The 144179-nt window shown below is 47.2% G+C and overlaps 1 protein-coding gene and 1 long non-coding RNA gene across 5 annotated transcripts in view; both read right to left on the bottom strand.

The window, feature by feature from the left end:
• Nucleotides 1–42815: 42815 nt before the first annotated feature.
• ZFP64 (ZFP64 zinc finger protein) lies at nucleotides 42816–133259 on the bottom strand. 4 transcript variants are annotated; one of them, XM_042930646.1, is made up of 9 exons: nucleotides 132768–133259; nucleotides 128805–129044; nucleotides 113725–113886; nucleotides 112595–112657; nucleotides 108671–108922; nucleotides 56021–56167; nucleotides 55286–55348; nucleotides 46511–46762; nucleotides 42816–43765 (listed from the first exon to the last, which is right to left on the bottom strand). In XM_042930646.1, the coding sequence occupies exons 1-9, from the start codon at nucleotides 132811–132813 to the stop codon at nucleotides 43056–43058; spliced, it is 1935 nt and encodes a 644-aa protein (XP_042786580.1). In that variant the 5' UTR covers nucleotides 132814–133259; the 3' UTR covers nucleotides 42816–43055. The 4 variants fall into 4 exon arrangements, with proteins under 4 accessions (XP_042786580.1, XP_042786582.1, XP_042786578.1 ...); XM_042930644.1 differs by lacking the exons at nucleotides 42816–43765; nucleotides 46511–46762; nucleotides 55286–55348; nucleotides 56021–56167 and adding an exon at nucleotides 101571–103007; XM_042930645.1 differs by lacking the exons at nucleotides 42816–43765; nucleotides 46511–46762; nucleotides 55286–55348; nucleotides 56021–56167 and adding an exon at nucleotides 101571–103007 and having other exon boundaries at nucleotides 128805–129038.
• An 8084-nt stretch (nucleotides 133260–141343) lies between these two features.
• Nucleotides 141344–144179, bottom strand: part of LOC122214877 — a 4336-nt gene continuing 1500 nt past the window's right edge. Inside the window, exons 2-3 of the long non-coding RNA XR_006200121.1 lie at nucleotides 142617–142751; nucleotides 141344–141608 (exon numbers count right to left, since the gene is read on the bottom strand). This is a non-coding gene — a long non-coding RNA (uncharacterized LOC122214877). The remainder of the gene's footprint in view (nucleotides 141609–142616; nucleotides 142752–144179) is intronic.

The raw sequence follows: 144179 nt of genomic DNA, 5'->3' as shown, positions 1-144179 counted from the left end.
GGATTCTGTGTCTCCTTCTCTCTCTGCCCCTCCCCCACTCGTGCTCGGCCTCTCTCTATCAAAAACAAATAAATGTAAAGAAAACAAATTTAAAAAGAAATATTCACTGAGCCCTGAATGAGTCAGGACTCCATCTGGCTGTGCAGGAAAGAAAACCCAAAGTAACAACAGACACATAGACAGAATGCCAGTGTGGCGGTTCCACGATAATTAGGAACTGAGGCTCATTCTATCTAGCTGTTCTGCTCTTCTCAATCTGTGGTTCCTCCTGTGGTCCAACACGGAAGCATGAGCTCCAGATAATCTTGGCAATATCTACCTAAAAGCAAAGAGTCAGAGGAGAGACCGCATATCTTCCCTGAGGCCATTACTGGCAAGTGGCCTGTGACACTTTCAGTTACTTCTCATTGGCCAGAGCCTCGTATGAGACCATGCCTAGCTGCAAGGCAGGCTGGGAAATGTGGTCTGTGTTCTTCACAGCGGTGTGTCTTGCCATCGGTCAAGATTTTTTTTTTTTTTTAAACAGAGAGAGAGCTCAGGAGTGGGGGGGGGCAGGAAGGGCAGAGGGAGAGAGAGAGAATGAGAGAGAATTCAAGCAGGCCTACACTTAGCACAGAGCCTGATGCCGGGCTCGATCCCATGACCCTGGGATCATGACCTGATCTGAAATCAACCACCGGAGCCACCCAGGCACACCAGTTTTTTAAAAAAAATTTTTTGAACATTTTTATATATTTTTGATAGAGAGCACGAGCTGACGAGGGCAGAGAGACAGGGAGACACAGAATCCGAAGCAGGCTCCAGGCTCTGAGCTGTCAGCACAGAGCCCGACGCGGGGCTCGAACTCACAAACCGCCAGATCATGACCTGAGCTGAAGTCAGACGCTTCACTGAGCCACCCAGACGCCCTTAGGCTCACCAGCTTTTACGTATATACATTTTTACCATATAAACTTGTTGTAGTGTTCACTTACTACCTTTGCAATTTAAAGAAAAAGCCTTTATAAAACCACTTGGACTAATCCAAACCTGAGCGATCACGTACAAGGCAGTAAGGAAGTGAAGTACGAAGGGGCAGTTCAGAAAAACAACTCCTTCCAGAGAGGCTGACCCGGGGCCAAAAGTAAGTGGTTTGACAGATTTGGAGGCTGCCTGACCCAGCGATGGCGCATTTGAACATCATCCGATTTATGGCCACGGCTTTAGCACACTGCGTCCAGCCCCCAGTCATCACATGTCATGCTTGCTTTGGAGGAGGCCGTCACCCCCCTAGTGGTTCCATTTGTCACCAGAAACTGACATGTTTGGATAACATACTAGCCCTCACCATGTCGCCCCGCGCTCCCGGGCTCTCTGCCCAGTCCCTCCCCCACGTCGAACACGAAGAAGCTCGGGGCTCGGTAATTACCTGTCTCTGAGTCTGATTGTCCCTCCAGCAGGCGAGCCCCTTGAGGGCAGGAGTGGCATTTTGCTGGGCCCACAAGGGGGGCCGTCATGCGATCCGTCAGAAGAATGACTTGAACCTTTGCTTGTACAGAAAGTGACCACTCACTCTTGTCGATTCTGCTCGTTAAGGAAGGCACCGATTTTCAAGCCTCGAGGTAATAAACAACGAACATACAAACCAGCAGAATACGAGAGGCAACGTTCAACGGTGAACCCCAGCTGAAGCCTCAATGTATTATTTAATAGTTTTTGCAGAAAAACCAAGCTCTGGCTGTAATCGTTTCCTCTCTCCCTCCCTCCGTCCCTCCTTATCTAGCGAATATATACGGGCCCGCGCCTGTATCCTGCAACAGGTGTCAATCAATACGGTACCAGGAGGAATAAGAAAACCAGGATCCTTACTCTCGGGAGGCTGGATGAAACACGGTAACTGCCTCGGCGGATGGGTGCCGAGGAGGATGGGGTGGGCAGTGAGGGCTTCCTGGAAGAAGTGACTTTTTTGTTTTTTGGATGAAAATATTCCATATGCCAAAGTCTGGGAGTATTGTGGAAGGCGACATTGGAAAGACGTCCGATGATGATGATTCCAACCAACGATGGCCAAGGTTGGGTTTAGAAGCCAAGTGGAACAGGTAAAAGGAAGCACAAGGGCGTGCCTGGACGTAATTAGAAGAAGGAACAGTCTAGACTTGTATCAGATGCCGCACAACTTGACCTTCATTAGCATCGGGATAACAGGCCAAGCCAACTTACAGATTGATGCAGAGGACAAATGAGCACTGAGAGCTATTCTTACAGATGAGCTACGGGTCCTACCTCAATGCCCCTAAGACTTTAGAAAGTTGTGCAGGGCGCGAGATACCTCGGTGGTGGGACAGGGTCCCCCATACTGAGGACATCTGTCATCCCTGGCTCCGCCCACTAAGTGAAGGACACTTCCTATTTCGTGTGAAAGCCACAAGCACCTTGCAAATCTTTAAGACGCCCCTGCTTCCTGCCTAAAGTCCAGGGATTAGCTTAAATGTGGCTTTGTGACCAGGGTCACCAAGGGAGGGGTAAAGAGAGGACGGGCTTACGGGGAAGGGAACGGCTGCCAAGGGGTACAGGGTCTGGCTAAGCAGGCGTTGTGTTCTGAGTGGGAGACCTTGAGTGCCTCTCACAGTGGGGGTCCCACGGGACAGGCTCTGCCCATAACACACATGCCAGCCCCACCCTCCCTGGGACGCTGGGGGTCTGCAGAGGGAGGGCCTGAAGGTGTCAGTCCATGCAGGGGAAGGGTGCATGGGGTCCAGAAGTCAGTACAATGAGAGGGGAGGCGCCCTTTTTTTTCTAAATTTTTTAATGTTTTTATTTTTGAGACAGAGACGGAGCATGAGCAGGGGAGGGACAGAGAGAGAGGGAGACACAGAATCTGAAACAGGCTCCAGGCTCTGAGCTGTCAGCACAGAGCTGTCAGCACAGGGCTCGAACTCACAGACTGTGAGAGATCACGACCTGAGCTGAAGTCGGTTGCTCAACTGACTGAGCCACCCAGGCGCCCCGAGGCGTCCTTCTGAAAAGGGCCTCCATTTCCTTGGGTGGGTCTCTCAATCTTGGCATTTCTGATGCTTGGGGCCGGATCATTCTGGGGGGGGGGGGGTGGGAGGGTGGGGGCAGGAGCATCCTGCGCACCGTAGGATGTTGAGCAGAATCCCTGACCTCTACCCACTAGATTCCAGAACACCCTCCAAGTGTGACCATCAAAAATGTCTCCAGATATTGCCGAATGTCCCCCCGGGGAGCAAAATCGCTCCTGGGTGGGGACCAGTGTCTTAGAGCAAATAGCTGTGGGCTGGAGGGCGAGTGCCGGCAGAGTGGGCTTATTATGGGCAGCCGAGCCCCACAGTGAAGGCCATCCTGCCGTGGTCCTTCAGTCGGCAGATGTCCGCTCAGGACCCGGGCCACTCCGATCCACCTTTCATGGATCTGCAGGATTAAAAGGCCGCTGGGGTGGCTGGTGAGGGGCTGGCTGGGGCGTCAGGAAACGGGTCTGGAGAGGCAAGCTGGGCCCAGCTCACCGGACTTTATTCAAGGGGAGGGGCTTAGGGTTTTATTCTGTGTTTTTTCTGATGAGCATCCTTAGAGGCCTATGGGGAGCGGAACAGCACGTTCCGCGTTTGGTGGAGGGCACAGTGTGGGGACCAGGAGCAGAAGCAGGGGCCACGAGGGGCTAGTGATGGGCGGCAGGGAGGGGACTGTGACCTGGGTATGGGCTCAGCCATGGCTGGGTGGGGGAGGCAGACGGAAACTAACAATCAGCACCATTTTCGGTCACTTAGTCCTTCATATGTTGTTTGCTCTCAGCCAGATCCTTAATCTCTCTGAGCCTCAGCTTCCTCATCTGTGAAATGGAAATCAGAACGTCTACTTCACAGGGATGCTGTAAACCGTTAGGATCTTTTCAGCTGCACCGAACCACAGCCTAAATGCTCAGGGCATTCAATGATCTCATATAGCAAGATGCCTTGGAGGTAGGCGGCCCCAGGTGGGTTTGGTGGCCCAGTAAAGCCACCAGGGCTCAGGTGTCTCCCTCTCTCTCTCTCTTCTCCTTGCACTGGCTTCATCTTCAGACTTGTCGCCACATCGTTACAAGGGGCTGCCACAGCCCTCATATCCCCACTCCATCCCATCCAAAGATAGGACCAAAGGGAGTGGACGGAGAGGCTCTCTTCCAGTACTGAATCTCCCTGGCCACAGAGATTGGATTAAAGGTGGGCTCAGGACCCGCAACAGGCCAATCGGAAAAAAACACAATGCAGTTTTTGTTCAGAACCTCTGACGCAACCTTTAGAGAAGATACACCCTCTTGGTGTTGATCGGAAGCTGGGAGGACAGAAGCCTGGTGCTCCTGAGGATCCTGCACAAAGAGGCCGCCTAAGAGAAAAGCAGGGCCCGTGGGATGGTATCTGAGCACCTGGATGCAGCCATGCCTGAAGCCAGGGCAGATATGGAGATATCAGTTGCCTTTTCAATGAAGTAATCTGACTCATTTCCTGTTTTGGTTAAGTGTATGTGAGCTGGGTTTCCATCACAGCTTAAGAAGTTTGGACTCATGTAGCTTGCAACGAGAGTGCTTCCTCCAATTCCATGGCCCCTGGAGATAAATACATCTATGACTGTCTGAGTGAACTCAGGCTGCTACGACAAAACTGTGATAGACAGTCTGGGTGGCCTATAAAACAAACATTTATTTCTCATAGGCCTAGAGGCTGGATGTCCAAGATCCAGGTGCCAGCACATCTGGTGAGGCCTGCTCCCCAGTTTGCAGACAGCGGACTATCCTTCTCTCTATTCTCACATGCTCTCTCTGGAGTACAGTGAGAGGAAGCAAGCTCCCTCCTGTCTCTTCTTCTAATCCCATCACAAGGCCTGCCTCTGGGGACCTAATCACCTCCCCCAAGCCCCTATCTCCTAATGCCATCACCCTGGGGCGGGGGGAGTAGGATTTCAACATATAAATTTTGGGGAGACACAGACATTCGGTATGCACATACTAACAATGACTCATCTTAGGAAACCCCAAGCCTTTTATAAAAACTAACTGAAAATCAGGGCACCTGCCTGGGTGGCTCAGTTGGTTGAGCGTCCAACTTCGGCTCAGGTCGTGATGTCAGGGCTCGTGAGTTTGAGCCCCGCATCGAAGCTCGCAGCTGTCAGTACAGAGCCCCCTTCGGATCCTCTGTCCCCCCTTCCCTCTGCCCCTTCCCCGCTTGCGTGCTCTCTCTCAAAAATAAATAAATCTTAAAAAAAAATTAATTTAAGATAATTAAAAACATTTCTAGGGCGGCTTTGGAGTCTGATGTGCAGTGCCGAAGAGTTTTGAGAATTCAGGTGGTTGCTACATTTTGCTTTTGTATTTACAAACGGTCACTGCAGCATTATTGTCATAGAAAAGAGTAGAACCACGGAAATGGCGATAAGCAGGTTACTGGTTAAAAACATGAAGTACAAGTATATATTGAAATACTACACACCAGTTTTTAAAAACGTGGTAGGTAACTTTCTCCGTGTGGATGATGTGGCTCATTCTCTAAGAAACGCGTGCAAGTGGAAAAAAGTAAATACAGGTCAGCCTAATATGCTTCCTCTGCAGCGACAAATAAAAGACAGTATAAAACAATTTGTTTGTAAATGTGTAAAAACCTCCAGAGAGGCTCCCGGGTGGCTCAGTGGGTTGAGCATCCGACTCTTGATCTCGGCTCAGGTCATGATCTCGGCTCAGGTCATGATCTCACGGTTCGTGGGTTCAAGCCCTGTATCGGATTCTGTGCCGACGGCGCTGAAGCCTGCTTGGGATTCTGTCTCCCTCTCTTCTCTGCCTCTCCCCCGCTCGCTCTCTCTCTCTCTCTCTCTCACAATAAATAAAAATAAACTTAAAAAAAAAAAAAACACAAACCTCCAGAAAGATATACAAGAAGCCAACAACAGTGGCTGCCTCTTGGATGGGGAAATGGTGGCCGGGCAAGAAAAGCAAATGTTTTCACGGCACATCCCTTTGTACCTTCTGAATATCGAATCATGTGACTGAATGACCTCTTATTAAACAAGTCACACACATAAACGGCCAGGAATGACAAACAAACATCCCAAACACCAAAATAACACAGGATCTTCAAAAGTATTCTGACCCAACAAAATGAAGAAAGATTGGCTAAGAATTTGGCTCGGACTTTAGTCCCCTTCTTACCAGAATCACTTATGGGCTATTAATGTCTTCTACAGATGTGGTATTGGCCCTGATGCTCAGGGATCAATTCTTTAAAAAAAAAAATTTTTTTTTTAAATGTTTATCTATTTTTGAGAGAGACAGAGCATGAGCGGGGGAGGGGCAGAGAGAGAGGGAGACACCGAATCCGAAGCAGGCTCCAGGCTCTGAGCTACTAGCACAGGGCCCGATGTGGGGGTCAAACCCACGAACCGTGAGATCATGACCTGAGCCCAAGTCAGACACTTCACCAACTGAGCCACCCAGGCGCCCCGAGGGATTAATTCTGAGCTCTGAGTTCTCCTTCTAATAACCACATTCACTAGATGGGCACATCCCAGTGTCTCCGTGGCGTTCCCTGTGTGTGTTGATACTCATCATGATTTGTTTGGATTCTTTGTACCTTTCAATTTTTAAACATTTTTGTGCGGCCCATGTATTTGACAGTTAGGGGTGGGAAAAATTAATCTCACTTAACATTAATGTGATGGCAACTAGATCCTCGTAAGAAAACGCACAAAAGTCTTTAAAAAAAAAAAAAAAAAAGTCTTCCTGCTGGTTGTGGAGGACGTAAGGCATCTCTGTTCCCTCTTAGAAATATGAAGCTCCCAACAAGTAGATTAAAAATGTTACCCTCCATTGAATCCTGCAACAGAGAAAGTGTAGGATCCATTTCCACGGAGGAGCTGTCATATTTCCGGAGGGGACAGTGACCATGAATGCCTCTTGCATCTGGACGCTCCATTAAGCCCTGTTGGGAAGAATACTTTCAAGCTCCAAGAGACAATTGAGATCTTCCTGGCAATGGCATTCTTGAAGGGACGAACGAGTAGGATTCTGGTTACACGGGAGCAGAAAGCCATGCTTTCTGGCGCTCGGTATAAACACAGTTCGGAAGTAAAGTTGGGGGGGGGTCATAAAGACTGGGGATTAATTACTTTAGCTGGGCATTTGTAACAGGTCAGTGGTTGCGTTTTAATTTCTTGGAGCGAAGGCCCAACCAACCAAGAAGGCGATGGTTTAGGAGGGTCCCCTTGAGAGAAGGGAAGGTCTTCATGACTTTCTCCAGGGTTGAGGACTCACAAACAACAACAGTATTTCTTTTCTTTTTTAAAAATGTTTCTTTATTTTTAAGAGAGAGAGAGAGAGAAAGAGAGAGAGACAGAGCGTGAGCAGGAAAGGAGTAGAGAGAGAGGAAGACACAGAATCCGAAGCAGGCTCCAGGCTCCGAGCTGTCAACACAGAGCCCGACGCGGGGCTCGAACCCACGAACCGCGAGATCATGACCTGAGCCGAAGTCTGAAGTTCAACCGACTGAGCCACGCAGGCACGCCACAACAACAGTATTTCTTATCAAAAGGTCAGAACCTCAGAACTAAGCTCTCCGTGAATCCCTAAGCGCCTCATCGCACGTTGCCTTACCCAGTGCGTTGTTACTACAGGGAGGGCAAACGACTCCCCCAAGGTTGGGAAGAAAACTGGAAAGCAGCCACCAAATCTTCAGGGGTGTTTTTGTCCCACGGGGGGACATCTGGCACTGTCTGGAGACATTTTGGGTTGTCACAACTGGGGACGCTACTGGCATCGAAGGGGTCAGGAATGTTGCCAGATATCCTTCAATGCACAGAACAACCCCTACGGCAACGAATCATCCAGCTCAAACCTCCAGTACTGCTGAGGCTGAGACACCTTGGTCCAGGCCTGAGTGAAGGGCTGGAGGGGTTCTTCTCTCCCAATCCAACAGGACATAAAGCCAGAGCAATGATTCCTTTTTAGGATGGTACCTAACCCGTGACCCATCATTTCGCTTGGGGAACAATTCAGTAACCTTGCCAGCAACCACAAAAGCGGTGACTGTCACCGGGGGAGCAAGGACTGTATCGTTCGTCCCCCCAGTAAACAACCTAAGAGGATATAATATAAGAAATAACTAAAGAGGTGTGGAAAATAAGAATAAGACATTCAGTTCTCTCCTGTGGTCGAGAGAGTGTAGGGAAAATCAATATGCGTTGAAAGAGGAAATTTGGCTGCGTGGGTATCTAATTGGGGAACATTCTTTTTTTTTTTTTTTTTAATTTTTTTTTTTTCAACGTTTTTAATTATTTTTGGGACAGAGAGAGACAGAGCATGAACGGGGGAGGGGCAGAGAGAGAGGGAGACACAGAATCGGAAGCAGGCTCCAGGCTCCGAGCCATCAGCCCAGAGCCCGACGCGGGGCTCGAACTCACGGACCGCGAGATCGTGACCTGGCTGAAGTCGGACGCTTAACCGACTGCGCCACCCAGGTGCCCCTGGGGAACATTCTTTAAAAGATGGACTTTGCACAGACCCTTCTTGGAATTAAAGGCAGAATGTAGTTTGTATACACAGAGGGGCTGCAGCTTTCACTAGGTTCTTGGTGGGATCTCTAACCCCCAAAAGATTAAGAACCACCATTGCAAAGGGCTCCGACTACCACTTGTGGCTTCCCCCCTACCACGCTCCCCCCGTTTTTGAATATAAATCATACTTGCGTATGGTGAAAATAAGCTTAAACGGTATGAAAGACCAGCCACCGCTAAGGCTAGGATGAAGAGATCCTTCATTCGTATTGGGCACAAAATTTAAAGGTGGGGGGGGGGGGCCAAACCTCAGTAATCGAAATAACCACTTTAATGCATTAAAAATAATGCAGATGATGGGGCACCTGGGTGGCTCAGTCGGTTAAACGTCCGACTTCAGCTCAGGTCACCATCTCACGGTCCGTGAGTTCGAGCCCCGCGTCGGGCTCTGGGCTGATGGCTCAGAGCCTGGAGCCTGCTTCCGATTCTGTGTCTCCCTCTCTCTCTGCCCCTCCCCCGTTCATGCTCTGTCTCTCTCTGTCTCAAAAATAAATAAACGTTAAAAAAAAAAAATTAAAAAAAAATAATGCAGATGAAATTAATGGAAATGAAAAAAATTAATGGGAAAAAAATCCGTTATGAACAAAATGTGAAAATTTTAAATAAAAACAGGGTCAGTCTAACTGATTTTTCCTTTTGCCTCGAGCTCCACCATGGATTCAGAAAGGCACTGTGACTGATCATGGCTATTGTAAGTTTCTCGGTTCTTCCATAGAGAGTCTATGCAAATGCAAGAAGATGTGTATAGATCTACCACTTACACGCATATTTTCTGTTGTGCGATATACACCATTCTATACCTTGCTTTCTTCATTTATTACATCTTCGAGATTGTTCCATATCAGAATGGAACAAAATAAATCATGTATTTATGTTATATATATATTTCATATGTTGTAATTAGGCAAGAAAATTCACTTATTGTCTTCTCTTAAAATTGTTTTTAATTTTTAAAGATCTTATTTTTTAAAATGTTTATTTATTTTTGAGAGAGAGAGAGAGACAGAGTGTGAGCAGGGCTGGGGCAGAGAGAGGAGACACAGAATCTGAAGCAGGCTCCAGACTCTGAGCTGTCAGCACAGAGCCCGATGCGGGGCTGGAGCCCACAGACTGTGAGATCATGACCTGAGCTGAAGTCAGACACTTAACCGACTAAGCCACCCAGGTGCCCCTTTAAAGATTTTATTTTTAAGTAATCTCTATACCCAACGTGGGGCTCGAACTCACAACCTCGGGATCAAGAGTCGTACACTCTATCAACTGAGCCAGCCAGGTGGCCCTATGGTCTTGTCTTTTAAAGTACTGATCTAACCAATTGCTTTATATAATTATTCCTTTTTCAAAATATGTATGTATTTCAAAGTAAACTTTATGCCCAATGTGGGGCTCAAACCCACCACCCTGGCATCAAGAGTCACCCGCTCCACCGACTGAGCCAGCCAGGTGCCCCTGCTTTATGTAATTAAACTTCCTTCAGCAAAGCACGACCTTCTCCTTTAAAATCCATTTCTCTAATGCAGGATGCTACATTTGTTTGCAAAGTCACATCACACACACACACACACACACACACACACACACACACACACACACACAATCTCGAGAACTATACTTAATTAGTTTTCTATTTTTAAAAAGAGCATGCCTCCATTCCTCTCTTACTGGGGTTGGTCAAGGCCCTAGAAGTGGCGAGATTGACTTGGCGAGACTCCCAGGTAAACGGAGTGTCCTGAAGGGCACGCTGGCCTCCTCAAGTTACTGGTCACTGCTAATTAGTTTAGAGAGTATAAACCCTTCATATTCTCAAATTCCGTTTTCAAAGAAACAGGAGGCTTAAGTCGCCACAGATGTGAGTGATGTCACCAGGAGGGACCTCGTGAGCTGTAGCTGAAAAGCATCTGAAGCCGGCAAGCAACGTGAACCGACGCTGTGGACCTCTGCTAATATAATTTAGCCAACTCAGGAGCCATCAGCATGTCCCTTCAGGAGCTCAGTGACCTCTAACAAATTCCTAAGAATACACGCTTGTCGTTTCAGTTCGTGATTAAGAAAAAAGAAAGTAAATAATAAAGTAGGAAGTCTGTCTTTTGTTGGATATTGACCAGCCTATCGTTACAGGGTATCTTCCTTATGCCAATAAGGGCATCAATTTAGCCAAACTTACTTCATGTAAGTCCCTTTATTTCTTTTTTTCTTTTTTTAATTTTTTAAAATGTTTATTTTTGAGAGAGAAACAGAGTGTGAGCGGGGGAGGAGGCAGAGAGCGAGGGAGACACAGAATCTGAAACAGGCTCCAGGCTCTGAGCTGTCAGCACAGAGCCCATGCGGGGTTCCAACCCACGACCCGCGAGATCATGACCTGAGCCAAAGTTGGATGCTTCACCAACTGAGCCACCTGGGGTGCCTCTGATTACACATTTACTGCACACAATAATTCAACAAATTTATGGAGGGTTCCTGCCTGGCATTGCTTCCAGGACTGGTGATACAGGACAAAGAAGACAAGATAAACAAAAAAGTTTGAGTGCTACAGAATCTGTTCTATAGGGAGGGGAGGCTATGGGGCCACCCACTCTAGGGATAACAGATTTCGCCAACTTTTTTCCCACAATGCACAGGCTAACATATAATATTTTACAACAGTGGGGACTTCTTGTGTGCATATGCACGCATTTCTACAGATGCACAGATATTCTCAATAATATCTGCGAGGGGAGTAAGAATCTCTCAGATAATTTGGAAAATACTTCTTTTAAAAAATATTTCTGTTTACCTTTAGCTTACACACAGAATTGTCTTTAAAATTACTCAGACTTTGCGGGGCGCCTGGGTGGCTCAGTCGGTTGGGCGTCCGACTTCAGCTCAGGTCACGATCTCGCAGTCCGTGAGTTCGAGCCCCGCGTCGGGCTCTGGGCTGATGGCTCAGAGCCTGGAGCCTGCTTCCGATTCTGTGTCTCCCTCTCTCTCTGCCCCTCCCCCGTTCATGCTCTGTCTCTCTCTGTCTCAAAAATAAATAAACGTTAAAAAAAAATTAAAAAAGAAATTACTCAGACTTTGAACCATACTCTGTATGTAGGAGAATGTTCTGCCTTTGATCGTGGGTCCACTGTTGTCCCATTTATGCAAATAAAAAAGACAGCAGTGACAGTAATCATAGAAACAAAACTATTCCATTACTTAGGCTGGCTGGGGTACCCACACAGCAGCCGTGGAGGGTTGGGTGGTCCACCCCTCAGTGGAGACGAGGGAGGGGGGCTCAGAGCAAGTGCTTAGCTGCTCTCACTACAGAGCTGCTGGGCTCCCCAGCACGGCATTTCCACTCTAATACCATTTAAGCAAAGAAAAGCACCCACAAAAGCTGTAAATCAACACGTAGAAAACTAGGTGTCACTTGTCAGCTGCTGTATTTATTTGACGGGATAAGTACCACTAGAGAGAAGCGGTCAAGGTCAGGATTTCTAAGTCTCCAGCCTTGCGTCGTCACTAGAGGTGAGTTGGGTCCCTGTTTTGCGCCACAAAATGAAATTAATATTCAAAATGTGGACTCGAGAACGGGTTGTATCTTACCGGAATTAAGCCAGAGAGTATATGTTAAAAAAAAAAAAGTGTGTAAATTTCACTTACTCATCTATTTCAAAGATTTTATTTTTAAGTAATCTCTATACCCAGCGTGGGGCTCGAACCCACAACCCCAAGACTGGCAGTTGCAGGCTCCACTGACTGGGCCAGCCAGGCGGCCCTGTACATTTTAAAATAGAAAATTATCTTATTATCTTACTGGTGTTTATATTCTATTATCTCACTATTTTTAAAAGATCATTTCATTTCGGGGCACCTGGGTGGCTCCGTCGGTTAAGCGTCCGACTTCGGCTCAGGTCACGATCTCACGGCTCGTGAGTTCGAGCCCCGTGTTGGGCTCTGTGCTGACAGCTCAGAGCCTGGAGCCTGTTTCAGATTCTGTGTCTCCCTTGCTCTCTGCCCCGCCCCGGCTTGCTCTCTGACTCCCTCTCAAAAATAAACGTTAAAAAAAAAAAAAAAAAAAAAAAAAAAAAAAAAAAAAAAAAAAGATCGTTTCATTTTTTTTCTAAGTGAAATTCACGTGACATAAAATTAACCATTCTGAAGCGAACCATTAAGAGATTTTTAGTGCATTTCACGATGCCGTGCAACCACCAAAATATATTAACTTTTTGAGCACATATACCGCACATGACAGCTTTGGACACAAGAGGCTTCGCTACTATATCCTTTAGTAATTTAGTGCCCCTCAAGGACACGAGGTTCCTGCAAGAATCTCCCAGCCCTTAGGACTCTAGCTCACACAGGGATGCCTGCTACTTCTCAATCTTCTCATTGAATTTCAAAGCCTTACAACTGCACCCAACAAGTTGTTCTGGGTATTTGTGGTGTGTTCCTGTTTTACAAAGCAAGTGGATGTCTGGGTCTCTGATTGGTTACAAAGCCAAAAATAATTCAGGTTAACAAGAGGAAATTTAAATTATAACCACCCTCGGCTTTAAAGACACTCAAATACGTAATATTCGTACACAAGATGAAAATAACCCCCCTCCCACAGTGTGTCAGGCTGCTTGCTTTAGGGCAGACTCAATGTTTACGGTTGGAAACTTCTAAAAATAAAAAGCTCAACAACATTGACGACTTTAAAATGAACTGAAATACGGAAGCCAGCTCAAAGCCTTTTCCCTTTCTGATAACTGGAGCTATCGTTTCTTTTTAAATGGAAACAAGTTCTTCTGAGTATTAGAAAAAAAAAAAATTAAACTAGATTATTTGCAGCCTTGGGCTGGATTCCTTTTAGAGATGATGAATGTTTCCACGCGGACCAGTCCTGTTTTAATTCCAGAATTTAATTTTGATTCTATAAAATGAGTTTTATAGATTCACACATAAAGGGAGACCCCGGGTCTTTCTCTGAAGCCACCAACTCTGCGTTTCTGCTGGGTCCTTAGGATTCGCTCTGGGTCAGGCAGTTTGTTTGCGGCCACACCAATGGCAGCATCCAGTTCAAAGGAGGGGGAAACAATCTTAACAATGCAAGAATTTCCAAAAGTCCAAACATCCCTGGCCACGGGGCTCCCACAAATGGAAATGGTGTCAGATCTGCATCATAATTGATCCTCCAGATTTCCATCCGCAAAAGAAGGATGTGGTCGATAAGAACAAACAACACCAGGGGCAACAGAGACGCCTTTTTTGCAGACTTGCCCCTGCCTCTGCCCACAAGGGTTTAGCAACTGACATCAATTTCGGCGTAATCACTCAAGATACCATCACATCGAGGTTTACGAAATGTTACCAAGAGCAGTGGACAAGCACATCTGTGCCTCTCGGAGATGTGAACTGCTGATAAATATCCACGGTCGCGTTTTCTCCATAATTTTTTTGGTTTTTCAAAAGCATAATACCATGCGAGGAGTCGAAGCTTTTCGCCCCTGCCTTCCACAAACACCAGGGGAGGGGGGTGGGAAGGGAGAACAAGAGAGTGAAAAATGAAAGGGAAGAAAGAAAAAAAAAATTGATACAGATAAAAGAAATTAAGGGAGCCATAAAGTCTGTGCTTTATTTTAACTGGGTTGTTGGGTCCTGCTGTGCTGCCTATAATCCAGCTAGAAGAGGGGCTCCTGCTGGGTGGCTAATTAAAACAATTATAAATACAAAGAAGGTATCAATAGCATTCCAAGACTCGCACAAAGAGATAAAGCATTGAAGATTTAAACTGTCAGTGGCCAGTCTCTCTTTAGGGGGTTCTGAAGAAGCGTCTGTGTCCCCACTTCTCTCTGTACTGACTTATGTTTGGTTACCTGGGACAGTTCCTTCTGGTAGGTTTACAGACATCAAAATATTATCAATGATGGAAATAGGGGAAATAAATACATGTAAATAAATAAATGTATAGGCTGGAAAAGACTTAGATATCCTGCATCTGAATTTAAAAATAAAATCCTATGGTGGGGAAAAGGGCCCCTCGGCCCTCCTTTTGGAATCAGTATTTTCAAAAACAGAACAGAAAAGCTGCTAAGACCTTTTTGTCCCAATTCACAGCGATAAAATGAGAGTTGATGTAAAATATGATGAGCCTTCTAAAAGAACTGTGGGCAATTTGAGGATTCTTAAACAGGTAGCGAGTGTGCTAGAATGTTTTTTTTTTTTTAATTAAAAAATTTCTTTAAATGTTTATTTTTGAGAGAGAGAGAGAGACAGAGCACGAGCGGGGGAGGGGCAGAGAGAGAGGCAGACAAAGAATCTGAAGGAGGCTCCAGGCTCTGAGCTGTCAGCACACAGCCCAGAGCGGGCCCCGAACCCACGAATCGTGAGATCATGACCTGAGCTGAAAGTGGACGCTTAACCGACTGAGCTGCCACTCAGGCGCCCCTGAAGAATTCTGTTTGTTTGTTTGTTTGCTTATTTATTTATTTACAGGACATGGGTGGGGAGGAGCAGTGAGGGAGAGCAGAATGGATTGCGAAGGAACATCTCCAGGTGAGGCTCTGGGGAAGAATGGTCCTTTTGCTCTCAGGAGGGGGATGTGACCAGTGGCGAGTGTGGCCCCTGGCTACGGGAGCAGGAGCCCCAAGCTTACCCTTAAAAGGAGCAATTCCTGTTTTCACCTGGAAAGAAAGAAACTGGTGTCAATGGTAAAAGCCGAGCCGGAGTAAGGCAGTTAGGGGTGGAGAAGGCTGATAAGAACTCAGTGGGGGTCAGAGCCCCAGGGGCTCCTTCCTTCTCCTTCGCTTTCCCCCTGCTAGCTCAGCGACCTGTGCCCTCTCCCTCCTCTCCTCCACCCTCCTCTCCCCTTCTTCCTGTATTTTGCTTCCCTTTGCAAGGGGATTGAGCCTTTCTTCTTTGGGAACACCAATGGTTTCCCACTCTTTGCCTTGTGTGTTCTTTCCTCCATCCAGTCTTTGGAAGCTAGGTCTCCTTCTCAGTCATCAATAAATATTATCAGTAATCAATAAAAAAGTCTGAGAAGACCGAAGGGACACATTGGCCCCAAACCTCTGCAACAAGGATGGTGATTAGTAAAAACAAAGAATTTGACCAGAATGACTTTGGGGGGGGGGGGGTGGATAAAAATGTTGCCTCCTAAAGCATCTTTGTTGATTATTTTTTTTAAATGTTCATTTATTTATTCTGAGAGAGAGAGAGAGAGAGAGAGAGAGAGAGAGAGCACAAGTGGGGGAAGGACATAGAGACAGGGAGAGAGTGAATCAGTCTCAAGCAGGCTCTGCACCACCAGCACAGAGCGGGATATGGGGATCGAACTCACAAAACCATGAGATCATGACCTGAGCTGAGATCAAGAGTTGGACGCTTAACCGACAGAGCTACCCAGGGGCCCCTGTTGCTTTGTTTTTAAATGATTATGTAACCAGAGTAGTAACACACAGCCCAGAAACTTCTCTAGTTATGAAGGTTCAGTTCAGACCTTTTCATGATTTCGACGAACTCCAAGCAGAAGCAAAACTATGGTAACTCTACCCGATGCCAACAGAGGGCGACAGACACAGGCTGGGTCTCTGGAGTCCGGTAAAAAATTTTTAGGCTAAGGCAAGACCCAAACTCAAATGCACGCAAGGGTTAGAGACAAACGATTCAGCAGATTTCGGCCACGGCCCGCAGAGTCATAAATCAACCTAAACAAATTTTAAACAAATCATCCAATCCTCCTACGTTGACAAGTATATTCACAGTGACAAAGGCGAAGTGTGTGTAAAGCTCCTGAAAGTCAGAAAACTATCAAAGGTGGGAGAATTTCCTTATTATTGCACATCTGGTGTTCTGTGGTTGGTCCTCTGAGATTATCTGAATGAGTAACGAAGATAACTCGTAATTATCTATCCTATATTATTACATTATCTAATAATTATTACATATCCCATTTCTTTTTGCAAATGCTTGCATTTCAATAAAATTATGAAATACACAGTTATAGCCAAGAGTTTTTTGTTTGTTTTTGCTTTATGTAATCTCTCCACCCAGCGTGGGGCTCACATTCACAGCCCTAAGATCAAGAGTCACATGGGGCACCTGGGTGGCTCAGTCGGTTAAGCGGCCGACTTCACCTCAGGTCATGATCTCGCGGTCTGTGAGTTCGAGCCCCGCGTCGGGCTCTGTGCTGACAGCTCAGAGCCTGGAGCCTGTTTCGGATTCTGTGTCTCCCTCTCTCTGACCCTCCCCCGTTCATGCTCTGTCTCTCTCTGCCTCAAAAATAAATAAACGTTAAAAAAAAAAATTAAAAAAATAAAATAAAAAGTCACATGCTCCACCAACTGAGCCAACCAGGAGCCCCTACAGTCAAGATTTTACGTAATTTATATTCTATTGACCAGAGGTTGACAAAATATGTTTGTAAAGAGCCAGAGAGTGTTTTAGGCTTTGCAGTCTATATAAGGTCTCTCTCATATGTTCTTTTTTGTTTTACAACTCTTTAAAGATTTTTAAAAATGTTATTTATTTATTGAGAGAGAGAGAGAGAGAGAGAGAGAATGTGAGTGGGGGAGGGGCAGAGAGAAAGGGAGAGAGAGAGAATCCCAAGCAGGCTGTGAGCTGTCAGTGCAGAGCCTGACGTAGGGCTTGATCTCACAAACTGTGAGATCATGACCTGAGCCAAAATCAAGGATTGGATGGACGCTTAACTGACTGAGCCGCCCAGGTGCCCCCGTTTTACAAATTTTTAAAAATACAGGGGCACCTGGGTGACTCAGTCAGTTAAGCATCCGACTTCGGCTCGGGTCACGATCTCGCAGTTCGTGAGTTCGAGCCTTGCCATCAGGCTCTGTGCTGACAGCTCAGAGCCTGGAGCCTGCTTTGGATTCTGCGTCTCCCTCTGTCTCTGCCCTTCCCTCACTTGTGCTCTGTCTCTCTCAAAAATAAATGTTAAAAAAAAAAACTTAAAAAAATACAAAAACCATTCTTAGCCATTATGGACTAAATATAGCTAAACAGAGCCTTTAGGCTTTTAGAAATAAAATCCTGTTACTTGTTGACTCCTGCTATCGACAATAATCATCTAAAAGATGAAAAAAATAATCAAATACAACTATATTTAAATAAGAAAAAATTGAGCATATGTTCTCTAAAACACTAAATGTTAAATACTTCATAAATATTTAAAAATATTTTTCTCCTAAAATATTCAAAATTATTTAAGATGGAAAGGCAAATACGAATGATAACTGGCATCCGCTTCATGTCAAAATTATTTAAACAAAACTGAAATGTATATATATATATATATATATATATATATATATATATATATATAAGCTTTAGCCAAATTCCCCTAGATATGTTATAAAAATAAAACTACTTTTTTTTTTTTTAAGTTTATTTATCTGAGAGAGAGAGAGAAAGCGTGAGCAGGGGAGGGGCAGAGAGAGAGAACCCCACGCAGGCTCTACACCGTCAGTGCAGAGCCTGATGTGGGGCTTGAACTCACGAACCATGAGATCATGACCTGAGCTGAAATCAAGGGTCTGACCCTTAACAGGCTGAGCCACCCGGGCGCCCCAACAATAAAACTTTCAGGGCCAGCATTCAGTGTTCATCTAGATGTCAATGTCAAGAATCTAAGCATGTTCATCAAGCCCAATATATAAGCAAATTTAAGAGTAAAATGAGTTACTTAACGTTACCCAACGTTCCTCGGCTGCCACGTGCAACTGGCACCAGTCCCGTGCTCTGGGGAAGCGCGTCACCGTGAACTTGGACGACGAGAGGGAAGGGAATGCTCTGGTGCTGCTGGGTACATGCCTGCCCATGTATGTACCTGACGGGTTTATGCGACAGCGGGAGCTTCCAGTTAGTTCCATCCCTTTGCTCCTCCCTCAGCGCTTCTGCTGCTCGAGTGCTCCCGGCACCGCGGGGCAGGGTCTGTCTTATGTCAGGCACCAGCGCAAGCACAGGTCTTCGCGGATTCGGCAGCAAGTGCCTTGTGTCTTGCAGACATGGGACCAGAGATGGGAAGTGCTTCCCTGCGATCTGAACAGCGTCAGCCACGACCGCGGATGTGTGGTGCCCCGGACAGCACAGTGTCACTGGGTGTGTGTGTGTGCGTGTGCGCGGGGGGACAGATTTGCCATGGTGTTTGGTAAATATTTCATGTATTTTACAGTCAGAGCCACAGTAGTGAGGGATCCAGAGCCAAAAACGGGGCGCCTGGGTGGCTCAGTCGGTTAAACGCCCAACTCTTGATTTTGGCTCAGGTCATGATCTCACGGTTTGTGGGTTCCAGCCCCACACTGGGCTTTGCACTGACAGCACAGAGCCTGCTTGGGATTCTCTCCCCCTCCCCCCCCCCCCCCCCCCCCCCCGTTCCCTCCCCTACTGCGCTTTCTTTCTCTCTCTCTCTCCAAATAAAAACCAAAGAACTAAAAAGCCTGTTTCTGGGGAGATCGCATCTTTAAGCTAGATTTGTTCCCAAGGTCACCGTGATCAGCCTTCTGGTCCACTGCACTCTGCTATGGTTTGTGCTGGTTTTCAAAGCATTTATGATCCTTAATTCCTCATTTTGGATGAGTACTAAAGCAGTGATAGAGTCAAGAGAGTGGAGGAAGAGGTCCAGGATGAGGTTAGGAAAGGAAGTGAAGGTTACACTTACACCAAGGGGTACATAGGGGCACGTGTATTCTGTCACTTAGACTCGGCCGTACAGGGACGCAGCAATATTCTGCTTCTGAGTACAGAAGCCTCCCAAACTGAAAGAGTTCGTCTGTTTTTGGCCCTGCCACGAAGTTCAGAGAACTTTTTAAAGAGCATGTCGTTGTGCTTTCAACTTATTTTCGGTAGTAGCAGAGTGGGGACAAATGTGAGCCTCCAGAGCGGAAGAATGAGGTCAGAGATCTGAGAAGAGTGTTTCCAGGAGGCGTGAACATGCAGGACACGGGGTTACCTCCTGCGGTTCTGGAAGGGCCAACAGAAGACATCCGGCATGGGAGATGGGCCGGGAGAGGTAGCAAATCATGTTCCAGGCATTTGAGAGCACAAGTGAGACTCTGGCCGCTGAGATTAAGAGGTCAGACTGTCCCAAGTTCAAAACCTGCTTTTAGTCCTTACACGCTGGAAAAGCTGCTTTTCCCTCCGAGCTTCTGTTTTCATTGTTCGTAAGAGATGGACCATGATGACCTACCTCAGAGGGCTGCTCTGGGCCATCGATGAGTGAATCAAAGTCAAGGTCTAACACGCATTCCTCGACAGGTACTCCATATATGCTGACTCAAGCGATGAGAAGGTGGAAGTCAGCTACAAAAAGGTGGATGCTTGAAAGGGGCGGGGGCATAGGTATTTAGGGGAGTGGTGGAGGAAGCGGAGCCCACAGAGGGGTCAGAGAAGGAACAGTCAGGAGAAAGGCCCAAACCCCTGGGAGAGGGGAGATGTTTCAAGTGCAGATTCCCAAAGAGATGCCTCGGTAGTTCTGCGCTGGGACCCGGGGCTCTATGGGGATCCCAGCTGCAGACAGACAGGCAACGAGCCATATCTGGAAAGACGCCGTGTGAAGACCGAGCACGCAGCCAGGGAGAGGAGCAGAGTGGTCACCATCGTTTCAAGGCAATTAGTCAGGGCATACGTGGGTCGCACCCTCCACCACCCACGTAGTGAACAAAGAGTCTCCAAGGCAAACGGGTTCAATGGCGAGTCAAGGAAGGGACCGTGGCTGGTGGTGTTTATTTCTCCCGCACATGGACAGTGGCCAAGGAGACTTGAACATCTGTGGCCCTGGGTTGTCATGGGTGAATTAAATTGGTTGCTTTGCATGCATTAAGCCAGCCTTGCATTCTTGGAATGATCCAGCACGGTCATAATGGATAGTGGGAAAGAGACGCACGGATCAGACCTCAGTCTCAGGTCCCAGGCTTCCTTGCCTCTCTCCAGACTTCAGGCACACGTGACCTTCTAGCCAAATCCCCCAACAGCTCCCTGAGACTTGGAAGTAAATACCACGGATTCTGTCACTTAGTGACCTTCAACCTGTTTTTCTCTTACACCACCTAAAGTAACTTTTAAGAAGTACATACTCCGGTAAATGTTGTAAAGTTGATATCTAAAATGTTTTCATAGATTTAAATAGCTTAAAAGGATTCTGGGGCACATTATTACATCGTGTATTTAAGTATAAAGTAGCCTGAATACCACGTATCCTGGTCCATCCATTTAAATAACATACGCATGAGCTGTTGCGATTTGACGTCATTACCGAAGGAGTTTTTCTCCTAAAACTTGTATTTTATTTATTTATTTTTTTTTTTTAATTTTTTTTTTCAACATTTTTTATTTATTTTTGGGACAGAGAGAGACACAGCATGAGCGGGGGAGGGGCAGAGAGAGAGGGAGACACAGAATCGGAAACAGGCTCCAGGCTCCGAGCCATCAGCCCAGAGCCTGACGCGGGGCTCGAACTCACGGACTCACGGACCGCAAGATCGTGACCTGGCTGAAGTCGGACGCTTAACCGACTGCGCCACCCAGGCGCCCCTAAAACTTGTATTTTAATTCTGCCTCCCTACAGGCTTTTATAGTCATGTAGTAATTATTCTTTGGCTTAGAAGTCTTGTATTGATCACCCTGTCAAGCTTCTTAGCAAGAAAATTTACATGGAAATTTTAAAACCCTTTTTAACTTCCTTTGATCAGATCCGAGTTCCGAGTACAGGGGTTATTTTAATGTAATTGATGAAATGATTATTTTTATGTAATTGATGAAAACAAGGTGACGGCATTACAAAATCAGGACAGAAGGTTGCTGATTGTTGAAGCTGGGTCCTGGGTACACAGAGGGGCATTGTGATCCTCACTCCTCTGTATATGTTTGAAATTTTTCATGAGAAAATGTTAAAAACACGTGGGAGAAGTACGCCATACATTCTTAAATTTTACCGGCAATAACATTTTAACGAGATGGATATAACTTGAATGGTCTCTTTGGTGACAAATAACAACTGCTCTTACCAGGTTCTTGTGTATCTTTCCAGTGGTAGTGGATGGACACGTGAATAAATACTCGTATATACTCTTTTGATAGGTAAATGGTAGCACAGTGTAAGCAATCCTGCATCCTTTTTGCTTACGTACCTTCACATATGACCATGCCATATCATCACATACCGTATACAGACACACACGTACATACTTGGTGTATATGTACATATATATAAATACACAAAAAATATGTGTATATGTATTTGTAACGTTTACATATATTTTATGTTTATTATCATTAATTAGTAACATTGTTTTATTATATATATTTTATAATGTTTATTCATTTTTTGAGAGAGAGACAGAGCACAAGTGGGGGGGGGGGGGACAGAGAGAGAGGGAGACACAGACTCAGAAGCAGGCTCTAGGCTCTGAGCCGATACAGAGCCCGACATGGGGCTCGAACCCATGGACCGCGAGATCATGACCTGAGATGAAGTCGGACACTTAACCGACTGAGCACCCCCCAGGCACCCCTGCTATATATTTTTAAATGTCTGCAGAGACTTCCATGGCAAGGATGAACCCTAAATTATTGAGCCAGACTCCCTACGTGAGGGCATTTAACTGGTTTCCAATTGTTGGCCTTTTACAATCAGTGCTGTGATGAACGACCTCCATAAACTATGGTTCATCTCTTAGTTTACATTAGAAAAAGGAACACAAGTTTTTAAGACCTGTTTTCATAGAAAAAGGCCTCCTTCGATAGCCTGCAAAGTACCTTTCATAGACTTAAAAACGGATCAAGAACGATCCTCTTGGCTTTCTGGCCAGATCGTTGTCCCCTTCCTGCTTTTCTCATTTGAGTGAGCTGACCTCACTGACCTAATACAAATCTCTTTTCTCATTACTTACTTGCCAATTATATAAGTACAGCCAATTGTTCCTTTTTCTGAAATGACAGAGAATGGGAAGACAGCATTTAACGAGAATTTATGATGTGCGGGTACCATGCCAGGAAACACGTTACGTAAGATACATCATGGAGCCCTCACAACAACCCCACGGTGTGGACACTATTTAAAAATAAGAAAACTGTGGGGCGCCTGGGTGGCTCAGTGGGTTGAGCGTCTGACTTCGGCTCAGGTCACCATCTCTCTGGCGGTGAGTTCGAGCCCCACGTCGGGCTCTGGGCTGACGGCTCAGAGCCTGGAGTCTGCCCCTCCCCCGCCCCTCAACTGCTCCCACTCTGGCTCTCTCTCAAAAATAAACATTAAAGGGGCGCCTGGGTGGCTCAGTCGGTTAAGCGTCTGACTTCGGCTCAGGTCATGATCTCATGGTCTGTGAGTTCGAGCCCCGCGTCGGGCTCTGTGCTGACATCTCAGAGCCTGGAGCCTGCTTCAGATTCTGTGTCTCCCTCTCTCTCTGCCCCTCCCCCACTCATGCTCTGTCTCTCTCTGTCTGAGAAATAAATAAACATTAAAAAAAATTAAAAAAAAAATAAACATTAAAAGAAAATTACAAAAAAAAAAAAAAAAAGAAAGAAAACTAAGGGGCGCCTGGGTGGCTCAGTCAGTTAAGCATCCAGCTCTTGATTTCAGCTCAGGTCATGATCTCATGGTTGGTAGGACTGGGTCCCACGTCGGGCTCTGTGCTGACAGTGTGGAGCCTTCTTGGGATATTCTCTCTCTCTCTCTCTATCTCTCTCTCTCCCTCTCTGTCCCTCCCACACTGTCATGAGCTCTCTCTCAAAATAATTAAAAACAAACAAACAAAAAACGAATGCTCTGAGAGGTTAAGTCACTTGCCCAAGGTCACACAGCTGGTAAGTGGGGGGTGTGTGGGGGAAGAGATTTGTCCCAGGGCTGTTTGATTTTGGGAATTCTTCTACTGTGTCTGGAGTCCTACAGTATATACCCATGCCATCCGGGCCAACACTCTTACACACTTTTTTCAAGTGTAGCTGGCAAACAATATTATCAGTGATGCCATGGTTATACCCACTATGAAGTGACCCCCACGATAAATCCAGCTGCCATGTGTTGCCACACAAAGTTATTACAACATTGTTCACTATATTCCCCAGGCTGTACATTGTATCCCTGTGTCTTAAAACCTGAAGATTACACGGGTTAATTGTCTTACACTCTTAAAACTACCTTTAGATTTATGGGAACTTGTAACGATAGTACAGAGAGTTGTGCGTATGGCTCACCTCGCTTCTCCTAATGAACAAACCCCAAGCTTAACATTGCTACGCTATTTTTTAATTGTTTAAAATGTTTTATTTATTTTTGAGACACAGAGAGACAGAGCATGAGCAGGGGAGGGGCAGAAAGAGAGGGCGACACAGAATCGGAAGCAGGCTCCAGGCTCCGAGCTGTCAGCACAGAGCCCGACGCGGGGCTCGAACTCATGAACTGCGAGATCATGACCTGAGCCGAAGTCGGACGCTTAACCGACAGAGCCACCCAGGCGCCCCAACATTGCTACACTATTAACTAAACTAGACATTTCCTTTGTATTTCACTAGTGTTCCCCCTAATACGCCCTTTTCTGTTGGGATCTAGGATACCACGTTGCCTGTAGGATTTTCTATTATTTTTACTTCCTTCCTGTATGTCTCCACTCCCCCACTACTCCTTGAGAACAGAAATATTACTTAACATTTAAGTCCATCCCAGGACCCTAGGGACAGGGCTGGACTCACAACACGGAGTCAATCATGAAGTGACATGATTTATCGGGTCTGGACTGATTTATTAAGGTTCTGGCTGCAGAGGAAAACAGAAGATTCCAGGGCTCCGGAATACCAGGTAAAGCCGGGGGAGCACATCAGCACTTTGTCACCTTGTCCGCCAGGCACTGGCGGAAGTGGGAGATTTGTTCATAACACCCGGTCATTTCCTCCCTTCCCTTCCCGGCCCCCCAGCCCTTTCAGCAAGAGCCCTGCAGACGCCGTGGCCAAGTCACTTAGTGACATCTTAAGGTGAGGCAAAGAACTGACAGGGTGTGCTGGTCCTAAACTCAGACGGGACCCTCCAAGTCCAGAGATCCCCTCCTCGGATGGCTTGCCACGTGGCAACATGGGGCGGGGTCTAGACGTTACATGGATATTAGAAAATACTTAATAAACAAAAACGTCTGCGATGCAATCTTACCTGAGCCCCATGATTATCTAGTACTTTCTACCCATATAAGGTTTTCTAAACGTGTGGGGTTCATTCATTTATTCATTCAACGATTGTTTACTGAATGCCCACTGTGTTCTAGGTACCATTTTAGGGGTTAGGTATAAGCAAGAAATGATAGTCCTAACCCCTTCCCTAAAAGCGCTTATATGGATGTAGGAAGCAGATCAGTGATTGGTCAACAGTAAAGAGGCAAGTGAAATATTAGCCAATTGTGGTAAGTGCTAAATGCATTTAGTAAGTATTTGAGCACCTCCGTGTGATAGGCACTGTTCTAAATCTTGCAGATATCACAAGGAACCAAACAGCCCTTTAGCTTTGAAAAGGCAGATTCTAATAAAAGGGAGGGGATTAAAAATAAAGGGGTCAGGGAGGCCTCTCCAAGAGAGCACCCTTTCATCTGGGATCTCATAGAAAGAGCTAGGCTTGGGCGAGGGGAAGGAGGAGCATTCCAAGCAAATGGGGCAGCATGTACAAAGGTCCCGAGGTAGAAAAGAGGCTGGCAGGCTTGAAGAACAGAGGGGAACATAGTGGAGTGTGTAATGGTCAAGGGGAGGAGAAGGCAGCCATGGTGTGAGTGAAGTTTAGCTCGCAGGCAATGGGAAGCCACTGGCCTAAATTGTCTGTTGCCCTTTGGACATTTCCCAGAATCCCCTTCCCCGTGGGTTCCAGGTTCGAGACTGCCAGTGGGAGGCACTTGTAAGCAACCCGGCCCACAGAGGAAGAGGTTAGCTGGGGGCAGGTGCAGCCATGGGCTTGAGGTAAGGGTGGGGTGGAGAGGTTGAGGCAGCTTCCTGGAGAACTTCATATTAACTGTGGTGCTACCTACAGAGGGCTAAGAGTTCACAGTGCCTTCGGGCAAGGTTTTGAAATTACACCTGCTAAAGCAGGCCAAATCCAGCTCATCGCACATTTTGTCAAGTTTTTCTGGAACACAGCCACGCTTTTATTTGTACAGTGTTTATGCCTGCTTTGGGGCTACGACAGCAGGATTGAACGGTCTGCAAAGTTGAAAATCTTTACTTTGTGGTCCTTTACAAAAAAAGTGTGTCAACCTCGCACCAAGATGTGGCAGGCCGGTGTTGTTGGTGGCTGGTCTTGAGGAAGGCTGGCCATGCTCGAATGTGCACTGTTCTGTTATCTCAACCCAACCTTGACACCCATCAAAGGTTTTATGCAAAGGAATGATACGGTCCAAATAGTGTTCCAAGATTATTCCTGTTACCACCTGGAAGGTGAGTGGGAGAAAGGCAAGACCGGAAAGAGGGGACCCGGAAAGGTGCAGGATATAGTCTGGAGATACCCAGTAGCAAGAGCCACACTTCGTGCCCAGACTGATTTCAAATACTATTCAAATAAAAGAAACCCGGGCTCCTTTCAGAAACGGCCAATTCCAGGGCTGGGGCAGGAAATGTGCCAGACGATCCTGGCACATCTTGTGGTGCCAGGAAGCAAGGAAGTGCTTAAAACATGATGAGGGCAGGGGCGCCTGGGTGGCTCAGTCGGTTGAGCGGCTGACTCTGGACTTCGGCTCAGGTCATGATCTCACGGTTTGTGAGTTCAAACCCCGCCCTGGGCTCTGTGCTGACAGCGTGGAACCTGCTTTGGGATTCTCCGTCTCCCTTGCTCTCTGCCCCTCCCCCACTCGCTCGCAATCACTCTCTCAAATAAATTAAAAAAAAAATGGTGAGGGTGTGACGAAAAGACACAGGAGCCACCACGAAGATGATCTCAATGGCCAAACATAAACCACTTTGAGCAACCAAATAAGTCATGGAAATAATAAATGGTTCAAGTCAATACTCGAATAAATAAATGGGGGGGCGGAGGGAAAGGGCACTGCTTCCTTACAAAAATTCCAGTAAATAAGTGAGAAAGCAATGCCAGAGTTTGAAAAATCATCATTTGGGGGCGCCTGGGTGGCTCGGTCGGTTAAGCGTCCGACTTCGGCTCAGGTCATGATCTCACGGTCCGTGAGTTCGAGCCTCGCGTCGGGCTCTGCGCTGACAGCTCAGAGCCTGGAGCCTGTTTCAGATTCTGTGTCTCCCTCTCTCTCTGACCCTCCCCCGTTCATGCTCTGTCTCTCTCTGTCTCAAAAATAAACGTTAAAAAAAAATTAAAAAAAAAAAAAAAGAAAAATCATCATTTGGCAAACACCACGGGAGTAATTGTTGCAGCCACGGAGCACTGATGGGCGTTAAAGTGTGGGGCAGGGGGCAGAAAATGTAGAGAAACAGGACATTTGCATGGCATCAAAGAATCTCCCCATAAGGTATGTATTTAAGATTTTTAAAAAATGTGTTTTTTTTGAGAGAGAGAGAGCACGTGCATGTATGTGCATGAGTGCAAGTTGGGCAGGGGGAGAGAGAGGTGGGGACAGAGGACAGGCTCTATGGGGACAGCAGTGAGCCCGATGTGGGGCTCAAAACGCATGGGTCGCGAGATCGCGACCTGAGCCAAAACCAGAAGCTTAACCCACTGGGCCACCCAGGTGCTCCCCCCCCACCTCCAAGGTACGAAGGGGAAAAGGAAACGTCAAAGTGGAGGAAGCCTATGGACACCGCCTTGAGGCCGCAACGTAGCAAGTTCGTAGATTATGGGGACTGGACCCTCGTATCTCCTATTTTAGCCCTCGTCCACACGTGGTATCGCCAACTGGGAAACGTCTGCCAGTCTCAATGTTTGGAAATGGGCTCCCCTGTCCATTTTCCCGAGTCAGGCTCCGTCCAGCCTCCCGCATAGCATACTGACCAGGTGTCTGTTCCTGTCCACAGCCTTTGCCACATTTCCCCCTATCGGGTTGTCGTTTTCTTACCCAAAGAGTTCTTTGTGGATTCTGGATTTGTCATTTGTCTAATACGGGAGGCAAATATTTCACCCAGCGTCCTGCTGGCCTTTTAACTCCGCTGTGTGCCTTTTTATAACCGGAATTTCAGAGCTGGAGCTATCTAAAATCTTTCTTTGATGGCTTTTGTGTCTTTTGAACATAAATATATTCTTCCATACATTCTTCCACAACCAGCAATTTTTTTTGGGCTTTGCTATTTAATCAGTGGGGATCTAGTTTTGTAAATGCAGAATCTAACTTTACTTCCCTCCCGCCCCAGTAGTCAATTTTCCCAAGCACATTTATTGAATTGTCCCTCATCTTTTTTTTACATTATATGTAAGATTTAAATCTTCTACAAATTAATTACTTTTTTTCTGTTTTTTTTTTTTATTTTTTTATTTTTCAACGTTTTTTATTTTTATTTTTGGGACAGAGAGAGACAGAGCATGAACGGGGGAGGGGCAGAGAGAGAGGGAGACACAGAATCGGAAACAGGCTCCAGGCTCCGAGCCATCAGCCCAGAGCCTGACGCGGGGCTCGAACTCACGGACCGCGAGATCGTGACCTGGCTGAAGTCGGACGCTTAACCGACTGCGCCACCCAGGCGCCCCTTTTTCTGTTTTTTGAGAGCAAGTGTATGCGAGTAGGGGAGAGGGGCAGAGGGAGAAAGAGAATTTTTAAAAAAAATTTTTTTAACGTTTATTTATTTTTGATACAGAGAGAGACAGAGCACGAATGGGGGAGGGGCAGAGAGAGAGGGAGACACAGAATCAGAAGCAGGGTCCAGGCTCTGAGCCATCAGCCCAGAGCCCGACGCGGGGCTCGAACTCAAGGACCGCGAGATCGTGACCTGAGCTGAAGTCGGACGCTTAACCGACTGAGCCACCCAGGTGCCCCAAGAGAAAGAGAGAATCTTAAGCAGGCTCTGAGCTCAGCGTGGATCCCAAGATCCTGGGATCATGACCTGAGCCGAAATCAAGAGTCAGATGCTCAACTGAGCCACCCAGGCGCCCCTATATATTATTTTATAATAATAAAATACAATTACTTAAAAGGAAAGGAATAAAATCATATATTGAGATCTCTCTCTCGTGTCTCTGTCATGTGCAATGCCAGGCACATAGTAGGTGTTCAGTGAGTATTGCTGAACTGAGGGCATCGACTTTTGTGTTCTCCTTAACAGTGTTATAAGTGATACAATCTTTGTGTTAACTATGGCACCCTTACGGGGGTGAGAGCATACTCTTGAAGGTTTTGTTCTGTATTTTTTTTTTTTGAGGGTTTTGTTCTCTTAGCGCTAGTTTTTCAGGGAGCTTATACAGGATCCCATTCTATGGATACAAAACCAGTAATGGTGGGTGCCAGGAGTCTCTATTTTAAAAATGACATCAACAGGGGCGTCTGAGTGGCTCAGTCGGTTAAGCATCCGACTTCCGCTAAGTTCATGATCTCACAGTTCGTGATCTCATTACTCAGTTGCCAATTACGTAAGTACAGCCAATTGTTCCTTTTTCTGAAATGACAGAGAATGGGAAGACAGCGTTTAACGAGAATTCATGATGTGTGGGTACCATGCCAGGAAACATGCTACATAAGATACATCATGGAGCCCTCACAACAACCCCACCGTGTGGACACTATTTAAAAGTAAGAAAACTGTGGGGCGCCTGGGTGGCTCAGTGGGTTGAGCGTCTGACCTCGGCTCAGGTCATGATCTCGCTTGCGGTCTGTGAGTTCGAGCCCCACGTCGGGCTCTGTGCTGACAGCTCAGAGCCTGGAGCCTGCTTCGGATTCCGTGTCTCTTTCTCTCTCTGCCCCTCCCCAATCGTACTGTCTCTGTCTCTCGCTCTCTCAAAAATAAATAAAAAAAAATTCAAAATAAAAATAAAAATATCAACAAACCATATATCATCTTTATGCTGTCTTACGTTTTCATCGATGGATTATCCCTGTCACACATTTTTCCGTTATTTTTTTTTTCCCCAGCTATTCTCAAACTAAGCTAGTGTGCAAGTCTTGAGTCTTATCCCAAATGATCAAACGCAGTTACAGAAATGACAGCATGAGTAGCCCCTGATACTAGATAAGTATTTCTCTTTTTTTTTTTAATATGTCAACTTTGAGCGCTCGCTGGGAACAGTCTCCCCCGCTCCCCCCACCGAGGTTTCCATCCATTTTCTGACATAAGGAGCTTAGTTAGCTGCTGCACACTTCCGATTTTCGGGCTGCCCTCAGAGTTAACTGAAATCCGGCAAAGCTGTACATTTGTTTTATTGCGGCCCCCACCCCCATACCCTTTCCTCGACCCGTGCTTTGTTCAGCTATCAAGATTACATTTAAATACAGGAGTAGAAACAGTCTTTGAGGCTATTAGCAATGAAAGATAATCAATTGAAAACGGGTCCGTGCCGGACAATTTTCAAGCCAAGTCATTACCAAAAAACTGTGCCGGCAACTTTGCTCATCATCAACATCACTGTCCGATTAGAAGTTACGGTCCTATGACTGATACACAAGCAGTATTTAATATCGATTAAGGAAATCGACATGCAGGGGATAAACTCCCAACGTGGGGGCAAAAAGTCCCGATTCTTAATAATTTCCCCTTCTGCTGGTTACTGCAATCATCATGTGCTAAATGAAGGGGTGAAATTGCAAATGATTTTATGTCTATACAGTGTTTTTTTTCGTTTTAAGATTTTTAAGGTAATTGTCACACTCAGCGTGGGGCTTGAACTCATGACCCTGAGATCAAGGGTTGCATGCTTTACTGACTGAGCCAGCCAGGCGCCTCTATACAGTGCTTTCTGTGCCCTTGGATTAAGGGATTGGTAAATTTTCTATTTGTGTGTTGGTACTATCAGGATACTCATCATCATTTTTCCCATTTATTCACTGTACTATAGGTCACTTAAACTATGTAAAAATATGACCATGTATGGAGTTTTAAAAATCTGCTAACGCCATTAAAAGTTACTAATGCCATAATGATAACTGGTTTAACTAAATTAGTATGGTACTTAGCAAAATAACACCTAATTTTGGAGCAGGGGAAAGTACACTTGGCCTCTCAGTATACCGACGAGTGTAAAACTGGGGTAATCTTTGCGGAAAGCAATTTGGCAACATCTGGCCAGAGTCTTAAAATGCTAATAACCTTTGACACAGTAATTCAATTTCTGGGACTCTATCTGAAGAAAATAATCCTATCTTGAAACGAGCTTTATGCATTGAGATGATAAATACGCCATTATTTTTGATCATAAAAAAATTAGAAGAAACCCGAATGTTCACTGAGGGAACGACGGAAAGTAACTTCTAAGTAGTACACACGAGAACATGGGGGAATGTCTTGCTACATTTTAAAGAAGGGAAGATAAAAATGTCAAACTGTGCACGCAGTAACGGCATTAGGCAATGATGTAAAAACACACCGAGCGGACCAAGCTCTACGAAAATAGAGCAGAATGTCAGCAACTGTTGCCTGTGAATTGAGGCCGAGATCAGAGGTAATTTTACTTTGATTGTTTTGTATTTTCCAAATTTCCTACAAGCATGGATCTAACTTGTATAATAAAAATGATCGTACTGCAGTAGTTTAAAAATTAACATCAACATTTTATTCTGGTGTGAAATATTTCTTCTGAAATATCAGTAATACATCGTGTCGTCTCCTATTACAATATTACCTCTTCTTAAAAGATGTGGTAAAATTCTTGAGAAATACCGTATCAGAGGAAAGCACAAGAGCGGGAGGTGAATAATCGACAGAATCGGTGTTGGGTGCCTGGGTGGCTCAGTCAGTTGAGTGTCTGACTATATACAGATTTTGGCTCAGGTCATGATCTCACATTTTCCTAAATTCGAGCCCTGTGTTGGGCTCTTTGCTGCCAGTGCAGAGCCTGTTTGAGATTCTCCCTCTCTCTCTCTGCCCCTACCCTGCTTGTCTGCACACTCTCTCAAAATAAATAAACTTAAAAAAAAAAAAAAAAATCAGTGAAAAGATCCACTGTATGACTGAAAATCTTTTTTTTTTTTTTTCCAGACGGAAACAGGGCCAGCTGCTGAGATGACTACTGTGCTAATGGAGTAAATTCCTATTTTATCCTGAAATTAGCATCTCAGAAAGTAACAAACAAAGGTGATCAATTCTTCCAGGCTCACGTTTGGAAAGACGAGACTCTGTGCAATTTGCAAACTGCGTCATAAAGAACTTTTTCAGTTTGTTGTCCGAGGTTTCTCCAGACGCTGGCAGAAAGCGAAGTTAAAAATGTCCAAAGGTGGATGGCGAGGGGTGCGGAGACAGGTGCAGGGAGGGAGCAAAGCAAAATACTAGAAGGAAGACGTTCATAGGGCTTTTAAATCCTAAAGCATTTTACGTGTTTAAATTAACGTATCGTATGTATTCAGAATGTGGACATCAAAGGGAATAAATGAGAATAGGAGGGATAAACTTAAAAGCTATTTTCATTATTTACGTAGGACTTGCTTGCTGTAAAGAGCCTAACAGAAGGCTAGTAAAGTCATAAAAGCTCCCCTCTCCTCACACCTGCTTCACTTACAGGGACAGCCACCACTAAGGTTATTTTGTATCCTTCGAGACAAGAGCCACACACATAACCTCTTTTGTGAGCACCAGTGGGGACAGGTGTTCTGTAACTTACTTTTTGCTCACCTTCAACCATTATCCACATCAACCACACCTCTGAAAGGGAAAAAGGCCACTAAGGTTTCTGTGGTCATCCACTTAAGGAAATTTTGGCAGTATCCCGCTAAGTGGTCCCACGGACAACGCTGCCCTGAACATCTTGACACGTAATCACTTGCATACTCCATTAAACTCATTCCATGGGGGAAATCCCTACAGGGAGAATCATTGGGTCAAGGAGAGACGCATTTTATATTTTGGTAAATATAGCTGAATTCCTCTTCCAGGGAGTCTCCCCCTCACGGAGCACAAGAATCTCTTGCCCCCATCTTTGGCTGAGGAACCGAATTTTCTTCATAATAAACAGATGATTTCTGTTCCTTTTTTTGTCCATGTCGTTGCAAGACACAGGCATTTTGTACTTGACCAAAGACGAAAAAAGGCAAAATGTGTGGTCTGTTCCAATTCAAGTATGAGCATTGGAGATTTCTATTAACAAAATAAATCCAATGCAAACAGTACAGAATTAATTCCAAAGTCACACGTAACTGATTTGATCAAGGAAACTCTTGCACGTCCTGGTAGGCATGGGTAAGGAGAACTGTCTGCAGTTATTAACTACTCATTTACAAACATAAATTATAATTAGGTAGCTTTTTACCTGGGGCTTATTATATATCAGGCACTAGTCCCGCTCTATTACATACGTTAATTTATTTAATCTTTGTGACAATTCTGTGAGGAGACACTACGATTATCTTCATTTCATAAAGAAATAAGGCACAGAGGTCTCAAGTGATAGGACCAAGGTCATGAAGCTAATTAAACGACAGCCAGAGTTCAAACCAGGCATCCTGACTGTAGCCTTTGGGTTCGTAACCACCACGCTGTATCTGAAGTTCACGTTCAAGACCTAAGGATGCGTGGTGCCTGGGGGGGCTCAGCCGGCTGAGTGTCCGACCTCGGCTCGTCATGATCTCATGGTTCATGGGTTCGAGCCCCGCATCGGGCTCTGTGGTGACAGCTCAGAGCCTGGACCCTGCTTCGGATTCTGTGTCTCCTCTCTCTGCCCCTCCCCCACATGGACTCTGTTTCTTTCAAAAATGAATGTAAAACAAAACAAAAGCAAAAACAGAGTTCCTAAAAAAATATCGATAGTTCTCCAGGACAGAACACTGTCGATACCAGAAAGTGGCTCATCTTTCCAAATGCCTCATCCATGCTCCCTACCAAGGGCCACTCGACATCAGGCGGGTTTCACGTCCTCCTGGACACCAGAGGCAAAGTTTCAAGATTCCTGATCATAGCGTGTCACGTCGGTGCTTCCTGTACTTTACATGCAAATCTGGAAGGTACCATACACCCACAGAATTTAGTGCCGACGCGAGCACCCTGCTGTCTATACGCCCAGTGGAGGGTATGACGTGTCCACAACGACAACAGCCACGATCCCTGCGAGCAGAATTTGACAAGAGCGACGTCTGCTTTGGGAAGGAAAAGGGAAGACAGAGAGTCCTTCTGGTCGGGCAAAATTAGGAGGTAGCGTTTGAAACAGGCTTCTCAGGATGGAAAGAGTTCCGATAGAGAATATAAAGGCCCTGCCAAGTGCTTCTGGTACATTCCTCTGACGTTCTGTTTTCATTCGTCGGCTAAGCAGCACACAAGAGAACCTAAAATCCACCGGACCCATGACCACTGGGGACATGGCAGAAAGACCTGGAACAGCTCAGGGGTTAATACGGGGGAAGCAGCTCAGTATTGGGGTGTCTGGGTACGAATGGTGACTCCATCACTCATAACATACCCTAGGCGTTTTCGGCCAGTTCCAAAGCCTCAGCTGATTCATATGTAAAATGGGGATAAAAAGGCTCCCCACCCCCCACACCCCCTTACAGTTCTTGTGATGGTCACATGACTTAAGCAGGGACGGGGTGGTGGTGCTGGTGGTGGTGGTGGTGGTGGTGGTGGTGGTAAAGGACTTGGGAAAACACCTGACACACAGCAATCACAAAACCAAGGCAAACTGGGGTGTGGCTTTTGGTTTGGTCAGTAGAGCATGAGACTCTTGATCTCAGGGTTGTGAGTTCAAGCCCCACACTGGCTTCCCCCACAAGGGGGGAAAAATAAATGAACCCAAACCAACCAAACCAAAGGCAAGCTGTTGCCAGCACACTGCACATCAAGTGTTGCGGGTTAGGGCAGGGTGGGCACATCTCCTGTGGAAGGACCATGGTCCTGGATATTTTAGGCTTTGTAGGACACAGGGTCTCTGCCTCTCCTCTGCCAGCACGGGACAAAGGCAGCCACAAAGGGAGTGAAGGGGTGTGGCTGTGTTCTGGTGCAGTGTTATTTATGCACATTTAAATTTCATGTACGTTTTTTAAAGAATTCTTCAGAGAGACAGGGAGGCTCCCACACAGGTGCCACATTGCCAGCACAGTGTCCGATGTGGGGCTCGAACTCACAAACCACGAGATCATGACCTAAGCTGAAACCAAGACTCAAGATGCTTAACCAACTGAGTCACCCAGGAGCCTGAATTTCATGTAGTTGCCATAGATCATAAAGTGTTTTTTTCTTTCAACCATTTAAAAATATGAAAACCGTTCTTAGCTCAAGGGTTGTACAAAAATGGGGGGGCTCATCATTGGGGGGAAAGAAGGTGAACCGTACAAGAGCTTGCCCTGTATTACTTCTCACGATCGCATGTGAATCTGGAATGATCTCACCCACCTGCACACTGAGATGCCAATAACACTATTTGCGAAAACAGGCGGCTGGCCAGATGTAGCCCATGGATTGTAGAATGCTGATCCCTAGATTAGTCAACTGGTTCCTATTCTTCTCTAATAGGATGAGGCGCCCACATCCTTGGCTGTTGACCTCTGCAGTCCTCCCAGAGCACAGGACACGTATTTCCTCACCCCTCATGTTGGGCTTGCACGAGCAGAGACTTTCACCAGCGTTGTGAGTTTTGCTTTGCCTCGTGTGCTCCTGGGATCGGCCATGAGAAGATCGTGACGGTCACTGACCCCAGGAGAAGATGGAGGTTCACAGAATAGACTGGAACCCAACCCCAAACCTGGAGTCCAGCTCATTTAACATACAACTGAGCTGCCGAGTCCACAAGTGAGAAAAGTAAATGTCTGCCGAAAGCCCTCATGTTTTGGTGGGCAGGTGGTTTGTTACGCAACATTGTCTCCAAAACAGCTGACTGCTACACCATCTAGGGTGTTGCTTTCCAGTTTGAGTGGCCCTGGTCAGGATGTAGGTTTCCTTCCCTCCACTGTAGTCTCTCTTTTTCCAGATAAAGCACTGCCGAATTCCAGTTTAGTCTGACTACACAAACGTGGGCTTATTTTAATGGTCGACCATGTCCACCAGATACAAAAAATGCAAGAAAGGTCAGGGGAGGTGTCCCGTTATCCTACGCCTCTTCAAGAACAATTTTTGAAATCCGAATCCTCCTCAAGAGCTGGTCTTCAGGCCATGTGTCTTTATTGGAACGGCCGCTGGTCACGCACGTCTCTGAGGGGACTGCAGGGGCTACGCAGTTAGCATCGTAGCGCGTGTCCGTCACGGATGAGGCCCCCGGGCAGATAAAGGAAGCAGAAAAGGAAGAGCGAATGGAGAGAGGTCATTCGCAAGGTGGGAGGCAAGAATCATCGCCGCTCATCATGTGAGGCTAGACGGGGGTCCTCCGCGCCCTGCCAAGGCACTTCCTGTGCAGACAACAGGCGGAATCACAAGATGTCTGGAGACCACTCCCTGCTGGTGACTGATGACCGTTCTCCCGGAAGTCCGCTGGAACCCCTGAAAAGAGTGGGGCCAGCATCACCCGTGTTGCAAAGTTGCCGTGCGGAGCAGAGGTGTTGGAGAGCAGCACGCGCCTGAAGTGCTCACGACTATAAACCTTGGGCAGCGAACCCAACACCAAACCAGCTACGATGACAAATTTGAAATCAAAACTTGTGTGAAAACAAAGATCTTAGCTGCCTCTTGAAAGGGACAAAGAGGGACCAAGATGGGAGGGAGACTGCTCACAGCACATCCTGATACTTTTTTTTTTTTTTTTGAGTTTATTCACTTATTTTGAGAGAGCGCAAGAATACGAGTGGGGGAGGGACAGAGAGGGAAGGAGAGAATCCCAAGCAGGCTCCACACGGGCAATGCAGAGCCCAATGTGGGGCTCGAACCCACAGAACCGTGAGATCACGACCTGAGCTGACATCAAGAGTCAGACGCCCAACTGATTGAGCCACCCAGGTGCCCTGATACTGTTCTCTAAACTATGTGTATGTATTACACTTTTGAAATATAAACAATAGTCATAAATGACTTTGACGATGATGTGTTGAGCTAATCAAGTGAACATTTGACAAACTCACTTCCTATCATTTAGACGTTTGAGAAACACGAACGATTATAGGGACCACTACATGGCACAGGCTTTTATATTTGAACTGTTAATATAAAAGCAATATTTGGGAACAGTACACATCAAAAGAATATTCAAATGTTCTGATCACGTCAAAAACAATCTAAGAAAGGAGAGCGATTTAAAAAATACATTTTCATGGGGCGCCTGGATGGCTCAGTAGGTTAAGCGTCCGACTTCGGCTCAGGTCGTGATCTCACAGTTCGTGAGTTCGAGCCCTGAGTTAGGCTCCGTGCTGACAGCTTGGAGCCTGAGCTTCGGTTTCTGCGTCTCCTTCTCTCTCTGCCCCTCCCCTGCTCACGCTCTTTCAAAAATAAACGTTGAAAATTTTTTTCAATGTTTATTTATTTTTGAGACAGAGAGAGAGAGACAGAGAATGAACGGGGGAGGTCAGAGAGAGAGGGAGACACAGAATCCGAAGCAGGATCCAGGCTCTGAGCTGTCAGCACAGAGCCTGATGCAGGGCTCAAACTCACAGACCATGAGATCACGACCTGAGCCGAAGTCGGACGCTCAACCGACTGAGCCACCCAGGCACCCCTAAACAAACATTTAAAAAAATTTTTAAAAAAAGTTCATAAGCTGTTCTGACCGGCAGGGGTTAGAAACTACAGCTCAGGGGCCAAAGCCATCCAACAACCTGTTATTAAAATAAACAAACTTCCTATGAGAATTATAGGTCCAAAGAACCAGAGATCCTGTGTAAACTTTGCCCAGGCTTTTCCATGGTAAGCCATCAACTGTTTTTGTATAATCCACAAATGAAGAGGGGTTCTTAGAGTTTTAATTGCTTAAACAAAAAATCAAAGCAAGTATTTTGTGACATGAGAAGTTACATGAAACTCCTTTCACTGCCCATGAAGATTAACTGGAACACAGCTATACATTCCCTTACGGTCTACGGTTGCCTCTGTGCTACAAGGTCAGAGTTCAGTTGTTGCAAAAGAGACCGAAGGGCCTACAGAGCCGAAGATATTTACTACCTGCTTTACAAAAAAGTGTGCTGACCCCTGGGCTAGAGACCAGGCTAGGGCCAGGGAAGAAAGGAGTCTCTGGAATAAAGATTTTTCTTTCAAAGGGGAAACCTTTCCAAAGGACATTTGCACCTCTGATTCCCTCAGATACGGAGAGTGGAAAGGTCTTCTGGCAACCGGGGATGTATGAACCACCCGGGAGGCAGATGGACCTAGTTTTTGTCAAAATCCAGAGAGGTGTTTTTTTGTTTTTTTTTTTTTTTAAAGAACTATACGCAGGGAATCAATTTCTTTTCCTCCTGAAGGGACCACTTACCAAAACTAAAAGAAATGGAGGTAGGTTATTTCACAGCCATAAGTAACCACCAATACACCTGAAACCCCATTCCCCTCCCAGGATGCTTAAAACAAGTGCTCGGGACACCAGGCTGAATACTAGAATTAACCGTTCTGTATTCACAGGTTACCCTCCCAGCCTTGGGCAAAAAGCCTACCTTTGGTACTAGGCCGAAGCCAGTCTTTTGCAGCCTTCCAAGAAACAGATGATAAAACGTGAGTGCGAGCAGTGTCTTGAGAACGTCAGAACGGTCGGACGAATGTACAAGGTATTTTCTAGGGGCCAAAGTTCCTTAGACGGACACGTGAGCACTGAGTCATCTTAAAGAACAGCCTATCAGAAAAAGACGGTACAAGGAGCCCATTTGGGGAAGCCTCCTAACGCAAGGTGTTTTGAGCAGGGGTACGGGGTCGGGGGGGGGGGCAGTTTTCAAATACTGGTGCTACCAGGTCAAGTTATGACAGATGTGCAAGTTCACCAGGGACACCAGACCCAGAAATTGCATCAGCACTAGAGGCCTTCATATAGGATCAAGGGACCACGGATGGAATCCAGGAGGTCCGGGATTCGGGCAGGAAAGAGGAGCTTCCTGCACTTGGCTCCAACCGGGCCCGTCAATTCTGGATATAGGTACCAAGTCAAAGGAAATCAGGCATTTTAACATCACGGCTCTAGTGATCTTGAAATACCATCACTACTGCAAAGGGAGAGCACTCACTAGATCTGCTGCTAGAGCTTATTTAATGCAGCAATCGAAGCCTACATCATTCAAAAGGGGCGCCTGGGTGGCTCCGTTGGTTAAGCGTCCGACTTCAGCCCAGGTCATGATCCCACGGTTCACGGGTTCGAGCCCTGCATCGGGCTCTGGAGCCCAGCTCAGAGCCTGGAGCCTGCTTTGGATTCTGGGTCTCCCTCTCCCTCCCCGCCCCCCCCCCCCCTCCACTCCAGCTCTCTTTCTCTCAAAAATAAACGTTAAAAAAAAATTAAGAATTTCAACACGGCAAGAACAGTCGAGCGTTGGCCCTTCTGTGAAAGCATAACGTGGCAGGTCCTCGAATTGGAGCAGCTGTCCCACTGCACCTTAGAATCACCTGCAGAACTCCCAGAGATACCAATCCCCCTGCCCCAAGATAGATTCCGAATATCTAAAGGCTTCCCAGGTGACTGTAGCCACGGTGGAGACCCACTGGACAAGGGGGACAGAAGACCTTGGATGAAGGCCAATAAACCCTGATAAGATGGAAGGGTTTGTGTGGAGAACACCGAGGGTTCAGGATCCAGACCAGGGGTTTCCTAGAAAAGTCACCTGCAACTTTTAGGAGGCCGCATGACTGCATTACTGGTCAGAGAACACTCACGATCTGGGGTCTCTTTCCAGGTTTTAACTCGGCACAGGCTCTTCCAGAGCCACCACCTCCCGGCACCCTTCACTACTGTGTGACCAGCTATGTAACTGGAGGAGGCGAGCAGAAGTTTACCTAGAACTTCTCGGTAGTGTTAAGGGGAAGGGGGATGGGCCTTTTCCACCTGGTGGGAGCTTAAGGGCCGCCATCTTGGGCTCCATGTTGAAGATCCAGCCTCGGTGAGAAGACAGAAGCCACGATCCCCAATGTCAGAAGCTACAGTGCTAGGTCTTGGTCATTCCCCAATCTGCCTCCCCCCTGAACAAGAAAAGGACAAACAGGTAAGCCAACCTCGGTTTTGTTCTAAGCCGGGTGATTTTTATCATGATGCCAAATGCCTGAAGCGGCACATGCAGAGGAGCCAACTGAGAATCTGAGTCTCTGGCTGGAGGTCAGCCACATGGTACCGCCAGAGGCTGGCCTTCCTCGCATCCTTCCTCCTCAACCCCATTCGCTTACATCAAAAGGTTTCCTGGGGATGGTGGTCATCACCCCGGCTCAGGTCAACTTACTAGCTTAACAAGATTTTTCTCCGAGACCCAGCCTCGCACTCTTGTTAAAAACTTGGATTCTGGAGCTACCCTGCCAGCGGCTGAAACCCAAGTCTGTTCCAGGAAGTTCCTTCACCTTTGTGTTTCGGTTTTTGCATTTGGACAAGAGGCAGGAACCAGGGTGAGGTGGGTGAGGCGGTCCCCTCAGGTGCCAATGCAAAGTTGTACCAACCATCTCACTGATCAAGGTCAGTATTTTAATGCAATTTTAAAGATAGGATCCAAGTCTGCTCCCGATGGCTTGCCCTAAGTCCCAGGCCAACTTCTAATGCCACTTCACAAAAACAAAGTGGCTGACCTCAGCGCCGTGGCTCGCCGATCAAAATATTTGTCGGTCATGTAGCTTTCGGTGCTCTGGGCAAGTGCCTCCCACTCCCTGACTCCAGTCCCAGCTCTGGATGGCACTGGGGGAGATCAGTGAATGCAGGTGAAGTTTTAGCACAAGGTCTGGCCACGGCAAGAGGAATGGAGGTCCATCCTTTTAAGAAAGGAGCTAAATGCAGGGACAAAAAAATCCATGGTCTATAGGGTTTAGAAGGCAGCAAGAAACCATGAGCAGACAAGAACATGAGGTCATCATCTTGATTTCTGGACTCCTCCCTGGAGACTTTATAGCCCATCTGAAGAAGAATCAGGAGGATCCAGTTTTCCCCAGTGCCTACCACCTTGAACTCATCTGTTGAGTGAAATAGCCCCTTCCTCGAAGGGACCCCAGGACATTTAGCCACCTCAGTGGCTCTTCTCCACGTTTTCAACCCATAATCACTTACCCCGTTGCTTGCACTCAGTAGTCCAGCCCAGGGGTCAGCAAACTCTGGCCCTCCAAATCATGGCCCTTTTTGTAAATAAAGTTTTATCGGCACATGGCCACGCCCATTTGCTCACCTATCGCCTCTGGCTCCTGCAGTGACAACGGCAGAGTGGAGTTGTTGTGCTACAACAGCATAAATGAACACAGTGCGATAGTTTCATCAGAGACAAAGGCCAGCAGAGCCCCAAATATTTACTATCTGGCACTTGACTGAGAAAGCTCACCAACTCCTAGTCCAGGTGAAGTCAAACTGCCAACACGCTCAATTCCCCCCTTCAGACCAACAGGGACTTTGCAAACCGAGGCACAGAAACTTGGCTTTACTGGTCTGCACCGTCATGGCGGTTTCCCGTAGTTTTGGCATTGACTGTCCGCTTGAAGTCTCATCCTGCAAGGGATAGCCAGTTTACTCTCCCACCTCCTGAATTATCTTATCAAGTTGCTTTTTTAAAGTTTTATTTAAATAATCTCGACACCCCCCCATGGGGCTCAAACCCCCGACCCTTGAGACTAAGAGTCACATGCTCTTCCAACTGGGCCAGCCAGGCGCCCCTATGTTATGAAGTTTTATTAGAACACAGACAAGTTCATTCTTTTTCTTAGAGTCTATGGCTGCTTTTGTGCTAAAACCAGAGTTTCGTCACAAGGGAGACCTGGTGGCCCCACGGTGCCTCCAATATTTACCGTCTGGTCCGGAAGTCTTTGCTGACCTCTGCCCTATAGGGAATCCAAATTGCTGGATGATACCCAGGGTGGATCTTGGACCTCTGAAAGTCCATACAAAATGGGGGGGAAAATCGGCCTTCTCAAAAAGGCTGTTCCTGTTTATCTGAAGAGCTGTGATACCAAAAGTTCGAGGAACGTTTATGATTTCGATCTGTGGGTTCCCACTTGAAAGGTCAACAGCCCCCTGCTACTAGAACAGAAACACAGATAAGACTCGTGACAAACAGGAGAAATGTGACAACAGCATCAGTACAATGCACTGGCATTCGGTAACCAAACACTCCCTTGAACAGTGGAAAACCACAGTTGCAAAACAAGGATTAATTCTATCACGCGTTTCCATCACTTATCATCTTTTCTTCTGGCAACAAAGAGGTCCGACGGGGTTTTATCATTCACCTGATGCCACACCTCAATCAGATACGTTCAAACAACAGAACGCATAGCAAAGTAAGCTACATACCTCTTGCTGTTTCGTAAGTAAACCATTTATTCCCCTGTAAACAATCTATAAAAATTTTCACGTCCTTTTTTCCTAGTTTACCAAAAACAATGGATCGACTTAATTGGTTTTAAAAGCACAGACGTCTAACTTGACGAGGGCACAAAGACCGGATGTGAGGAAAGGTGTCAAAGAACAAAACAGCTTTGGATCAATTACATATCCACTGGCCTTTCCAGAGCCCTCCGAAGTTTCGGCCAAGCAAAATGTCCATCTACAAGAGGGTGGGGTTTCCACTTGTTGGCGCAGCAAATACCAAGTGCTTACTGGGAGGAGACTCTAAGCTCCGGCCATCTCATGCATCACGTGTCCCAGAACCAAGCTGGGGCCCCACTGGGCCCCTAGTCTTTTCTTCACGAAGCACGGAAGCGGAGTTTCGCAATGCGTATGGCAGGCGCAGGGAGTGTTAGCTTGATCTTTGGTGCCACCTACAGACCCAACTGCATTTCACTTCCCTGAAGCAGAGACCTGGAGAAAGCCCGTGTGCATTCAGAATGCGTTACCCAACGGGCTGGGGCTGGGGCAACCCATGCCATAACCACTCTACTGCAAGGGCGTAAAGACAAAAATGGAGCGTCCCTCTTACGTCATCCCACAGAGGAGTCTGCCTGTTTATTAGAAGACAACGCTAAAAGGAACCACACGAGCGCATAAGGCGAACACTCATCACCGCCACCCAGGTTAAGAAACAGAACTTTTCCAGCCGCCCCAGGCTCCCCACATACCCCGCTGTCCTCCTAACCTTCCCCACTGTTTGCATCAGTTTGGTTTTCCATGTCGTCTAAGTAGTTTAATAATCCCATCACAGATGGATTCGTTTTAGGATCAGAAACCATCACGAAACCATCCCTACTGGATAGAGCCGTGCGTGATGGACCCGCCCGCCCCCCCTCCCCCTCGGGACGCCTGGGTCCGCTTGCTTAGACGACGCTCGGAGGTTAGACGGCAACGTGGAGGGCAGTCTCCACACTGGTGCTTTGGCGTTGGTTCTCATGCCAGCGACTGCGGCCACTGCCTCGAGGGCCTGGAAAGTTGGGGCAGCCGTCCCCGGAGCTGGCAGCTCAAGTCTGGCTTGACGGCCTCAACTCAGAGGGCATTTGCCTGGAATCCAGACAGCTGACCACCCTCTTTGGCTGAACTAGAGGCACTGGCTGGGCTCCAGGGGCGTCTCAAGCTGCCCCGTGGAGACCAGGGGGCCGAGCTGCCCCGAGGCACTGCTTTCGGGCGGGAAGGTGACCAAGTCCGAGTTCTTGTTCTCACTCTGGTCGTTGTGCTGCTTCTTATGGCATCTCAGAGAGTCATCCCTGACGAAGGAGGCGCCGCAGGTCTCACAGCGGAAGGCCCTCTGGGTCACTATCTTGGCCACGTGCTGGGAGCTGCTCCCTCGGGGCCCCTCCTTGCCCTGCGGGGCCCGGTTCTCCGTTTTGGTCTCGTCCCTGTGCACCTTGTCAATGTGCTTGGCCAGGCTGCTGGGCCGCTTCGTGTCAAAGCTGCAGAAGTCACACTTGAACGGGCGGTCTTTGCAATGGACCCTGCTGTGCACGCGCAGGGCGGCCGCGCTGGAGCACGAGTAGCTGCACTCGGGACACTTCTCGGGGTGGTCGGCCTGGTGCAGCCGGCTGTGCTCCAGGAGGTCGGCCCGGTCCCGGCCCTGGAAGGAGCAGTGCAGGCACTTGAACGTGTGCTTGATGCGGATGTGCGACTTGAGGTTGGCTTTCATGGTGCAGCGGACGTCACAGAACTCGCACTTGAAAGGCTTCTCCCCCGAGTGCACGATCATGTGCCTTTTCAAGTCCGAGCTGATTTTGAACTTGGCGCTACAGAGCCAGCACTGGAAGGGGGTGTCCCCTAACAACGGAAGGTGCGTTTCCATTAGAGCGGGCAGGCGAAAGAGCTCCCCCCAAACATACGTCAGAATACCTGTAGCCGCAGAGACAGTTGGGTCTTTGAACTCTACCTACCAGTGACTCCCTAACAGCACCACTTACCACGTCCGTGACCTTCTCTTTTCCTCACGACAATCTTAGGGGTAGGTACCATAACCCCCATTTCATAGATGGGGTAATGGAGGCTTAGGGAGGTCAAACAGCAGGGATTTAAACTCAGGCACCATGATATCCAAGCTCGTGCTCTTCATGAGGTCACTTGACTTTCGAATCTGACTCTCACGCCTCAAAGTTGGACGTGGAAGGGGTACAGTTTAGGTTACAGTTGTTCCAAATCCAACTGGGACCTAATCGCTTCCTCTAGCGTTTGAGCTGTATTAGATCAATCGATAGGAAACTTTAGTAACATAAGCCAAAGTTTACGATTAGACTGAATTTTACTTACGAAATTAATGAGGGAATAGGCTGCCCAGCAACAAGTACTGAAAATCCATAGCCTCCTTCTGTACTCTGGAGGCACTGCTAAGGGTTTTTAGTGCTTTGGGAGGTTCCTACTTTAATCATCATCAGCTGAACCTAAGCAAAGATGAGGATCTCACTTATCCTACACACCCATCCTTCCCCCTACCCTCCATTATTGGGTAGGTGGTTTTATTCTTCTGGTGTTACCCCCCACATTGGGTAATAACTTCCCGACTTCTAGTCTATCAGCTTGAGAGGTTTCTTGAGGATTCCTTCCTCTTCACCACACTATGTCTTCCTACTCGTCAGGATAGCTTTATTTTCACATTTAAGTTCCAGCACATTCGCATTCTGACCAGTGAATTCCCAGGCTTTAACTAGCTGTTTTCAGTGTTAGAATCAAATCACAATTTGTGACTGGGTATAGGTCATATTCACCAGAGGCAAATACTGGACCAGAATTCCGTCCACCTCCTTAGAGGGTTACTGTCACACCTGGGCCATGGGATAGTATCCAGGTCAAACCGATTCGCTTTTCTTTCATGCTTACTTTGGTTCACAGTTTAGCTTAATTCTTGACTGGACTATGCACTGAGGAAAAAAAGAATCTTGCCATAATCTCAGAGTCATCCAGTCTTTTAATTATGCAACAGTTTACGGGAAATTTCTTGTGGGTTAACTTCTGATTTATTGAATTTTCTCTTAAACCTTCTACAGAGGAATTATCTGGAGATTTCTTTACCACAAACTCTGTTAGCTATATTCAAATATACATCAAATATCTCATGCCAAATTAGGTCTTCCCTGGAGAACAGCCTATCTCCCAGTAACTTCCACAAGCAGACTGGCTGGAAGTCTGGACTTCTTGCAGATTGTGCCTACTTTCTACTTGCATACTTCGGGAAGTTTAGCTGGGTATAGAATTCTTCCTTCAAAATCCTTTCCCAGCTTTGAGGACACTATTCCACTATCCCCTTAGAAGCCAACACCACTGAGAAGTCTTCCTAGGTTTGACGCTCCCCATCTACCCCCTCTGTGCTTGGAATCTTGTGAACCCTGTCCATTCTCACAGCTCTCTAGAATTGGGAAATTCTTTCTCATTTGATTTTCTCACTTCTGTTTTCTTTGTTTCCTAGGCCTAGTTAGTGACGCCGAACTTCTAACTTCTTATTCTCAGTTATCCAAATCAGATTTTTTTTCATCTAATCTCTGGGAAATTTCTTTACCTTTGTAGACAGCAGCTCTCGTTTTAATTCATACTTTGTTCTCACTGCCTTCTCATAGAACTCGTCTTGGATGCAACATTTCTGCTAGTGGGAAGATACCAATTAGGATGGAAATGATTACCCAAGTACTTGGTTAACTCCAGGGTTGGTTCGCTTTGGTGCATTTTAAATCACTCGTTTCCTGCCGTGACTCATGATCCACAACTGACATTTAGATTTAGGAAGGGCAGACGGATTTAGGATTAGACATAGGTGTCATGGGTTTTATCTGCCACTGGGCAGTTGGGGCCATATTGCCAAATCGGCTTTAGCTTCTCCTCTGAGCTATGTGGCCTTGGCAGGTCTACGTGCCAGTTTCAAGTTCAGAGCTCTCAGGGCAGTAAGACATTGGCTGGAAGGATGGGCTCCCAACTCTACGTCTGCCTCCCATTTGTCTGCTGGAATTTTATTTACTGATTAACTTAGTTTCAGATGTCAGCATTTTCAGCCTGCTCACCATCTTCTATGAATTCACTGAAAAGTCTAATTTTCTCAGCCTCTTGAGCTTCCCAACCCCCATTTTTCCTGAGCCACCATGAGCTGGCTGGTTCTATCGTTATTCAAAAGGGGTCTCACCAGGGGAAGAGCAAGCTCGTGGCAAAGTCTGATTTCCAGAAACTAGAAACTTGGGATTTGCAGTTCCCATCAACTAATTTTGTCACATTTCTGAATTAAGGCATGGAATCGGTTTCTGTACAATGACGGAAATGCCTACTTTATACATCGGACTCTGGAGACACAGCCTTTGCTTAACTGCTGTCTTGGGTATTCCTCCCCAGCTGTGGTCCGTGAAAGTTAGAGAACCCAGCTGTCCGACTTCCATGTGTTACTGGAAGTTGTCTTCCTGGTGAAAAACCACAGAAAATTCCAGTCCTTTTGCTTGGACCATCAAATCACCTCAGACGCTTGTGTTTTGAGGAGATGAAGGTTAAGAGGCTAGGTAACAAGTAAGGCACAGGTTTCCAAGGCCAGGGACCTACCTGTGTGGGACCGCAGGTGCACGGTGAGCTGGCTGGAGTTTCGGCTGGCGTAGGGGCAGAGCTGGCATTTGTACGGCCGCTCGTCCGAGTGTATCCGCAGGTGCTTCTTGAGGCTGCTGCTGTCCACGGCGGCGTAGTCACACAGGTGACACTTGTGGGGCTTCACGCTGGTGTGGCAACGCATGTGCATGGTCAGGTTGTCCTTCCGGCTGAAGCACTTGTCACAGAACTCACACTTGTGTGGTTTGTCTCCTTCAAACACATAAGGAAGATTCAAGGGGTTAAGGGTCTCTCTGTGAAGAGGGTGGCAAAGAGATCTGACCAAGGTGGTAGCCGGGACATAGGGGGTCTCTGCCTCTTTCTTCGGTCCAAATGCCCAGATAGGAAGATACCATAGTTCAGCGCACTGGGACTCGAGAAGGTGGGGTCTTCGTTGATGGCTCACAAATTTTAAGGAATCTGAAGAAGCAGATGAGCTAAAATCAGACTGAAGGAGAACATCATAGGGCAAACCCGGTTTGGGAAAAAGCGAGGGATTATTAGAAGTATTCAAGTTCAGGTGTAGGGATCTTAGAACGGCTTTCTGGCTCAGCAGCTGACGAACCACACAGAATGATCGGGATGACTCCCTCCCTTACTTCTACCAAACCACAGCAGCAACGGCGTCTACCCCCAGGCTATTAGAAAGTGAGGGTGCTTACAACCACAGCAACAGCGCAAAGGCCTCAAGGAGCCAGAGAGATTCTGGAGAACAGAACCCTATTGCCAGAACATTTCCTCCGAGGAGTGCTCCAGCCCTCCCCTACAACCACTCCAGACTGATCATACGCAGGTTAAAAAAAAAAAAAAAATCTACCCAACAAACAAATGCTTAGGGGGAAAGCCAGAACCACAAAAGACATGTCCAAGAACCTGAGGTTCTAAAAGCAAACCTTTTTCATTTTCGTAACACTTCCTGTTCTCCCAGGACTCTCAAGACTCCAAGTTGTCTAGCAGAAAGGTGGTCTCAAGAGGACTTAGATGATGGGGCAAAAGAATCTCCCAGAATGCTGCCCAAAAGGACAACGGGGAAAGTACAAGACATGAAAGCCAGTTCTAGACGGTCTAGGACAGAACAGAGAAAACATTTCCTTCTCTACACGAAAGACAGCCACGGGTCTTCAGATAGCTTATGTAGAGGCATGAGGAGGAGATCTTCCAGCTTTTAGAAAGAAATGCTCAGATCAGCTTATCATTCCTCCAACAACCCTGGATGGCAGCAAGACGAGAGCAGTGTCTGCAAAAGTTCTACAGAAATTATTTAAATGGAGTCCTATACTTGAACTAGCATGGAGCGGGAAGAGAAACTAAAGCCAGTGGATGACTCAGGGCATCACGCTTGAACTGTGTACATCAGGAAAAAAAGGAAGATGTGGGATATAATAAAATGCAAACTATTGCTTCCAAACCCCAAGAGAACCATAAAAGAGAGGCAAAAGAACACAAGTAAAAGTCAAACTACATATAAGTCAAGATAAATGGATTAAGTTTCCCTGTTAAAAGTTTTAACGCGTTTAAGGGGTCAGTTTAATGCTCTTAAGGTAAATAAAAATGACAAGTAGAAACCTATTCTAGGAAACACATATTCTAGGACAGAAAAACATTGTAGGAAAAGTGCCAGAAGAGTATCAACCGTTAGGCAAAACAGAAATCATGGCGAAAGCCACGGAGAAACTCATACTGAAAAGATAAAACCAAGCGGATGGGACTCAAACTTCTGAAATGAATATGGTTTCACAAACGGTTTTCCAAAAGTCAGAGCATATATTTTTTACTTTAAAGTTTATTTGAGAGGCAGTTTGAGTGGGGGAAGGGCAGAGAGAGAGGGCAAGAGAGAATCCCAAGCAGGCTCCGAGCTGCCAGCACAGAGCCCAACGCGGGGCCCAAACCCACGCCACCGAGAGATCATGACCTGAGCCGAAATCGAGAGCCAGACGCTCAGCTGGGTTGCCCAGGGGCCCCAGGAGCATATTTTAAAACTCTTTTTGTTCAAGAATCAAAATCAGATTACAAGCTCCCTAGAGATGAACAGGGAGAGCTCCATGGATCAAAACCTAGAGCCTATCCCTGTTTTCAGAGGAATGTTTATAGACTTGAGTTCATGGTTAACAAAAGGCTAAAGGTGAACTGTAGGCAATTTAATAAACTAGAAGAAATTAGGATACGCAGCAGCTAATCCGTATACACATATAACAGTGAAGAAGGGAGATCTGCTCAAGGAGAAGAGATCAATACCATAGGGTCTTCAATCTCAATATCGCCTTTTTGGTCAATTAGTTCTTTCCTGCAGGCTCTCCTGTGCACTGTGGGATGTTCAGCAGCATCCCTGACCACCTCCCACTAGATGCCAGGAGCACCTCCACTCCCAGTGTTAAGAGTCAAAAAGGTCTTCTGATTATTGACCAGTGTCCCCAGGGTGGGGGTGGGAGACAAGACTACCTACCTGATTGACAACAATTCCACCGGACTCTGGAAAAGAGGAAGGGGGCAGGACGTCGAGCCCATCGTGACTTATGTAGAACTTTACCCCAAACAAATTAAGATTTAATAACAAGGATAATGGTTTAGGAATAGGTCAAATTACAACGTCTGAACCAGGAAAAAACAGATCAACGACCATTAAAATCGCTAGGTCAGAGATGTACCCCGAAGTGAACGATTCACTGGTCCAGTATTCATGCGCCCCCGCCCAGGAGAATTTTGCCTCCCTGGCCCTGGGACTGACCATAGGCTTAGGTATGGGTCTTGTGCCGCCCAAAGAAATAGAATTCAAGCTGAGGCGTTGCTGTCAGGCAAATCCTTTTTTCAAGCTTTAAGTAATCTCCACCCAATGAGAGGCTTGAACTCATGGCCCCGAGATCGAGAGTCACCAGCTCTTCGGAGCCAGCCAGGCACCCCCAGGCAAAGGCTTTTTAAAAGCCAGGGTGTGGTTGGTCACACGTTTCTCTTGCCCGGGATGACCAGTAACATTCCAGATCAGGGGTTCTTAATTCAGGGCTTGCGGGCAAGGTTTAGGGGGTCCAAGACCTTATACGGGAAGCGATTTTTATTTCTACTACCTCTAACTGGAATTTAGCATTCCAACCCACTGTGCAGTCAACACGCTATACTAATAATATAGTCATACTAATAATTGACCTGAGACCCCGGTCAATAGACAGGAACCATGTTCATACCTGCGGGTCTCTTGAAGCCTCATTTATGCTCGTCACTACTTCCCAATTAAGACAGGATCTAGTAGCTGACCCGACATTAAACAGGGTTTCTTCTGGGTTCCTGCACATACTAATGCGGGGGTGAGGAAGGCTGCATCACTAGGCGGTTTTGTCCGGCTTGGTGATCTCATGAACAGGACCTTAAGGCATCCAACGTGATGACTTAATACAAGAATATATCGAGAAAGGATCACCACTAGAAGTTTAGTTAGCACCTCCTTGACCTCAGAGAATTATTCTTTTTTTTGTGGTGAGAACACTTAAGATCTACGCTCAGCAACTTTCAAGAACGTAACAGTAACTGAACAGTCCCCACACCGTACGTCAGATCCCCAGGACGCGTACGTCTCGGAACTGGAGGTTTGCACCCTTTGACCACCGTCTCCTAGTTCTTGCATTGAACTTAAAGAGTAAAAACGTAGTTTGCATCACGTCTGGGTTAGCCCCAAGATTCGGCCTTTTTAACAAGATCCCAGGTGATGCTTTCACTTCTGGTCTTTACTATAGTTTCAAATAGAAAGGATTAGTCTAGTAGAAGACCACACTGGGCACCCGGGTAGCTCAGTTGGTTAAGCTTCCGACTTAGGCTCAGGTCACGATCTCACAGTTCGAGCCCTGCATCGGGCTCTCTGCTGACAGCTCAGAGCCTGGAGCCTGCTTCGGATTCTGGGTCTCCCCCTGAACACTGGCAAATTGTACTAAAATATAGCTTAATGTCATTTTATCGCACTGAAAAACATTCTGGCAAGGGTCCATGGCAGGAAAGAAAAAAAAAAAAAAAAAAAGGTCAAGACCGACTTTATCCGGCAGGTTCCGGACAGAGGCCGCTGCATCGGCCGGGTCTGGACAGAAGACCACAAGGCGAGAAGCAATGATGGGCTCTGGGGGACACCGGAAGGGGCCGAGCAGTCTTAGTTGCCACTGAGAGGACATTGTCCTCATAGCCTAATTGACACTCCCCTCTCCATCTGCTGCAAGTCCTAAGCAGAGAGCATTGCTGGCATGTTCTATCAAGGCTCCCAGGAAAAGTGTGCACACGTTCAGTTAACGGTCTACTGGCAGAGGGAAAACAGAAAAATGCCTCCACTCCTTTCATGACTGATTAACCTGCTGCCGCTACCAAGTGAGGAAGTAAAACCTCAGAATAGAAACCTTAAGCCCAACTCCTGTTACAACGTGCTGCAGGACAGGGCCATCTTCACTTCGATTAAATATTTTCACCCAGGAGAGGGTCGTGTGCATGACTTAGCTGGCCAAGCGTGCGATTCTGGACTCTGGATTTCGGCCACAATCTCGCAGTTCGAGGGTCTGAGCCCCACGTCGGGCTCCGTGCTAACAGCATGGGGCCCGCTTGGGATTTTCTCTCCCCCCTCCTCCCCTTGCACGCTCTAATAAAACATTAAACACTTTTTCATCCAGGATAAACTGGCATTTGGGCTATATAGACAAAACAGGACTTCTTTTTAATGTTTATTTTTGAGAGAGAGGGAGGACGGATGAGTGGGGAGGGGCAGACAGAGGATCCAAAGCAGGCTCTTTGCGGACAGTGAAGAGCCTGGTGTGGGGCTCACACCCATGAACTTCGAGATCATGACCCCAGCCAAAGTCCTAATCTCAACCGACTGAGCCACCCCGGAGCCTCGAGAAGACGTAGCTTTAGGATAAAGGTAATAAGATCCACGATCAAGGTCTGGTTTTCCAAGAAGTCTCCAATGTGATCACAGCCAGCTTGCTAATTTACTCTTCCCAAATAGAAGTCCACAGCAAGCCCACATTCTGGGTACGCAGGCCCCCCCGTTCTGAGCCACTCCTGTGCCTGCGGCACCCCCACCCTCCTGCCTTTGCCCCTCAAACTCCACCCTCTACGTTTCTCAAAGTGCAGTCCGTGAGTGCCCGGGGGTCCTGGAGTCTCTTCTGCTAGAGCCCGTAGTAGTATGGAAATACCTTTGACTAAGGGGGGGTGGGGGGGGGGGGGGACTTTGTTTTCACTGTTGACCTTTACACCTGCCACAGGAGTCGCTGAGCAGAATTGCAGGTGCCCGAGTACTGACCATCAGCTCTGCCAGCAGTACGGATGCCCTTCACCCCATGCCCTCCCAGGGAGCACAGAGCTCCTTTCACTTAGGAGTAGCTTTTCCCAGCAGCAAATTGCTCTGATTAAGCCACTCCCCCTGAAGCTTTTTTTTTTTTTTTTTTTTTTTAACACCTTGTAGCGAAATACGAAGTATGCAGAAAGCACTCTGCTGTGAACCCGAGTACCCTGGTTGTCTGGAGAACAAGCACCGTCACGTGGCTGGGATGCAAGCTAGGTGTCCACACCACTTGGACTTCAAAGAGCAGACCAACTACGGGTTTTTTTTTTTTCCTGCCCCAGGTCTGGCATCTGGCAAATCTAAAGAACGAACTAAGCGAACCTGTCATTGCAAGGAAAATTACCAACAGGGCAAGGGTAACAACCCAGCTCTGAGCGCAAAGTTGAGACGTCAGAATGGAGTCCCTCCCCTGAGGGCACAGCTTCCTGGTTCTTAGACTTTTTTTTCCGAGGAGGCCGAGAATATGAAGGGATTTTTTTCCCCCTACAGGATTATGAAATGGGTCAACATTTGGAAGAAACACGTGAGTGGGTCAACCAGTATTTTCAAGAGACTAATGCAGGACATCTAGAAATTCAAGCAGGGGTTAAGAGCCAAAGTAATTACAACAATGGATTTTTAGTTTAACGGTGTGAAAAGGTTATGGATATGGCTACAGATTCTACACAGCAACTAATCTTTAAGAAACCACCCTTTGTTGGGTTGGGTAGAATAAAGAACGTTATCTGAAATGGCGATCAATATTCCCATCTCAACCACATGGGAGAGGCCAGATTTTCTTCCGACAACTCAAAACACACGGTGATGGACTGACTACAGGCGTGAGAATCCAGCTGACTTCAAGGAGATTTGCAAAGGTACAGATAATGCCCCTGGTCACATTTTTGGGGGAGTTAGTTTTTATTCAAGTTTTGACAGACGTTCTTAAGATTTTAAGTAATCCTTCCACCCAAAGTGGGGCTTGAATTTATAGCCCCAAGATCAAGAGTGGCATGCCCTGAGTCAGGCACCCCGGCTGTTACTTTTAAGCAGATATTTTAAAGTTTTTTTTTTTTTTTTTTTTTTTTTTTTTAAAGTTTATCTCCAAGAGTGTGTGCATGCACGTGCGTGAGCAAGGGAGGGGCAGAGAGAGGGAGAGAATCCGAAGCAGGCTCCGCACCACTGGCACAGAGCTTGACGTGGAGCTCAGATCCACGAACTAGGAAATCATGACCTGAGCCAAAGAGTTGGAGGCTTATCTGACTGAGCCCGCCAGGCGCCTCTGGTTTTAATTTCTAATGCAGTAACTGTGGATAAAACACAAATTTGGGGGGGGGGGGGGGGAGTCTTCGATTTTTAGATGTAAAAGCAGCTCTAAACAGTGCTTTGAGAACCACTGTTCTATCCATTTGGCAAAGGTCCAGCTGAAGCCTTAAATGATCACCGCCCCTGCCTCTCAGATCTGTCGGGGATGCCATCTGGCCCATGTATCAGTTCCGGGTTTTTTGTCAACAACCTTTTATAAGCTGGCCAAAGACTTTGGCAGCCTCCATTTCCACAGCTAAAAGTAGCCACGTGATGAAGTTTTGGCCCATCAGACATGAACCCAGGTGACCTGTAGCTTCCAGGATGTACCTCGAAGGGGCAGGAAGCCTCCTCAGCCCATGCCTAGGTGAACTACATCCTCGGGGTGTCAAAGGGACAACAGAAGAGCCCGACCCCCCGGAACCATGGGGGTTGTCCACCATACCTAATTTGGATGGTCACAGGATAGAAATACCTTGGTTTTAAAGCCACCATTAGCTGGCTCTCACTATTCCATGAATCATGAGGGATACTACCTTCGGGGTCATGCCCTGAGGGAGAGATGCTGTGAGCGCCCAGACCCCTCTCCTATTTTGCCCCTGGTGAAGAGATTCAGATAACTAGAACATCTGCATTGGACACAAAGAGCCTAACCATCCCATAGGGAAGCCGTCTGTCCGCCCCCCCTTCTGGATAGATCGCAGACTCTGAACCCCAAGGACAGGGCCTTGCCTACTTCCTGTATCCCCAACACGCTCTGTATTTTCCCAATAGATTATTAATCTAGTCTCTGGCAGCTTTCTCGGTCCACCGTGACACTGTTCCACGCTCTCGTTGCCCTCGTGCTTGCAGCACACCCCTTTCCCCCTTTCATGACCTACCCTTCCCTGGTGAGAAGGACCCTTCATTCTCTTGTTTGCACGGCACAATGCCCACTTCTAGCAGACATGACTCATCGCCCAGAAAGCAGCCTGCCTATGGGAGCTCCCAGGTTCAGCTGGGCAGGAGGCTGTCCTTCTGGAAAGGACTTCCCAGCCCTCCTTGATGCAGGATGTGGCCATGACCAAGTTCTGCTTCCATCCCAGGAGTCATCAGGGATTCTGCTTGGGGGTGGGGCAGGACATGGCCTGAGGGAGGGATGCTTTAAGCCCCTCTCCTACTTTGGCTTCCCACTGGTTAACCGAGTCGGGAGTGCGAGAGCAGTTGCCTTGGAGATGAAGGTCTCTATTAAGGAGGACAGGGCTATTCTACCGGCTGTGGAATATTCCCTTCTTAAGTCGTACTCGAGAGAAAGTGGATTAGGTTTAAGCCACTTCAGTTTCTGTAAGAGCCAAAAGCCCAGTAATTTTTTTTAATTTTTACTCTTAGTCCTTTCTACACCCAATTTGGGGTTGAACTCACAACCCCAAGATCAAGAGTCACATGCTTTTCCAACTGAGCCAGCCAGGCGCCCCACAGACCAATATCCTAACTCCCATGGACTAGGAGCCGAGACCAACGGTGGGCAGAGTTTTTGGAAAGAGCCGGATAGTAAATATCTTAGACATCTGTGCACCACAGTCTTTCTAGTCACTCCTCCATATGCCACTGTGGGGCCAAAGCAGCCACAGACGACAAATGAGCTGCACAGGTTAGATCTGGCTCACCGTAGGATCATTGGTAGACCATGGAAACTCCTCTGCTCCAGCCCATTTTCTGTGTATTCTCAGCAGCTGGCTGCTCTCAAGAAGGAACCTTTAAGAAGCAACCTCATTACGCTCATCTGACATTTACTAGGGCCACAGGGCCTCCGCGGAGCCTTCCCTCCACTCATTTTGTGCCTTCTAAGCCCCCGCCCCTGCTGCTCCCTCTGCTGGAATGTTCCTGGTCTTGTCTGGTTACGGAGCCATCTTTCATACTTCAAGAATCTTCAGAAAAGCCCTTCGTGAACAGCCTTGATCCAATCTCCTGGAACAGGTTTCCCGGCACTTTTCCCCTAGCTTCTGACCTTTGAGGTCACAGCCCACCCCACCAGACCACTTCACGAGGCATCGACTCTTCCTGGCCTGCTTACCACATTCTACGCCAACACTTAAATTCATATCCATTTTTTTTTTTTTTTTTTTTTTTTTTAACATTCAAGCTTTGAACAAACAAACGGATACCTGTGTGGATTCTCAGATGGCGGTCCAGATCTTTCATGCCATGAACGGTTTTGAAGTGGCAACCTAGGAGGGGAAAAAAAACAACAACGGCTTTTCTTAAAAAAGAAGCTGGGCAGGTCTGGGTGGCTCAGTCAGTTGAGCATCGGACTTCGGCTCAGGTCATGATCGCAGTCTGTGGGTTCGAGCCTAGAGCCTGTTTCAGATTCTGTACACCTCCCCCGCTCATGCTCAGTCTCTCAGAAATAAACGTTAAAAAGTTTTTGACAGGGGCGCCTGGGTGGCTCGGTCGGTTAAGCGTCCGACTTCGGCTCAGGTCATGATCTCACGGTCCGTGAGTTCGAGCCCCGCGTCGGGCTCTGTGCTGACGGCTCGGAGCCTGGAGCCTGTTTCGGATTCTGGGTCTCCGTCTCTCTGACCCTCCCCCGTTCATGCTCTGTCTCTCTCTGTCTCAAAAATAAATAAACGTTAAAAAAAAAAGTTTTTGACAAAAAAAGTTCACTAAAAAATAAATAAATAAATAAAGCTCCAAAAGGAAGCTACCAGAAATCTGAAGTTCTGGGAAGTCACACTGAGCTCAGATGCCATACAGAATACTTAGAACACACAGAATGCTCCTGTGTGCCAGGACCATGTGGGAACACAGCACAGGGGCTCAGGGGGTAAAGCGAGGCAGAGCTCGTCCGCCAGCACCCGGTACAGAGAAGGGGCTCCACGCGGCACGTTTGGGGGGTTCACCTGGATAGCAACAGTTGAAGGTCCTTTCTCCAAGCATCACAGTTTGGTCCTTCGACTCTGGGGCAAGGGCCACGGCAGGGATTTTCTGAGCATCACTGCCATCCACGGCGGGACAAGTTGGTTTGGGATCATTATCTAATTCTGAAGCTGAAATGGAGACAAGAAAAAAAAAAAAAAAAAAAAAGCGTTACTTTCTCAAATGGAACCACCATGGTGCCTCTTAAGCTAGAACAGCCTTGGGGGGAAAGAAAAAGACGACACATTGAAAACAAAGCCAAGTACTCTCTGGCCTTATAGAAGTCCTTTCTTGAACTACCAGCTTCCAGGAAACACAGGGGACAAGGGAAATGGTAACATGACACGCAACTGGCAAGATCCAGGAGGCAAAACTTGCAACAGTGCTTCTCAAATGACCTAGGGAAAACTTAGTGTGCAGACGTTTTCTGATCCATCACACGTGGACATTTTTTATAAGTTGTAACAAATTACAAGTGAAATAGGACCAAAAAGGCCAAATGTTATTTGAGAGGACAGAAAGTTGGGTGCCTTGAAAACATCAAGCTATTTTCAAAAGCTTTCTCAATTTCTGAATTTGCTTGGTCTCCATTCAGTAGGTCACAGACCACACTTCCAGCACCACGGAACTCCTAGACAAAGACCATGGTTTCAACACCTCGCTTAAAGATGGGGGGCAGGGAGGAACCAGAGTCAAAGGCTTGAGAGGATTTCTGCGATCAGGAGTTTCTCTGAATCCGGATTTGTACACACTTTAAGGAGCCAGTCAAGACCACGAGAAACATCAGCACTCAAAGCTCGATAAGAAAAAAAACAAAAAAAAATCCCTTCAGATTGCGAAGATGAAATCGGTTTTGAGAGCATTCTCATCATTTAGGGACAGATACTTACAAGGCCTAGGTAGCAGATTCATTTCAAAGTAATCCAGGGCAGAGGAATAGTGGGACAGAGGAAACCAGACTGGCCACGCTGTCATCTTTGAAGCCCAGCACCAGGTCGAACGTGACGTGAACGTCGAAGTTCACGGCATCCTTTTGCGACAATGGCAGAACCATGCAAGACGGACATTTTTGTGGGCCAAAATGGTCACACAGTTTCATGTGGTCTGAGCTAATGGGGAGGTTTAAGAATTTGTCACAAGGACCAAGCATTCCTAGAAGATCAAGGGATTCCTCACCAAATAGATTTAAACCCAAGGGAAAACAAAAGCTGTCAAGGTCTGTGGTCTGAAAATATATGTGCCTTGACTCCTGTAGGAATTAGAGGCCAAGAACTGGGACTCTTTTTGCTCCTGGTACACAAGGTGGATTCCATTCTCCGGGAGAGATTTGTCAAGGTGAACCTCTTACCAGGAGAGGCCGTTGAGCACACTGGGAAGGACATCAACTCCAGTACAGGGCTTGCTCAGCAACTTGCTAACTGAAACTTAACCTTTCTGAGCCTCAGTTTACCCTTGAAGAAGGGATCATTGACCTGTCGGAGTTGTAGGGTTAAGAAATGCACAATGTAAGTTCTCAGTATGTGACCCGGCTGGTGCCATGTAAACACTATTCAGGAATAAAGGCCTGCAGAGGTCACATCTGAATAGGGTGGTGCTCAGAGCCCCTTAACAGGATGTGAACAAGTGACCTAATCCTGTGGCTCTCAACGGAGGGTCATTTTGCCCCCAGCGGACATCTGGCAACGCTTGGGGACATTTGACTGTCAGATGTGCACACACATAGGGGATAGTGGCATCTAGGGAGTACAGGCCAGGGATGTTGAAACCATCCTACGATGTACAGGAGAGCCCCCACACCCGTGTCAGGATCACCTGCATTGTGGGTTTTATTTATTTTTAAAACATTTTGAAAGAGAGCATGAGCCAGGGTTGGGGCAGAGAGATGGGGTGGGGGTGGGGGGATCCCAAGCAGGCTCTGTGCTGTCAGCACAGACCCTGATGCAGGGGTCAATTCCACAAACTAGGAGATCATAACCTGAGCCTACATCAAGGATCGGTTGCTTAATGGACTGAGTCACTCAGTCGCCCCAGGAGTTGTAGGTTTTAATGTTTTTATTTATTTTTGAAGCAGAGAAAGAGAGAGAGCATGAGCAGGGGAGGAGTAGAGAGAGAGAGGGAGCCACAGAATTCGAAGCAGGCTCCAGGCTCTAAGCTGTCAGCACAGTGGCCGATGTGGGGCTCGGCCTCATCAACCAGGAGATCATGACCTGAGCCAAAGCTGGGCGCTTAACCCACTGAGCCACCCAGGCGCCCCAAGGAGTTGTAGGTTTTAAATGTACCTTCCCAGTGCTCATCGCAGATAACTTGGGGTTGGAGTTAAGGGCAGATCCCAGGAACCAAAAAAAAAAAAAAAAATTAAGTTTGAGAGAGGAGGAGAGAAAGATCAAGTGAGGGCAGCAGAGGGGCAGGGAGCGAGACACCAGGCACGGTCTCCCAAGACAAAGCGTGAGATCAGGACTTGAGCCGAAATCAAGAGCTGGATAATCCACCTACCGCCACCCTGGCATCCCGGAACCCATACTCTTAAAACAGGCCCCAGTGATTACGGCATATGCTCTAAGCCCTTGCTACTTGAAGGGTGGTCCCAGAGCTTCTAGTTATCAGCGTAACTTGGAAGCTTGTTAGAGAAGCAGAACCTCAGGTCCCAGACCAACAGAATCAATCTGCCCCTTAACAAGATCCCCAGGTGATTCCTGGGCACATTAAAATAGGAGCCCAATGCCAAGGCAACGCTTAAGTGCTCCAGGATTACCTGGAGGGCTTATTAAGGCACAGGTAGCTTGGGCTTCATCTTTAGAGTTCCTGATTCAGTGGAGCTGGAGTAGGGCTGGTGATTTTTTCGTTATCTAACAAGTTCCCAGCTGATGCTGATCTGCCAACCACACTTTAAATATTTTAATATTTATTTTTGAGACAGAGAGAGACAGAGCATGAATGGGGGAGGGTCAGAGAGAAAGGGAGACCCAGAATCCGAAGCAGGCTCCAGGCCTGCTGAGCTGTTAGCACAGAGCCCGACGTGGGGCTCGAACTCGCGGACCGTGAGATCATGACCGGAGCCGAAGTGGGACGCCTAACCGACTGAGCCACCCAGGTGCCCCTAAACGTTTACTTTTGAGAAAGGACACGCGCGCCCATGCACGGGAGGGGCAGAGAGACAGACCTAATCAGAAGGTGGCTCCACACTGTCAGCACAGAGCCAGATGTAGGGCTGGAACTCACAAACGGAGATCGTGGCCTGAGCTTAAGTCAAGAGTTGGATGCTTAACAGGCTGAGCCACCCAGGCACCCCTGGCAACCACACTTTTGCAAGCTCTGAGGGGCTGGCTCAGAGGAGATGCTGAAGCTTAGGGGGCTAGAAGTCTTCCAACCGATCAGAACCCGCACCTGCCGGATCTGAAACCCATCACTATGTGCCCTGGGAGCAAACCCCAAACCTTGCACTCTAGCAATGCATATTGAAGACGACAAATTCTGGGGGCGCCTGGGTGGCCCAGTCGGTTAAGCGTCCGACTTCGGCTCAGGCCATGATCTCACGGTCCGTGGGTTCGAGCCCCGCGTCGGGCTCTGTGCCGACCGCTCAGAGCCTGGAGCCCATTTCACATTCTGTGTCTCCCTCTCTCTCTCTGCCCCTCCCCTGTTCATGCTCTGTCTCTGTCTCAAAAATAAATAAACATTAAAAAAAAAAAATTTAAAGACAACAAATTCTGGAGGGTTTTTAATCCCACAGATACCAAGGAAGATTGAAAAGTGAAATCTACGTGAGAGGTCGTAAGGCGCCGTAGTTTCGGGAACTGACCCCGAAGCCAGCTGCGAAGTTTCAAATTTCGGTTCTATCATTTATTAGCCTTGTGGCCCCTGAGAAGTTGCTCCGCTTCCCTATTCCCCCATTTCCGTATCTAAAATGGGGATCACAGCTCTGATTTCGTAGGTTTAGGTGAAGGTTAAGTCTTAGTATATATAAAAGGACCTGTTACTTAAGTCATTAAATCATCATTACGGTTTTTATTGACGTGTATGCACGTGAGCCACGATTCTCCACGGGAGGGAGACACATCGTGCCACGAAGGTGTGGAAACAGGCTGAAGAGACTGAGGGGTGAAAGTGGTAACAAAACTGTCCAATGGTAGAAAGGGGCATCCAGGTAAAATGTGGAGTGGCATGGAAGGGCCCCCCAAAGGGACTTCCTTCTCTTTTAAACATCCAGGAAGCCAGTGAAAGCTCGAAGCCCACATTCTCCTGAGCACCGTGCAGATGGGACAGGGTCCCTTCTCATCTCAAAGTGGGGGTGGGCCACGTTTGACAGGACCCCGTTTAGCACAGTGGGCCCTTTAACCCTAGGAAAAACTGCCGTTCCTTTTAGAAGGTTACCCTCAGGGCTTTTTTCTGGTTTTTTTTTTTTTTTTTTTAAACTGGTCACCACTGAAGTCCTACCAGCTGACCTGCTGTGTTTTAGTTCTTCCAAAGCCTATCTGAGTTGCCAACCCATTTGCCAGTTAACCTTAAAGCAAAGACCTCCACAAACCTCAAAAAGGAGGTGGGCCTTTTGTTCAGCTCGACAGACCTAAGATGCAGGGAAAAAACCACGTCAGTCGGAAGGTTTTTTGTCTCTGCAGCGGTGGCTAGTGTTTAGTTCTGATTATGCCCTGCTCCCACAGGGGCACCCCAAATACTGCACGGTACACACCGCGCCACAAGCCTTCTAAACAGAGGGGGTCTCTACTACACTATACTCGAGAAAAGAGGCCCATGGCACTGACCAACAGCCAGGGGTCCTTCAGGTTATGCTCTTTGATAATGGCTTCCCCCAAAAGATTCAACACCCCCCAGTTCTTTTAGAAGATCAGCAAGGGGCCTCTGACCAACAGCCAGGGGTCCTTCAGGTTATGCTCTTTGATAATGGCTTCCCCCAAAAGATTCAACACCCCCCAGTTCTTTTAGAAGATCAGCAAGGGGCCTGCTCTCCCCCCCCCCGCCCCCAACCAGTGGCAACCTGGGTCCATCACAGTCCTTGGGCACAAAGGTAGTTAGGGAGTTTTGGTTAATGGGAATACCATCCAGCCAAACTTCAGTTTTAGATACTATCATTTGAGGAGTAGTTTCCTTAAATTTCTCCCCTCCTCCACCTCCTTGGATATGTGGTTCTCAAAGCCCACACCAGAACGATCTGCACTGCTGGACGTCTGACCCGAGGTCCCTTGCTCCCTTTCCTGGGCCGAGAAAATGCAGAGAGAGGGAGAGAAGAAAGTTCATTTGGGACTAAGGAGAGATTCTCAACGAACTGCGGGAGAAGGGCAGGGAGAGGCGATCGAGTGAGAATTTACATTACCTTAATCCGAGGCCGAGATTATCGGAACGGAAGCGCTTTAGAAATGCAGATTCCCCAGCCCCGCCTCACCCCAGAGGTTCCATTGGGGGCGGTGCCCAAGGGTGGACGCAGGAATTTAGCGAGTTAGCAAAGCTCTCCACAAGCCGAGGCTCCACGGACCATAACGCCCTGAGGGTTTAGGGTAGTCGGGGGGCCTCGTAGCTTCGCTCCGAGCCCCTCCAGCCACTCTGCAGCCGGCTCGGCCCGCTAAATCCTACCGTGGCGCTGCTCTCCTCAACACACCCCTCCCTCCAGAGCCTCGCTTCGAGTAAAAGGTGAAGTCCTTACTGGACCCAACCCCCCTCCCCCACCCCAGGCTGCAACCTCGATGACTCCCCCCGCGGCCCCCACTGGCCGTTCCTCCTACCCGGTTCCTCTTCCCCCAGCCACCTCCAAGCCTCTCCCCCACACCCTTTGACGATGCCCACCTCGGGGAGGCCCTCCCCGGACCATGTGAAATACCTCCTCCCCTGCTTCAGGGTTGCAGCCGGCGCTCACCCCCAACGCACCTTACGCCTCACCGCTCTATCTCGAGTCCCATCTTTCCCGACCCCACTCGGCCCTAAACTCGAGCAAGAGCGGGATTTTTGCTCGTTCGTTGCTGTGTCCCGTCCCCCACCCCGGCCCCTGCGGACACTCAGACGTCTTTCGGAAATCCCCCTGGGCTCGGGACGCCGCACTCAGAAGGCTCACCTTCCAGGCGGCCCGCCCCGGACCAGCGCCAAAGAAGCAGGTCCAGGACCCGGGCGCCGGCGCACCCCGAAGCCGGCCTCGGACAGGGTCTCGGGGCGCCCGCCCAGCGCCTTGGAGAGAAGATTCGCGATTCGCTAGCGCTCGGGGGGCGCGGCGTCGTTCGCCCCCGGAGAGAGAATTCGCTGGGAGGTGTAATTTACAAAGGCGCGCGGCGGGGGCGCCGAGGGCTGAGCCGCCGCGCTCGACTTGGGGGCCTCAGCCGCCCTTCCCCGCCCGAGGCCTCGCACCCACGCGGGTCCCGGGACCGTCCGAACAACCGCCCGCAGCGCTACTCACCCGACAGCCCCACCCCCTCGGGGGCAGCGTCGGCGACCCCCGGGCGCGCGGGCTGCGGCTCCTCCGAGTTCAGGTGCTGGGGCTTGGCCTGTTTGCGCCGCGACATGGCGAGCCGATCGCGGCGCCCGGCGCCGCGCACGCCAGTGGCCCGCCTCTCCCACGACCGCTTCCCGGAGTTCGGAAATTTCCCCCCAACCCCGCGACCGGAGCGCGCATGTCCCGGCAATTTTGCGCCTCGGCCGAGCGGGGCGATTTATCAAGAACCCTGACGGCTGATTGGCCCGGCGCCAAGGCCTCGGGGGGGGGGGGGGGGGTCCCGGGGAAGCGCGGGCCGCGCCGCTGCAGCCCACACCACCCGACAGCTCGTTAGAAATGCAGACTCTCGGGCTCCACCCCAGACCCGCCGAATCAGAATCTGCATTTTAACAAGCTCCCCAGGTGATTCGCGTGCACATTAAAGTTGCAGAGACCGTGTCTGCATTTTAACGAGATCCCCAGGTGATTCGCTTGCCCATTAAAATTTCAGAAGCACAGCTCTCCTCCAACTTTCCTGCGCGCACGAATCACTGGGGATCTCGTTAAAATGCAGATTCTGACTCAGTGGGTCTGGGGTGGGGCCTGAGCTTCGGTATTTCTAACGAGCTCCCAGGTGGTACCACTGCCGCTGCGGCTGCACAGGCCGTGCTCTTAGATTCTGACTTAATTGGTCTGGGCTGAAGCCTGGGCATTAGTGTACATATATATATATATATATATATATATATATATATATATATATATATATATTTTTTTTTTTTTTTTTTTTTTTTTTCTTAAGCTCCCCAGGTTATTCTGACGTGCAGCCAAGGCTGAGAAGCACGACCTCCAGCATATTCGCATTTAAAATTTAAATGAGGCCAGAGAGTCTCCAACGGCAGATGAACCACTTTATGGAGGAGCTCATTAAAAATGCAGATTTCGGAAAGTTTTGGCTTCAGGCGGCGGAGCCCGGCAATCTGTATTTCTACACGGCGCCCCCAAACCCCGTCCCTCGTCCGGTGACTCTGGCGCCCCAGGTCTAGGACCACACGCGAGAAGCCTCGGGGCCAGCAGGGGAGTGGGCCTGCCTAGCAGGTGACTGAGGCGTGGTCTGGGGAGGGGAGGTGTTGAGCTAATTGGCGTTCAAGCTCAGACTGGCTGGGACCTTGATGAGACCCGAGGGGGACCCGTCCTTGCATCAGGTTAACACGGGGAGCGAGAGAGCCACCTACACCGCTCAGGTGTTTACTTTCTACAAATTGGGGAGTTGCTCAAGGCGGGGCTGTACCCTAAGCTTGCCCCAACCTGCGAATCACGAGAGGGCCCTCGTTAGAAAGGACCCGGGCTCGGCTCGGCTCTGAATCCGTGGGGACGGGGGCCTAAGCATCTGCGTTTCTACCAGCAAGGATGGTGAAAGTTTACTTTGTGGCTAGGGCGGGCCCCGTGGGGCTCGGCAGCCGCCTGTAACCCGTCTCCTTGGGGTTACCGTTGGCAAATCGTGGGGTAGGGCCTGCGGGATGAACATTTTTACTTTTCTCAAAAACTGAGCTGTTCTCCAACTTCCCGCTGATTTTCAAGTTCTGAATTGACTTTAGGGATGGTTGTGTAATGCCAGCTGAGGTCACTCAAGGTTAAATTACTTATTTATGACTTAAAAAAAAAAAAAAGCAATCCCTACCCCCAACGTGGGGCTTGAACTCACCCCCCAGAGATCAAGACTCGTGTGCTCTACGGACTGAGCCAGCCAGGTGCCCCGGGATTAAGTTATAGAGCCAATTTTTTTTTAACCTTTAAACTTTTCTTTCTTTCTTTAATGTTTACGTTTATTTTTGAGACAGAGAGAGACAGCATGAGCAGGGGAGGGGCAGAGAGAGAGAGACACAGAATCCGAAGCAGGCTCCAGGCTCCGAGCTGCCAGCACAGAGCCTGAGGCGGGGGCTTGAACCCACAAACTGCGAGATCATGACCTGAGTCCCAGTCGGATGCCCAACCGACTGAGCCACCCTGGTGGCCCAACCTTTAAACTTTCCTTTGGGATGTGCGTGTAGTTACACATACACATAAAGCCATTTGAAAACCTATTATGTGCTTACTTTTATTGTGTCTGGTGGAATGTCTCAAGAGGATACTGGATAAACTGGGGACAGTGGTTGTTGCCTCTGGAGAAGTGCCCCCAGCCAGAAGGATGGGAGATCGCTGGTACTCCGTTTATACTGCCTGCGGTGTGTATGTGTTTGTATTTGATATTTATATGGCATTTCATCAGCTCAGGTGCCCAGGATTGGATTAATCCTTGGTACGTGACACCTGGTCATTACTGGTCATTGCTGGCTTGAACGGTGGCTTATTTGGTCCCTGGCTTATTAGGATAGATATTAGGGAGCCCAAAGCTGGGAGCATCAGTGTTACGTAGAGTCTCTCCTATGGCCCCCTCCTCCAATTTCATGGCTGTCAATCTAAACCCCATACACTTCATTCCTTTGCTTTATCTTTTCAGTAAGTTCTTTTGCACGTGCATGTAATCTTAAAAGACAATTTTAATTAAAAAAAATTTTTTTTAACGTTTATTTATTATTGAGAGACAGACACAGAGTGTAGGCAGGGGAGGGGTAGAGAGAGGGGGAGTCACAGAATCTGAAGCAGGCTCCAGGTTCGGAGCTGTCAGCACAGAGCCCGACGCGGGGCTCGAACCCACGAACTGCGAAATCATGACCTGAGCCGAAGTCGGTCGCTTAACCAGCTGAGCCACCCAGGTGCCCCACAATTTTAGTTTTTTTCAAGAACTAAAAAAGCGTATGTAATTTTCTAGGAACCCCCCCATATTATATTGCTAAAAGCATCCACATTGCTGTGAAAATAGCACAGTTTATTCATCTGCCCTCCTGGTGGTGGGCACTTGGGTTGTTTCCCAGTCTTTCTGAAGCGTGTGGGTATCATCTGTGACCCTTCTAAAAAAGTGTCAGAGTTTGGGGCCCCTGGGTGGCTCAGTCGGTGAAGCGTCCGACTTCGGCTCAGGTCATGATCTCACAGTTCGTGAGTTCGAGCCCCGCGTCGGGCTCTGTGCTGACTGCTCAGAGCCTGGAGCCTGTTGCGGATTCTGTGTCTCTCCCTCTCTCTCTGCCCCTTCCCTGCTCATGCTCTGTCTCAAAAATACATAAACATTAAAAAAAAGTGTCAGTTTAAGTGAATGTACACATTTTCAGATTGCAGGTGACCCTTTAAGAGATTATGGTAACGTGCTGGCACCAGATTGCATTTTTGCCAGCAAAGGGAGAGAGAGATACTGTGGAGCCACATCCTTTCCTATACTCGGTATTATCAGACATGTGAATATACAATGATATTTCACTGTGGTCTTGATTTGCATTTTCCCTGCATGCATTGTTTCCAACACAAAAAAAAGGCAAAATTATTGTTTTTCACAAAAGTAATGACAGCAACTGATAAAATTTGTTTCATTTTTTTTGAAGGCACCGTTTTATGATTTTTTAAATACATCTATTCAAAGTTACTGTGTAAATTAAGTTTATTACCATGTATGGTTTTAATGGCTTGACTCGAAGGGTCTAAATGAAAAATTGAAAGAAAAATGGAGGCGCACCTGGCTGGCTTAGTTCGTAGACCAGTCGAATCTTGATCTCTGGGGGGTGAGTTCAAGCCCCACGCTGGGTATGGGGCCTACTAAAAAAAAAAAAAACCCCAAAACAAAAAAAAAACACACAAAAAACCCCTCAAAACTGAGGTGCCTGGGTGGCTCAGTCAGTTAAGCGTCTTGGCTCAGGTCATGATCTCACGGTTCGTGGGTTCGAGCCCCACGTCAGGCTCTGTGCTGACAGCTCAGAGCCTGGAGCCTGCTTCAGATTCTGTGTCTCCGTCTCTCTCCCTCTCTGCCCCTCCCTGGCTAGCGCTCTGTCTCTCTCTGACTCTCTATCAAAAATAAATAAACATTAAAAAAAAAATTGAGGGGTTCCTGGGTGGCTCAGTTAAGCGTGTTCACTCAGGTCATGAGACTTTGGCTCAGGTTATGATCACACGGTTTCTGGGTTCGAGCTCCGCATCAGACTCTTTGCTGACAGTTCAGAGCCTGGAGCCTGCTTGGGATTCTATGTCTCCTTCTGTCTCTGCCCTTCCTCCACTCACACTGTCCTCTACTCTCTCTCTCAAAAATAAATAGATGTAAAAAAAACAAAAACAAAAAATATAACTCCTAGATTAGAGATCTACGTAAAAGCAGGGTATCACTCAATGGCTATGATAAATCACACTTCTCCTCCAATTCCATTCACCAGTTATACAAATTGACTATTTTCTTGAAATCCAGCTCATAAATTTTCATCTTCCCTGATAATCAGACCCGAGGCTTTTGCAAATTAAACTAAAGAGGGCACATCACTACGTCTTTAACAGATGGATTTCAAACCACTGTGCTTGGACAATGTTTAAACAGATTAGAAAATTCTATCGCTAAGTTTAAACACGCAGAATGAGGTTTTTTCTGGGTGACACCTTTTCATTGTCCTTCGGCAACAAAATCACAGAACAAAGAAACTACGGTCAAACGTGCATTCCAAAATACTTCCTCCACAGGGTGTATCCCTTCCGGAAAGTCTAATTTTCAACCCTTGCCACTTTTTAAAGGGAAAAGGGAAAAGATCTGTAATTTTGATCACTTAAGTCTTTTGCCAAGAGCTAAACGGTGCCCTCTGAGTTCTACAAAAGATTCTCCTTATCCCTCTACATCTCTTTACAGAGCATCATAAAGATTGAGAGGCAGTAAAATGTAATAACACATGGACTAGAGCCAGCCTGAGTTGAAATCCTGGCTCCGTTACCGTGTGACCTTGGGAAAGCCGTTCTGTGCTCCAGTTTTCTCATCAGTAAAATGGCAATGCTCATATGACTAGGGCAGTCGTGAGGACGAATGGGTTTCCGTATGCAAAGTACAGAGAACAACGTCTAGTGCCGAGGGGGTAAGAGTTAACAATCACTATAACGGAGTACGAGTATTAGTTTACCAGTACAAGTTGTCATGTATAATAAGAGCTCCCACTCACCCGGCATTGGGGGTTCCAATTAACGAGGCGCAGACGCTGTTTTCCGTGGAAATAAATGGGAAGCAAACGAGACTGTGTTGACTTTACGGAACCCTCAGGAGCTGCAGATCTTCCCTGCTTTCATAACACCTTCAGTATATGTATATTAAACGAGGAATTCAATGCTACTCATTGAATTTGGCGCACGTAAGTGCTTTCTTTTTTAAGAGAAAAAGTCACTGCTCACCTCAGTGCTGTCCTGTCCCTTACCTTATCTCCACTATGGATACGGGAATGAAAGAACGGGTAAATGTTTTCCAGGTACAAATGGTTCCCAAACAGGAAGTAAAGGCAGACAGGAGCAAGTCTGACTTCTTCATTCATCTGCCAAGAATTTATTTGTTCAACTGATTATTTTTTGACTTCTCGCTGTTGCGTGGCTCCGTTCCAGGTGTTGGGTATAGAGCCACACGCAAGACAAACAAGATCCCGCAGGGCAGCTAGAGGACGAATGAATGAATGAATGAATGAGGGCAAAAGGTCACTTCGGATAACAATGGGTACCACAATCAAGATGACATGGGGTGGTGTGACCCAGGGTGACTGGGTGGTGCAGGGGAGGGCAGCTGAGTCTGGCTAGAAGAGACCTGCGAGCTAACACCTGATCTAATAGGCAGCCATGGGAAGAAACAGAGAGAGAGCATTTCTGGGAGAAGAATCCAGAGCAAAGGCTCTAAGAAAATCAGCTTTGTCATGTTTGAAGCAAAGCAAGAAGCATCCGTGGCTAGCTGGTCGCCAGAAAGAAAAATATATGGCTTGTAAGAAGTTGGAAAAACAAAGTGCCAGCTCACTTATGAGCAAAGAAATGCAAGTTGAAATAAATTGAAATACTGTTTTATATCCTCTCTTGACAGAACAGATTAAACCCACACACGTTATTAGCAAAGGTGAGCATGGGCTTTTTCTCCCCCACGCTGCACGTCTCAGACTTTACTGTTCAGGAGAATCACCTGGGGACCTTGTTAAATGCAGATTCTGACTCCAGCGTGACTCAAAAATTTAACATGAATACGGATCACCCGGGGACCTTGTTAAGGCGTGGATTGTGATTTCTCAGACCTTCATGTGCAGAAGAATGACCTGGTGATCTTGTTAAAAGCAGATTCTGGGCAACAAACCTCTAAGAGTTATACAGCCTCACTGCCTCGCTAATTATAAGGGAATGAATATTAAATAACCCTAAATTCCACACACAGCCCCCCCCTCCTCCCCCGCATCAGATCAGTGAAAATTAAGAATGCTGGTAACATCTACCGTTAGCAAGAGTGCAGGGAAATTGGTCTTCTAACGCGCTGGTGGCAGGAGCGTGAAGGTTCATAGGTGCTGCAGAGGGCAATTTAGCAGTACTTTTTTTTGTTTTTGTTTTTTTAAAAATTTTTTTTTAAACGTTTATTTATTTTTGAGACATAGAGAGACAGAGCATGAGCGGGGGAGGGGCAGAGAGAGGGAGACACAGAATCTGAAACAGGCTCCAGGCTCCGAGCCATCCGCCCAGAGCCCGACGCGGGGCTCGAACTCACGGACCGCGAGATCGTGACCCGAGCCGAAGTTGGACGCTCGACCGACGGAGCCCCCCAGGCGCCCCTACAGTACTTTGTTAAACGTGCCCTGCCAGTGACCTATCAATTCTGCTTCCATCTGTTCTCCAGAGAAACGTCTGCACACGTGCGCAAGGGAGCAAGGATGTTTGTGGCAACACTAATATCGTAGCGAAACAAAACAAAACAACCCCCCCAAAACCAAAAACCCACAGACCATTGAGAAACAACCTAACAATGCCCAGCAACAGGGGACTGGTTAGGTTAAACTAAGGTTTAACCATACCACGGAACACCAGGCAACAAATGGAAGTAATCATCTCCCCCTCTCTCTGCCCCTGCCCTGCTCTCTCTCTCTCTTTAAAAAAAAAAAAAAAAAATTAATGTTTATTTATTTTTGAGAGAGAGAGACAGAACATGAGCGGGGGAGGGGCAGGGAGCGAAGGAGACACAGGATCCAAAGCAGGCTCCGAGCTGTCAGCAAAGAGTCCAACGTGGGGCTTGAACTCACAGACCACGAGATCATGAACTGAGGTGAAGTTGGATGCCCAACCGACTGAGCCACCCAGGCGTCCCTCTCTCTCTCTTAAAATAAATAAATAAACTTAAAAAAAAATAGGGACTGTATTCCCATCCTGCTTGATAGTTAAAAAGTAATAATTAAAATACTTAACTAACTGATGTTTCTTTTTCCTTTTTTTTAAATTTCTTTTAACATTTATTTTTGAGAGACAGAACGAGACTCAGCAGGAGTGGGGTAGGGGCAGAGAGGCAGGGGAGGGGGAGGAGACACAGAATCCGAAGCAGGCTCCAGGCTCTGAGCTGTCAGCACAGAGCCCGACGCGGGGCTCGAACTCACGGACCGCGAGATCGTGACCTGAGCCAAAGTCGGGCGCTTAATCGACTGAGCCACCCAGGCGCCCCAAGAGATGGTTGTCATACAATGTGATACATTTTATATGACCATAATGGACAATAATGTATTTCTCTGTGTGCCGATACAGAATATTCTCAAGATATGTTAAGTGAAATATTCAAAGGACGGAAAAGTAGATAAATTATGCTATTGTGTGTATGTGTGTATGTATATATGTAAAAACATACATATATAACAGCATCTCTCTATTACATTTCACACACACACACACACACACACACACACACACACACACGAATGCAGAGACCAGGGAACTGGGAACATGCATCATCCATGGGGACAGGACATCAGTTGTCTGAATGACATCTTAATATATACTTTTTGGCAATCTCATTAGTTAAAACATTTTAAATCATAAAATTTGACACACCTACAGGCGTGCATAAGACGCAAACGTGCAGCTTAGGGAATGAAACAAACATCCTTGTAACCCCTGACAACTTAAGGTCTTAGTACCAAAGATAGTGCTTTTAAAAAATTTTTTTTAATGTTTACTTATTTATTTTTGAGAGAGAGAGAGAGAGAGTGAGCAAGCAGGGGAAGGACAGAGAGAGAGGGAAACAGAATCCCAAGCAGGCTCTGTACCGTCAGCACAGAGCCTGATGCGGGGCTTGAACCCACGAACCTGAGATCATGACCTGAGCTGTAACCAGGAGTCGGAGCTTAACTGATTGAGCCGCCCGGGCGCCCCTCAAAGAGATGCTTCACATGCTCCTGTCCGTTAGCCTCTCCTGCCTTCTGCCACCTTCTTTCACTAGTTCTAATTTTGTGTAATTATGATTTAAAAATAGTTTTGTCACTGTACATCAACCATACTTCGATGAAAAACAACAACAGTTTCGTCACCTAAATAATGATGCTTAGTTTTGCCGCCTTTTGAGCTGCATGAGTAATATTCCTTCAAGTGCTTCTTGAAGTGTGTGAGATGCGCCCGTGGTGAGGCAGGCAGCTGGAGTCCACACTTGAACATACCACATTTTACACCTTCGCCGCCAATGGGCGGTTTCCAATTTGGTAATTATGAGCAATGTAGCTATCGACACTCTTGCACAGATCTCCTGATTCTTGGGTGTAAATTGCTCTACGCCCAGAATCTGCATTTAACAAGATCCCCAGGCGATTCTTCTGTACCTTATGGTTTGAGGAGCACTGAGGTCAGAATCTGCTTCTTAACAAGGTCTCCCGGTGATCTGTATCCGTGTTAAAGTTAGGGACGCACTGGAATCAGAATCTGCATTGTATTTTTATTTATTAAAAAGGAAAATGTAACGTTTATTTATTATTGAGAGACAGAGAGACACAGAGTGTGAGCAGGGGAGGGGCAGAGAGAGGGGGAGACACAGAATCGGAAGCAGGCTCCAGGCTCCGAGCCGTCAGCACAGAGCCTGACACGGGGCTCGAACTCACGAGCTGTGAGATCATGACCTGAACCGAAGTTGGTCGCCTAACCGACTGAGCCACCCAGGCGCCCCTCAGAATCCACATTTTAACAACGTCCCCCCGGTGCCTCTCACCGACGGTACTGCTGAGACGTGCAGCGGTGCGGAGGGAGAGCTGGATCACAGCATATGCTCACCTGCAACTTTCCCAGGAAGTGCCAAACTGTTTTCCAGTGTGACTGTGTCAATTTACATTCCCGGCAGCATATGTAACTTTTAAGATGAAAATGACTGGGGGGACAAAAGGGAACTAGTTAAAAACGTCACCAGGGCACAGTCTTATTCGAAAATGTTCATAACGGGGCGCCCGGGGGGCTCCGTCGGTTAAGCGTCCGACTCTTGATATCGGCTCAGGTCATGATCTCGTGGTTCGTGAGACTGACCCCATGTTGGACTCTGCACTGACAATGTGAAGCCTGCTTGGGATTCTCTCTGCCCCTCCCACGCTTGGTCTCTCTGTCTCTCAAAATAACCATTTAAAAAAAATGTTCAGAACCACTACTCGCAACCTCACATCTCTCCTTTCTGCTCCCACACCCCAGCCCCTCCCCTTCATGGATTAGAATCTGTAATGAAACGACGTACTGGAGGAGGATGCCGTGTAGGTGCCACAGTGTATCAGGGCCTTTATTTATAGGGAACACGGCCTCCAGGTCACCTGCTGATTCCTACAGGTTTGGTGGTTCCTGAACTATAAAGGAATGTTGTCTAAGAGTAAGACGTCTAAGCTTCTAGGGGCGCCTGTGTGGCTCAGTCGGTTAAGCGTCCGACTTCGGCTCGGGTCATGATCTCGCGGTCCGTGAGTTTGAGCCCCGCGTCGGGCTCTGTGCTGACAGCTCGGAGCCTGGCGCCTGCTTCGGATTCTGTGTCTCCCTCTCTCTGCCCCTTCCCCGCTCATGCTCTGTGTCTCTCTGTCTCTCAAAAATGAATAAACGTTTAAAAAAAAATTAAAAAGAAAAGACTTCTAAGCTTCTAGATCTCGGGCAGGGTGTGGCAACATGGGTTGTCGGTTGTCTTAGCCAGTCCTGAGAAAAGTGATTTTCCGATCCCTTTCCAGCAACATCGAAATCACCCAGGCCGATCGTCACCTGCAGATTCGTTTCGTGTTTCCATGTCTTAGGCCACAGTCTCCCTGACTCTTGACATTGTCCATTAGGGCTTGCCCCAGAGCCATTCGCTTGTTGGCCAAACATTTATGGGGTTCTCTCCGGTTTTGAGGCATTGTGCTAACCTCTAGGAATGCACCAGCAGGCCTTTGAGAAAGTCACAGATGAACGAGGATGGAAAATAAGGAAATAGGCAGTTACGAGACAGTGTGATAAAGGTTCACACAGTGGTCAGGGAACGCTTCCTGCCACAGGCCGATTCGTAACAGGGTGAGTCTGTCTTGGGCAGGTACAGAAGTGGGGTGAAGAGGGTCGCAGGCACAGCAATAGCCTGTGCAAAGACAGGAGGTAAGAGATAGACGTTTTGAGAAGCCTCAGTCTGGCCGGGACGCTGGCGATGAGGCAAAGGAGGCCAGTGGGAGGTCGACTCCATGGCCTTGTAAGGCAGACAGGATACATTCAACCGTTTCCTGCTCCCTCTTTCCCTTCTCTTCCTGTTCAGCTTCGGACACATCCAGAGGCCAATTCCAGGCTTGGTTTGACAAGGTGAAGTTACTTCACCTCTCCTCGCCCGAGAAGCAGCCATGCTGACAGTGGTAATGACTCTGACCACGAAGACCGTGAACGCTCACTGATGCTAAGGCCCAGTCTCACCAGCGCTTCGCAGATGTGTGCTTTGTACAAGCCTCTTAACCTCTCGAGCCTCAGTCTCATCTGTAAAATGGGGATAATAATTCAACCTACCTCAAAGGGGTTTCCTGAGTATTCAAAGGGAGTGTATGGAAAGGGATCGACAAGCAGTACGTCATGAAGAATGTTACTTGTCATTGTTGTCGGCAGTCACCCGCCTACTCCCCTTACATGATGCTAACTTTGAAAACTATTGCACAAGATAACCTCACACCTGTCAGAACGGCTAACGGTAACAACACAGGAAACACCGGATGTTGGCGAGGGTGCGGAGAAAGGGGAACCCTCTTGTACCGCTGGTGGGAATGCAAACTGGTGGGGCCGCTCCGGAAAACGGTATGGAGCTTCCTCAGAAAGTTACAAATAGATCTGCCCTATGACCCAGCAATTGCACTGCTAGGTAGCAATTTAGCCAAAAGATACAAAAATACAGATCCGAAGGGCAACGTGCACTCCGATGTTTACAGCAGCATTACCAACGTAGCCAAACTATGGAGAGAGCCCAAAAGTCCATCGACTGACAAATGGATAAAGATGTGGTATATATACATATACAATGGAATATTACTCAGCCATCAAAAAGAATGGAATCTTGCTGTTTGCAACGATGTGGATGGAGCTAGTGGGTATTATGATAAGTGAAATAAGTCAGCCAGAGAAAGACAAATACAATATGATCTCGCTCATATGTGAAATTTAAGAAACAAAACAGATGAACACATGGGAAGGGAAGACAAAGAAGGGGGAAGCAAACCATAAGAGACTCTTAACTATAGAAGACAAACTGAGGGTTGATACAGGGAGGGGGGATGAGGATAGGCTAGATGGGTGATGGGCACTAAGGAGGGCACTTGCTGGGTTGAGAACTGGGTGTTATATGTGATTCTACTTCTACTAAATTCTACTCCTAAAACCAATATTATACTATATATTAACTAGCTAGAACTTAAAAATTTGAAAAAGAAAAAAAAAACTGTTATAAAATATCATAACAATTATTATAAATGCTGATTTTGCTTAATACGTACATTGTGCTGGGAGTGCTGGGGATACATTGGTGAAAAAGACAGAAGGGGCTGTATCTGGAACACTTAGTGTTCAGCTGTACTATAATGCAGGCCGTGATGTGATCCTGTGTTTAGTTACGCTAGTCCTTTGAGTTTTGTTTTTTTTTTTTTTTTTTTAACAGAGACCAAATAAAAGTGACGAATGAAAATAGAAGGTTTACTTCTGGCGGATGATGCCGCAGGAGATCAGCCGGGGACCCGTGTCCTAGCGTATTGCTGTACGAGCCCCTGGGGTGTTTCTCTCAAGGTGAAGATCCACACCTGTGATCCAGTCCATGGGAAGGAGCAAAAAGGGAGAGGAAGGCAAGCAGCTGTCTTTTACACAGTAACCCAGAATGTGTATCACTTCCTGGTTGTCTCCCATTGGCCAGCATTTAGTCACATGGTCACAGGTAGCTGCAAGGGAGTCTGGGAATGTGGATTTAAAAAAAATTTTTTTTAATGTTTATTTATTTATTTTTAAATTTTTTAAATATTTTATTTTATTTTTGAGACACAGAGAGACAGAGCGTGGATGGGGGAGGGTCAGAGAGAGAGGGAGACACAGAATCTGAAGCCAGCTCCAGGCTCCAAGCTGTCAGCACAGAGCCCGACGTGGGGCTCGAACTCACCGACCGTGAGGTCATGACCTGAGCCAAAGTCGGAAGCTCAACCGACCGAGCCACCCAGACGCCCCAATGTTTATTTATTTTTGAGAGACAGAGCACGAGGAGGAAAGGGAGTCACACAGTCCGAAGCAGGCCCCAGCTCCGAGCCGTCAGCGCAGAGCCCGAGGCGGGGCTCGAACTCACAAACTGCGAGACCGTGACCTGAGCCAAAGTCAGTGGCCCAACCGACGGAGCCAGCCGGGCGCCCCAGGGAATGTGGATTCTAATAGGGTGGATGTGTGCCCAACTAAAACTTGGGGAAGATTTCTGGGAATTTATCCTACTGATACAGAGGCACACGCACAAAATGACGCCTCTATGAGATCCTTCACTGCAGCGCTCTCTGAAATTGCAAAAGCCAGGAAACAACCCAAGGGTTTATCCACAGGTGAGATGCTGAATAAACTGTGATAAAGCCCCACACGATGCGATACTCTGCAGCTGCTAAAAAAAAATAAAAAAAAAATGAGGAATCCCTGTTTTACTAATATGGTAAGATTTTCTGAATATATTAAATGAAAAAAGCAAGGGACAGAACTGTCCCTTTTTTTGTTTTGCAAAAGGGAAGGAGGTAATGGAAGAATATTTTCGTATTTGCTTATGGTCGCATACAGAAACACTGGAAGGCTGTAGAGTGTAGCAATTGCTGTTGGTGCCCCACCCACGGGCCCTCAACCTTGTCCCCTCAGTGCTTGATGGACTGACTTCCAGCTGCCGGGACCGCGTTTGTTTCAAAAAAATTAAAAAAAAATTTTTTTTAAATGTATATTTATTTTTGAGACAGAGACAGAGTAAGAGCAGGGAGGGACAGACAGAGAGGGAGACACAGAATCCAAAGCAGACTCCAGGCTCCGAGCTGTCAGCACAGAGCCCGACACGGGGCTCGAACCCATGAACCATGAGATCATGACCTGAGCCGAAGTCGGACGCTTCACCGACTGAGCCACCCAGGTGTCCCTGCACCTGCGCTTCTTTTTCTGGGGTTTTCTCTGTTTGTGAGCATTCACGTTGCCCCCCAGTGCAGCAGCCTGAAAGGCTTGGGCTGTCAATCTCTTCCTACTACCTCAGGAGCAGCTCTCAATCAGCAAATGCGGGGAGTTGGTGGATGAATACCTCAGCAACCTTGCCCCACAAATGGATAACTCTGGATGCATCGGTTCCTTCCTGCCTCCCAGGGGTTCCAGCAGGAGTAAGTGCCAGATGCCCACAGCAGCAGCTCTGCCCATCACACACTCTGTATCAGCTCTTTCCCTCCTCTGTCTCACTCCTGCACCCACCTGACTCTGGGTGTTTCCTGGGATCACCTCCCAAATAAGCTCCTTGCTCTCTAATCCTTGTCTCAGGGTCTGCTACTGGGGAAACTGCAATAAGACAAAGAAAAGAAGAAGGAAAAGGAGGAGAAGGAGGAGGAGGAAGAAGAGGAAGGGAAGAAAAAGAAGAAAGAGAAAAGGAAAGAAAGAGAGACAGAAAGGAAGAAAGAGAGAGAGACAGAGAAAAGAAAGAAAGAAAGAAAGAAAGAAAGAAAAAGGAAGGGAAGAAAGAGAGAGAGAGAGAAAAGAAAGAAAGAAAGAAAAAGGAAGGGAAGAAAGAAAGAAAGAGAGAGAGAGAGAAAAGAAAGAAAGAAAGAAAAAGGAAGGGAAGAAAGAAAGAGAGAGAGAAAAGAAAGAAAGAAAGAAAAAGGAAGGGAAGAAAGAAAGAGAGGGAGAGAGAAAAGAAAGAAAGAAAAAGGAAGGGAAGAAAGAAAGAGAGAGAGAAAAGAAAGAAAGAAAGAAAGAAAAAGGAAGGGAAGAAAGAGAGAGAAAAGAAAGAAAGAAAGAAAGAAAAAGGAAGGGAAGAAAGAAAGAAAGAGAGAGAGAGAAAGAAAAGAAAGAAAGGAAGAAAAAGGAAGGGAAGAAAGAAAGAGAGAGAGAAAAGAAAGAAAGAAAAAGGAAGGGAAGAAAGAAAGAGAGAGAGAAAAGAAAGAAAGAAAAAGGAAGGGAAGAAAGAAAGAAAGAGAGAGAAAGAAAAGAAAGAAAAAGGAAGGGAAGAAAGAAAGAGAGAGAGAAAGAAAGAAACAGTTACCCATAAGGAGCAGGAAGGGAACACAGGATGAGAAAGAGACATCTCAACGTATACCCTCTTATGTTCTGTTTTGTGAATGTATGAATTATTCACGACAGACCTCACAAAAACATTAGTGACTCTAGTCTTACAAAGAACACATTGAGGCACCTGGGTGACTCAGTCGGTTAAGCGTCCGACTTCGGCTCAGGTCATGATCTCGCGGTTTGTGAGTTTGAGCCCCGCGTCGGGCTCTGGGCTGACGGCTCGGAGCCTGGAGCCTGCTGCGGCTTCTGTGTCTCCCTCTCTCTCTGCCCCTCCCCTGCTCGCTCTCTCTCTCTGTCAAATATAAATAAACATTAAAAAAATTAAAAAAAAAAAAAAAAGAACACATCGGCTGATGGGGGAAAATGAACAGTTTTTGCCGGAGTACCCTATGCGTGCTATGCTCATTTCTGTTCGATGCCAAACCACTTGCCGTCTTGCAAAGGTGTAAGTCCCCCCAACTCCTCTCCCTCTTGTGTTAGGGGCATGAGTCCTAGGTTACATATGGAAGGGGGAAGTTGCACGAGGGGAAGGCATGGCGAATCGTGCCGTCGCCTGTCCGGCAGCGTGCAGCGTGGGATGGCGGTGAACCCATGAGTTTTGGGTCTCCGTTCCGTCACCTAAGAAGTGGGCACAATAAATACCCACGCTATTTCCCTCTCAACGTTGTAAGGGAAACGCTGGATCTAAAAAAGTTGACCCTCAAGAGGTCTGCGTGCCTGACACGTGGCTTAATATTTCCGGGCCTTGGTTTTCTCATTTGTAAAAAGAGCATTATTGCATTGTCTCCTGTTTAGGGCTGCCATAAGGGTTGATGAAATACTAGTTGTAACACGCTTAGGGCATTACTTAGCACAGAGGGAGGAGTCGATGAACAACGCCTAGAGACACCCAAGGCTTCCTTCGACTCAGTTTCTGTAATGGAGGGTCTATTAGTCGGGATTGTATGCTTGCAAGTAACTAGACACCCTTTCCTTTTTTCTTCCCCCTTAAGAAAGAGAAGAATTTGTGCCAAAGAACTGAAGGCTGAGAGCACATTTGTATTCCAGCTCTGGCGTGATCCAGAGGCTCAAACATCACTCCGTCTTGGTTTCTCTGCTCCTCTCAGCAAAGCTTTGCTGTGTGTTGGGTTTAGTCCCAGGTGGTTCTCTCATGGGGTAGGCAGCTTCTGATGTGGCCCCTAAAGAGCCCGGCTTCCAGAAATGCTTGCTCTTGGCTAATCCCCTCCCCGTGGCCGGACCTAGAGACGCACTTCTAATAAGCTGAATCGGCAAAAGTGATGAAATGTCACTTACAGAGACCGTCTTCCTTCTCGCTCACCCTGTCTTGTTCTCTCTTGCTGGCTTGCCCTGATGGAAGCCAGCTGCCATGTTGTGAGCTGCCTTATAGAGAGGTTCATGAGGCAAGATGTTGATGATAGCATCGGGCCAACAGCCAGTGAGGTAACAAGGTCTTCAACCCAATGGACCATGAATCACTGAATCCTGTCAACAACCATGTGAACGAGCTTGGAAACAGATCTGTCCCCCTCATCTGAGCCTTCGGGGGAGACCCCAGCCCCGGCCAACAACTTGATTACAGCTTTGTGAGGAACCTTGAGACAGAAGTCCCAGTTAAGCTATGCTTGGACTCCTGACCCACAGAAACCCTGAGGTAGTAAATATTCTTTGTGTTAAGCCACTAAGTTTTGGGGTAATTTGTTATATGCAATAGATTAGTAATATATCTCTACTGGAAGATTTGGGGCAGGGCCAGCCTTATATCCTCAGAGCTCCAAGGAAAAGAAAGGTAGAGAGAGTGCCCTTTTCCTGATCATTCAAACAGAAGTCCCAGGATTTAGCCCCGGTTAGGCTTGATTGGCTTGCCTTGGGTCATCTGCCCATTCTTTAGACCAGGAAATGGCAACCTATGGTCGGTGGGCCAAATATGGCCACTGCCTGTTTCTGTAAATGGGTTTTTTGGGAACACTGCCTCATTCATAGATGTTTATTGTCTATGGCTGCTTTTGTGCTGAAACCACAGAGTTGAGTAGCTGCGACAGGGATTAGATGACCCCCTACATCTAAAGCATTTACTTTTGGGGCATCTGGGTGGCTCAGTCGATGGGTTAAGCGTCCGAATCTTGATTTTGGTTCACATCATGATCTCACGGTTCGTGAAGTCAAGCCCCACATTGGGCTCTGCGCTGACAGAGTAGAGCCTACCTGGGATTCTCTCTCTCTCTCCCTCTCTCTCTCTGCCTTCCCCCTCCCACTCTGTCTCTCAAAATAAATAAATAAACTTAAAAAAACTAAAAAAAAAATTTTACTATCAATTATTTCTGTTGAAATCAGCAACCATTTCTGTTGCTTTAGCAAGAATTTGCTGGTGCGCCTGGGTGGCTCAGTCGGTCGAGCATCTGACTTCGGCTCAGGTCATGATCTCACAGCTCATAGGTTCGAGCCCCACCTCGGGCCCCGTGCTGACAGCTCAGAGCCTGGAGCCTGCTTCGGATCCTGGGTCTCCCTCTCTCTCTGCTCCTTCCCCACTCATGCTCTCTCTCTGTCTCAAAAAAAAAAAAAAAAAATTAAAAAAAAAAAGAAAAAGAAATAAGTTGCCAACCCTTCCTTTAGACCAGTAACTTTGACCAAGATCACAGGGTACTTTGATTGGCCAAGCATGTGACACACCCCTTCCCCTCATGCAGGGTGTGTGTCAGCCCCACTTAGAGCATATGGACTGAAGGTGGGGGCGGGGCAGATCCCTAAGGAACATCTAGGAAATGCTCAGGGGAAGAGGTAGTTAGCAGAGGGAGCAGAGGCTTAAGGCCTCTGCAGTGAACGTTTATGGTTTTGTACAACCATGCTACCCTATTTCCTCCGGGGAGGTGGTTCTTGTCGGACTGGCAGAGTTAGGGGAGGTCACGGAGAGGATGTGACCACCGGTTGACCCATGAGCTGGACCCCAGCCATCGGAGGCTTCTTCCTCCCTCCTCTCTACTTGAAATAGGGGTTCTGTTTGCCTTCCCCACTCCCACAAGCCGCCCCAAGGACGCAGCCTTGAGATAGTGATGTGGTGCTTAGACCGTCTGGATGGGATGGTACACGACTGAACCCAGTGCAGGCTTCCACATGAACTTTTGAGATTTGGCAGGAGGGTGTAGAGATCTCTTTGTCTTGCAGCCGCCCGAGACAAGTGTCGTGTGTATGTTCCCTTGCATATTAAAGCTACCACCCTCTAGTATGGAGTGGCTTGACTCTTCAGTCTCTCCTTACCCTCTGGTACAGAGCTGGTTTCAGATTATACCCAGGAAGCTCCCGAGGAGGTTTTGCACAGACAGCTAGTTATGGAAAAGCCACAGATGGCCAGTGGGCAGGATGGGCTCGTCCTAGCTCACTGTATCCTCCAGACCACAGAGCGGCTCTAGGATTGGGCGTGTGCCTCAGCGGAGGGCCATTCCTGGGCTATTTATATACCAAAGCAGAGAGAGAGAGAAGGACTGCCCTCTGGGTTTGCTGAATTGGGATGATGTTAAAGCTGGAGCTGCTGTGACCATATCCTTCTGCCAAGTACCAAAAAAAAAAAAAAAAAAAAACAACAAAAAACCAACCCACAAAAAACCCATCTGCCGGAGGAAAGCATAAAGCCAAGCCAAGGTCAGCTGTATGGGCGTGATCATGAAAAAAGACGCCCACAAAGCCACCTCCCTGGTGTAGGTCCTAAGTTCCCTGGGGCTTAGCCCTGTGTTTCTTTCTTAGATTCTGGAAACTACCCACTGTCTGTCCAAAGTGTTCTTACTTCTGCTAGTTTTAGTATGTTTCCTGTTACGTGTAACCAAAAGAATGTTGAAAATATCTGATCAAACTGGAGACAAAGACCGGACAGGGGCTTCTGAAGTCAGGAGAAAGCAAAAACCCAAGGTGGAAGCCACGGGGTATGTGAAAGAGACAGAATAGAGGTGAGGTGCAGCACTGAAAAAAGAAATCCAAACAAACAGATCGATGGGGAATATCTGAGTCTCATCTATGGCAGAGAAAATACCCAAGAATTCCCAGAACTAATAAGCTGTACCTAGAGCCTCTGATCTCCTGAAGTCCAGTGGCCAAGCTTTCACTGTTTTGTATTACACAGACCTTCTCACATTTTTGTTACCACCTGGGTCTTACCAGCTTGTAAACGCTGGATTAAAAGTCCCTTTGGGGCTCCTGGGTGGCTCAGTCAGTTAAGTGTCTGACTTGGGCTCAGGTCATGATCTCGTGGTTCGTGGGCTTGAGCCCTGCATCAGGCTTCATGTTGGTGGGGCAGAGTCTGCTTGGTATTCTCTCTCTCTCTCTCTCTCTCTCTCTGCCCTTTCCCCACTTGTGTACTTTCTCTCTCTCTCTCTCTCTCTCTCTCTCAAAATAGATAAATAAACCTAAAGGAAAAAGGAGGGCCTTTAAGAATGAACCAGTTTACAGGTGCCTGGCTGGCTCGATTGGGACTCTTGATCTCAGGGTTGTGGGTTCCAGCCCCACGTTGGGGTTAGAGATTACTTAAAAATAAAATCTGAAAACAGAATGAACTAGTTTCACATGAGCTGATACGGAATGATTTCTGAATCTTCAGCCCCAGATGGTGGTGTGAAATGATTCCACCCTGTCAGGGTGCCTGCTGGCTAGAAAAAGTGCCTGGCACCTAGTAGGTGCTGAATAAACTTTACAGAATAAATCCTGAAAGATATATTGTTAAATGGAAGAAAAAGAAAAAAAAAAGAGAAGACCCCCTACAGGACAGTATGTCGAGTAAGGGCCCACTGAAAAGAAGCAAGAAGAAAAAGAAACAAAAACTACACATACAAGCATGTGTAAGCACATGGTTGCTTTGGGGGAAGGGAGGCGAGAATCCGGTGAGGTGAGGAGAATAATTCATGAGATACCACATTGAAATGTTTGAATTTTTCCAGGCTGCATGTATTAACTTTTCAATGAATAATGTACTGTAATGGAAAGATATTCCATAGAGCAAATACAGGGGCGCCTGGGTGGCTCAGTTGGTTGAGCGTCCAACTGGCTCAGGTCACCATCTTGTTATTTGTGGGTTCGAGCCCCATGTCTGGCTCCGCGCTGACAGCTCAGAGCCTGGAGCCTGCTTCAGATTCTGCGTCTCCCTCTCTCCCTGCTCCTTCCCCACTCGCGCTCTGTCTCTGTCTCTCTGTCTCAAAAATAAACAAACATTAAAAAGCAAATATAGTAACATGGTGATAGAATCTTCATGCAAAGCCTATGGGTATTCACCAGAAAATTCTTTCAGTTTGCTGTACGTTTGAAGCTTTTTACAAAAAAAAATTGGGGGACGGAATTACTTTAAGAAATTCCCCTTCTGTGATGAAATCAAAGGCCGGCCGTGAAGCTGGTACCACCCAGCTCTCGGAAGGGAGGCGAGATCCCATGACAGTGGTGGGGGGCAGCCTTCTGCCTCAAGGTGCCAAGGTTCACGCCTGAGCTGGCTCAGTGCCGGCAACAGAAACCGTTGGCCAGTTGAACCAGAACAGGAACTTACTGGCAGCTAAGTGCCTCGATGGGCGTGGAGAGCCTGGCCGGGGTGATGAGCAGCGGGGGAGGCGGGCCAGACAGGTGTCCCCATGACATGCTCCGTGGGGACCATCTGCTTTGGATAACGCAGGGAGACTTCTCTGCTACTGACGCCGAAACCCCGAAGCTGGACCCCACGTGACCCCCATCACGCCATCGCACCCAGTTTACACGTCCGCTGAAACGCTGCCACTGTGAGTGAATTCCGATCCCTCCCGTCTGGGGCAGGAGCATCCGGCGGGCCAAGCCCAGGTCATGTGCTCGTCCTCCAGCTCCAAGGAAGGGGTGGGAGTGGCCGATGTGCACCGGCTGGTGCCGTGGCAGGTAGGGCACTGCCCTCCACCCAGGTGAGCGCGGGGGACCGCACAGGGCGGAGGTGGCTTGCGAGCAGCCCTGACAATGACGGGTGCGAGGTCTGGGTGGCTTCACCAAGGACGCATGTGGGCTGAGCGAGCGGCTCATTAGCGCTGCTCTTGTATTCGGCTACATCAATTGACCGCCTACTGTGTGCCAGCTACTCCACGTGCATTAGTTTATTTAACCCTACCTTACGACATACCCATCTTTTATTTTTTTGATGTTTATCATTTATTTTTGAGAGAGAGAGACAGAGTGCGAGTGGGGGGCTGAAAGAGAGGGAAGACACAGAATCAGAAGCAGGCTCCAAGCCCTGAGCTGTCAGCACAGAGCCCGACGTGGGGCTCGAACTCACGGACCGCGAGATCGTGACCTGAGCCGAAGTCAGATGCTTAACTGACTGGGCCACCCAGGAGCCCCAACATACCCATCTTTTAAACTGTTTGTCTTTCTGAAGACCCTGGTAAGTGAGAGGTAGCTCGAAACGAACAGAATCCTCTGTGGGAAGGTGTGAAGTCTCATAAAAGTGGGGCATCTCCAGCACTACGTTCCTTCTGTGCGTCTGCTCCTGGGGGGTACTGGGTCTCAGAGCCAACCGGCAAAATGCTGCCTTGAACAAAAGATGCCCTATGGAGGCCAACAGGTCCTACGTAGACTGGGTGGGGAGTCCTATGGGCAGGTGTCCTTGCCCATGAAAGGAAAATGAAATTAAAATTAAAAAAAAGAAAAAAAAGGAAAGAAAAGGAGGCAAAACAAGATGGGAGGAGAGACCTGATATATTTATATCCAAATGGTACTTTTTCATCACACTTGTGTTGAAAGTGATTTTATTTTATTTTTTAAAAAACATTCTTGAGAGAGAGAGAGCGAGAGAGAGAGAGCAAGTGTGAGCAGGGAGGGGAAGACAGAGGGAGACAGAGGATCCCAAGCAGGCTCCATGCGGACAGCACAGAGCCTGATGTGGGGCTCGAACTCATGAACCACGAGATCATGACTTCAGCTGAAGTCTGACGCTTAACCTACTGAGCCACCCAGGTGTCCCAAAAGCTATTTTAGTCAAAGGCGAAAGATTTATTTGATCTGAAGAGAAACCAGAGTATGAAAGCTATTTTAAAGTAGTATTGTAGGGAAAACATTATTTCACTCGTTCAAATAAATACTGAATACTGGATATGGTAATTCTTATTCTATCATACATTGACGTTTTCACTCATCGTCTCCTGTATTAGTCAGTCTTTGCTGGTGTAACAAACAAAAATCTCAGTGGCTTTCCACAACAAAGATTTATTTTCTTTTTTCTAGGTCTGTGAGTTCATTGTGGCTCTGCTGGCTTTGGCTCTAGGCTGAGGGTTGGGTTGAGGTCAGTTCCATTTGTCTGCCCGTTTCTGCTTGGGCTGTCAGCCACACAGGGCACGTTCTTCTCAGGACAGGTCACTTGAGAATAAGAGGATAAGCCGAATCGTACAGGCACATTAATGAATGTGAGATTTTCCCCATCAGGTCCACCAGTACTCCATTAGCCACAGGAAATCACATGGCTTTGCCCCAGATCAGTGGGGGTGGGGAAGCACATTTCACCCACCATGATGCCGATGGGCGAGGGTGGATGCATAGAATTCTGTCCCAGGGAGGGAGTGTCGAGTTGGAACAATAACCTGATCTACCGCAGCTGTTAACATTGAAAACTGGAATACAATCACACAGTGAAGCATAAACAGATTGGTAAAGGCTGACAGAGACGTTTATACTCCTAATCAATTCATGTCTAAAGCATCAGGTCAGAGACCCCACCTTTGATCAGCTTTGAGGCATGGGACTTGTTCTTTTCTTCGGAAAACTGACCCGTGGGATGCGACACTCTAATATCTGCTTTGTGTTGCATTGCTGCATCGTACTGCTAGGGCTAAGCTCTAGTCATTAGCCGACAGCTTCTGGCCGTGGCCTTCCATCAGTCACAACGGCACGTTGGAAGCTGATTCACATCTGCTCCCCCAACATCATTCTCAACGGTGCCTCTTCACTCCCATAGGTGTCCCAGTTTGGACGGTGAACTGTACGATCGTCTTTTATTTATGGTATACGTGTGGCATTGTTTTCTCCTGCGATAAACAACCTTCCCAGGCGCCAAATGCACCACGAAGAACACCGATCTGTGTGTTCTTCCTTTTTCCCCCTTTCCCTTCTGGAAAAATGCTCCAATCGCAAAGGACCCCTCTCCCTCCAGACCTTCGTAGGTTCCCGCCCCCCCTTAGAATGCTCACTCCCCATTTCTTAGTTCCTGCTTTTCACCTGTGGCTATTACTGGGCATTTTGACCTTCCGTAGGCAGCCTCCCCTGGGCGGTCCAAACCTGGGTCACCTGGCTTCCTCGTCATGCTTTCGTGTCCCCCACGAGAGCACTTATGTGCTGTCTGCCTGATGAGACCGTGAGCTCCCAGAGGGCAAGGGTCCTGCCTGCCTCGCAGCACCAACAGCATATTTGCAGAGTGAATGCAATTGCTATTCTTGTTTTAATTTTTATCATGATATATGTCAGGCACGCGCAAGGCATAGAGAAAAATTCTCGCGTCATCCTCATTGTCTACCTGCCGTTGTTCGTTTTCTCCCTTTTCCAGCCGCATTTACACCGAAAAGCACTCTCATGTTTCGCTTAGGGTTTTTCCACTGGCTTTTCCCTCTGGAATTCTCCTCCCCTTGGTAACCACATGGCTTCCTCCCTCATTCCAGTCTTTGTTCTGATCTTAACTTCTCAGGGAGGACTTCCCCGACCACCCTATTTAAAACATCAACCCCTCTCCCCCTACCGAACTCCCCTCCCCCCCCAGCACTCATCACCTCCTGAGACTGTTATAACACACTTTCGTATTCTGTTTGCTGTGTGTTGTCTGTTTCCCCGCCCTGGAAGGTGGACTCCATGAAGGCAAAGATCACTCTCTGCTCATTGATAACCCTCAAGTTTCCAGAACTGGATCTGGCGCATGGTAGGTGGCCAAAAAACACTTATTGTATGAATGAATGAATGAATGAATGAATGAGTTCCATGAACATTTACTGAGCGCTTTTTCCGGGGGTGCAGAGTGGTCAGGATCAGTCTCAGCCCTCCAGACCCACAGTTTTGGTAGAGGAAACAATGGTGCCCTGGACAATAAAGAGCTTCAAGGCAGGGGCTCAATCATTCAACCCGGTGTCTTCGCCCCCCTGACCTGTCCCTCGTTCTGTACACGCAGCCGGAACGATTCTACCAATGAACTGCCAGTATCATAAGAGTGGATGGGATCCAGAACATTCGCTCTATAGTCTCCCTTGTTCTAAGAACTAAATAACATCTAGTTCCACCTTCAGAATCCCGTGTAGCAACTCTCAGGGCAAGGATAATACTGGAAAAACGTAGTCCAAGGTAAATGACCATCACCATTGCTCAAAACCACACCAGCATTAAAAAATTAACTTCCTAATTCTTCTCAAATGTCATAGTTAATTTTCGAAGAAAAAAAAAAAAAGTAAATACGATATGAGTATGGAGGGATGTTATTTCCTGGGGGCTCAGGGATGCCATTGTTGTTGCCAGAAGAAACTTCAGAGCTTTCTTCTGGTCCATTCTTGATTTCGGGGGAGTTGGTGGTAGGAGGCGGCAGTTAAATGCTTAGTAAGTACCTGGCCTGCAATGAGTGCTCAATGGACGTTAGCTTAGTAGGAGAACGGAGCACCTCCTTGGCCCGCCACCTCCACCTGTCCTACTCACCTGAGCGAGAAATGTCCCATCCCCCTGCCATGCCCTCCCATTTTCATGTTGGCCCCTGGGCTCGTATCTACTGCTCTGTCTTTGTGTTCAAGCGAAGGCGGATGGATGTGCCCTGCTGTTTACTGGATTTCCGACGCGGGATTCTGGCTCCAGAAGAAGATCTGAATCACTGTGTGATTCAAATCAAATCAAATCAACTAGCCGTGGGACCCGGGGTCAGCTGCTTACCCTTTCTATCGCTCAATCTCATCAGCTCTAAGATGGGGAGGGTAATAACAGCTCCTTAAGGGGCTGCTGGGGACGTTCACTGAATTAGCGTGACTGACCCAGAGTAGTTGCACAAGACGCAGCGGGTATCATGATCAAAGTTCACAAATAATTCTAAAAATCTGAATATATGAATATCTTACAAACAAGGGCTAATAGGAAAGCAACCTAAATTTCCACCAACTGGTGAACAGATAAACAAAACGTGGCCTGTCCAGACAGTGGAATACTATTCAGCACTGATACATCCTACAACACGAACGTTGACAACGTTACGCTGAATAAGAGCCATCAGTCGCAAAAGATCCCGTATGGTATGATTCCAGGGATGTGAAATGCTCAGCAAAGGCAAAAACGTAGAGCCAGAAAGCAGATTTGTGGTTGCCAGAGGCTGGGAAGAGGGAGGAACGGAGAGTGATTCCTACGGAGCCGGGGTTTCTTCTTGGGGTATCGAAAATGTTCCGCAATTACATACTGGTAATGGTTGCACAATGTTAGTGAATATACTAAAAATTGTTAAATTATACAGTTTCAAGGGTGGGGGCACCTGGGTGGCTCGGTCGATTAAGCATCTGACTTCAGCTCAGGTCATGATCTCACGGTTTGTGAGTTCAAGCGTGTCGGGCTCTGCTTCGGATTCTGTGTCTCCCTCTCTCTCTGCTCCTCCCTGGCTCACGTTCTTCCTCTCTCTCAAAAATAAATGAACGTTAATCAAAATTTAGAATTATACAGTTTCAAGGGTGAACTGTCTGGTATATGAATATTGTCTTAATAACGCTTTTGTAAAAAAAAATAAAATAAACTAGGGCAAAACAAATACAAGTGAGTATCTTTCTGCCCAACCCACGTCTTCTCCCTGTAGAACGAACCTTCTCTTGCATTTCTCATGTTGGTTATAATCTCCCAGCCCCGGGGCTGACTTTTCCATTAAGCTCAGTGGGCATGATGCTCAGAGTCCATAAAAGTGCTTCAGAAATCAAAAGAAAATATATTTAATATGATCCAGCCTGGCTCATCCATCTTTATACCCACACAGTTGTAAAATATAATTTTAAATGTGTGCGTGTGTGTGTGTGTGTGTGTGTGTGTGTGTGGGAAGGGGGCTTATGTAGGGGAAAAGTACCCACAACCCAGGACAATAGCAATGTGGCCTTGCTGGTCGTTAATAAATCAATGTTAGACTGTTACCTTTCTGGGAGCCTGTGTTCTCTGTTTTGGGGACTTTTGGGGGGCCCTGATTTGCTCTCATAACAGGATGAAGTCAGAGGCACCAAGCGAAATTAGAAAGCTAAACCAAACAGAGTGAAAAAGGTAATCTTGGCTCTGAGCGTTAGCCACTAGCCGGGTACTCAGGGCTGGGGAAGGAAGTGATGATGTATGAAGCGGGCTGGGCTCAGGGGCCATCAGGCCAGTCACCAGCAGAGGGACCTTGGGCGAGTCACGTGACCTCTGTCTCACTCTGTTTTCCCATCTTACTGGAAGCACAGAAATAAGTAGTGAGAGACCATTTCCAAGAGTGAAGGGTCGGGGCGCCTGGGTGGCTCAGTCGGTTAAACGTCTGACTTCAGCCAGGTCATGATCTCACGGTCCGTGAGTTCGAGCCCCGCGTCGGGCTCTGTGCTGACAGCTCAGAGCCTGGAGCTTGCTTCCGATGCTGGGTCTCCCTCTCTCTCTGCCCCTCACCCCCTCACTCTCTCTCTCTCAAAAAATGAATAAACATTAAAAAAGATTAGAAAAAAAAAAGTGAAGGTGTGCATTCACCAGCTCTGCTCGGCCGGGGGGAATAAGTGCAAATCCGACACGGAGGCATTTGGGTGTGCCCAGGTTCACCGCAAAGAGGCGAACTCTGAGTTCCCCGAATCATACTGTAAACTAAGGCGCAACAAAATTAGATCCGTCATTCACATCTGGGGGTGGGCTCGGCGGGCACGCCAGGAAAGCCTGCCCAGTCTCACTCAGTATCCCACGAAGGTCCCTCTGCCCATGGATTCCTGCAAACAAGCCCTGATTTGGCAAGCGGGCTGAAGGTCCTGACCAGCAAAAACACACTGATTAGAACGAGGGCAGGTCACTTGAGTGTTGGCTCTAGGTTGAAACTTCTTAGGGCTAACGGCTGTATGACCTGGGGAAGGTCTCTTACCTTCTCTGAATCTCTGGTTCTATACCTTGATGTTTCACAACTGCCTGGATCAGAAATATCCCCAGAGGGGCTAGATTTTCTTTTTTTTTTTTATGTTTATTTACTCATTTTAAGAGAGAGAGAGAAAGAGTGCAAGCACAAGCAGGGGAGGGGGAGAGAGAGAAGGAAAGAGAGAATCCCCAGGAGGCTCCGCACTGTCAGCGCAGAGCCTGATGTGGGGCTCGAACCCACAAACCACGAGCTAGATCATGACCTGAGCCGAAATCAAGAGCCAGACACTTAACCGACTGAGCCACCCAGGCGCCTCCCAGAGGTGCTAGATTTAAAATACAGATTATCAGGACCTGTCCAGAGGCACCGTATTGGAGTTTCTGCAGCTGGGCTGTGTCCGTGGGCACTTAAAGCACATTTTTTCAGCTGATTCTTACACCAGGCCCGTTGAGAAACACATCCTTCCCAGCACAATGCGAGGGATAACACTACTGCCCTCATGGGTGGAGGGGAGCATTAAATGAGATTATTGCGTACAGCATTCAGCCTGGTGGTGGCACATCGTGGGTCAAGAAATCTCAGCTTTTACCACTGAAAATCATTACTGCCGTTTATTTAATAAATATTTATTATGCACCTACTATGTGCAGGGTCCAGATCAAGGGTTGGCAACCTATGGCCCAGCACCTGTTTTTTGCGGGACCTGTAAGCTAAGCATGGTTTTCACAGTTTTTTTGAATGGCTGAAAAAAAAATACAAAAGGAAAAGGGTATTTCCTGACATGTGAAAATTTTATGAGATTCAGATTTCGATGCCCATAAGTAAAGTTTTACTGGAACACAGCCACACCTACTCCTTTATGTACTGTCTACGGCTCCCAGGATACGTGGCGGAGTTGAATAGTCGTAACAAAGACCGTGTGGTCCACAGAGCTGAAAATATTTGCTGTCTGGCTCTTTACACGGAAAGTTAGAGCTGAACCACCGCTCTAGGGACAGAGACTTCAGGTAAGGTTCTTGTGTTTCAGGAGTAAACAAAGGTTTTTCAAGAGGTTTATGGGATTGATGGAGGAAATCAATTCTCAGATCCTTGATTTCTGTGTGTACTTTTTCCTAACCTTGATCATTTGAGAACTCATCATGAGTAATCTGTACTGAATCAACGCACAGGGCTGTAAAATCTCTGGGATGCCAGAAAAATAAAAAGCACAAAATGTGGGCACTTACGGTGTCAGTGTTGAGAAGGTAAGTGCTCCATGCCTGGGAGAGAAATCCCAGGTGGTTTTCACCTCTTTGCTTTTACCCAAATGGACCCAATTAGTTAGGATCAATCATTATGTGGTTTTCTGGCATGTAATTCAGAAGGCATTAAAATAATTTGAGAAGCATCACTATAACAATACAATTTCTGTTTCCATATCCTTATATGAAAGAGACTTCTCAGGGTTTACACCAATTAAAAAGAGAATAACTGAAAATTACATGTATCTTATTCCAGCAGTTGGTAAAAATTTTTTTTTTTTTTTTTTTGAGAAAGGTAACATTCATCAAGGATATATAAGCTGATTTAAAAAGTAGGCCTATCTGGGGAGTCTGGGTGGCTCAGTCGGTTGAGTGTCCGACCTTGGCTCAGGTCATGATCTCAAAGTTTGTGAGTTCAAGTGTGTCGGGCTCTGTGCTGACAGCTCGGAGCCTGGAGCCTGCTCTGGATTCTGGGTCTCCCTCTCTCTCTGCGCCTCCCCCGCTCATGCTCTGTCTCTCTCAAAAATAAATAAAACATTAAAAAAAAAATGTATAATATATTTATGTAGTTTACCACATCCCAATAGAAATTTTTTTTTTTTTAAGGTTTATTTATTTAAGTAATCTCCACACCCAATGTGGGACTCGAACTCATGACCCCGAGATCAAGAGTCACATGCTCCTCCGACTGAGCTGGCCAGGCGCCCCCCGGCTCCCCCCCCCCCCCCAAGTTATTTCTAGTGATGATCTGAGGTAGAAAAAAAAATGTTTAAAGCTTGGAGCTCTAGCCAAATGGGTGCGGCCACCATGGCAAACACTGTGGAGTTTCCTTAAGAAAACTGAAAATTGAGCCACCATGTGGGTATTGGTCCGAAGAAGATGAAAAAAACACTAGCTCGAAAAGATATCTGTATCCTCACGTTTATCGCAGTGTTACTTACAGCAGCCAAGTCATGGAAGCAGCCTAAGTGTCCATCAATAGATGAATGGATAAATTCATATGTGAATATTACTCAGCCATAAAAAAACGAGTGCTTCGGGGGCGCCTGGGTGGTGCAGTCGGTTAAGCGTCCGACTTCAGCCAGGTCACGATCTCGCGGTCCGTGAGTTCGAGCCCCGCGTCAGGCTCTGGGCTGATGGCTCGGAGCCTGGAGCCTGTTTCCGATTCTGTGTCTCCCTCTCTCTCTGCCCCTCCCCCGTTCATGCTCTGTCTCTCTCTGTCCCAAAAATAAATTAAAAACGTTGAAAAAAAAAACAAAAAAAAAAAACGAGTGTTTGCCCTTTGAGGCAACATGGATGGTTCTAGAGGGTCGTCTGCTAAGGGAGATGAGGTCAGAGAGAGAAAGACAAATACCATATGATCTCACTTACATATGAAATCTGAAAAACAAAGCAAATGAACAAACAAAACACACTCATAAATACAGAGAAGAAACTGATGGTTGCTGGATGGCAGGTGGGTGGGGAGATGGGCAAATTAGGTGAAAGGGATTAAGAGGCACATCCTTCTGGTTAGAAAATAAATAAGCAGGGGGATGTAATGTACAGCATAGGCAATACAGTCAGCAATACTGTAAAAACTTTGTCTAGTGATGGATGGTAACTTACATTGGGGCTCATTTTGTAATATATATGTATATTACATATGTAAGGTATACGTATGTATATGTAATATATATGTAACAAATCATACTTGAAACTACTATAACATTCTGTGTCAATTATACTTCAGTTAGAAAAAAAAAAGCTAGGAGCTGCATGGTCATAGGGAATAAAAAAATGCAAATTTCAAATGAGATAACCCTACTTTTGTTGCTGAGAAGTAGGAGGGCACGTGCGACAAAAAATTTTTCTAGATCGTAACATTTGCCACGTCCAAGCCCTTCGGGTCCCCCTATTCTGGAAGCTTCAGTGACAGACTGGTTCTGTCACTCTGATTGGGCGAGGGGAGTGAGGTGAGTTTCCACGTTTTCCCCTAGCGACACTGACATTTTGTCTCAGCGTGGCTGGTCCCTGGATCTAGGGCATCTGCGAATTGGATGAGATCAGTATCAAACCTTTCATCTCCACTAGAACAGACTTTAAAGATCACTGGAGAGAAAAGAATCCTATGTCCAAAGCTATCTTTCATCTGCCAGGACCAGGGGAATGCCCACTGAGGCGCCCGTTCTGAAAAACATACTCAAGAAAGCACTCTTAACGGAATAAGGATCAGAGTAAAGATGTGAAAGAGGGGAAGGGGAAGAGGAAGAGTAATATAGGAAATGATGGCAAACAATGACCATTGTCATCTTTGGCCAAATGTAAGTGGGTGATAATAATGCGGGAATTGAGACAAACCACAGGACAAATCTTAACAAAAGCTTGGAAATAAACTCATGAACTGTCTCGGCAAAACTCAGGATTTGGGGAGGGGGTTTTTGGAAGACATGACGTCCAAGGGTCCCCTGTCATGGGGGAGGAGGTTTTTTGGGGGAGGTTGGGGCATGGTTAATATTTATATTTGAGACAGCAATAGAGAAATGTAAATTTACGTATTTTTTAAGTTAAATATTTATTTATTTAATGGGGGGGGGGCAGAGAGAGAGAGGCAGAGAGAGGGAGAGAGAGAATCCCAAGCAGGCTCCATGCTGTCAGCACAGAGCCATTCATGGGGCTCAATCCCATGAACCACGAGATCATGACCTGAGCTGAAATTAAGAGTCAGACGCTTAACCGACTGAGCCCCCCAGGCGCCCGGAGAAATGTAAGTTTAAAAATGATCCGTAAAGCTCGGAAAGTAACTGTTAGCAGAACAGAGACGTTTGTAAGAACTTTCAAGAGAAAAGAGAAAAGCTAAAAAGGAAAAGGGAGAAAAATCACAAAGTTTAATAAACAAAATATTCAATAACACAGTAGTGAATGTACGAATGATAATTCTCCTACCAAAGAAAAAAGGAAGCTGATAAAAGAAAGATATTAAATAACAGAGTAGGCAAAAGTAAGCCAGGCACAGGTAAATAAATATAAAATAGGACTTAGAATATTATTATGATATTATAATATAATATATAATATTATAATTTAAGGTCAAAAGCTACTGAATGGAAAGAACTGGTATAGGAAAGGAAAAAAGGTAAAATTGACAAGGAATATACAACAACCATCAACTTGTACTCTGCAAACGACATAGGGCAATGGGGCACCTGGGGGCTCAGTCGGTTGAACGACCGACTTCGGCTCAGGTCATGATCTCACGGCTCTTGGGTTCGAGCCCTGCGTCGGGCTGTGTGCTGACAGCTCGGAGCCTGGAGCCTGCTTCGGATTCTGGGTCTCCTTCTCTCTCTGCCCCTCCCCCACTCATGCTCTGTCTCTTTCTGTCTCAGAAATAAATAAACATTAAAAAAAAAAAAGTGACACAGGGCAAAGTACAATAAAGCAAAACACCCTAGTAGTTATACGAAAGGCTTGGTTAAGGGGCGCCTGGGTGGCTCTGTCAGTTAAGCCTCCAACTTCAGCTCAGGTCATGATCTCGCGGTTTGTGAGTTCGAGCCCCGAGTCAGGCTCTGTGCTGACAGCTCAGAGCCTGGAGCTTGCTTTGGATGCTGTATCTCCCTCTGTCTCTCCCCTTCCCCTGCTCACACACACTCTCTCTCTCAAAAATAAAGATTTAAAAAAATAAATAAAATTACTTCTTTCAAAATCTATCAAATAGACAAAAACTGAGAGAGGATTAGAGGAACTGAATAGCTCAGTCACCATGCTTACTTCACAGATAACCCGCCAGTCCAAGCAAAACCTGGGCACGTGCATGGCCTTAAAGAAAACTAATAAATTACAAAAAGCACGTATTTCACAGATCACATGCTCACTCTGAACATCAGAAGCTATAATCCAAAACACAGTTTCACAAATTGTAAATACTCGAAAAATAAGAAACGGGTCTCTGTATAAACCCTTGGATTCTGTTCCGACAACCCACCAAACCAAGCAACCCACCCTAAAATTGAAATGACAAGGCATCTAGAAATTTAGGAAAGAAGGATACTTCATATAAGAATCTATAGGGGGACGCCCGGGTGGCTCAGTCAGTTGAAGCGTCCGACTCTTGGTTTTGGCTCTGGTCACGATTGCATGGTTTGTGAGTCTGAGCCCCGCATCAGGCTCTGCGCTGACAGCCTGGGGCCTGCTTGGGATTCTCCCACCTTCTCTGCCCCTCCCCCACTCGTACTCTCTCTGTCTCTCTCAAAAATAAGTAAATAAACTAAAAAAAAAAAAAAATCTACAGGGATATGGACATCACGGACATTTCTGGAAGACCCCGAAATAGGCAAAAATGATTGCTGGGTATCCTGTCTGTTCCCAGCTCTGGGTTACCGAATTCTCGACAGGTTAGTGCCTTTTGTTGGTTTTGAGATATTTGGCAACTTTGTGAGTCACAGGAATGTATAATAACGCAAATACTTCATCCACGGGAATGCAAAGGCACTTTGTCAGGTGGAATGCAGTGGCTTTTGCCCACGAGACACTGAGCAGTGGTGCCCGTGTCTGTGAATTCACTGTAACATTTCTGATCGGGTATGTGAGTGTACGTGCACCGAATTCTCCTTCGCACCTGCTGTAACCTGTGGAAACCAATGCCCTCGTTAATATTTTCGCTACATTTCACTCATGAATATTTTATGTTTGTGTCACGTCACGTGTGACTGTCATTTGTGACAGTCCTGATTTAAACCCTTTAAAACATTATCTTTTTAACAGAGGCGAAGTCACCGTGGAAAATACATAGCTTTCGATGCTTTCATTATGAAAGGCTGAAAATAAGTGAATGCTCAGGAAATTAGAGGAACAAACTAAACGGAAAGAAAAGTAGGAAAACGAATGAATAAAGAGAAAAGAGAAAATAATAAAATGGAGGAGGGTAAGCCAAGTAAATAAAAGCAAAAGCTTTTACTCTAATATTTTTACTTTTACTTTAATACAAGTGGACAACAGACAATCCTTTTGGCAAACTGAGGAGCAGACTGAAAATACAAAAAAAAAAAAAAAAAAAAAAAAAATCAAAACAAAAACAGAAACACCCCCTAGAAACCAGTAGCAGTAAGAAAGCTGGTGGGGTGCCTGGGAGGCTCAGTTGGTTAAGCATCCAACTCTGGCTCACGTCATGATCTTGCGGGTCCTGGGTTCAAACCCCGCATTGGGCTCTGTGCTGACAGCTCAGAGCCTGGAGCCTGCTTCGGATTCTGCGTCTCCCTCTCTCTCTGCCCCTAACCCACTCGCATTCTCTCTCTCTCTCTCTCTCTCAAAAATAAATAAACATTAAAAAAATTAAAAAAAAAAGAAAGCTGATAGATCTCCCCCAAATGCCGAAGATTTAAAAATAATTTTAAGAGGATGTTGAACAGAATTATAGAGCTGGCGACTTGAAAGCTAGAGCAGAGTGAATGATTTTTCTTTTGCAAAATATAAATGACCAAAATCGAGCCACAAAGGCTATAAAACCCACACAGACTGGTAACTGTAGAAAAAGTTGGGAAGTTTTGTTAAGGACGTGCAACAAAAAAGGGCTTGCAGCCCACACAGTAAACAGATCATTCCCGAGATAGCAAAATTATTGCTAAGTCCCTGAAAAAGAAGGAAAGAGTGCCAATTTATCTTCAGAGTAGCATCACCTACCAGAACAAGCAAAAATGAGCACAAAAAAAGAAACCCAGAGATCAATGGCGCTTATGGTTAGAGTTCTAGAACTTCCAAGGGAAACACAGTAAATGCAACCGAGCAGTGTGTTACAAGACTCAGCCAATGTGCCCGAGATGGCTCATTCCGGGACCGCAAGGCGATTCAGGACCAGGCTATACGAATTCACTACATCCGCGTACTTACGTGCAAACCCCAAAAAGCTATGTCAAGACACTCCAAAGATATTTGACAACATTCAGCAAACTACCCTGATAAAAACTCTAAGTGAAAAGTGCAGAACAAAGTGACCAAAGTGCTGGAAAAACTATCGCTCAAAAGAACAGTGTACATTATATTAAATGGGGAAATTCTGAAGCCATTCACATTCCAATTGGAGACACAGGAAGATGTCAGCTGTATCACCTTTTCTTGGAGGCTCAGGCTAATTGCAGCTGGACCAGAAAACAAAGTAGCAGAAATATTACAAGATGAAAGAACTGGACAAGAAAACAAAGTAGCAGAAATATTACAAGATGAAAGAACTGGACAAGAAAACAAAGTAGCAGAAATATTACAAGATGAAAGAACTGGACAAGAAAACAAAGTAGCAGAAATATTACAAGATGAAAGAACCTAGAAATGAGATGACTGTATTATGACCATCATAAATTATATATATGGGAGACCCAGAGTTTCTAATACTGTCAATTAATACGATTTTTTAAAAGATTTTATTTTTACTTATTATTATTATTTTTTTAATGTTGACTTTTGAGAGAGAGACAGCATGAGCGGGAAAGGGGCAGAGAGAGAGAGAGAGAGGGACAGAGGATCCGAAGCGGGTCCTGTGCTGACAGCAGAGAGCCCGATGTGGGGCTCGAATTCACAAATCCTGAGATCATGACCTGAGCCCAAGTCGACGCTTAACTGGCTGAGCCACCATATGATTTTATTGAATAACGGTTACCACAGGATTTGAATAAAGGTTTTTGGGTGTGAGAGTTAACATGTTTTAAAAAGTCATTCTGTTTTTAGATGCAATATCACATTGACACATTTCTTTTTTTTTTTTTAATTTTTTTAACGTTTATTTATTTTTGAGAAGAGAGAGACAGAGCATGAGCAGGGGAGGAGAGAGAAAGAGGGAGACACAGAATCTGAAACAGGCTCCAGGCTCTGAGCTGTCAGCACAGAGCCCGACACGGGGCTCGAACTCACAGACCGTGAGATCAGGACGTGAGCTGAAGTCAGACGCTTAACCGACTGAGCCACCCAGGCGCCCCAACACATTTCTTATAAAAATTCTCAAAAGGTTTCTTTCCTGGGGAGGGGAGCTGAGAAATACTGTATAGTACAAACAAACAACAGCTCATTTGGAAGAAAGAATATCTAAGAATCGCTAAGAAAATCTTGGAACAGAATAGCTGAGGGAGGCTTTGTGATTCTAAAAGACAGTAAGGCTTATCTTAGAGCTAATATAATAAAGTCTGTGCTGCCGGCAAACCAGAAAAGACATTAAAGATCAGTGAGACAAATCAGAGTTTCCAGAAACAGATCCAAGTGTATTCGAGAACTTGGTCTACAGGTGAAATTAGGATTTCTGTTCCGAGGAAAAGAATATCTTATTTAACAAATGGTCCTGCACGTGTGAGCCACCAAATTCCCATGTCCTATGGGCATAGCTAGGAATTTTTGCTGCAGTAAATTGCTAACTAAAAACACACCACAAAAATATTAAAGGAAAAAAAACTTTTTTCATCTCAGGGGAAGAGAGGACTTGTCCTAGATAAAACAGTAGCCACAAGTGAAGCATAGAAGATTCTGACTATAGAAAAAGATAGTTTTTTTTTTTGTATGGTGATGGCATTGCAAGAACAGTCCCCAGACAGAGGACAGGAGGGAAGGAAACTCAGCAATATGTGACAGACATGGGGTTCGTGTCTCCAGTGCCCAACAATCCAAGGAGGAAAGTGAGGGAGGATGCGTTTAAGGTTCACAGACAAGAGAAATGCAAATCACCAACAAGTCTATATAGAGGCGCCACAGAAAGGCAGATGAAAACACCAGCTGGCGAAACGCACACAGACCAGATGGCTCATTTCCCTCGCCAGCTTGACAAAACTTGGAAAGATTGCTAACACCCAGGATTGGTGATGGTGGGGATGCACACCACACGTGAGACTACCGTGTCGAAAAAGTAATCTCAAACTATGCAAGTAGCAGCCACGGCCACTTGCTGAAACTCAGAAGGCACAACTGAACGTGAGCGATCAGTAGGACGTTTACCGCTGCCGTTTGTGACGGCAAACGAAAACGGAGCAACCTGCACGCCCACGAGTAGGGAGATGGTCGAATAATGTGTGGTTTGTTCATCCTACTACCTTTGGCTTAAGCAGAAAGTTAGAGATAGCTGTATTCACCTGCAGCACTGTTAACACACAGCATCGCAAGAGCAACTTACAGAGAAATATACATAGTGTGATACAATTACGAGAAAAATAGGAAAAAAAACTTCTCTATGTTAGTTTTTGAGCCTATGTATGTTAGTATGAATGCAGAGAAAACTTAACATTACTAACCTTGGGTAGGATGAGAATAGGAAGGGGGCTGGAGATGATTGGCTTGGTTTTTGTACCTTTCTATAGATAGTTTGTTGCAAGGAACACATTTTGCTGTTGTGGTTTGTTACAAAAAAAATCCAAATATGCACGTGTGTGTGTGTGTGTGTGTGTGTGTGTGTGCGCGCGCGCGCAGGCATGTATATGTGTATATAGAGGGCAGCAGCCAGGCAAGGTGCAAAGATTTAAAAAGAAATAGAGCATATAAACAGAAAACAGCATGTTCAGTTCAAACCTAACTCTATAACTGGAGTGGAAGGCATACCATACATAAACATAGAAACAAAGGAAGTCCATCAAAAAAGAAAATCCATCAAAATGGTCACAATTTTTATGTCTGGGTGGTAAGAATACTAGTAACTTTTAATTTTTTAAAAAAATGTTTATTTATTTTGAGAGAGAGAGAGGGAGAGAGAGAACACACAAGTGAACGAGCAGGGGAGGGGCAGAGAGGGCGAGAGAGAGAATCCCAAGCATGCGGGGCTTGATCCCATGGACTGGGAGACCATGACCTAAGCCCAAATCAAGAGTCGGACATTTAACCAACTGAGCCACCCAGATGCCCCTGGCAACTTTAATTTTTAAAAATAATATGTGTTTCACATCTTTTCTACCTTGAATGTACACTGCATTTCTAATCAGGGGAAAAAAAAACCTCTTTAACAAAAAGTTGAAAAAGAAAAGGGGGCATTCTGGGAAAAAAAAGAAAGAGATAGAAAACAAGTTCGTGGTACTAGAAGTTTCCCGGATAAAACTGAATAGCTACATAGTTATTTATTTTTTTTAAGTTTACTTATTTTGAGAGAGAGAGGGAGAAAAAGGATGAGTGGGGGAGGGGCAGAAAGAGAGGCTCCCAAGCAGGCTCCCTACTGTCAGTGCAGAGCCCGATGCGGGGCTCGAACCCACGAACCGTGAGATCGTGACCTGAGCTGAAGTTAGATGCTCAACCAACTGAGCCACTCGGGTGCCCCTAGCTAAATAGTAGGCTAAAGAGCTGTAAGCAAGAATTCTAAAGCAGTGAAATTATTAAAATATTAACATAGTATGCTGGAAACTTTTTCAATTTCTTACCAAATCATGGTTAGTGGCTCACTATATCCATTGCTAATAGGAAAATAAATTGTGGCAACCCCACCATCCCAGAACCTTCAGAATTATGTTCAAATATTAAGGATCAAAGAAAGCTCAAACTCTATAGCTATTTCCTAAGGGAAGCTGACTTTCCTATTTCCAACAGGCAAACCCTGAAGGTTTCTGCATCACCATTGTGTGTATTTCCTAAGTTTGTTATTGGCAGAGAAAAAGGGGGGGAGGGTAATATCTTTATACAAAAGTGAGCTGATCCGCATGAGAACTTTGTGCGCCGGGAAAGTCAAAGTAATGAGGACTCTGGAAAAAATGTGCTTTGGGGGCACCTGGGTGGCTCAGTCGGTTGAGTATCCGACTCTTGATTTTGGCTCAGGCCGTGGTTTCATGGTTCATGGGTCTGAGCCCCACACAGGACTCCACACTGGGAGTGCAGAGCCTGCTTGGGATTCTCTGTCTCCCTCTCTCTCTGCCCCTCCCCTGCTCTCTCTCTCTCTCTCTCTCCCAAAATAAATAAATAAACATTACCTAAAAAAAAAAAAAAAAAAAAAAAGTTAGGGCACCTGGGTGGTTCAGTTGGTTAAGCATTCAATTTGGGCTTGGGTCATCATCTCAGTTCATGAGTTCGAGCCCCATGTGGAGCTAGTTGCTGTAGTCACAGCCTGCTTCGCATCTTCTGTCCCCCTCTCTCTGCCCCTTCCCTGCTTGTACTCTCTTTCTCAAAAATAAATAAGTCTTCAAATAAATAAATATATCTTAAATAAAGTTAAAAAATGTGTTTTCTCTAACATTGTAAATGTGTTTCTCTCACAAGAGAACCCTCCTCTCCTCCCCAATCCTTGCTGACACTCTGTGAGAGCATGTTTCATTCGTTCAGTATATACTAAGAGCCCAACATGAGCTGAAGATCATGCTAAAGGCTGGAAATTAGAGGTAACCACCCTGAAGTTCATGTCTTTGGGTGGAAGCCTGAGTGATTCTAGCTTGCTCTCTGGTGCCACCTACTGATCGAACAGCATTTCAATCCAAAACAATAACCTTTAAATTTCCCTTTCCATCGTAGAGCCTGCGCTTTCGAAAACCCTAGGTACTTTCCCAGTCCCACTCATCTGGTCCCTGGGACTGCACGTATGTTGATATTTAAAAGAATCGCATCCAAGAAAACTATCCTAAACGTAAGTAGGAACTCACATCACATTTGCATCTAAACAGAAACGTCAGGTTCATCAATCTCAGGTTTCGAAATGCTATACAGTTGGGTCACTTTGGATACCATGCATACTTAAGTTGACTGGTATGTTTGTGTAATATTTATCAGGGGTCTAAAAACATTTGCTTCTTCAAATTCTCTTTAGTCATAGGATAATTCACACCCATCATGCCCCAGTCATACTGTGGCTCTAAAGAATCATTAACATTCAGTATATTTTACTCACATATCAATTTATTAGGAAACCATTCCTTTTTTTTCTGATTAGCACTAAACATTTTTTTTTTTTTTTTGGTGGAGGGCGGGGGGGGGGGGGTCCAGTATCCATGTAACATTATGTAGAAAATGGTCCTGACGCCAATAGATTGGTATCCACGTACTAAAACACTAATGGCCCAAACTCGAAGGAGAATCTCAGAACCGTAACTTAAGAGAGGTCGGGAAGTCCCATCTCGTACACAAATTTAATGAGATTGGAAAAAACCCTTCTCAGAACTGGGAAATCAAGCTGGACAAAACAAATGTACTCACGACTCACTGCATTTAATTCCAACCCCTAACTGGAATCATCTTGGGAACATTTAAGAATCCTACAACAGCTAAATAACACGGCGATTCAGAGGTGACCTCAAAGTTATTATTACAGCATTAAAAAATTATAGTTAAGCAGTATAAAATTACAATTTATTACGAGGGGAGGGGTTTCACAACAATCCTTAAAAACATTAAGAGCAAACCTCTCACAGAATTCTATTTACGACTTCCTGTTTTGTCACTCCTCTTTCCTCTTTTCCCCTTTCTTTTGGCTTTTCAGTTCTAATCTGGTATGGAATCCGCCGGACAGAGCAAGGCTGGGTGGGCTCCCCCCTGAATGATGGAGTAAGTCTGCTTGGGTAATTCTTGCTGGGAAGAGGAGGAGAATATAGGCGGGGCCGTGGTGGCCACGGCGATGTTCTGACCTCCGTCGCTTACCACGGTCACTTCGGTTGTCCCCTCCTGAATCAGAGCGTTAAGGCCTTCAAAGTCAGTGCATGTAATCCCCGAACTGGTGATAAAAGTCTGGTTGCCGGAGCCTTCCTGGGGGCTGCCTGGGGTCGCGGGGATGAGAGTCTGGTGCAGCGTGGCTCCGTCGGCCTGGTCGTGAGCGGTGAGCAGCACAGCCGGCTGCGTCATGGCGCCCGCCTCGCTCGGACACCCCGAGGGCTGGGGGGGGGCGATCAGATTGACCTGGCGCAAAATCTGCAGCCGGCTGTTCCCCGGGAGCTCCTCCGGGTTCTGCGCCACCAGGGCGGGGGGCACGATGTTCACCGCGGCGGCCGCGGCCTGGATGATGGTGTTGGCCTGCGGCACCTGATGACCAACGATGATTTTGACTCGCCCCTCGCTGAACGGGGGCACTTGGCTGGGCTGCAGGGGCACCTGCAGGTGGCCCACGGCGAGGGGCGCGGCCGGCTGCTTGCTGGGGTCGATCTGGAACTGCAGGACGGTCACATCCGAGTTCTTGTTCTCGTGGTACTCGCTGTGCTGCCTCTTGTGGCTGCGGAGCGAGTCCTCGCGCATGAACGAGGCTTCGCACATATCACAGTGGAAAGTCTTCTTGGCGTCCAGCTTGGCCACCTGCCGGCTGCTCTGCCGGCCCGAGTCCTTCCTGTCCAAGGCCTCGGTCTTGACCACGTCCGCGTGGAATTTCTTCACGTGCTTGCTCAGGTTGCTGGGCTGCTTGCTGTCGAAGCTGCAGTACTGACACTTGAAGGGCCGGTCGGTGCAGTGGATGCGCTCGTGGACGCGCAGCGCCGCCTTGCTGGGGCACGAGTAACTGCACTCCGAGCACTTCTCGGGATGCTCAGACTGGTGCACCCGGCTGTGCTTGCGCAGGGTGGCCTTGCTGTCACCCAGGAAGTCGCAATGCGGACACTTGAAGTTATTCCCGCTGTGCTTGATGCGGATGTGCGACTTGAGGTTGCCCTTCATGGTGCAGCGGACATTGCAGAACTCGCACTTGAAAGGCTTCTCCCCCGAGTGCACGCGCATGTGCCTTTTCAAGTCCGAGCTGATTTTGAACTTGGCGCTACAGAGCCAGCACTGGAAGGGGGCGTCCCCTGTCAACACAAGGTGAGTTTCGATAAGAACAGGCAGGCAACAACCACAGCGGATCCCCCCGAAGCACACACCAGAAAATCGCTTATACCAAGGCGGGCGGTGGAGACCTTCTAACCGCAGCTGCTAGTTTCTGACCCTGGGAGAAAAAAAAAAGTGGGGGGGGGGGAGGGGAGGGGGACGGGGGCTTCTTTTCTTTCCCCAAACCTGAACCCCCAGGATCGTGACCAACCCCACGGGAAACACGGGAGATGGAAAAGAGCTATTCAACTGCCCCAAATAAGAGGGTATTTGTGAATATAACTTCTGTTCTTTAAAGCAATCAAGCTAGCGTTCATTTTGCTCAGGTGCCCACTCTGCTAGTTAATGGTTCGCACTTGCGGAAACTTTGCACAATCCGTGGATTTCGACTGAGTTACGTGGCGTAACGGGTTCGAGGCCACATTTTGGAATCAGCTCCGCACTCAATTAGAATAGTCTTTTACAAAGTGATCGAAACGCCCAGCTTACACTTCGTGCAGAGTTTTATGAACAAAGACGTGTTTATCGCGCAAAATTTATTTATCCCGCATTGCCAGCTGCGTTCTTTGCTTGTGAAGTTACGGCATCCAGCTGCCCGATTTTTGTTTTGTTTTGTTTTGAATTCATGTTCGCGGAAAGATGAGCAGGGGAAAGTGAAATTGCAAACATCTGAGTGCACGTGATATTCCAAATGTATTTCCTCAATGAATGGCACGTCCAAATCATCTAAGGCACTGACAACTCACGCGAATGGGTGACCCCTGCCCATTTTACGGGTTAAGCAAGCAAAGTAGCAGCTGACATTCTTCCGTTGCTTCCAGGATGGCAGGCCCTCTGCTGAGCACTCCACAAGAATGGCCTCGTTTGATGCTCCCAACATTCCCATGAGGTGGGGGCTATTACCACTATTATTCCTAACACTACCGTACGGATGAGGCCCAGGCAGACTACGTAACTTGTTCGTAGCAGGGCCTGGATTCGAACCCAGGCTGCCTCCAAGGCTGGTATTCTTAGATGCCGGGCAATTTTCTGTGCATAGGACTGATGTGCGCTTTCTCAGGCCATAAACTCAGAGAAGGAATCGTGTTCCGGCTTTTTGGTATAAGGCCTAAAACGTCACCATAAGCGGCTTATTCATAAGTACAAATGAGTGAAGATGGCCGGGGGCAAATTTAACAAGCTTCTCTAAAACCGAGAGGCTCCAGCCTCAACGATGCTTTGTAGGACTACACGCCCCCAAGATCGTGCACGCTAAGCTCTAGGACCAGGAGTGGTAAGCTACAGCCTGTGGGCCAAAGCCAGCCCACGGCCTGTTTTTATAAATAAAGTTTTATTGGAATCTAGCCACGCACAGTTGTGCGTATGTTGCTTCTGGCTGATTTATGCTCCAAAGGCAGAGCTGAACAATTGCGACAGCAATCGTGCTGATACAGTTTCAGCAACTGTATGGCCTGAAAAGCCTAAAACATGTACTGTTGGGCCTTTTACGGAAAGCTTGCTGACTGCCGCCTCGGAATTTTATGCTGAACCTCTCTGATGCTATCAACTCTTTTCTGGCAGGTGAGTGAAACCCCCGGACCCTTTCTTAGGACACTGCTTAAATACACAAAGTAAACTAAAATAAAAATCAACAGGAATCCAAAAGAAACCAAGTATTTTGAAATAGTTACTTAAGAAATGAAAAGGAAAAATTCACGCTATGGCAATGTCGTGTGCTTTATTAAAATCTTTTTTTTAAAGTGATCTCTGCACCCAACATGGGGCTCGAACTCATGACCCCAAGATCGAGGGTTGCACGCTCCACCGACTGAGTCAGCCGGGTGCCCCTATGCCTGTGCTTTATTAATGCATTGAATAAGATGTAGCGGCGGGTCTAGAACTATAATAATTTCTAAACAGAGAAGAGCGGAAGTGATATTTCGATCTATCTACAACAAGCGTCCTGAAAAGATCTGTGATCTCTCCTGGCGACAAGTCATAGGCACTATTCTGACACCAGTTGCCTTTTTCGTAATTGAAGGACACGGCAAATTTCAGTACAGTTAGTGACAGGGAAGGTGGACTTTTTTCCCCCATCCAAGTTCACGGACCACCGAAATTCTACTCATGCATCACCGAGTGGAGGCATCTGTGGACCCAGAGTAAGACTCTCTACTTCAGAAAAGTCTCCTAGGTTTTCCAGTCGTATCCCTGCCCTAATGACTGACAGTCTTTTTGCCTTTTTTTTTTTTTTTTTTTTAAAGCCATCAGCGCAGGATGAAATCCAGAAACACCGGATAACCAAATCTCACAGCTGAGTTGCAGAGCTTAACAGCACTTGTTGATATGAAGGCAAAGGTCCTAAATCCCTTTGTCATCTTTCTTCCTTTTTTTTTTTCTTTAACCACAGATTTCTTAACTGAGGCATCCTGGTTAGTAATAGATGCGCGGGGCCATACGCTCTCCAAAGCTAATGGCTACATTTATTTCTGCCCACTATGGGACCCTCACGGTGTCTAGGACCTAGCAGGGACTTCATGAATGTTGCCGAATGAATGAGCAACTGACCTTAGCCAGCAGATCTTTTCTCAAGTTTACGTTGCTGCTCAAGCCACTGATGATGGAGCCAATCTAAGTGACGACAGGGTAAAAACCAAATCCTATTAATCTTACTCTCTGTAAAATCTCGTAAGTGCCGCAGATTTATAAAAGGGAAATGAAGCTTCTAGGGAGACCTCGCATACACGGCACACGTTTAAACTCTTGGAGACTCCACCTTTTCTACACCAATTTGAAGATGCTGCTATCAACGGTAAGTTTATCTTTCTAAATGAAAATGATTCTGAACCCTTTCACGTGTGAACCCTTCGGCTCTTGTCACTTAGGCTGGGGGGAATTCTGAAGACACCCACTGACCACCAGTTATGCCGATGTCTTAAGCTGCTGTAACGGGTTACAAAAACGGTCCCAAATCTTGCCACCTCTCCTCCCTCCCTGTAGCTGCGACCTTTGCCGCGTGTGGAATCACGCATGGTCTCTCGACAGGGGCAGCACGACCTGCCGTGACCCTCGACACCACGTCACTAGATTTTGGCTGAGGGTAGGTTAACTGGGCTTGATCCGCGTAATGGCTCGAAATGCGCTTGTGCGTTGGGATTTGCTCGCTTGTACCTCCGTCAGCCGTCGCCGTGGGAGGATCAAGGCTGGCTCAGCCCTGGTCCCAGGAGGAGGATGACAGAAATGTGGAGCAGTGCTGGATTCCAGCAACCAAGACCAGTGGACGGACAGCCCGCAGCGAGCAGATGCTCAGACACGTTAAGTGAATCCTGCCAAGATCAGAGTTGCTGAGGTGACACCCAGCTGATCCCCAGCACGTGGACAGAAACGGCGTGTTGTCACATCTGCTGAGGTTTTGTTAATGCCGCATTACTGTGACGACAGATAGCTGAGACGGATATCGGTATCTAGAAACAAAATGCTGCCGTAACAGAAAACTAAAATCTGTAGCATTGGCCTTGGGACCGGGCAGCAAGTAGAGACCGGAGGCCTGGCAGTTGCACACTGTTTAATGGCAAACATTTGGTAAAACTGTCACCTGTAGCCACTCAGAAGACAGAGAATGCACCTACTGAACTGTGGACTCGAGCAAAGAGATCAATTCTGGGCAGAACCGTGAAAGCGTCTTCCAAGCTGCATAGGATGAGGTCCGATAAGGAAGAGACAAACTCAAAAAAGAACCGGCCATTTCCTAAATGGAATTCAGAGAGAATACAGAAAACCAAAGATGGGCTGGGTTAGATAAGATTTCTCATCTCCAGTCAGTAAAAGGTTTTCAGAGTAAGACAGAAACTCGGGGATTGAAGATCAGATCCAGGAAAGTGATCTCAGGGGGAAGACCGGATGACAAACGAGGGGTGTCGATGTAAAGTAAGGCTCTTCGTAAGACCTCCGAAAGAACGAAGTTGGCATAAGTAGGTTCTCCCGCTGGCCGCGAGTCCTGGGAATCTCCAGGGATTCAACAGCAGAAGGTTTTAAGCCCAAAGTGCCTAGAATTGGGTTCGGAGAAAGGAGAGCCTCCGAGAGAATTGTGGGTGTGGCTTTTGGCACAAAGACACACAGGAAACTCACAAAGTCTTGCTGATGGCTCTGCTAGCAAACTTGTCACCACCCTAGAGTCAAAGAGCCGTACCTTTGGGTGGGCAGGAAGCAGGCTGAGAAAGTTCCTCAAAGGAACATTTTCCACCGCTTTTCAGAAGGGGCTCAGGCAGGTGATAGGAAGGATGCTGTGGTGGGGAGGGTCGGGAACCGGGGAGCCGAGCCAAGGAAGGCCTAACCAGGAAACATTCCCTGGCCCCAGAGTGAGGGGACCCGGGGACATTTGCCCAGAGGGATCTTGGAAATCTGTGGAGCAGGGACTGCCAAGGGCTTCCCATTCTTCCCCTTTTGAACAGCAGGGTTACTGGAATTATTCCGGCTCTGTGTCACCACTGCACATTGGGAACGTAGGAACACACGGCTTGTCTTTTCATTTCCAAGGCCTCTAGGTTAAGAGAAGCCATATTCGAACCTGGTGGAGATCACGGTATCCCGGCCTTTAATCTTGATCCTGTGACTGGGTGTGATTTATGTGGGTCTTGGGAAGGTATGACTCTATCTTCACGTCAGAGATGTGAGTGATGGCGAGCTGGACTACAGTTGTTTGCAAAAATGGCCCCGATTCTTTACCCTTCCTCCTATCTCTGGCCTCTGCCGTGTAACCTGGCGGTGACCTCCCACCGTGGGTGAGCCCAGTCCCACCTGTGACACCAGGCCCAACCATACAGCCTGCTTCAGCCAGTGGGATGAAGGCAGAGGCTTGACTGGGGCCTCCCCACTGGGGGGTGCCTGCTTGTACCCTGCCACGGCCATGAGAAGGACAAACCTGGGGTAGCCCACTGGCCCCAGGAAGAGGATGAGAGGCATGTGGAGCAGAGCCAGACTGCCGCAGCTAAGGCAAGTGTACAGACAGCTAACCCACAGGCAGCAGAACCCCAGCCAAGGTCAGTGGACAGATACCCAGCCTTTCCCCACACATGCGACTGAGCCCTGCCGAGATCAACACAGTGTCCAGCCCACCGGCTAGACCTGAAGTCCGTAAGCAATGAACGCTTATTATAATACGCCACTGAGGTTTTGTAGCGGTTGTTACACAGCATCATTGTATCGATAGCTGACTGATACACTCGCCCAAAGGAAAACGCACACGCTTGGGTAAGTTACCTACTCTGCTGGGTTCTTCCATGAACCCGTGCCCATGCTGAGCGAATCCGAGCATACTTCAAAAAGGATGGAAGTAATACGGAAGCTATGCAGAAATGGATGAAAAGTGCATTGTTTATATTTGTATCTCTATTTCATTTAGCTCACCTCCTCAACCAAATACCTTAGAAGTGAAGAAGGTAGAAAGCCACACAAAGATATACACGAGGTTATAAACTCCACGTTCTTCCCTGCTGGACTGAGCAGAGGCGTTTCTGGGTAGATGAAAAGCAAACCCACGATCGGTGCAATGACCACCCCGTCCCCAGGTCGCTTACTGCGCTTGTGACTCGAGGCTCTGGGGTGCTTCTGACTCAGGTCACAGGCAGTTACGAGTGCAGCGTGAGAGGCAGCGGGAGGGACCTACCTGTGTGGGACCGCAGGTGCACGGTGAGCTGGCTGGAGTTGCGGCTGGCGTAGGGGCAGATCTGGCATTTGAAGGGCCGCTCGTCCGAGTGTATCCGCAGGTGCTTGTTGAGGCTGCTGCTGTCGGCTGCAGCGTAGTCGCACGTCTTACACTTGTAGGGCTTCACGCCCGTGTGGCAGCGCATGTGGGTCTTCAGCTTATCCTTCCGGCTAAAGCACTTGCCGCAGACTTCACACTTGTGGGGCTTGTCTCCTTCAGACACACACACACACACACACACACACACACACACACACACACACACAGATGGCATCAGAAAACGATACTGAAAAGGAAACAGGCTTATTTCCCACTGCCTTACGAGAAGAGGAATACGCAATCAGCGAAGAACATTCAGGAAAGCCCCAGAGCTACGCGGAACACGGGCAAAAGAGCTGCCCAACACGTCAGGAGAGGGGGAGTTCCTTCGGGTTTGCCTACTGGCATTTTCTAATTTCTCCTACATCGAAAAGAGTTCCTTGTTAGTTAAGCACAGAAGGCGACTCAAGTTGTTAAAGTACGGCTCAGTAAAACAAGACGCTGTTCTCACGGAGGTCTCGCTCCATTCTGTCCTGTTCCCTTTTCTTCACGGACACGCCCCAGCACGCGGAGGCTCACGTTTTAGGGGCGCTCCTGGCCAAGCAGCTCAAGGCTGCATTTCTCAGCCTCGCCCGCAGCGAGGCGTGATTCGGCAGCAGAGTCCCCCTCGCTGATGTCGCAGAGGAGGTAAAGGCGTCCCTTTTGTAAAAGGACACTGCTTGCCTTTTACTGTTTGCTTTCCGCCCTTCCTGCCGGCTATTTCCAAGACTGGGGGGGGCGGGGGGGTGGTGAACGGCAGGTGCGGTCAGCAGGTGTGTGGATGGTGTCATGGGACACGACGCACCATAACGGTGTAGAAGGAAGCGAGGTCCTCGGATGATCGTAGGACAGAGCCGCCTGCCTGCCCTAGACCACCTGCCTTACCTCCGGACAGTTATGTGACAGACCCACAAACCCCCACCGCGTACGAGCCGCTGTTTGGGTTTCTCTGTGACAGCAGCCTAACCTGTCCTCACTAAGCACAGGCCAACTTACCACCCATGAACAGCTGCTAACTTTTCGATGGAGGTCTCTGCAACTATCTACGTGCGTCTGTGTGCGTATCAGGCACAAAACACTTCTCGGCTGACGTCAACTCGAATACTGTTTCCGAGGCACCGGGCCTCTCAGTGACTTTCCTCAATCCTGTCAACAACCGGGATTAGAACCCACGACGGTCTTGCTTTCTGAGCCAAATGCAATAGTGCCTCCCCACTGACTACTTTCTGGCACTGGAAATAATTTCGAACGTCTCGTCACATCATTAAATAGCCACAACACAATTTTGAAAGCTGACGTAGTTGACTGTATGGATGGAGCGTAAATTATTGAACCAATTCCCTACCTGGCCACTGAAACCAGTGAGGTAGGCATCTACTACTTTTATGGACAGATGACCACTATTGAATGGTGTTTTCCACTGCAATTTGCAGTGATGGTTTGGATGATATTAACTTCATAAAGGATGCGAAAAGTAGATTTGGTGTGTTTTTAGCCCCCGTACAGGGATGTCAAAATTTAAGAATACGACACAGGAGACTATTAAGACTGGTGACTTTGGGTCTATATGGGATAAGGAAGTGGGTGGTGAAGTCAGGATCTCCCCTTTTTACTTTATGTATTAAATGTGACTTTTGGCCAAATTCTAAGTAGCCAACTGTTAAAATCAATCATCGGCCAAAGCCGATCACTGTTGTCTTACAGCAAACATCTGGGGTTTAAGAATACATCTAAAAGGGTATGAAAGAGGGGTACCTGGGTGGCTCAGTCGGTTAAGCCTCTGACTTCGGCTCAGGTCATGATCTCGCGGTTCGTGGGTTCGAGCCCCATGTTTGGGCTCTGTGCTAACAGCTCACAGCCGGGAGCCTGCTTCGGATGCTGGGTCTCCCTCTCTCTCTGCCCCTCCCCTACTCGCACCCTCTCTCTCTCTCTCTCTCTCTCTCTCTCTCTCTCTCAAAAATAAACATTAAAACAAATTTTTTAAAAAGGATGTGAAAGATTATAATTTTATGATTGCAAGTGCTAGCCATCAAATTTAAAAGTCCATGAACAGTAATTTCTCATGGTTGTCAGCTGCTGATTAGCTCCTGTGGTCGCCATCCTCCCTATCTGCCACACCGAGCAGGTGCCGGAAGCTGGGGAAGAAGGATGGTTTCCGGCCAGAGAACAGCCTGCTGTCCTTGCTCCTGGCCACGCCCTCCTCTCTCAAAGTACCTGAGGTGAGGACGCCTTCTCGTCAACTCTCCGACTTGAAGATGCGATTGGAGATGTTGCAGTCACCTAGAAACTATCCTACAAACCTAGGCTTAGCTAACCGCGTGCCTCAGGTTTTCCCTACGGACCTGCAGAAGACTCAAGGTCATTGCTTCACGTAAGTATTTATAGTGCTTCCTCAATCATCATTAATGATGACAGCACTTCACTCTGGCGATGATGAATAGGCTTGACTGATGACGTTCACATCAAACCCACACGGAGAGATCCACTGTTTGTTACTTCGAGAAGGCTTACCAATTCTTGAGACTTAATAGCTTAACATTCCACTAATTGGAATAAATCCAAATGATGTGGGGCGCCTGGGTGGCTCGGTCGGTTAAGCGTCCGACTTCAGCTCAGGTCACGATCTCGCGGTCCGTGGGTTCGAGCCCCACGTCGGGCTTTGGGCTGATGGCTCAGAGCCTGGAACCTGCTTCCGATTCTGTGTCTCCCTCTCTCTCTGCCCCTCCCCTGTTCATGCTCTGTCTCTCTCTGTCTCAAAAATAAATAAACGTTAAAAAAAAAAAATCCAAATGATGTGACACCGTGAGGTTGGGGAGAACATGACGATGACCCCACTGCAACAAGGCAATCATTGGCCGTGGCCAACAAATTTCAGAAATAACTGCTGGATATTTCATCTTCCAAAGGCTGAGGCTAAATGGCAGACTTGGGGCAATCAGGGACGCCCCAGCTACATTTCAGCGTATCCCTGTCTTACACACATTGACACTTTCCGTGTTCATACTGTATCATTTGAATTATGAGTATCTAATACTTTGTTAAAAATAGTCTAAATACAGTTCCTTCTCCATCCAGAAAAACTGGGAGACATAAAAATGTATATTAAAGAAAATTAAAATCACCAGAAGTAATCACGTTTTTCTTTTTCCGTGCATCACTCTTTTCCTCTCCTTTTGCTTTGTTTTTAAAGTAATCTCTACGCCAATGTGGGGCTCGAACCCACGACCTCAAGATCAAGAGTCACAAGTCACATGCTCCACCGACTGAGCCAGCTAGGTGCCCCATCAATCTTTCCTTCCCTCTTTTTTTAAAAAAAGTATTTATGAATTCAATTTCACCTTCAAAATGGCAAAAATAGCACACATACACCCTGTGTCCAGTGATAAGACGTAAACATAAAAATATTTACTATCCTTCCCTCTCTATCAGTCGTTATGCACACACACACACACACACACACACACACACACACACACACACGCAGATTTATAGGATCATCTCAAAATGAGAAGAATATGTACATTTAAATTTTAATTAATTCTGGCTGATTAATCATCAAAAATGCAGTTCACATTTCCACTAGCTAAGCTTGCTCATATCTGTTCCAGCACTGGATTTTATTGCTTCAAACATTTTCTGCCAAAACCATGGGCGGAAATAGCATCTTATTTTTATTTAATTTGTATTTGTATTCCTGTGATGACCAGTGAGGTTCTGTGTCCTATCACATGTCTGACTCGTCTGGATCCCCGGCTCCTGGCACACAATACACGTCCCGGGCGTACGAGCCGAAGAAATGTTACTTACCAGTGTGAATTTTTAAATGACGTTCCATGTCCTTCATGCCGTAGGCAGTCTTGAATTGGCAACCTTATAAAGGCAAGAAAAGATTAATTACAAAGGGGAACATAGTAACTTAAGGGTGGAGAAGGCTGGCAGAAACTTCCTTAACCAGGTGATGAAAGTTAACCCCACAGTACACAGGACAAACAGGTATCACGTGCCTCCTGATACGACGCACCGAGAAGGACATGTATCACTTCTGTGCTTCCTGTCCGAACTGCAGAGCTCCAATCTGATCGTGAAGAAATATCAGGCAAACCCACACCGAGGAGCATTTTACAAAATAACCGTACTTGGCAAAATATCAAGGCCATGGAAGACAAAACTTTAGGATTAAAGGAAACTAAAGACGGACGAAAACGCAAATCAATGGGGGATCATGATCTGGATTCTAAACCAGGGGAAAATGTTTTTCTTCTCATTTCTCACGTTACTGAGAAACTGGTAAGATCTTAATAAGGTCAGTAGTTTGATAATAGTGTGTGTGAATGTTAATTTCCTGATTTTGATGATTGTACTGTGGTTATATAAAAGAATTTCCTTGGTTCTAGGAAACATAAATTGTGGTCATTTAGGGGTAAAGGGACATCATGTCTGTAACTTAGTCTAAAATGGTTTTGGGGGAAAATATTTATATACAGAAAGAATGCAGAGCAAAGACAATATGTTAACATTTGGGAAATCCAGATGAAGGGCATACGTACATTTTTTTGTACTATTTGTGCAACTTTTCTGTAAGTCTGAAATTATTCCCAAATACAAAGTTTTGCTTTGTTTTATTTTTAAAGGAAACAACCATCTTTCTGGATGTCTTTGTAAGCTACAGCACGGGGAGAAAAATTCACAGTCCCCTGGATACTCACGAGTTTCATTTCAAAGCCCATGGCTGTAAAAGTTTAGAGTCCACATGCACAGTAACCAGGGACAGCGAGAGAGAGGTCCTATGCGATGATGTAAATGCTATGGGGCTCTGATTTTTAAGCCAAGCGCTTTGGAGCACGTCTATGTCCACTTGTCAGGGATTCACCACCGAGGGCCCTGGAATCCGTGAATGTCACATCCTTTACACAAGTGGGACCCAAGGCTGCCTTTACCTGGATAGCAACAGTTAAGCCTTTTCTGAGCAGGTGGGGCTGTGGGCTTTTTGGCACGTGACTTGGCAGGGAGAGAGATGACAGTGGCTGTCTGGTTTTCATTGCTTTCCGTGGGCAGATAAGTTTGATAGCCATGTTCAAACACAAATTCTGGAGCTGAAACTGAAAGATACGATGGATGTTAGCTCTCATCATATGAATACCCGACAGCTCTTCCCTTTGCCTACCCTCCTCCACAGAGAATGAACAGGTTAAATTGCTTTCCCAGTTTCCTTTGCTGTTTAGGACTGATCCTGTGACCCTTTTCTAGCCAGTGAGGCACCAGAGAACATCTGTTGAGGGGCTTCTGGAAGAGATTTTCTTCCTGATTTAAAAATAAAAAAAGAGGCAGTCGAGGAAAGCTCATTCTTACTGTCCTGGTTGTCCCATTTTCTGTCTTGGGATGTGCTGGAGTAAGGATGTGATGCCTGGATCTGTGGCAGCCATTCTATGACCATGAGGAAAGAGCAAGGAAATCTGACGTTGAGCCAGAACTCTGAGACTATCCAAATCTAGACTTATTAAATAAACAAGAAATGTGCCTATCATTTATACCAGGCAAGCTTTCTATTATCTCTGGCCAAATGCACTTGGTACCTTCATAAGTTTTATCGCAAAATCCTAACAAGCAATTGGAGAGGAACTGATCAAAGGAATTCTGACCCAAACTACAAATACTCTCTAAAAACACAAGTATTCCAAAAACAAACAAACAGACAGACAAAAACCAAAAAAAAAAAAAAAAAAAAAAACCCAAAAAACAAAACAAAAATAAAAAACTCCTTGTATTCTTACTGAAGTTTTCAAGGGAAAAAAAGAAACCAAACATCTTCATCATCTTGATCTTTGTTTTTATTATTATAAAGAATAAAACAGGCAGTCTCAAGTTTCTTTTCCTGCTTATAAAAACTTTTGTGACTACTTCATTAACTACAGTTATGGTTTTGGGTTTGGAAATATTTTCTTCCTTTATGACACACAATTTGTTACGTGGAGACTTGGTTTCACAGGAAGAGTCAATATGACCAGTGGCAGGTCTGTTCGTTGGGTGTATTTTTCAGGCTGAGAGGTCCTAACGATGGCGAAACCGTGAACGTATGGAATGAATTATTTTCGATTTCTTTGGACGTTTGAGGAAACCCAGGCTTCTTATCTCCACCTCTTAAGGACCTTTGGCAATGACAGCATGAAGCCCAAGAACGCCTGGGTTCCAGCAGCACTTGCTATGCAAGTAAATGGTTTCACGGTTTCAACTGCAATATGCACAGGGGAGTTGAGTGGCTTTTTAAAAAATTTTTACTATTTATTTTTGAGAGAGAGAGACAGAGCATGAGCGGAAGAGGAGCAGACACACACCCACACACACACACACACACACAGAATCCCAAGCAGGCTCCAGGCTCCGAGCTGTCGGCACAGAGCCTGACGCGGGGCTCGAACCCACGAACCGCGAGATCGTGACCTGAGCCGAAGTCGGAGGCTCCACCGACGGAGCCACCCAGGTGCCCCGGAAGTTGAGTGGCTTTTGTTTAAAGTTGGCCAAAAGATTCTGACAAACCGATATCCTGTCTGCACGCCGAGTCCCTTGGATGCAGGTACCAACCACACTTGCCTCTTGTTGGAACGTTTCATTTACGCCGTGGGATTTTGCTTCCAGCGCTCTGCTCAGTTCTCAAAGCGTGGTCCTCGGCCAGCAGCCCTGGGCCCACGGCGGAGCTTGCTACCAAGGCCGATCCTCCGGTCCCGCCCCAGCCCACGGACTCAGAAACCCAGCAACCTGTGTCCTAACAAGCCACCCAGGTCGTTCTGATGCGTGGTCGAGTTTGAGAACACTCTCCATGCGCCTCAGTAACACTTAACGCAGCTTTGTCTAACTGAGGGAGTTCATCTCTCCTGGTTGTTGCTTTGCAAGAACGGCAAGAACTGTGTTGTTCCTCCAACGACATTTGCGTCATTAATATCAAATTGACCCCCTGCTACTCTTTGCAGGTATTTCTGCGTACACGGTTACTTTTCATCTTCAACCTGATTCATCATGCGACATCTTGGGAGATGTTTAAACAATGAAGCTCGATATACGTAGTCCCCCAAAATGCACACCCTTCTGCTGAGTGACAACAAGGTGTTCAACAGTGCTCAAGTTTGTTTGCAGGCTCGCAAAGACATTTGGGGTTTAAAAAAACTTTTTTTTTTTAATATTTGTCTTGAGAGAGAGTGTGAGTGGGGGGAGGGGTAGAGAGAGAGAGAGAGAGAGGGAGACACAGAACCTGAAGCAGGCTCCAGGCTCCTAGCTGTCAGCACAGAGCTGGACGCGGGGCTCGAACCCACGAGCTGTGAGATCATGACCTGAGCCGAAGTTGGACGCTTAACCAACTGAGCCACCCAGGAGCCCCTTGGTTGCCTTTTTAAAAAAACATGTTTATTTATTTATTTTGAGGGGGGGCAAGGGGCAGCAAGAGAAGGAGAAAGAAAATCCCAAGCAGGCTCTGCACGGTCAGCGCAGAGCCCGATGTGGGGCTCGATCTCATGAATCACGCGTGAGATCGTGACCCGAGCCGAAATCAAGAGTCAGTTGCTTAACGGACTGAGCCACCCAGGCACCTCAAGGTTGTCTTTTCAGCCTTGTTTCGTCTGATGCACAGAAGTTTGATGGATTTCCATTTGTCTATTTCCGCCTTTAGGCAAAATAGACCAATTGCCTGTGCTTTTGGTGTCCTGGGGGAGGCAGCAGGAAACAAAGGGAGCCAGGCACCCAGCTGCAGGGGTCATTTTGGGGTGGGTCTAATGACACATAATGAGTGAGTCATCCCAAAGTAGCTGGGTCCAAGACCAGAAAGGGTTTGCTCAAGAGCTTGGGCTCTTAAGTCTTATCTCCTTGAGCCTCAGTTTCCTCACCTGGAGAATGGGTACAATTTCTATTCCTACCTCCTAGAGCTATTGTGAAGAGTAGAAATCACGCATGGAAAACTGCTACCGCTGTTGTCATTTTTCATGGACTTACTCAGCAAATATTAAAAAAAATTTTTTTAATGTTTAGTAATTTTTGAGAGACAGAGACAGCATGAGTGGGGGAGGAGCAGAGAGAGAGGGAGACCCAGAATCCGAAGCAGGCTCCAGGCTCCGAGCTGTGAGCCCAGAGCCCGACGCGGGGCTCGAACTCAACAGCTGCGAGATCGTGACCTGAGCTGAAGTCCGACGCTTAACCGACTGGGCCACCCAGGCGCCCCAGAGCAAATATTTCTTTAAATGTTTGTTTATTTTGAGAGAGAGTGAGAGTTGTTTAACTGAGCCACCGAGGCGTCCCTCGTTTATTAAGCACCTACTGCGGGCCAGACACCGTTCTAGGCACTAGAAACACATCAGTGAGCCAAAGGGACAAAAGTCCCTGCCTTCGTGCCTGGGTGACTCAGTCAGCCGAGCGTCCGACTCTTGATTTTGGCCTAGGTCCTCACCTCCCAGTTCGTGAGATCAAGCCGCGTGTCGGGCTCTGCGCGGATAGCATAGAGCCTGCTTGGGATTTTCTCTCTCCTTCTTTCTCCGCCCCTCCCCGCACTCAGAAAAAAATCCCTGCCTTCATGGAGCCCACACTCTAGTTGGTGCAGGCAGTAACTTACCCACATGCCATACAGCTAATACAGATATATAGCTAAACGCTATGGAGGAAGGTACACAGAGAAGGGGTCCAGGGAGTGCTGGGGGGCCGTGCAGTCTCAAGTAGGGGGATCTGTGAGGGCTTCGGGGAGAAGGTGACATTTCAGAACACGGAAGCACGTAACTGTTCATAGTGCCTGTTGCAGGTGCCTGGAATTCAACACGCGAGAAAGGAGCACTGGGGTCTCTGGTTACCAATCTTGCTGGAGCCTCTGGGCTGGCTTTAGAAAGGGTCCCCCGTCCCCGCCGTCCCCTCTGGCTTCTTTCTAGGAGGCCCTGGGAATAGCAGGGCCTACAGATACCCAGGGGAAGGCTTCAAGTGGCCTTGGTCACTGGGGGGGCGGCCTCAGGCCCCTTTAGGTGTCTGTGTGTGATGTGACCCAGGCGTTAAGGGGGTGTGAACAGTCCCACTGACCCGAGGCTTTCGCAAGCGGTTCAGGGCCTCGCCGCCTCCTCCTCTGGCTTGGCTATGAAAGTCAAGTCCCACGTTCAGTGAGATCCGCCCCCTGCCCCCACACCCTGCGGGAGCTCACGGCCTCACACACCTGCTTTGGGCTTTCGGTCTTGTTTCTTGTCCCTGGGGGATTTCCCCGGCTTTCTGGGTGTCCAGGCGTGCACCCGAGAGCCCGTCTGTTGTAGTTAAGTCCCGGTTTGTGGCCAGAGCACCGTGGGTGTTGGGTTACTCGGTTATGAGGCTGCTTAAAATATAAGACTGTTAGACGAATGTTACAGAAGCCAAATGTCTCGGAGGTCACGCCCCCCAGTGTCTTAACCCGCTGGGCTCACGTGGACCAGCGGGAGCTCCTTTTCCGCAAAACGGCCCTTCGGCCCTTCGGATATCTGATGGCATCGTTCACATCCTCTAGCGCTTCTGGCTTCTCCCGTCTCTCCTTCAATTTTTATTTAAAAAAAATTTTTTTAACGTTTATTTATTTTTGAGACAGGGAGAGACAGAGAGGGGGGAGGGTCAGAGAGAGAGGGAGACACAGACTCTGAAACAGGCTCCAGGCTCTGAGCTGTCAGCACAGAGCCCGACGCGGGGCTTGAACTCACGAACCAGGAGATCATGACCTGAGCCAAAGTCGGACGCCCAACCGACTGAGCCACCCAGGCGCCCCTCTCCTTCAATTTTTAAAGACTCCCCTTTTTATCTCTTTTATTTTTATTAAATTTTTTTTAATGTTTATTTATTTTTGAGAGACAGAGCGCAAGCAGGGGAGGGGCAGAGAGAGAGGAAGACCCAGAATCCGAAGCAGGCTCCAGGCTCCGAGCTGTCAGCACCGAGCCCGACGCGGGGCTCGAACTCACGAACTGTGAGATCATGACCTGAGCCGAAGTCGGATGCTTAACCGACTGAGCCACCCAGGAGCCCCTGTATTTTTAAAAATTAATTAATTACTTTTGAGAGAGAGAGAGACAGAGACAGAGAAAGAGAGAGAGACTGCAAGTGGGGAAGGGAAAGAGAGAGAGGGAGACAGAAAATCTCAAGCAGGCTCTGCACTATCAGCACAGAGCCCGACGTGGGGCTCGAACTCACAAACTGTGAGATCAGGACCTGAGACAAAGTCAAACACTTAAGCCACTGAGCCACCCAGGCACCCCTGTTTTTTTTTTTTTTTTTTTTTTTAAATAAAAGTAAACATTAACTGTAGAAAATCTAGGGATACAGAAAAAGCACAGAGAAGAAAATAAAAACTGCCCAAGGCCGTCAACATGGCAATATACACGCGTGCATTATGTGCTCATTACATTCTGTATTTTTTTCTCTAAAGCACTAATCTCTACTGTGATAAAATAATTACTTGGGGGGCGCCTGGGTGGCTCGGTCGGTTAAGCGTCCGACTTCGGCTCAGGTCATGATCTCACGGTTCGTGGGTCCGAGCCTCACGTCGGGTTCTGTGCTGACGGCTCGGAGCCTGGAGCCTGTTTCGGATTCTGTGTCTCCCTCTCTCTCTGCCCCTCCCCTGCTTGTGCTCTGTGTCTCTCTCTGTCTCAAAAATAAATAAACGTTAAAAAAAAAAATTAAAAAAAAAATTACTTGGGAAATTATTTAATCGTGGTCCTCCCCTCCCTCTGGTTGGATGAGACACCCGAGGTCACCCTTGTCCTTTCCATCTTTGTCTCCCAGCAACTAACACAGAACTTGGCAAAGGGCAGGGGCTCAAAAAATATTTGTGAATTAATGATACCTAATGGCTAACACATTCTTTGTATGTAGATTTCAAAAGTGTAAAACTGGGATCATGGCTTGAATCATTTACAGTCCCCTTTTGTTAAAAAACGTCACCATTTGAAGCTGTTGGCCAGGCTATCATTCACCTAAATCACAATTTCAAATGGCTACATTCTATTCCTTCATTTTGGTTGAGCTATATCATCCATTCCCCTGTTTTTAACACTGAGTTGGCTTCTGGGTATTTATTTGTATAAATAACACCTACCCCAAATTAAAAAAAATTTTTTTTCATGTTTATTTACTTTTGAGAGACAGAGCACGAGCAGGGGAAGGGCAGAGAGAGAGGGAGACACAGAATCTGAAGCAGGTTCCAGGCTCTGAGCTGTCAGCACAGAGCCCGACGAGGGGCTCGAACTCACCAACCGTGGTATCACCGCCTAAACCAAAGTCAGTCACCCAACGGACTACGCCACCCAGGCACCCCCACCCCAGATTTTTAACTGACCTCTGGATACTTTGGATACATTCCTCTAAGTTGCAGGATTGGTCAGAGTGGCATGGTCACCGTGTTCCTTGGTGATACATGATTATAAGATCCTTTCTGCAAATCTAAATCAATTTACATTCTCCCCTTCACTTTTGCTAGCACATCAGCTATTTGACAGAACAAAATGAGATCATTTTCGTTAACCCACATTTTTTTCAAGCAACTGGTGAGGATGAATTCCTTTTGACATTTTTTTTTTAATCCATCCCTGTACCTTCTGTAGTGAGCTCCCTGTTCATGCTATTTTTTCTTTTGTTTTTTTTTTTTCTATTGAATTTCACTTTTTTCTTATTGACATGTACATGAGCTTTACAGATTAAGGATATCGTTACATTGTCATATATTCAAATCGCTTGTACTTTTCTGTTTCTTCCAATGTTGTCCACGCGTACGATTGACATTTAGGGTTCTGGAACCAAATGCAAACTCAGAATTCATCTCCTAAGAAAAAAGGCCACTCATGCCCCTCCAAAGGGTTTTCACGCATGTCCGACGTGAGGTCCCAGCCTGACACCGCCCCGTCTCCTCTGCCGCAGCTGATTGGTCCAGCAGCAGATACCTCCAGGAGCTGAGCCAATCAGACCCGCTCGCCCGGAAGGTAGGAACTGGGACTAAGATTCCGCAGTCTGGTGTGAACTTTCCTTTTGTGGGGGAAAAAAAGGCATAAAACCTGGGGGCAGTCATGCAGATAGCTTCTTGGGATCTTGGGATCTATCTGGGGATAGACAGATCTGGGGGATCTCTGTAAAACGCAGGTGCAATTCAGTAGTTCTTTAAAACAAGCCTTCGGGGCGCCTGGGCGGCTCAGTCGGTTAAGCGTCCGACTTCGGCTCAGGTCACGATCTCGCGGTCCGTGGGTTCGAGCCCCACGTCGGGCTCTGTGCTGACAGCTCAGAGCCTGGAGCCTGTTTCAGATTCTGTGTCTCCCTGTCTCTCTGACCCTCCCCCGTTCATGCTCTGTCTCTCTCTGTCTCAAAAATAAATAAACGTTAAAAAAAATTTTTTTTTAAAACAAGCCTTCATCGGCTGGTTCAAATTCCCAGGGCCCTTTCAGAGCCACGGAGATGTTACCGCCAGGGGAAGGGGATCTGGATATTTCCACGTTTCACCGAAGTTTCAGGGGCTTCTGAGGCACAGACACATTTGAGAAACACTGTCATGAGGGTGTTCTAAGGGCTGGTGTGTAAGTGGTCAAGTGCACAGATTCTCTAGCCAGGTGGCTTGGATTTGCTACTTTCTGGCTCTGTCAACTTGGGACAGCTATTTAACCCCTTTGTGCCTTAGCTGGTTATTAGTAACATGGGGATTAATCATTCTTCGCATCTAATTTATGGCTCATATGCAGTGCTTAGAAAAGACATGGTGAATAAGCACTCACATAAGAATTGGCTCTATTATTGTCGGATTCTTCCAGCAAATCATTATATAGTTTATCTTACTAAATCGCTCATCTGCTCAACAACCTTCAATGGCTCCCCGGTTCCTTCGGAATAAAGACCAGAGCCGAAGCATGGTTCCTTGCACATACACTCTTTGTCCCTCCAGCCACTGTTACCAGATACTGCCTGGAGCTTCTCGACATCTAAAGCACCATTAGGAAATACCCCCTTCCCACCATCTTCCTCCCAAAGGCCAGTGAGTCTTTCAAGGACTATTAAACATTTGATCTCATTTCCCCCCCTTGGCTTTCCCCACTGGGACCAATCTACTCCATTAACTCTTTGCACAAGGCCAGACTTGTCACCGACGGCTGGTTTTGTATGTCTTGCAACTAAATTCTCCTCCCCCGTGGGCTTGGAATTCTCCAGGGGCAGGCATCTCCATTATCTCGGCTCCCACGTCTGCTGCACAACAGTCTCACGGGACTGCCCTCCCTGGACCCTCAGGATGGGGCAGACACCAAGTCACATGCTACACGCACATTAATCTAATCCTACAGCTGCCCTTTCCCGTGTCCCTTCCAGAACTGTTTTATTGAGGGTCTCCGGTGTGCCAGGTCTGGTGCTGAGGGGGCAGGAAAGCAAGACGATTAGGTCCCTGCGGGCAGGGAGATCTACAATCCAGTAAACAAGAAATTAAACCACTGATTGGGGGCCCACGGGCCAAACTGAGCCTTCGGATTCTCTTTCAAGGCTTCCAAAACCAGCTAGGTGGGCTGGACCTTCCCTGTATCAATGTCCTCTGGCCAGAGACACTAGGGACATGCCTGTGGCTGAGTAAGTCTGTCACTCATTGCGGCAGGAAAGCGTCATTCCACGAGAGCCACGGGGCATCTCAGTAACCGGTGGCTACAGAGGACTTCTTACTGGTTTGGGGCTCACGTTAAGCGAGGTTTGGGGAGGCCTGAGGAAGCCGGCCTGCAAGCCGTCAGAAAGTGGGGAAAAGCCTAGGATTTGGTATCTTAGTTAAGACTGAGGAGGAGAAAAGGCTCACCTGTAATAGGCAGAGAAGCAGCTGTCACCCCCATGCGTGGGGGAGGGGATGTCGGGTATCTGGCGTCTCAGGAGGGAGCGGTCTAGTTGTGGTCCTGTCCCACCATGGTCCCAGAGCGGCCCAGCTCATGCTGGCCTTCTGGGAACGGTTTCCCAGGAGAACAGAGGGCAGGGGACCAGCACAGCCTGCCTGGTAGAGCCAGTCCACTTCCTAGTCATACCAAGAGGAAGCTGGTGCCGGTTGCTGGCTATCAGGAAGCTTTCCTTTCCCAGCTGGTGGTCCCCAGGCCCTCCCACTCCCCATCGTGGCATATCTGCTCCTGCATTCACCGTCTCCGCCTGCCCTGTGACAGCATCTGAACCCACTTCTCCAGCTAACTAAAGACTGCTTATCCCCAAATTGCTAGTGAATCACAAGCGAGATAAATAAGTGCCGGGTGGGGAAGCGGTAAAACACGTAACCTCGGGGGTGTGGGGAGAGTGAGAAATCACGGAGAGCTTCTAGGTGGAGGTGACCTTTAGCGTGGGACCCAAAGGGTAGGAATTAACTAGAAGGGGAGAGAAAGAAAGATCCTTCTGGGTCAAGAGATCGATTCAACTACTCTTGGCTGGGGGCTTGTCACGGGCCGGGCCCTGCAGCCGCATTTTCTGTGCTGTTTCATTGCGTTTTCACAGCCCTCGGATGTGGTTAAGTACGAGGGGCTAACACTGACAGCTCTAAGCGTCTTCCATGGGGGAGGCCTGGCTAGAACCCTCTGAGGTGAGTACCGGCATGTTATATAGCTGGGGAAACAGACACTGAGATCCTGTTACCTGCCCAGGGTTACCTGACCGCAGGTGGGGGCGGCTGGGAATCGAACTCAAGGCAATCGGACCCAGACTCTTTAACCGTCAAACCCCGTGGCCTTTCTATCTATTCTTATCCCCACTTCGAAAACAAGACACCAGGAGCTCCTATAATTTGCCATGGTCACGGCCGGGATTCCAACTCAGGGGCCTAACTCCTAAGCCCCGTGATTTTTAGAATCTTAGAAAATGTATGTGGGCTGCTCACTATTTTTTTCACCAGCATCAATATCTACTATTACTGCACCTGTAGAAAAGTTCTTTAGCCAAACGCCAGACAAAAGGCAGCTTTCGAAGCAGGCAGAGAATCAAGTTTACTTTACATCCACCTACTACTAGGATTCTCTTTTAGATTCAACTATATTATTGGACAGAGAAGGGACGGAGATGAGTTGAGCGATCCGGCAAGGTTTGGCTTTAGTCAACGACTGGGAGGCACAAACAAGTTTGGACAGTGTCTGCGTGAGAATATCTGGAGAAATCTGCCTGCCGGGGGTCAGACCGTGGCCTCGAGCAGCGAGGGACTCTCCAACTTGGCCGAGACGTGGAATCCCTTAGGAGCTTGTTAAAAATACAGATGCCCGAGCCTCGGCCCCAGAGACTCGGCTGCAGGAGGTGGGGCCTGGGCATCGGTATCTTTAACAAGCTCCCCAGAGACTCTGGTCCACGGGAGGGTCTCGGAACTGCCACTAAATGGAACAGGGAAGCCCAAGCTTTCGGGGAGTCAGGCCCAGAAGACCAAACGAAACAGTGTGGAAGAAGGGGGGAGAAGGCAGGCTTCCGGTTGTTGTGCAGCACAGAAGCAGGAATGATTAACAGACTGCAGATCTCACGTCCATTCGCCACCTGTTCATAACGGCGGTGGTTTACTGAGCCCAATGACTCCGTCCCAGACCCTGTATGTGGATTATCACAGAGTCCTCCAATAACACAATGATTGCTAGGTATTAGGCACCTAATTCTATTACCTAACAGCATTAGGTGTCACCGTAACCTCTTTTTGCACACGAGGAATATTAAGCAGAGAGCAGAGAGCAGCTTGCCCGCGGTCTAGGGCTGGTGGGTGGCAGACAGGGGTGCAAGCCTGGCAGTCTGTCTCTGGAGCTCGGAGCTCCCTGCAGCGCCGTGAGCTGGGCACACAGGGGTCTCCAGGCCCAGCCTGAACGTACGGGGCGGCCGGCACAACCCAGGCATGGCCAGCGTGAGGGATGGCAGGGTAGTAGAAATGCCAAGGAAGGGTAAGCGTCCTTGAGCAAAGACACAGGACGCAAGAAGGAGCAGGTTTGTGGGTGCGGGATCAGCCTCACGACGGACGGGAGACTGGGGCAGCTGGTCATTCCCTGAGCAAAGGCTGCTGCTGGGGATCCGGTGGTGGACGGGAGGGGTGCTGCCCTTGACCTCACGGTGCCCATGGCTCAGTGATGGGACAGACCTGAAGTTTGTTCCCCAGATATTCATTTAATTACAGGGACCTGGCCTGGCTCGGGGGAACAGCGTGTGTGTGTGATGTTCGAGACGGGATCTCCGAGGAGATGCCTTTAAGCTCTGCTCTGACGTCTGCGTAAGAAGGAGTCCCACGCAGAGGGAACAACACGGTACGAAGCCGCCAAGGCAAGGAAACGGGGTTCATTGGAAAACAGAGGACTTCGGCTGGGCTGCCGCCAGAGTGAAGGGGGTGTCCTGAGATAAAACCAGATCCTCTGTGTGGACGGTCATGCCAGGTAAAGGCAGGAAAAGTATTTCAGGCCCGGGCAACAGCCCGAGGAAAGGCTCAGAACCCAGAAAGGGGCAATGGCCACAAGTAAAAGCCTCCTGAACCCGAGGCATTGTTCTACAGGCTTCGTACCCAGTGTGTGGGGTGATGGGAGTTTGACTGCGAGGACAGTGAACAGGGACAGGGCCGCTGGGGTAAAGGCCAAAATGTGTAAGTCCTGGGACTGTCCCGAACTTGTGGTGGCCGCTGGCCGTGTCTCCTCCCCACTTACAGCTTCCCTTGGACCAGCAGTAAAATCAGAAGGTTGCCCCCTTAAGGCTTGTGAGTGATCAGATCATTATATTTCAGCGTTTTAAAAACTCGGCAGAGGGGCACCTGGGTGGCTCAGTCGGTTAAGCGTTGGCCTTCGGCTCAGGTCATGATCTTGCAGGTGACAAGTTCAAGCCCCGCATCCGGGTCTCTGCTGTCCGCGTAGAACCCACTTCAGATCCTCTGTTGCCCTCTCTCTCCCCCTCCCCGACTCGTGCTCACTCTCTCTCACTCAAAAACAAATACACTTTGGGAAAAAAAAAACTCAGCAGAAACATTCTTCTGGATGCGTTAAGAAGACAACCACAAAACTTTGCTTATTGCCAAAAAAATGGAAACACCAACACAGGACAGAATCAGCAAGGTGCAGGTTGGTGGCCCGCCCCCGGTCAGACGTTCTCTCCACTCAGCTCCAGGCTAACCACCTGCTGAACAGTGTCGGAGAAAGGCTAGAAGCCTGCAGACTCCGTCAAGCTTATAGATGTATTTTGTTTGGCCAACAAAGTTTGAAAACGTAGGACATTTTATATTTCTCAGCCTCTCTGAAGAACCCAAATATCTAAGTGACCGGATCCAAAGGGCAGCTGTACCTTTGGATGAGTCGCACATGGTTTTTCTCTATGCTTGTTCTCTACCACAGTCCCCCCTCCCACCCCAGCAGTGCCCGTCACCTGACGCACAGCTTCTATCATTAACATTACCTACCTCATTTCTCTTCTAGAAGCCTGCCTTGAATACGATGCATGTATGCATATGTATGTGTATTTTTTTTTTTTTTTACACTTACCCTGGGAATCTATGTCCGTACAAAGATCTAGCTCCCCTTTTCAAGGCTAAGTCATACTTCATTGTCCAGTTGTCCAAATCTCTGATGCCTACTTATCTCATCGTCTCTTGATGTATACATGTATATATACAAAGTTTCCACTTTCTTTCTTTTAATGTTTATTTCTTTATTTAGAGAGACATGGGAAGGGCAGGGAGAGAGAGGATCCCAAGCAGGCTGCATGGTCGGTGTAGAGCCCGACTCGGGGCTTGAACTCACGAACCTCGAGATCGTGACCTGGGCCGAAATCCACAGTCAGACGTTCAACCGACTGAGCCACCCAGGCACCCCTAAAGGTTCCACTTTCTTGACCGTATATACCGTAAATGAATAAAATTTTACAGGATACATAGGTTTATAAAATTTTACGGGATAAATACCGCGAAGTGGACTTACTGGGTAAATGTGTTAATGCACATTTTAAAATTTGAAAGATTTTAAGTTTAAAAGATATCACAAAATTGCCCAGGTTATATGAGTTTACATCCCCGGAAAATGGAAGCCGTTTCCTGTCCGAAGTCTTTTCACTTACATTTCTTTAATGACTAAGGTGACAGAGCATCCTTTCATGTTTGGTGGCCCTTCGTATATCATCTGTTGCCCTTTGCTGACTTTTCCATTTGGTTCTTTTTCTCTACTTTTATTGATTTTAGGAGTTCTGTCTACGGCCATACCACCCTGAACGCGCCCGATCTCGTCTGATTTTAGGAGTTCTTTGTATACGAAGGACATTAGGCCTTGGCCATCGATGCTGCAGTTTCCCCCCCACCCCGCCCCCAATTGTGGGTCTTTAATTTTATACATTGTTTTTACTTTGGAAAAATTGTAACTTTATTTGTAGCCACACACACACACGATTCTTTTCCTTTTGCTAGAGGATTTAAGTGTATTTATTTTGAGAGAGAGAGGCAGAGAGAGAATCCCAAGCAGGCTACACACTATGAGCACAGAGCCCAAAACGGGGCTCGAACTCTTGGAGTCATGAGATCATGACCTGAGCCGAAACCAAGAATCGGGCACTTCACCGAATAAGCCACTCAGGCACCCCTATGTATATATACATATATACATATACATACATATATATACATATACACATATATGTATATGTATATATGTACATGTATACATACATATATACATATACATATACATATATGTGTATATGTATATGTATATATACATGTATGTGCATGTATGTATATGTATATACATATACATGTATGTGTATGTATATGTATGTATGTATATATATATGTATATGTTTTGTTTATATATTTATATATATATATATATATATATATATATATATATATATATATATATATAGTATTTTTCAAGTCTTTATTTTTAAGTAATTTCTATACCCAATGTGGGGCTCAAATTCACAGCCCCGAGATCAAGAGTTGCATGTTATGCCAACTGAGCCAGCCAGGCGCCTCACAGATTTGAATTTAAAAACCTGAATGCTTTTAACTAAGGAATTACATTCTTTATTTCCCCACAGGATCCAGCAGTGTTTGTACTGTGTCCTCATAAATGGGTGACTTCATGTTTTTAAAGTTGTCTGTCTAGTCCCTTGAGACAGATTATAGAGGTATAAGTAGAGATATATGTTTGTGCACGAGTGTTTTTATGTGAGTGTGTATGTGTGTGTATATATTTACTCTAGAACTTTGATGGTTTCGTTGTGAAATGAAACCATTTCAATTTTGGATCCATCTGCAATTTTTTCAAAGCGGGCTTCAAGCTCAGCGTGGAGCCCAGTGCGGGGCTTGAACTCACGACCCTGAGATCAAGACCTGAGCTGCGACCAAGAGTCGGTTGCTTAACTGACTGAGCCCCCGGGGGGGGGGGGGGGGGGGGCCTCTGCAATTTATTTTTGGTGGAGTAAATGAACACAACCAAGAACTAGGACAAACTTTTCTATCTTTCTGGCAGGCAGCACAGGGGAGGGTGGACGTCAATGCCTGCTGGTAGATTCAAAACAAACCTATGTTGCTTGTCCCTTTATAAAAATGAAGCAAATTCTGGGATGACACACATAGTCCCACCACCCAAAACAACTGCCTTTTTCCCATGCAACGTATTTCCTGCAAGTATTTTTGTTTCCTTAGTATGTACAGGTTTTTGTTTCCGAAATCTGTTTTTTGCCTGTTTCAACATGTGACAGCATCTCTAACTGCTAACGCTTGACGATTTCACCCAGCAGTTCCCAAACCTGGCTGGGCAGCTGGCTTCCCAGTGGAGCTTGTTTAAAAAGAGTGAATCCGTGGGGTGCCCGGGTGGCTCGGTCGGTTAAGCGTCCAACTGTGGCTCGGGTCATGAGTTCGAGCCTCGCGTCGGGTTCTGTGTCTCCCCGTCTCTGTGCTCCTCTCATGCTCTCCCTCTCTCAAAATTAAAAATAAATAAACATTAAAGAAAAAAGAAAACGAATCCACAACCCCACGGGGTGGACCCCGGGAAGCCACGTTTTCAATGAGTTCCACGGAGGTGCCTGGGACATAAGCAGGACGCCTCTCCCGTCCCCCCGGCCGTACCTGTGATCGTCTGGGTCTCGGAGGTGATGGTCCTGGTGGTGGCCTGAGTCTGGGCGGCAGGCACGGTTTCTTCAGACACAAACTGGACCGTGCTGGGGGCGGCCCCGGACGAGCCGGTCAGCGGGCAGCCGCTCTGCTTATGAGCCACAAAGGCATCCAGGTTGTTAAACTGCTGCTTGCAGATGCCGCAGATGTGGATGTCCGGAGTAAGTTCCACCAGCACCGTTGTGCCACCTGGAACTCCATGGGACAAAGGGAAAGTCACAGATTAGTTAAGCGGTCAATTCCAAACAGCTTCAAGTCGCAACACCGACCAGACTCGCGGCAGCGAGGGCCAGTTGTTGGCGCAATGTCCGTTCTGCTCCCTTCTTTTGTCCCAGCCAGCAGCAGCGTTCCCAGACCCAACTTCCGGCTCCTGACACCTTTGGGCCGTTGCCCGTGGGGACACCGGTGGCATTTTACGCAAGAAAGTTCTTTGGTGTGCAGGGCTGCTTGCACTCTGAAGGACCAGGAGCTAGTCCTATCCCAACAAAAGGTAGTTGTACTTCCCAGTCGTCAGGAAAACCAACCCCTCCGCTTGGACAATCCTCCCGCTCCCATCCAGGAGAACTACTAGTCTAAATAATCTTGGTCCCTTACATACTTGGGAACTTCTGGGAAAATCTGGCTTTCGTGATAAAAAGGGATTAGACATGGTTGGCACTGGTCCCCTGCTCTTCTGGCCTTGCATGCGGATGTGATGCCAGGAGCTTCTGCAGCCATGTTGTTACTATAAGGGAAATGCTAAAGTCCCTACAGATGCTCATCCTTACTTCACTGATCCCCTGAATCAACCAATCCCAGACTTTTCATTAGGCTGGGATAGTTCAGTTTGTTACCTGTAGCCAAAATTCACTCCTAACTGATAGGGGTACTGTTTCTCAACAGTCCATAATGATACCAAAAGTTAACACCGTGTTAACATTTGCAAAGCACTTCCCACAATATCTGGCACTGTATAAGAAAGTGCTATGTAAATGTTTGCTAAATAAATACAATCAGGTACCTGCCTGGCTCAGACAGTTAAGCGTCAGACTTCGGCTTGGGTCATGATCTCACAGGTTCGTGGGTTCAAGCCCTGTGTCTGACTCTGTGCTGATGGGGTGAAGCCTGCTCGGGATCCTCTCTCCACCCCTCCCCTGCTTGTGTGAGCACACACGCATGCACACTCTCTCTCTCTCTCTTAGAATAAATAAAAGTTAAAAACATATAAAAAGGATACACAATCAATGAATGAGTCTCTAATAGGACTACCTTTATTTTTATTTTTCAAATTTTCTTTGCCTCATCATAAGGAAACTCATGTTAATCACAGAAAATTGGGAAGAGAAGAAGCAGAAGGAAAATCACTCACAATCTTTCCACCTCTGGGTACCGTGAACATTACAAAACATTTTCTTCCATTCATTAACGCTTAAAAATTAAGATCATAGGGGCGCCTGGGTGGCGCAGTCGGTTAAGCGTCCGACTTCAGCCAGGTCACGATCTCGCGGTCCGTCAGTTCGAGCCCCGCGTCAGGCTCTGGGCTGATGGCTCGGAGCCTGGAGCCTGCTTCCAATTCTGTGTCTCCCTCTCTCTCTGCCCCTCCCCCATTCATGCTCTGTCTCTCTCTGTCCCAAAAATAAATAAAAAACGTTGAAAAAAAAAATTTTAAAAAAAAATTAAGATCATAATGGACTGTTAAATCGGTCTTTTCCCCACATAACATCACGTAAGTGTTATGGCTAGATCACTAAAGTTTTTATAAATCTTATTATTTAATAGCACACGATCATATGTTATCCATGCATCATAACCTCAGTACTTATAAGGTCTTTATATTATTTCTAATTTTCCTCAAGTCTAAATCCTATGAAAACTACCTTTGTGCATATGTGGTTGGTATATATGCATCATAACTTTCTGAAAATTTATAAATATTTCCATTAGGTTCCCTTTTCCCCCAAGTTGAGCAAAGGCAAGTAACCTCTGTGTGGAAATACAATTTGGCCGACTTGCTAAAGACACCGGTGCTGGGCTGTGCTGTCACTTTTTTAATTTTATTTTACTTTTTTTAGGTTTATTTATTTATTTTGAAAGAGAGAGAAAGAGAGCACATAAACGGCAGAGGGGAAGAGAGAGTGGGAGAGCAGAGAATCCCAAGCAGGCTCCACGCTGTCCGTGCAGAGCCCGATGTGGGGCTCGAACTCACAAATCGTGAGATCAAGACCTGAGCTGAAGTCGAGATCTGGACCCCCAGCCGACTGAGCCACCCAGGCACCCCTGTGTTGCCACGTTGTATAAGCCGTCTTGCAGAGTGCCGTGTGCACTTAAGTACATCAAAGTCGATGGATGGAAGAAACGAAGCCCTTTCTATTCCTCTGGAACACTGCCTCCCTGTCGCTGAGGTGCCCATGAGACTAACAGGGAAACAGGAACCAGGAAATGAAGTGATTTGCATCGATGAGGATTCCTTAATGACCGAACAAGACTGATACCCAGTATGGAAGGGTCTTAATAACAATGGCTCCAGGATGTGGCCAAGTGTACAGGTCACGACCGAGACTTCCTTAGAATTCAGACACTACGATTTACAGTGACTCGGGCTTCGTCTCTCTCGTCTGTAAAATGGGAAGTTTCTGTTGCAGAGGAAGGTGCCAAGGATTAACCGAGATCGTGCTTGTAAAAGGCCAGCACAGGGTCTCCGTCCCCCGGCAGGAGTCTGGTGGTGCACTAAGCTACCCCATTTGAATGGGAGGGTATCCCCCTCTGAAAACTTGGGACTGATAAAATATACCTAACCTCCTGCATTTGTAGTGAGAATTAACAGACCAGATAAAAAACACTGGGCACGGGCACAAGCTTTTAACAGCAACCAGAAAGAATCCCTTTATCTTCATTCCGTACTCCAAATCTGTCTCCTATCAGAAAAATCTGGGGGTGTGTTGTGTGGGGGGGTGTTGAACATGGACACATCTGAGCCCCACTTTGGAGATACTGAGTCATAATGGAGGTGGGCGCAGAAGGGGCTGGTGTTTAGAGAAATCTGGGCTTTTCACAAGTTATGCAAGGAATACCCAGCCAAGTTTGGGAGGCAATGTCTTCAAAACAGCTAAGAGAAGCGCTTACTATGCGCCCGGTATCTGCAACCCCCTGTGCCAGAGGTGGGTTCTCTAGGCTGTGTGCGTCCGAATCGTTCGGGGTAAGGCCAAGGATCCCCTCCCCCACGTCCCCCATCTCATGGGTGGGGCCCAGGGAGCTTTTTTTTCTTTTCTCTTTTTTTTAAAAATAAGCGCTCGCGCTCCCAGGTGGCTGGTTGGCGCTCAGGCTCCGGACCCCACTTTGGGAAACAATGCAGCGGGAGAAATGAGGGACGTGAATCAGGCTGCTGTCCTCGTCAGGCAAATTCAAATGAATCCCAAACTCAAAGAAAGCGACCACCGCCCCACTCCCCATTCAGATCTCCACCTTTCATGCGTAAAAGGCTTTGCAGTGCCGCGGCCAGCCCAGCCCGCCAGACCTCATGCAACCCTCGGATCCCCAGACTTCAATGATTTTTGAGCCGCCAAGGCAGAAGTTTTCCCATCAGCGTAATCGCAGTTACCCCCCAAACCCCCCAAACTCCGCCCGGAGGGGGGCGGGGAATACCCCGAGGGGGTGGCGATTGTCTGAACGGCGTGCCCTCCCCCACCGTCCCTTCGCAAGGGGTCTCGCCAGGCTGGAGAGCGCCCCCCGCCTTCCCCTGGCTTGGGTGCCCCCATCCCAAGCCCACTCCGGCGCCCCCTGCCCGGCGCGCCCGCCGCGGTGCCCGAGACGCCGGCTCCGGGCCGTCACCCCGATTTCGGGGCCCCGGGCCTGCTCGCTGCGTCGCAGACGTGCTTGGGCCCGGGCCCCGGAGCGCGCACTGGGCCCCGGAGCGCGCACTGCGCCCGGAAAAGCACTTACTTTGCACCGAGCCCGGGAAGCTCTCGCCCTCGCTGGTCGCGTTCATGGCCGCAGACTGGGAGGTCCCCGGCCGGCCGGGGTGCCAGGGTGGGGGGCGCTGATCTACATGGTGCAAGCACTTTTCCTTTTATTTTTCCACACCCCCCAGCCTTCCTTCTCCCAACTCCGCCAGGCGGGGAGGACGGATGTAAAGCAAGCTCCACTTCCGCTGCCTAGAGGGCGCTGGCCGGGCCCGGCCGCCCCAGCCTGGCTTTGCATCAGCGGCTCCCGGGGGAAGCTGCGGGCCAATCCCGACGCCCGGGCCGCGCGGCCTGGGAGCGCGGAATCCCCCGGGATCTGGACCGCGCACCAGCGTCCCGGCGGGTTGGGCGACCGCGGGCGGCGAGGGACGCGCCCCCACCCCCGGCCGCCGCCGCCCGGCCCGAACCCCTGCGGTCTTGGCCGAGGAGTCTGGCCTCCCCGGCTCGGTCGCTTTTGCACCTGCCGCCCTGGGCGTCGCTCCCGGATCACGGGGGGCGCTTTGCAGAGGGGACCGCGTCAGGCTGCGGTTGGGGGGTGGGTGCGCGGGGCGCGGCGGGCTGGGGAGAAACCCCAGCTGAGCGTCAGCGCCCGGCAAATCAGCGAAGCGCTGGGCGGGTCCCCTGCCCAGCTAGTGAAATACCGAGGACCGTGATCACGTGGATCGTTAAGAGTAACAACTGGGCTCGAACGCCCACCCCGCGGGTTCTGCGCACTTTATCGCGCACTGTCACCTGGCGGGCCCCTCCTAGAACGCCGGCTGCGGGGTCCACCCCAGAGTTTCTGATTCAGTGAAGTCTGGTGGGAGGTCCGAGAACAAGCATTTCCAAGTTTCCAAGTGAAGTCCCAGTCGTTGGTGGACGCAGCCCTCCCTGACCGGTGCCCGCTCGGTGGACCTCGTCCCCCACTTCCCTCGGGCTTCAGCGGCAAACCGCTCACCAGCCTCAAGTCTCCTGTGCTACCGGTCTCTCCTTATCCACCTGCCACTCCCTACTCTCTTCGGGTCTTGATTCAAATTCACGTTCTTGGGGAGGCCAGTCTTGGCTAACCCATTCTATTGAAAAATGTTTTAATGTTTATTTACTTTTTGAAAGAGAGTGTGTGTGGGTGGGGGAGGGGCAGAGGGAGAGGGAGACACAGAATGGGAAGCAGGCTCCAGGCTCTGAGCTGTCAGGATAGAACCCCATGCGGGGCTCGAACTCAGGAGCTGTGAGATCACGACCTGAGCAGAAGTCGGACGCTCAATCCACTGAGCCACGCAGGCACCCCATTGGCTAGCCCATTCTAATATTGAAGCTTCCTCTTCCCTCACCCGACTGCTCCCTGTCTCTCTCTGGTCTGCCTTTTCTTTCTTCTCAGAACTTATTGCAGTTGGCGTTATGTATCTGTAGTGTATCTATCCATCCATGGATCCGTGGATCTAGGAGATAGATAATTTACTTGTGTATTACCTGTTCCCCCTTACACATTCAGAAGCTCCCAAGAAAGTGGGATTAAAAAAAAAATCTCTTTGCTTCACTGCTATATTTATCCCCAGCGACTTGGCCTAGGGCCTGGCACATAGTAGCTTCTCAGTAAATATGACTGTATAACTAATGGAACTTTCCCTGCTGCTTCCTTTAAGGATTTGTTCATTCCTCCAATTCTTTCTGTGTGTTGCAATGTGCCAGGCACTGAGCTCACCCCTGGAGGTACGAGGGTAATCCAGATGATTTGGTACCTCTCTAATGGAACTTGGCGAGTGGCTAGTGATTGAGCCAACACTAAATATAGTCCTATCAGCAGTGTGATTTCGTAACAGCGATAAAGTCTCAGGAGACATAAAACAAGGCTGCGATAATGGCTGCAGGAATGGTCAAGGAAGGCCTCTCCGAGTAGCTAATAATCACACTGAGAGCAGGGAAGATCTGTAGGTGGTAGGTGGTGGAGGGGAGCAAGAGCCCTGAGGCAGGAATGAGCTGGATGCGAATTGGCCAATCCCCGCCCTCTGCGCGCCTTACCACTCCCCTCTTGCTTTGCTCAGGCCAGTGCCTTCTGCCATCCTGCTGTTGCCCCAGGGCCTCTGCATCTGTACCACCCTCTGTCTGGAATCTTTTCCCAGGACTGAATGCTTTCTGTCATCCAGGGCCAAAAGGAATGTCCCCTTCCTAGGGCGATTTTTCCTGCCTCCTATCTAAAGCATCTGCCCCTCTCGGCACTCTGCCACACCACCTTCACTATACCTATCCCCAGCTGACAGGATCTAGAAAGGCCCTCCCGCTTAGGGCAATGTTTATTTTCGAATGCTTGATTACTGTGCGCCCAGGTGCACACCTCAATCAGCCCCACCCGGATCAAGATGCAGACGATTTCCAGCCTCGCCACCCTTCCCGGTCAATGATGCCCCAGCTCCCCAAGCCCGGAGAGGTAAGCGCCCCTCCGCGTCTGTTGCCACAGATTCCTTTTGTTGGGACCAGAATTCTTCCTATTTGCCTGCAGAGAAGAAACGCCTGGAGAGACCAAATTCTCAAGTCCCAGTCTGGACCTACTGCAGCTTTTCCTAGGGCAAGACCTGGTAATTTGAACGTATTTCACAAGCGCCGCAGGTAATTCTTATTGAGATAAAAGCCTGGGCTTTGCCAACTGGTGGTGAAGTCTGTAGGATCTGGAGGCAGACCGCCTGTTCCATGGCCACGTAAATCCGGGAGCTGCTTCGCGGTGACTAGTTGGGTGACCTTGGGCAACTGCTCTGTGTCTCAATTTTCTGCAAGTGGAGATAATAGGAGTAGCTACTTCATTAAGTTGTTTTTCAGAGGAAGCCGGTCCATACGTGTAACGGGCTTACAACAGTGCATGGCTCGTATAACTGGGCAACACATCCCAGCTCTCATTACTTTTTTTTCTTTTTAATTTTGAAATGCTTATTTATTTTTTGAGAGAGAGAGCGTGAGCGGGGGGAGAGGCAGAGAGAGAGAGGGAGTCACAGAATCCAAAGCGGGCTCCAGGCTCCGAGCTGTCAGCACAGAGCCCGACGCGGGGCTTGAACTCACGAACCGTGAGATCATGACCTGAGCCGAAGTCGGTCGCTTAACTGACTGAGCCACCCGGGGGCCCCTATGTATTTTTCATTTTTACTTGGTTATTACCTATCTCCCCACTGGCTATAAGCTCCAAGAGGGCATAGACCTGACTTATTTTATTAACCTTGCATTCTCAGAGCCTAGGACAGGGCCTGGTTCACAGGTGGCCTCAATACATTTTTTGTTGTTGAATGAACTTGTGTATGTTTCCATCAGCTCGAATTTAACCATTTGCTACTATGCCCAGCCATATTTACCCTTGTACATGTAGATCACTGCAGTGGTGTTTTTTCTGGTCTTAAAATTCCCTCTTTTCTTGTTTTTTCTTTTTTTTCTTTTTTCTTTTCATGCTTGTTTTTCTTATTGTAGGAGTATTACAGGGTCAGTGTTAGAAATTTGGGGAAAAAAACCCAGGAAAACATAAGGAAGAAAATAAAACACATTTATAATATAGTACCCAGAAATAACATTTCTTTAAAAGTGAGCTCTACCTTCCTTGTGGGGCTTGAACTCACAACCCTAAGATCAAGAATCACATGCTCCACTGACTGAGCCACACAGGCACCCCCAAGAAATAATATCTGATTGATAAATATACCTAAAGTCTTTTTTTCTTTGTGTCTATGTACATCTGTGTATATGTATATATGCATAAACACACACGTTGTATTCATATATTTTATAAAAATGTGATTTTCACTTACATGGCATTTTAAGCTCCCTTTTTGGGGTATGTATTATGATCATTATTTTTAAAAGTTATACAAATAATGTATGGCTACCAGAGATCCCACCATCCAGAGATAACCAGTATTCACTTATGTACTATACATCTTTTTAGATTTTTCCATAGAAATACAATAGAATGAATCAAATGAACTGCTGATGTTTGTCTAATTTTAACTTAAAAATGTTAATTTCATACGGTTCAAATCGATACGAGTCACCATATTAATATTAGACTTCTGGTAGGGAATGCTGTTTATGTACACTGATTGTCTCAAATTCGTAGTTGCAGAATGTTTGATTTGCAGCTGAGTGCATGGCCTCCTGGAAAAAGACTTTTTCCAGCCTCCTTTGTTGCCAGACATGGATCCATGACTGCATTCTCACAATGTAAATGAAATGTTGTGATGGAACTTCCCAGAAATCTCCTAAACATGACAGTGGACGTAGCCATTTGCCCCTTCTTCTTTTTCACTCCCTCCTGTCCTTGCTTGGAAAGAAGATGTGATGGCTGGAGCTTTAGCTGCCACTTTGGACTATGAGAAGGAAGTTATACTCTAGGTATGGCTGGTTAGGTCCCTAACTTCTTTGTGGAGCTGTCAGCTGGACTGCCGACTTCTGGGCTTCGTTTACAGGAGAAATGCACTTTTATTTTGTTTCAGCCACTGTTACTTGTGTGTGTGTGTGTTTGTGTGTGTGTGTGTGTGTGTGTGTTTCTTTCACATGCAGTGGAATCAAATCCTCATCAAACTCAATACTTTGCAGACTGTTTCATAACTGGCTTTGATGTAGAAGGGTTTTCCCAGTTTGGTTGGTGCATTAGAATCACCTGGGAAGTTGCGAAATATGCAGATTCCCCCCACTCCATTTGTGGAGACCCTGGTACAGGCGGCCTGGCAGGAAGCTTGGGCGTCTTTACGCTCGACGAGCTCCTTGGGTGATGGTGATGTTCTTGGTGTGTGCAAGCTTGTGCTTCTCACTGTTAGTTTTAATGGTTGCATGATATTTTATTATAGGATTGCATCATAATTTATTTGATGTGCTATTGGATGTTGTTAATTACTTTTTAAATGTCACAAGTCATACGCTCAGTGGCTTTTTTATTGGCCCAGGCGAACCCATTGCCTCTCTCTGCCAGCCGTCCTGAACAGAGCGGCTATGAGAACTTGTTTCAACACCATTTGGAAGGGTTTTTCCTCCCCTTTTCTTTTCAGATCATTTTCTCAATATGGTTTCCTTCCAGATGAATTTCTGGGTTAAGGATTACATTTCTTAGGGGCACCTGGGTGGCTCAGTCAGCTAAGCATCCGACTTTGGCTCAGGTCATGATCTCGCGGTCTGTGAGTTCAAGCCCCGCATCGGGCTCTGTGCTGACAGCTCAGAGCCTGGAGCCTGCTTCGGATTCTGTGTCTCCCTCTCTCTCTGCCCCTACCCCACTTGCACTCTGTCTCTCTCTCTTTCTCTCTCTCTCTCTCTCTCTCAAAAATAAATAAACTTAAAAAAAAAAAAAGAATTACATTTCTTAAAAAGGCTTGGCCTGACTAGAATGCTCATGGTCTCTTCTGTTCTTACGGTTTTGACTACTTCTCATTTAAATAGATAAGATACAACCAAGCAATGGCAAACTTCCTGTAGGTTTTAGATATAATCCTGCTACATGTTGGAAATCTAGACTCTAGAATAAATTTAAATCTGGTGTCAATCCCGGGGCGCCTGGGTGGCTTGGTCGTTAAGTATCTGACTCTTGGTTTCAGCTCAGGTCATGATCTCACAGTTCATGGGATCGAGTCCCATGTCAGGCTCTTCACTGACTGTTTGGAGCCTGCTTGCGATTTTCTCTCTCCCTCTCTCTCTGCCCCTCCCCTGCTCACCCTCTGTCTCAAAATAAATAAATGAACTTTAAATCTATTGCCAATCCTTAAAAGATGACAAATTTCTCAGAAAAATAGGGATTTATAGCATTCTTTTTTTTTTTTTAGTCCCCTAGATCATTGCCCTTGTGCTGCATGTATTTGAATTTACCCAAAATTTCCAATATGTTTCTGATAGAAAAAGGGATTTGTCCTTTCCTATGGTTTAAATATTTCTTTTGACTAAAAATCTCTGCCAAGGAATTACCTACATTACCTGTGTTTGTCATTTAACCCTCAGAACAATAGAGGGGTAGACACTATTGTCATGATTTTATTGATGTAGAAACTGAGTCTCATAAAGGGTAAATAGATTTCCTCCAGTCAGAAGGCCAATAAAGGATGATTTTAGGTTAGAATCTTTGAGGGCAGGTAACATAAACTGCAGAAGAACCGAGATTTGCACAGTGTTTCAAAATCAATCTATGAGAATTATTTTCTTAATTTCTGGAAGGAGATTTTCAGATACTTTCTTAACTTATTAAGAGAATATACATTTTTAAATCCTGGTAATGTTAATAATAACCAGAATAACAAGGTCATAATCACTGGATTAATTGTCATAAGTTTTTTGAGCAAAGATAACCTTCTCTTAGCAAGATAGTTCATTGTTCATTGATTCAAGTAACCGATTTTTTTCTCCCATTGTAAACATTTTTTTTCTTCTTTTTTTAATGTTTATTTATTTTTGAGAGACAGAGAGAGAGAGAGAGAGAGCGCGAGAGAGAACATGAGCAAGGGAGGGAGGGCAGAGAGAGAGAGAGAGACATACACACAGAACCTGAAACAGGCTCCAGGGTCTGAGCTGTCAGCACGGAGCCCGACGTGGGGCTCGAACTCACAAACTGTGAGATCATGACCAAAGCCAAAGTCGGACATTTACCTGACTGAGCCACCCAGGTGCCCCTCCCGTTGTAAACATTTTAACAAAAACAGTTTGCTATAGCGATGGTGCACAATCCACTAAAATGTAAGTTCTCAGGACAGCAACTTTTGTTTATTTTCTTCCTTACTTCATCATCTACAATAGGGCCTGGTACGTAAAAAGTGACGGACGGATAGATAGTATTCAAGTTCCTTTGGAAGATCACTATTAGAGCAAACCTTTGGCCATCAGAAGAAAGCATTTTTCCCTTTTTAGTGAAACATACAGACAAAAGTGTGATACGATGACTGAGTCTAGAAGAATTTCCACTGAAAAATTTTCCAGTGAAAATTGAAACATTTCAATTTCCATTGAAACTGTATGGTAACTGGTATGCAAATATTTTTAAACCTCCCTTATTTTTCCAGACAAAGGCTAACAAGAATGGCCAACCCAGGGCTTTGTACTTTCAAAAGCACTTGTATGAACCACGTCTCCGCCCAGAGTTTGTCACAATTGCACAGAAAATCATGGCGCAAGGCATCGGCTATATATTTAATCAAAGGAGGGGGGCCCCGCCCTGGGTCTGTTGTCCTCTGATCCATTGTCTGCTTCCCCTGCTCAGCTCTCCCTGCCAGGGCAGCTGACCCCCCTTTGTATTTTCCAGGCTTTTAGGACTTCCGGCTTCCCGCTGGGTTTGGTTAATGGACAGAAGGGAGAAGCCAGAGGATGCCTTCCCGAACCTCTCTACCTTGGTGGCTGTGGCTGCGTCCGCTCTGTGGCCCCAGATCCCAGACAGGCCACTGTGGTCTCATCTTCTGCCAGGTGACACTACTCCCTTGTCTCTGAAAACACCCCTTCTCCCTTTGTCCCCAGCCGCATCCCTGGGGAGGAGGGGTAGTGGCTTCCAGTCATTATTAATCTCTTGGTTGCCTGACTGCCCCCGTTTGGCTTTTCGGCTCCATTATCCCGAGTGTATCAAATTCCCTGCTTTAAATTTACACCTAAATCCTCAGAGTTTGCTTCTCTGTTTCTGGTTGGGCCCTGACTGGAGTAGCTGTAATAAGGCTTGTAGGGCTTGCAACTTTGTTGCTTTTCTGGATCCTACGGCGGATTCCTAACTGGAGAGCGCCTCCGACTCTCCACGGGAGCTTGCTGGGAACTCACAGGCTCAGGCACCACCCAAAGGCGCTGGAACAGAATCTCAGGGCGTATGGTCCAGGCACGCAGTGTGGAGTCACAACTTGGGTGACTCTAACCAGCACCCCCTGACCGCATCACTGAAAGCCCATCTGAAATCTTTGAAGGGGCCCAGGGCAAAATGTATTCCAAAATTGATTCACTAGCGATATTCAGCCACGGCCCTTACATAAACATAAAAGTCCACGAAGAAAAAGAGGACAGTTAAACGAAGCGCTAAAACCCTCTGTGATGGGGTCCGCTCAAGACTCAACCCGTTGTGCATTAAGTGGTGATTACACAACCAATTATTTTGATGAGAGTTGGCTTTGAGTCTTGCCTGGCCCCTAACCAAGGGTGGCACACCTGTGTTTTAATAGTTATATTGACTTAGATAATTTCAGAGGAGCAAGCATACACAGGCCTTGCTTTTTCTTCCCCCCACTCCTTTATATAGTTAATGCATCAACATGAAAATACTCCAACAGCATAAAAGAGTGTACAGGGAAAAGTGGGTTGCCTTCAACCTCCCTCAGGCCCCCAAGTTTCCTTTCTTAGGAAGCAACTGCTATGATCAGTTTCTTGGGCGTTCTTCAGAAGTTTCCTACGTATGTACAAAAAAGTTTATGTATACTCATCCATTTCTGTTTTCCAAATGACACCATAATGCAAACAACATTCTATATCCCCTTTTTTGCATGCCAATGTATCTTGGGAAACACTGGTTCGTAGGGCTCCAGATCTGCCTTATTGCTTTAGGAAGAGTTCACTTGTCCATTGTACACGTACGTATGGTAAAGTGTATTCAAACCATTTCTGTTAATGGACATTTAGTTCGTTGTGAGTTTCTTTGTTACTGCAAACAAAGCTGCAACAAATATCTGTGTCTGTTTTTATATCGGTACAGGAGAGAGTATATCTGTAGAATACTTTCCTAGACTAGAACGGCTGGGTCCGACGCCATTTAAAATTTTGATGCGATTCTGACGGGGTTGTGCCACGTAGAGCTCCTACCAGTAACTTGTCAGGGCACCAGTTTCCCACCTGCTCACACGATATTATCACATTTCTGATCTTTGTCAATCTGATGGGTAAAAAAAATGCTAAGTTGTAGATTTCATTTGCATGTCTTTAATTATGATACAGGCCTGAATTTAAGCAAAATGAAAGCAATTTTTTTTTAATGTTTATTTATTTTTAAGAGAGAGAGACAGAGTGTGAGTGGGGGAGGAGCAGAGGGAGCGGAGACCCAGAATCCAAAGCAGGCTCCAGGCTCCGCGCCGTCAGCACAGAGTCGGGCGCAGGGCTCGAACTCACAAACCAATGAGATCCTGGCCTGAGCGGAAGTGGGACGCTTAACCCACTGAGCCACCCGGGTGCCCCGAAGGCAAATTCTCAATGCTGCTCTCCAACAAAACCAAACCCTGTCGTTACATTCTGTGTAATTATTGACTTATAAGAGGTTCAAATATAATGCATATATGACGGGAGAGACACTTTGTTCCAAAGTTTGAACTCCAAAGACGGAATCTGAAAGCAGACCTCCTGGGGGTCCTCACTGTGTTAAAAGTTAGCATGTAACACATCTGGGTGTGCCGTTTTCAAGTGGTGTTAATTATACATTAAAGATGAAATTCAAATCAGGTATTTGCTGAGCTGTTGGAACACCCTTTGTGACACTAAGGTTTGAAAACTACTGATCTAGTTCTTATTTTGCAGAGACGGAAACTGAGTCCCTCCCATTCTTGTGGGAATCCAAAACTATTTGAAAAAAAATTTTTTAAACCTTTTTGGGAGATGTTTTTATGCCCTCCTTTTGTCATGATATAGTTTGAGCCCCCAAAAGTTGTGAAACTTTCATACCCTCGTACCCTTCACCCAGCTCCTGCCAAAGATGTTTTCATAGTCTTGATACCTGTCAGCACAGAGCCCGACATGGGGCTTGAACTCATGAATAGCCGTGAGATCATGACCTGAGCCAAAGCCGGACGGTTAACCGACTGAGCCACCCAGGCGTCCCCATACGGTGATCCCGTTTATCTGGCATTTTCTAAAAGACAGTGACAGTGACGGGAAGTACATCAGTGCTTACCAGGGTTTAACAGGAGGGGGAGGGTTTGACTGCACGGAGGTGACATGAGCCAATATGGTGGGGTGCTGGAAACATTCTGTGTCCTGATTGGGGTGATGGTCACCCAAATCTATACCTGTGTTGAAATTCACAGAACTATACACGGAAAGAAAAAAAAATCTCATTGTATTATAATATAAAAAACCCATTCTATATTAAAATTCTAGTTGATTCTTATTATTTGCTGTAGTTGTGTTCTATAGTTATCGTAACCGTTGAATTACAGAGCTCCTAGGCAAAAAACAAGGTTGGGTCTCTTGAGCCTCTGCTTATGACATTTTCATCAGTGCATAATCTTATGTGTGCTTCTGTTTAAAGACATTTTATTTAACATATATTGTCAATTCGTTAGCACTGAAGTCTGACAATAGCATTGTTACTTATGCCTGAACAAACCTTACCCAACACACCAATGTTCTCTGTAAGGATGTCACGGCCTTCCTGCCTGTAGAGCACTAGACGTCGCTTCGGCACTTTGCTTGGGGCCGTTTTATTATTGTTAATTTTATTAAGGAATGTCTGTGCCCAACGTGGGGCTCGAACCCATGATCCCAAGATCAAGTCACATGCTCTACCGACTGAGCCCGCCAGTTGACCCTGCTTGGGGGCTGTTTTATTTTATTTATTTATTTATTTATTTATTTATTTATTTATTTAATATATGAAATTTATTGTCAAATTGGTTTCCATACAACACCCAGTGCTCATCCCAAAAGGTGCCCTCCTCAATACCCATCACCTACCCTTCCCTCCCTCCCACCCCCCATCAGCCCTCAGTTTGTTCTCAGTTTTTAAGAGTCTCTTATGCTTTGTCTCTCTCCTACTCTAACTTTTTTTTTTTTTCCCCTTCCCCTCCCCCATGGGTTTCTGTTATGTTTCTCAGGATCCACATAAGAGTGAAACCATATGACATCTGTCTTTCTCTGTATGGCTTATTTCACTTAGCATCACACTCTCCAGTTCCATCCACGTTGCTACAAAAGGCCAGATTTCATTCTTTCTGATTGCCATGTAGTATTCCATTGTGTATATAAACCACAATTTCTTTATCCATTCATCAGTTGATGGACATTTAGGCTCTTTCCATAATTTGGCTATTGTTGAGAGTGCTGCTATAAACATTGGGGTACAAGTGCCCCTATGCATCAGTACTCCTGTATCCCTTGGGTAAATTCCTAGCAGTGCTATTGCTGGGTCATAGGGTAGGTCTATTTTTAATTTTCTGAGGAACCTCCACACTGCTTTCCAGAGCGGCTGCACCAATTTGCATTCCCACCAACAGTGCCAGACGGTTCCCGTTTCTCCACATCCTCTCCAGCATCTATAGTCTCCTGATTTGTTCATTTTGGCCACCCTGACTGGCGTTGAGGTGATATCTGAGTGTGGTTTTGATTTGTATTTTTGGGGGCTGTTTTAAACAGTTTGAGGGGTGCTTGGGTGGGTCAGTGGGTTAAGCGTCTGACTTTTGATTTTGGCTGAGGTCATGGTCTCATGGTTCATGGGATTGAGACCTTCATGGGGCCC

The sequence above is a fragment of the Panthera leo genome, chromosome A3 (genome assembly GCF_018350215.1).
Source record: "Panthera leo isolate Ple1 chromosome A3, P.leo_Ple1_pat1.1, whole genome shotgun sequence".
Lineage (NCBI taxonomy): Eukaryota > Metazoa > Chordata > Mammalia > Carnivora > Felidae > Panthera > Panthera leo.
The sequence above is the reverse complement of the archived record's forward strand: the minus strand, read 5'-3'. Positions and strand labels throughout refer to the sequence as shown.

Coding starts and splice junctions, on each gene's coding strand:
- ZFP64 (XM_042930644.1), bottom strand. CDS start 132,813: ATGAACGCGACCAGCGAGGGCGAGAGCTTCCCGGGCTCGGTGCAAA. Junction 112,658..113,724: donor GCTTAACTGTTGCTATCCAG/GTAAAGGCAGCC, acceptor TGCCTTTATAAG/GTTGCCAATTCAAGACTGCC. Junction 108,923..112,594: donor TCATTTAAAAATTCACACTG/GTAAGTAACATT, acceptor GTGTGTCTGAAG/GAGACAAGCCCCACAAGTGT.